Genomic DNA, 142,702 nt, shown 5'->3' with positions numbered 1-142,702 from the left:
AGGTCTTGAGGGAGCAAGACCCCTGCCTCAGCTCCACAGAACTGGACCAGCCACCCCCAAGGGATCTTTCCCACATTCCCCAGGCAGGATGCCTGAAGCAACAAGACCAAGCCCAGGCTGGGATTAAGGCTTTATTATTCGACTTCAAAACCTCCCAAGTCTCACTCCGGTGAGAAATGACATTTTAAAGCCAAAAGTTCTATGACTTTTGGGCTAAAAGTCTTGGGGGCTCATCTGTCCCCTCCAGGAAAGGAGAAAGGCCAGAGTTGACTGGATCGGTCTTTGGAGATGTCAGACCCAAATTCATACACTCTTCCACATGCAAATATTCAAAAGGCCTAAAAACAGAGGCCCGGAAGGATCTGCACAGTCTTCGACTCAGTCAGCACATGGATGTGGTGGGCCTAACCATTTGTGATGGGGGGAGGAGGGGAAGTGATCTAGAGGTAAGAGGGGGAGCTCCTGTGGGTGACATTATGTGAAAGGCAGAGAACATTCTCAAAATGACTACAACACAGACATGCCTACAAGAAAAAAGTTCTAAGACAGAGACAGAGAGAGAGAGAGAGACAGAGACAGAGCAAGAGACAAGAGACAGAGAAAGCAAGAGAGACAGAGAGAGACAGCCAGGGACAGAGAGAGCAAGAGACAAAGAGACAGAGAGAAAGACAGACAGAGCAAGAGACAGAGAAAGCAAGAGAGAAAGACAGAGAAAGAGAGCAAGAGAGGCAGACACGCAGAAAATTGAGTGAGCGGAGGGGCCAAACTCCTCACTGGTGGAAGGACAAAATGAAATGTGCTCTAAGGCCTGGAGACTGACAGGCCCCAGTTCAAGCCTCTTGTTCAGTTCTACATGTTTACCAATATCTGTCAAGGTCAGAACCCAAAGGTGAAAATTCCCCAAAACTGCGCTCCTTGAGCTGGGTGGCACGCAGGTCCAGAGGACGCAGGTAAAACGGAGTTCTTGGCCCTGCTCCTCAGAGATGAGGGTCTCTGGGAGCCTGGAGTAGCACCCCTGTGGTCAAACTGCCACTATTTTGGACAGTGTCTTACAGGAGAGGGCTGCTCTCAGGAAATGGCAGGGATGAAATAAACAGAAGGTTCTGTGGCTATTTTGTACATTAAGCACAAATTCAATTCCAGAGGAAGGAAATTCTATTTAAATAGAGAGCCCTGGGCTAAGCAGCCTTTGACAAGAGCATAACACCCGGGGGGGAGGAGGTAAGAAAGCATTATTGAATTATTTTGTGTCCTGCTAACACAGAAGGTGACTCTGAGTGGGGCAGAACATCCACAGAAGAGAAGCAGGGGTCCTTGGACCTTGGCTGGAGCCCCATTCCTTCATTTTTCAAAGACAGAACCTGAGCCGGAGACAGGACAGTGTCCGCTTTTGCCTCAGTACCCTGATGCCAAGGAGCCAAGCTCTGAGCCTAGAAAATGGGCGGCAGAAGCACCGCCCAGCAGTCCCGGGCTCCTGGTGAGCTCTGCTGCCTCCCCCAAAGACTGCAAGCCAGCCCCGCCTGCCCACCCACCACCCTCACTTGGACCTGGAGAGAATGGAGGAGGCCCCTTCACTAAGTACTGTTGGCCCTGATATCCTATGAGCAAAGTCAGAGAAATGAGGAAGACAGAATTCCTTCTACTATGCTTATGGTCCAGCCCCAGGTTTGGAAAGGAAAAGAGAAACAAGCCTACCATGCTGCCTTCATTGTTGCCCACCATGGTGTTGTAACTGCCCGTCAACCGCCTCAGCTCGGTGACTTCAAAGGTGACATCTAAGCCATTTGGAAGGGCATCATCCCCTACGAGAGAACAAACGGGAGAGTAAAGACCAGAAGGACAACCAAAGGTGACACTTTAGACACACAAAAGCAAAAAGGGGAAGAGAACAAAACAGAGTAAAAGTCCAAAGGGACACACTCGCCTTCCCATGGAGAAAAATGTCTTATTTTCTGAGCCTGCAAACACTGGGCAGCTGAGGGGCAGAGTGGCAGTGCCCCAAGCCTTGAGTCAGGAAGACCCAGGAGAACAAGGTGAGCAAGAAGAGTAAACTAAAAGAGAATAACCTTGTAAGATCCGGCACTATGGCCAACCAAGGAGGCTCCAAGTGCAGAAGGAGGGGCAGTTAGGTGGTGCAGTGGATAGAGCACTGGCTCTGGAGTCAGAAGGACCCGAATTCAAATCTGATCTCAGACACTTAATAATCACCTAGCTGTGTGACCTTGGGCAAGTCACTTAACCCCACTGCTTTCATTAAAAAAAAAAACTAAATGCAGAAGGAGACTGGCCTCTTCCTTTGATTATGTGATTGGTTCCTGGGGGCGAGGGGGGTCAAGACAATGACATTTATAAAAATGAATAAAGGAAAGAGAGTCAATGAAATGCATATGAGAGCAGAAGACAGGACAGAAGGATACCATGGACAGCCTTTCCCTCCACTGTACATATGGGTATTTCAGTCATGGCTCCTTGAGTTTTGTCTATGAACATTCGATACAGCCATAACAAAAAACAGCTCTTACATAAGCATGGAAGAAAATCTAGGAATTGGGGCCCGGGTACAGACCCTTTTTGCTTAGCTGATAGGGTGTCTTGGAGAAGAGGGCTCAGGCTGACTGTGGGAGCCTCCAGAGGGAAGCCCTCCAGGAAGCAGGGCTTATGGGAAGCAGCCTGGGGCTAAGAGGATAAAGAGTCAGAAGCCCCCACACCCCATCGGCCACCTCAGCAAGTGCCCAGGGGACTGGGTCTGGGATGGTCAGGTGGTGGCTCCATCCGTCAGGCAAGGGGGCCATGGAGGGGACCCCTGCATGGAGAGGGAGAGGGGCCCTTGCCTGCAAGACCCATCATCCCAGGCCACTGCCTCACCTGCCCCCCACCCCTCTAACCTGGAAGAGGGAGCTGGGGAAGAGAAGAGCAGGAAAGCCAGGACAGAACGAAGGGGAGACGCCCCTGAGGCAGGCCAGCCAGCACTCAATGTGCAAATTACAGGCACGTGCATACATGTGTGCACGTACATGTAGAATAGAATGACACCTAGGCCTCACAACAACCCTGGGAGACTTGTGCTATTACTATCGCATCTTACAGAGAAAGAAACTGAGGCAGTGTTAAGTAACTAATGCACCAAATTCAGGTATCCTTAGTCCACCAGGGCGCCCACTGTGCTGGACCCCAAAGCTACAGCTGCAGGAGGACTTGGATCCCCCTTTCCCTGTACACAAGTGCACATGACCACACTTCACTCTGATGTCATTCATCCCCACTGGACAGATAAGAGCACAGAAGCCCAGAAGGGTCAAGGACTAGCCCAGGGCTCCCGAGGGATGTCAGAGAGCTAAAGGAGGAGGAGGCTCCTCACACTGGACCCCCAGCCTCAGATGGGTCAAGGTTCCCCTCAAATTTACCAGATCTGGGGCACAGGAGAAGGGGCACTGCTAGGCAATCCACTCCAAGCTCCCCCAATCCCCTAGCGGCTGGAGAGCCTGGCATCTTCTCCTTCACCTGAACAGGTGAGGTGTGTCTGCTGAGACCCAACTGGCTGGAGGGCCCCCGTTGACCATGCCTGAAGCTCGCCCAGGCTCACATACCTTGGCACGTGTCGATCAGAACATCCACCTGCCTAAAGATGCCCAGGCGGAGCAGTTTCTCCCGGGCTTCATGAGCCTTTCTCATCACCTACAAAGGGAGCAAAGGGAATCTTTTCATTTACTGAGGAAGAGACAATGGTGAAAAATGCAAGTGCTAATTAGTTTTAAAAGAAAAAGAGAAAAGACTGAGACCCTACTACACACAAATATTTGTGACACAGGCACAATTTTAATATTTCAAAAGAAATGCCACAGGACACTGTCCCACAGGTAACAGTGTCGCCAACAGCCCCAAGCCTGAGTCTTGCTACTGCCCAACCGACCAGCCAGGACTTTGGCCAACTCCCACAATGCCACATTGACTCTTTTCTCCTCCATGAAACAGAGTAGACTTGCTTGCACCCCTCAAAGGAGGGACACAAGATCTCACTTCCCTAATAAATTTGAAGTATTTTTGCAAACCATAACGTTATTTACAAAAGGATGAGTAAGACAATACTTACATCGATGAGATTTTTAGCCCTGAAGACATCTCCGATCTCATACATGATGATGTCATCTTTGGTCCTACCCAGGCCATCGAAATGGACATGTTGGACCACCACCTAAGCCAAGTGGGAGGTAGGTCTATCAGTCAACAAACATTTAACAAATGCCCCCCCATGCATCAGGCACAAGGGGATCTGGGGCCCAAAGTGCACTTGCTTTTGGATTTCCAGTCCTGGTCTCTAACCTCACATTTGTTCATTTTAATTCTGGCTTCCCACAGCCAAATTTCAGTTGGAGACAATCTTTAAACCGTCAGCCACCCCCCCTCCCCACTCAACACTCTCCAGCACTGTCTGTGAAAACAGTGACTCTAAGGCTGAGTGCCAAAGGCCGCCAGCTTGGCCCCTCTCTATACCCACCCTAGCACCTACCCTCTAAATAGCACTCTCCACCCAAAAACACAAAAGACTCCACCAATCATTCTTTCTCCACAAATAGTTTTGTTTCATTGGAGATTCACTGCGCTTCTCTACAGATCACTTCAGGGTGAGGTTTTGGGTGCTTCCTTGCCCCCTCCTGAGCCTCAGTTTCTTCACCGTACTCACACCCATGCTTACACTTCTAAGGACTGAGGCAAGGAGAACCCTTTGGGATGGGTAGCTAAGCATAAGGGGATCACTCACTCCCAAGCCTAGTCTGTGGGGGGACTTCTGGAGAGGAGACTCCAGGGCAATACTCACATCTTTGTTTTCCAGGACCTCCTGCTTGATTTCGGGTTCAACCTCCACAAATTCGGCTTCATCTCCCAAACCTCCAAAGTCAGGCCCGCTGACAGGGAGAGGCTCCAAACTCTGAAGGGGAAAAACACGGCTAAGATTAAATAGAATCCAAAGTGGCCAACAAGCTCCACCGTCTGATTCCTCTATGGGGTGCCAAGGCTGCAGAGCTGGAGCCAACACCAGCAGTCAAGGTGGTCTGCTACACGAAACGAGCTGGGCTCCAGAAGGTGTGGCAGGGGAAGGATAACAGACCATCCCCCAACCTGAGCTGGCCCCCCAGCCCTGACCCATGGGCATGAGCAAAGAAGAACAAAAGGAGGAGGAAAAGGATAAGAAAAGGAGGATAGGGAGATGCCTGATGGATGGCCTCTGGCCCAGATTGGCTGGTGCTGTCCTGGGACCCTTTCCAGGGTCTCCTCATCCTGAACATCAGGGCCGCTCGGCCCAAGCCAAGCTCTACCCGCTCTAACACAACTGTTTTCTTGTTGCCTTCATGGTCAGGTGGTCAGCAGGCAGGTGCTCGGCTCTGGGGTCACAGAAAGGCCCTGTCCTCTGGGAGCTCAGAGCCCACCCACCGCAGGAGACCCAGGCAACCAGCTCCGACCCACAGAGACCGGGATGAACCGAGGCAGTCTCTGGGAAGTGACTCTCACTGCTCCTGCATAGGGCATATCCACCCCCTTTAATGAAGAGGGAGACCCTCCCAGGAGGCACCGCTTGGCTGCTATGCTACCCCTTGTCCCCCATTAGAAAATAAGCTTTTTCCAAACAAAAGGGTCTTCACTTGACTGGGTTTGGCATGGCCCGGCGTTTCCCATCCTTCAGTGCTCTTTCCCCAGAAGGAACCTTCTGTTATGACAAAGACATAGGGATTAAACAGAACCATCCCCAGTTTGTGCTCATCCATTCCCCCCCCCCCCGGCTTTCTGATGTCTAACTTTCTGGGGGAGTCACTCCCATTCCTGGCAGAACCGTAGGGTCCCCCAACTGCAATAACAGGGAAAATGTTTCCATGACCTCACGGCGACCCTGTACAAATTGGAAAGAGCTAAACAACCCCCAGCTCTCCTTCTGTATTCAGAAGCCCAGAGGCCTCACTGACTTCTCCAAAGTGACCGGGCCTGTTAGCAGCAGGACACAGGATTCAGCGGGCGATCAGCTGAGCCGACAGCCCCATTTTGTTGGCATTTTATTGGCAGCTAAGTGAAGCTCCGAGGTGCCCGGGGGCCCAGGTTCCAATGCTTGGCCCAGTTCACTCACTACTCTGATGGAAGATGGTCCCCACTATACAGATCACCTGCCCAGTCTCAGTTTCCCCACCCAAGGCCCCTTCTAACAGCTGGAGGTGCCCGGGTCTCATTGACCCACCGGGTGACCTTGGAGACATTCCGGCCCCTCTCTGGGACTGGCTTCCTTCTCCATGAGTTGGCACAGTTGGGCAGTGCCCAGAGAAGCCCCGCCAGGGGCTGCCCAACTACCTGAGGAAAGTGTGCCAGGGCCTCCCTGGACCAGGACACAGTCAGCACCAGGGTGGTCACCAGTGACCCACGCTGACCGTCCTTGGCCATCTGGGCCCAAGCAGCCACAGGGGGCTGGGTCGTCCAGGTCTTTCCCAGGCCCCCGGGCCGGGCTGACCCCAACTGCCCTCCTGTGTGGCACTGCCCCTGTGTGGCACTACCCCCTGTGTGGCACTGCCCTCCTATATGGCTGCTGCCCTCCTGTGTGGTGCTGCCCCCTGTGTGGCACTGCCCTCCTATATGGCTGCTGCCCTCCTGTGTGGCACTGCCCTCCTGTGTGGCGCTGCCCCCTGTGTGGCGCTGCCCCCTGTGTGGCACTGCTCTCCTATATGGCTGCTGCCCCCTGTGTGGCACTGCCCTCCTGTGTGGCGCTGCCCCCTGTGTGGCACTGCCCTCCTATATGGCTGCTGCCCTCCTGTGTGGCTGCTACCCTCCTGTGTGGCGCTGCCCCCTGTGTGGCGCTGCCCCCTGTGTGGCACTGCCCTCCTGTGTGGCGCTGCTCCTGTGTGGTACTGCTCTCCTGTGTGGCGCTGCCCCGTGTGCCGCTGCCCCCTGTGTGGCACTGCCCTCCTGTGTGGCGCTGCCCCCTGTGTGGCGCTGCCCCCTGTGTGGCACTGCTCTCCTATATGGCTGCTGCCCCGTGTGGCACTGCCCTCCTCTGTGGGCGCTGCCCTGGGGCAGGGGCTCAGCTGCCTCTCCTGACTGGCGCGGCTGGCACTCACCCGACAAGGTCACGGGGGCGGCGGCGGCGGGGGGCGCCCTGGGCCCGGGGGCTTCTCCCCCGCCCGCCCGGCCGGTCCGGGACCACTTCCCGCCCTCATGCTCCGGGGGCTGCGAAGCCCCCCGTGACGTCACCGCCCCAGGCCCGGCCTTCCGGGTCAGACCCGCCGGAGGAGCCCGGGCGATGCCCCCCCCCCCCGCCCGGGCCCCTCGGGGCCGCTCCCCCTCCCTCACACCCCGGCGGGGCGCTGCCCCCTCCTCCCCGCCCCCCGCGCGGCGGGGGCTCACCCGCGCGTGCACGGTGCCCATGTTGCCCTCCGGAGCACGGGGCGCAGGCGCGGGGGCGGCGGCGGGCTCGGCGGCGGGCTCGGCTCACAGCGGCGCGCGCAGCCCCGGACGCGGCGCGCCGGCGGCGGCCATGACACCCGGCCTCAGCCCGCCCCCGACGCCGGCGCCGCCCTCGCCCATTGGCCCGCGCCGCCGCGCCCCGGAAGTCCTCGCGGAAGGCCGAGCAGGGCGCCTGCGCGAGGCTGCGGAAGCGGAGGCCGGCGCGGGGGCCGACGGGAGGAGGGCGCCTGCGGGCCGAGGGCGAGGTCAAGTCGGGGCGGGGCGAAGCCGGTCCTGAGGGCGGGGCTCCCGCGGGGCGGGGCCTGTCCGGGGGCGGGGCTCCCGTGGGGCGGGGCCGGGGGCGGGGCGGGGCGGGGCGGGGCGGGGCCCGCCAATGCCTCCTTTTACAGAGCGGGAGGCGGAGGCACCGCGCGGCGCGGGCCGGGGCCCCAGTCCTGCCCCCCTTGTTTAAAGAAAGTCGCCACCTTCCCAGCCCCCCGTTTTAAGCCGGAGGGAGGGGGAGGGGAGGCCCCAGAGTGCAGGTCACGTGGGGGAGGGGCTGTGCCCGCCTCAGCCGCGCAGAGCCTAAGGTACAACTTGAACTCGGGCCCTGCCTCTGTGCCAGGCTCCTCTAAGGTGCTGCGCCTCACCAGGGGCAGTGCCAGCCTCACCGGGGTAGTGCCTGCCTCACCGGGCTAGTGCCCGCCTCACCAGGCTAGTGCCCACCTCACCAGGGATAGTGCCAGCCTCACTGGGGTAGTGCCCGCCTCACTAGGGTAGTACCAGCCTCACCGGGGTAGTGCTCACCTCACCAGGGGCAGTGCCCACCTCACTGGGGGTAGCGCCTGCCTCACCAGAGGCAGTGCCCACCTCACCGTCCTTGTGTCTGAAGCTTAAGGCACTTCCATAAAGTGGGCCCACAATGCCAATTTTACATTGAAGTCAGTTCAGATGGAAGCTTTGGTGGAAGAGCTGCAACTTCCAGATTTATCGGAAACTTGGCCTCTTACAATGAGCACCGGCCCTGGAGTCAGGAGGACCTGAGTTCAAATCCAGCCTCAGACACTTCATAATGACCCAGCTGTGTGGCCTTGGGCAAGCCACTTAACCCCATTGCCTTGTTGCAAAAAACATTAAAAAATGACTGATTCTGAGCCAGAACAAAGTCATTCAGGGCTTATAATACAGCAATGGAACTGGAAAGAGGTAGAAAAGATAGTCCAGTAGTAGGAGCCCCTGTTTGTGGGCTGCTGGACCTTAACTTCAGTCTTTTCTCTTGAGGTGACCATGGAGGGACCCCTTAACTTTCCTCTCCCTTGGCTTGAGGAGCCTAGGAAAGAAGGAAGGCTTCTGGATCCCTGAGGACAGCTGACCAGTCATCATGAACAGAGCGCATCACAGCCTTGGGACCCAGGAACCAGGCCAGTGTTCAGCTCTGCTTCTCCCTCTAGGCTGGTGGTCAAATTTCTTTGAGTCATTTATCAAAAGAGTGGGTTAAGAACAATGGTCAAAGGATATGAAAAGGCACTTTTCAGCTGAAGAAATTAAAACTCTATGGTCATATCAGAAAATGCTCCAGATTATTATTAAGAGAAATGCAAATTAAAACAACTCTGAAGTAGCACCTCACACCTATCAGATTGGCTAAAATTACAAAAACAGAAGATGACTAATGTTGGAGAGTATGCAGGAAAATTGGGACACTAATACACCATCAGCCATTCTGGAGAGTAATCTACCTGTGCCCAAAAAGCAGTAAAACTGATGGTACCCTTTGACCCAGAAAAACCACTATTAGGTCTGTATTCCAAAGAGATTATAAAAGAAAGGGAAAAGACCCACATGTACAAAAATGCTTATAGCAACTTTTTTGTGATGGCAAAAAACGGGAAATTGAGACAATGTCCATCCATTGGGGAATAACTGAACAAATTATAGTGTATGAATGTGAGGGAGGATTGTTGTTCTATCAGAAATCATGACTTGGCAGACTTCAGAAAAACCTGGAAAGACTTGCATGAACTGATGGTGAGTGAAGTGAGCAGAAGCAGGAGAACATTGTATACAGTCAGCTGTGATAAACTTAGCTCAAAGACAACTCTAAAACACTCCACATGGAAAATACCATCCACATCCAGAAAAAGAACTGTGAAGTCTGAATGTAGACCAAGCTTACTATTTTCCATTTTTTAAATTTATTTTATGCTTTATGTTTTTCCCCTCTCGTGGCTTTGTTTCCTTTTGTTCTGATTCTTCTTTCACAGTATGATTAATTTTAAAATTTGTTTGATATATATATATATTATATATATATATAATCGATATCATGGCTTGCTTTCAAGAGCTCATAGGAGAGGGAGAAAAATGTAGAACTCAAAATATTACCCAAAAATAACTGTTAAAAACTATCTGGGGGCAACTAGGTGGCACAGTGGATAGAGTACCAGCCCTGGAGTCAGGAGTACCTAAGTTCAAATCCAGCCTCAGACACTTAATAATGACCCAGCTGTGTGGCCTTGGGCAAGCCACTTAACCCCATTGCCTTGTTGCAAAAAACTATCTGCATGTAGTTGGAAAAATAAGCAAATTTTTATTTAGAAAAAGAAAAGAGTGGTCGAACCACACCTTTCATTCTATTTATCTGTTGGATTTAATGGACCCAGTGACAGACATTCTCTTGACCATAGACCAGTCTAGCTGAGATTAGAGAAAACTCTCACCAGAATGGCCAGGGGAAAGTGAATGTTTGGGTCTCAGGCAGGTCATCCATAGGACTTTGGGAGGAGTAGTTAGTTCCCTCCAGGAAATCAGATGTGTGAAATCTATATTATACCTTATCACACTACCAGACTGTAAGGAATAGGATACAAACTCTGTCTCTATCCTCTCAACAGTTTATAGTGATCTACACACAATAAGCACTTAAATGTAAACAATGATTTTAAAATGCCTGGAAGCAAGGGAATCTATGCTCAGTCTGTAAAATACAACATTTAATAAAATCAAATAGGTAGCATTATCCAAGAGAGGTAAGAGTGGCATATGGAGAGGATCTCACAGCAGTGATCTGCGATAGTCCATTGATATATCTGTCAGAGAAACCACCATTTCCAAGAGCAAGGTTCTGGAGGGCAAGACTTAATAGGGAATCTCCCAAAGTTATTTATTTATGAGGAGTACCCCTCATAAATATGGAAAACCAAGAGGAAGGAGTGGCCAAAAGCTCTCAGTAGTTGTAAAAGCTAGTACCTAGACTACCTCCTTTCTTTTTTTTATTAAAGATTTTGAGTTTTACAATTTTCCCCCTAATCTGACTTTCCTCCCCTACCCCCCACAGAAGTCAATTTGCCTTTACATTGTTTCCATGGTATACATTGATCCAAATTGACTGTGATGAGAGAGAAATCATATCCTTAAGGAAGAAACATAAGGTATAAGAGATAGCGAGATCAGACAATAAGATATCAGTTGTTTTTTTTTCTAAATTAAAGGGAATAGTCCTTGGTCTTTGTTCAAACTCCACAATTCTTTCTCTGGATACAGATGGTATTCTCCATCGAAGACAGCCACAAATTGTCCCTGATTGTTGCACTGATGGAATGAGCGAGTCCTTCAAGGTTGAACACCACTCCCATGTTGCTGTTAGGGTGTACAATGTTCTTCTGGTTCTGCTCATCTCACTCAGCATCCGTTCATGCAAATCCCTCCAGGCTTCCCTGACTTCCCATCCCTCCTGATTTCTAATAAAACAATAGTGTTCCATGACATACATGTACCACAGTTTGCCAAGCCATTCCCCAGTTGAAGGACATTTACTTGATTTCCAATTCTTTGCCACCACAAACAGGGCTGCTATGAATATTTTTGCACAAATGATGTTTTTGCCCTTTTTCATCATCTCTTCAGGGTATAGGCCCAGTAGTGATATTGCTGGATCAAAGGGTATGCTCATTTTTGCTGCCCTTTGGGTGTAGTTCCAAATTTCTCTCCAGAAAGGTTGGATAAATTCACAGCTCCACCAACAATGTATTAGTGTCAGAGATTTCCCACAGCCCTTCCAACAATGATCATTATCCTTTCTGGTCATATTGGCCAATCTGAGAGGTGTGAGGTAGTACCTCAGAGAAGCTTTAATTTGCATTTCTCTAATAAGTAATGATTTAGACCAAGTTTTCATATGGCTATGGATTGCTTTGATCTCCTCATCTGTAAATTGCCCATGCATATCCTTTGACCATTTGTCAATTGGGGAATGGCTTTTTTTTAAAAATTTGACTCAGTTCTCTGTATATTTTACCAAATGAGTCCTTTGCTAGACTATCTTCTTAAATAGATCATGTAGCATATGCATATTGAGCATTGCCACAGATGGGTCAGAATCTGGCCCAGAATTTAACAGTCTGATGACTTGAAGCTTCTTGTGAGAAGTTCTGAGAAGAAACAAGGCCATCCACTATCTTGCCAACTAGTATGGAAGAGGTTTGAGGCTGGTGTGAGGCTATGTGGGCTCAATCCCTGGGCATCATCTCCTCTCTCCTGGGAACATAAAAGATTGTTGTTGTAGATGATAATGACTAAAAGTTCAGGCCTAGCTGTGTGACCTTGGTCAAGTCATTTAACCCCATTGCCTTGCCAAAAGAAAAGAAAGTTCAGGAGCCCAGAACTAGTAAACTAAAGAGCTAAAGGAAGTGGGCCTAGCCAAAAGCCTGTATCTCAATGAGACTGGAGAACATTCTCCTGGCTGACCTTCCCTTCAGAAGTAGAGCTAAGGAGAAGCCCACTCTTATCCCCAACACAGTTGTTTGCTTGCAAATAATTTATCCTTCAGTTGCTCATTGTCACTCTGACTTAGAACTCTATTCCCCTTTATATAAACCAAAAAAATCAGAGGACTGCCTAATCTTGCATGAATTATGGCAGTGGAGAGATTTGATAGAGGTTGTTTACTTTGCCTTTTGAGAAACAAAGACATTTTTCTCCCTTTGGATTAGAGAGATTAGAGCATGTGTGAAGTGATAAAAATAGACCTCAGGTAGAAAGTGGCACTTGGCTAGGCTACAAGATATTTGCTAGACTGAAAAGAGGAAAGAGGACATTCAGCCTTGAAGGTCAGCCTGTTGGAAGACCCAGAGATAGGGTCTTAACCCTATTGCCTTAAATTTTAAAAAAAGAATTGTATATGAACTCACTTTAGTGAGGATCTGTGGGGCTTTCTGTGGAATGAAGTGCTGAGTGACTGACCTTGGGACTGCTTTCCTGCTTGGGTTCCAGACAGACCAGGTGTCTGTGATTTTAAAATGCTGTCTTAGAAAAAAAGAACCTTGTTTGAGTTTAATTTGAACAGGTGGGGTCCACCATCAACACTTAACCATGGGCAGGAACTATGCCAAGAGCTAGGGATACAAACAAAGGCCAAAAAACCTGGCCCCTGCCTGACCTCAAGGAGCTGCCCTGTGAATGCTCTCATTTCAGTCTGGTGAAATTAAACTGAAAACTCTAAAGACCTGGTCACCACTTCCAGGCTCAACAGAAAGGAAACTATATCCACATTTTAAGTTCTCCCAATAGAAAAAGAAAAAATCCAATAAGCTTATGATTTGAGCAAATTGAGAAGGGAAGTACTCCAGCGCATTTTGAAATTCATAATTTGTAGATGATCTTCATGGGTGAAGTCCCTGGCCGCCTTCTGGGAAAGAATTGTTGGAGCCTTCACAAATAAGGCATAAAGTCATCAGAAAAAGGGCAACTTGGGGAACTGTGAAAGTGATGTAGGAACAGAACTGGGATCTTTGGAATAGCTGCCCACTAAGGACTACCAGGTGACACCATAATGGATAGAGCCCAGGGCCTGGAGTCAGGAAGACTCAGCTTCCTGAGTTCAAGTTCAACCTCAGACACTCACTGTGTCAACTGTGTGACCCTGGGCAAGTCACTTCAAATTGCCTCAGTTTCCTTCTCTGTAAAGGAAATGGCCAACCATTCCACTGTCTGCCAAGAGAACCTGGTCATTTTGGAGGGACTGTTTCCCTGGCCTGAAACTGACAGCTAGTGGACTCTGCTTTTGTGAATGGGATCGAGTTAAGGGGAGGGGGCAGAAAGCCATCCGAAGGGCAACCTTTTGGTGGCTTTCTTCATCACAACAGTGAACCTCTGCTATCATTTGTCTATTCATAGTATGTGGGGGCTTCTGAATCAGATGACTTGGATCTGAATCCTTGGCCAATATTTTTCCCTTATTTGTGCAAAATGGAAGGATTAGACTGACCTCAAAGGGCCCCTCTAGTTATAAATCTATCATGCTGGGGCATCTAGGTGGTGAAGTGGGTAGAGCACAGGACCTGAGTTCAAATCCAATCTCAGAAACTTACTAGCTATATAACTTTGGGCATATTACTTACCCCAAATTGCCTCCAAAAAATAAAATAAACCTATGACATTATAAATGATTCCATGGAAACAAGTTTTTTTTTCTTTTTTAAAATTAGATAATATTTGACTTGATTTCCAATTTTAAACAACAGTAGTTTCTACCAATCATTTTTTGGTAAGATTTTGAGTTTTACAATTTTTCCCCTTCCCTCTCCCCAGCAGAAGGCAATCTGATAATCTTTACATTGTTGGAAACAAGTTCTACTGAAAAATCATTAAAAATGATCATTATAATACATCCATTTAATCTTATTTTAAAGCAAAGATAGGCCTTACTTGCAATCCTTGTTGAGTCATTTTTTCATTCAAGCCCAATTCTTCATGACCCCAATGAGTTTGGTTTTTTGGGGCAAAGATACTGGAGTGGTTTGCCATCACCTTCTCCAGCTCATTTTACAGATGGGGAAACTGAAATGAACAGAATGAAGTGACTTGGCCAGGGTCACACCACTAATAAGTGTCTAAAGCCACATTTCAACTCAGGTCCTTCTAACTCCAGTCCCAGGATTCTATCTATTGTGCCCTCCAGCCACCCTTCTCTTGCTATGTGAAAACAAAAAAGGAATACTCCCTCTTTTTCAATACCCCTCTAAATTCTCCCAGGCAGTGGAAGTGCAAAATTAGCTTTATTAATTCCTCCTAAAGGGCGTAGCACAGAATATATGGATATTTTCTGCCCTCCAAGAGATATCCATCTTACACATAAACATCATTCATCTATGAGACAGTGAGGTACTGCCTCTTGTGCTTACTGTCTGTAGGAGCTAAGCAGGGCAACCTCGCCATGTCTCTTTTCTCTAAAGGGGAGAAGACAAGCCTGCCAGCTCCATGTCTAGGAGCCTTTGACTTGTCTAGTGATCATTTTCTTCATCTGTAAAATGAAGATAGTGGTCTTTGAAACTCAACAGCCTCTAGAGCATCACTCTGAAATCTTGCGGTGGCATTTATTTCTGAAATGGCCCTTAAAGAGGCACATTCTAATGAAGTGAAGCAGCCAAATTTACAGTATGTCTATTGGTAAACCCTAGTACTCTGGGCAGCACTGGTTTTCCCTTCTTCAGTTTAGTTCCCGCTGTTTGTCTCCTCCCTACTTGCATTTTGACTCCATAGTGCCAAGTCTGTGTCTCCATTGACTCTGGATCTCTGCCCAGCATATACAACAGGGATTATTAGATTATTAGAATGAAATCAAATAAGATATAATGTTGAAATAGGTGCCATGGTAATATATCCAGATGGGCATTTGACCTATAAGAGGCCTGGAAGAGTCTGTGGGCTGACTGAAGCCCAGGGAGCAGAGCTCCCTGAAGCCCAGCTGAGCAGAATTGACTCCAGGTCTGCCATATTAAGAAAGAGGATTGCAAAAGTGTGGGAAGACAACCTCATGCCACCAGGATGATGTGCCTGCTTATTAGAGACTCTGCTTAAACTTACAAACATTGTTGTAAGTAAAACTATTAGATTTTTAAGAAAACATTTTTTTCAAACTTACAGACATTAATGCACACAAATACAGGCCCCATAAACATTAAAGGACTTTCTCTTTTTCTGAATCTCTTTCCTTTTAGCAAACATTTTATTGAAGTGGTCAAAGTTCCTCTAAAAGAGCAGTGAAAACATTCTCGATGCCAAATGATTACTGGGTTAACAACCTCTTCCTTTTGTGAAGCATTATTCCTAACCTGTTTACCTAACCAACTCAAACACCAAGGTACTAATATTTTGTCTCCTTTAAAATTGACTGAAATTTTTAAAATTTATTTTACTCTATTTATAAAAGTAAATTGGAAAATTCCAATACAGGACACACAATTCTGTACAATTACAGCACCAGTTTGTTTTAAGTCCTTAGAAATAATTTTCTAAATTTCTCTTCTGAAGTGACTTAAAAAACACTTTTCTATTGGAAAAGAAGAGATGATATAATCTTCCTCCACCCCAGGCATTTGATCTTATGAGGAAAATGAGGGGTTTGAAGATAGCGTCTCTGATTACTATCTTCAGCTTCCATTGTATATCAAGGTGAAGGACCCTCACTGAGCCCATCTTCCAGAGGTGCAGAAGGGCTGAGAGCTTCTGAACCAAGGCAGCTTGCTCTAGGCTGCTTGAGAAGGTAAACTGTTCTCATCTTCCTAAGGACAGCTTTAGTCCCTGGAAAGCAAAAACAACTCCGGGTCTTCTTAGATTGTACCAGGAAGGAATAGCTGGGGTAAAACATCAATTGAATTTGAGTTCTGCAAGCATGCTTCATTTCCAGACTCCACAATGACTTGAGCAGCCTTGGAAAAGGTTTTCATTTCTTCATCTGTCAAATGAAAAGCTTTCAGTAAATTGGGGAATTTTAACCTTTTGGGGGTCCTAGACCCTTTTTGGCAGTCTGCTGGAGCCTATGAACCCCCTCTCACAATCCTGTTTTTAAGTGCATAAAGCAAAGTAAAATGCAGAGGATTACAAAGGAAACCAATGACACCAAAATAACTATCAAACTCTTTAAAAACAAAATCATAGAGAATCCCTGGACTTGATCTCCAAGGTCCCTTCTCACTCCAAATCTCATATGCCTACTATGTTATCCTGCATATACTGAGCATCCAATACTTAAAGGTTTGTCCCTCATTCTTGAAGAAGACCATGACATCAGAGATCAGGGAACGTGATTCCATGACAAGCACATGAATTGGGTGTGAATGGGGGGGGGCTCTGCTAAGTCCTCAGCCTCACTTTCTCCTCCAGAACTATCTGAGTCCAGTGGCTAGATATGAACCAGTATGACTGGGAGATGTGAGGCAATCAGAGTTAAATGACTGGCCTAAGGTCACACAACTACTAAGTGGCAAGTGTCTGAGGTTCGATTCAGACTCCCATCCTCCTGATTCCAAGGCCACCTAAATGCTGGCTTAAAGAATAAGGGCTTTCTTGTCTTGAGTATGTGCATATGAAACTAAATAATCTACTTACTTGGGATGCTAGGAGATATCCTCCTGTTAGATTGCGGACTTTATAGGTTGCCCTCTGCAACCATTCAAGATCATCAGGCATATCTGGAAAACATCTCCCTAGCCTGAAAAAAGAAAATAAACAACCACACCCCCCCCACACTTCAGTCCAAAGAAAAACACCTCTGGGTATCAGGGCTTGGCCTAGGGAGGGGCACAAGGAAAGCTTTGGAAGATTGGCATCAAAGCTTCCATTTTAGTACTCCAACACTCTGCTCTCATTGGCATGCCAGTACTTGCTTTGTGTTGACTTGGATATATCATCATGAAGACTCTAGGCCTCTGAGGAAGACATCCCACCTGTTACCTCATGGCCCTGAGGTTTAAGAAACCTGAGGAGTGGGGGGAGAATCAGGGAGCATCAGTACCAATGCTCAATTCTATGAGCTTAAGGGCAGGTGTTGGCAAGGAGAGGAGACAGTGAGCAGAGGCCTGCACTACTCTCCCCCTCCAAGTTCAGTGTGTGGGTTTTGTTTTCCTAAGTCAGGGAGGAGGGGAAGGAAGGAGAGGAGTTCCTGCCAGGGTATCAGAGAATGGCAGGAACCCCACATTCTTGGGGGAAGCCAGGGCTCAGTGAGGGTAATATACACTTATGTTTGCAGTAACTCTTTGACTTGGTTTTCTTTTTTGGTCTTTGTATCTCAGTCCCTAAGACCTAGTGGATGCTTAATTAATGTGGATTCGATTGAATTGACTTCAGAGTGCTATCATGACAAAGTCCACTGGATCAGAATCTGGCTTTACCTAGGTTTTGGACAAAACAAGGCCTCACTTTCCCCCTCAGCAAAAAGGAATTGAATTATCTTTTTTCCCTTTTTTAAAAAATTGTATTCCATTAAAATATATTTACAATCTAAAAAACAAAAAACAAACAAAAAAATGGTAGAATTTAGGGTGGCTAGGTGGCATAGTGGATAAAACACCAGCCTTGGCCACTTAACCCCATATGCCTTGCAAAAAACTAAAAAATAAAATAAAATAAAATAAAATATATATATATAAATATATATATATATATATATATATATATATATATATATATATATATATATATTTACCTCTGTTTGACTTCCCACCCACACACCTATTGGAACAAAAGAAAAGAAAAAGAAAACCCAAAACAAATTCTTGTATTGATCAGGGCTAAAAAAGATCTTATTGGGCGGCTAGGTGGTGCAGTGGATAAAGCACGGCCCTGAGGCCGTGCTTGAACTCAGGAGGACCTGAGTTCAAATCCAATCTCAGACACTTAATAATGACCTAGCTGTGTGGCCTTGGGCAAGCCACTTAACCCCGTTTGCCTTGCAAAAAACCTAAAAAAAAAATAAGATCTTATTCTGCTCCTTGAGTCCATCAACTCTGTTGGGGAGAATTTGACTACATTTGAGGTTCCTTGTGACCCTGGAAATGTCTAGGATTATATAAAAGGAGGCAGCATTGCTTAAGATACAGTTGGTAAAAGTGAATTCCATTAAACAACATTTCTGAAGGAATGAAATTACTAAATTGCCTAAGGTAATTTAAGGCATTATTCATTGTGCAGCATTGTGCCTAGGACAGAAAGGCAGCTTTAATGAATGCTACACCTCCAAATAAAAGACTTTGATAGCAAAATAAAGATTCCTTCTCATTTTTAACTCCTGGGAGAAGGCTCACCTCTGCATAACAAAAATCACAGATTCCACAGGCAAAGTACATGGGAGCATCATACAGGACATTATCCGGACAGGTAAGCAATTGAGTATCTTGACCAAGTAGCCACCCTTTTCTTTCATTCCTTTTTGCAGAGCTGAAAAATATAAATATTTACTGTGTAGTCAGATTCCTGCCTGGGACCCTGCCTCATCTTGCTTTATTCTCTTTGCTCTGTGCAAAATTAGGGAAGTTGGACCAGATTTAATGCTTGGGACTGGAGAAGAAACAAAGTTTCTATAAATCTGGGTCCTTCCCTTAAGAATCTAGCAGGGGTGTATGCCACATGCACATGACAACACATGATGGAAGAGACTGGGTACAAAACCCTAGGCTTTGGGGAGATGAAGGCAGGTGGCATGAAGCAAATGGTTCCCAAGTTGCACTTTAAAGGATGCTTAAGTAAAGAGGAGGAGGAGGAGGAGGAGGAGGAGGACATTGTGTGCACCACTGGGAGTGATGGGAATAGAGTAGGTGCTTCCTAAGCACTTGTTCTGAGATAAGGCTGGAACAGGCCTGAATGTCAGACTCTGGAGACCACCAGATCACATGAGTGACAGGAACTGGTGGTCTGACTATGAAGGATCAACATGATCTCTGAAAACAGCTCTGAAATTCCAGTTCTCCAAGAATGTAAAAGCCAGGGTACCTCAGGGTGCCACATTTTCTGTCTTAATATTTATTCATTCCAGGATGAACAAGTTGTGGGACATGAATGTTATAGAATATTATTGCTCTATAAGAGACCATGAATGATTGGACTTTAGAGAAACATAGAAAAAAAATCACAGCATCTGATGCTCAGCAGAAGGAGCAGAACCAAGAGAACATTGTCCTCATCAACAGCAACGTTGTGAGTTGAGCAACCTTGATGGATGCAGCTCCTCTCAGCAGTTCAGTGAGTGAGGACATCCATATTAGACCAGCTATGGACACCACCCTCGTCAACAAAAAACAAACAAACAAAAACCCCACAAAATCTGAATAGATGGGGGGCAGCTAGGTGGTACAGTGGATAGAACACCAGCTCTGGAGTCAGGAGGACCTGAGTTCAAATCCAACCTCAGACACTTCATAATTACCCAGCTGTGTGGCCTTGGGCAAGCCACTTAACCCCATTGTCTTGCAAAAAAAAAAAAAACCCAAACCTCAAAATAAATAAAATCTTCCTTTAAAAATAAATAAATAAATGATTGAGAATGAAATTATTTTCCAGCCCCTACTGCCTTCATATGGCCTGTATATAAGTGGGTACCTAGGAGCCCTTCTGCCACCTGTTCTTATCACCTTCCCAGGAAGCTCCAGATGTCACCAATGCCAATATTTTCAGCCAGACATCTTCATAAGGACTACCTCCTTGGGTAATAATGAGTCCTTGGCTGCCCAGGAGGGACTTGAAAGACATGTATTTTGTCTGTCTTTGTCAGCTCCACCGAGCTTCGGCTTCAGGAATCCAGGATCATTTCCACCTCACAGCGAGGTTCCAAACCTTAAGAAGAACTGATCTTTCTCTAGCACTCTAAGGTTTGCAAAGAGCTTTGAGCATTACATTGGCCCTGTAAGAGCAGTACTATAGGGATGATTGCAATCCCCATTGCAAGGAAATTGGCCTTAAAGATATAAAATCTGAGTTATTTTCATTTGCCTTGATCTGAGGCATAGTCAAAAGAGCTGGCAAGAACTGAAGTTGGAGTCATGAGATCTATATTTGAAATCCAACTGTGTGACTTTCTGCTTTTGTGACCTTAGAAAAGCCCACCGTTTTCTCATCTATACAGTGAGAGGACTGGCCTGGAGAGGGTCCCTTCCAGTTCAAAACCCCCTGAGCCTCTACTGGGAAAAAGAAATGTTTACTGTCCAGAAGACTTATCTAAGCAGACTATCACAACGAAAGGAATGAAGTTCCTTTGGGCACCTTCTCTACTAACATTTCAGTACCTAAGAAAAATTCAGGTGAGATGATTTTCAAAATTTCTTCATCCCATGGAATTATGCTGTGTCGCAGATGGTCGATGAACTCAGTGTCTTCTGATGTGACCTCATTATTACTCTGCCTCTTAAGAAGGGGACACTCATTTTCACAGCACGAAGAACTGATCTCTGGTTCTTCCAAAGGAACATTTAAACAAGGAGGTGATGGGTCACAGATGCCTAGGGTGAGTAAGGGCAAGGGAAAGAAAAGTCACATCTAATTTTGGACACTATCATCAGTCCATAATTGACTCAAGAGAATTACAGTTTGCATACAGTGAATAAGAGAGCCTGAGAGAGCATGGGCATAAACCCAATCCCATTAGATAAAAGGAAAGGCCAATGTTAGTTACCCAAGAGCTGCCTGCCCCAAAGTGGAAAGTCCTCCCCAGCAACCTCTTTTCAGCTGTATTTGGCCTTGAAGAAACCCCTTTCACTACAGAACCCTGGGCTGGGAGTCAGGGTTCCTGCTCCGATACTTCCTAGCCAACCAGACAATTGATTCCTTTAGCTTTTCTGAGGCCTGGTTTCCTCTGAGGATGACAGGGCCAATACTACCTCCCACTTCTCAGGGCTGGGATGAGAAGTACATGGAGTAAGATGCACCAGCACAATATTTGGGGGAGGGGGTTGAAATGATTTGAGTTTAGTCCTATTTTTATCACTAACCACTTTCATTTCCTTAAATAGTTTACTAATTATGTCCTGATCTCTATAGTTCTAATTAAAAATAAAATAATTCTCCTTCTAGCTTTAACTAAGGAAAGAAGGTTCAGAAATGTTTGTCCTGGTCTCCCCACAGGGCCTGTCCTTTTTCAGTACATCAAAGGGAAAAGGTCTTGTCTGTAAGATCTATTCAACTGGGCATCTCAAAGGATAGTTTACATTGTGTATTAGATAAGAGTCATTCTTGAAAGCCAGGAAAACTGCTCTGATTGAATCAATGACAAGCAAATGTATAACCTGATATTCTTTAGGATGGAATTTATATTTCTTTTCCTTTAAGGTTTTCTGCAAGGCAATGGAGTGAAGTGGCCTGCCCAAAGCCACACAGCTAGGTCATTATTAAGGGTCTGAGGCTGGATTTGAACTCAGGTCCTCCTGACTCCAGGGCCGGTGCTCTATCCACTGCACCACCTAGTCACCCCCCCTGGAATTTATATTTCTTAAGCAATCTATTTCTAATCAGAAGTTTGTCTCTTAACTTTTAACTAAGCATTATAAAAATTCTAGTCTGCTATGCAACCTGTCTCCTTTAATGTAGACCTCACCTATCTGGTTATCACAGTGTTAGTATCTTGATCAGCATACTTTAAGATAAGGGACATCCTGGATGAGCAGAGAGAAAATCCTATTGCTGTTTTGCAAACATTTATTCTTCAGCATAAGTGGAATTCTTGTGGATAGGAATATTCAGTAAATATTATACCATTAGAGAGAATTGTATTTGTAAAACCATGTCATCTATGTGAAGTCTCATTGACTGGCTGCCAAAAGTTGTACTGCTTTTGTCTAAATTGTATAAAAATTCCTCAAAATGGTGGGAAGAAGTTGACATTTGGAAAGATGCCCTCCACCCATGGGTTTAGGTAAGTTCCTAAGACTTAAACTTCATTTATAAAACTAACTTTGTTGCTTTGTCTTAGTCAAAGAGAAATTGTGGTTCCCACTGGTCGTATGTGATTTCAAATAAACTCTTTAATGCCTTGAATCAGTTTCCTTATCTGTAAAATAAAATGATTCTCAAGCTTCTTGGTCTCAAGATCCTTTCAAAAAAAGAGGACTTCAAAGATCAATATTTACTACATTAGAAATTAAAAAGTCTTAGTATCATTATGAAACTAGTTTGGGCCTCAAGGTCCCTTTGAAAGGTTCTCAAAGACCCCTAGGGATGCTTGGAGTCCCTGGACTATGATTGGACTAGAGCAATTCTAATTAGTTCTTCCATTCTATGACTCTAGATGAGATCATGAAGGGTCAAGGAGCTAGCTTTTGGAATATACACTAGTGTTACTCTCTTGTATTAGAAGGCAAAAATTAAGCTTGTCTTTTGTCCGGCCTTATGCAAATGTCTTTGTTTCTGCCTTCAAACAAAGTACTTGGCTCTTTCTAGACTACTGCTGAGGATAGACACTGGAGATCTGTGTTATCCAAGTCTGAGTGCAGCCCTAGAGACTTCACCTGGGGTGGTATTCTCAGTTCTAGATATCCCAGTGTGGGAAGGACATTGACAAGCATAACCAGTAGAAGGTCATTAAGATGGTGAGAGGTCTGGAGAACTGTGTCTTCCAAAGATCAACTAAAGGAACTAGGAATGCTTCATCTTGGGAGGAGAAGGTGTGGTGATGTGAGACGGGCGTAGGTAGTAAGTATCTGAAAGGCAGAGAGATAGAAGGGAGGAATTGGCCCAGAGGGTAGAATTCTGAATGACTGAAGTGCAAAAGCTTCTTTACAAACTTCCTTCAAAAGGCTGATAAATGGACTGCCCTGAGGCAGGAAGTTTTCCATCCCCAAAGAATTTCAAACAGTGTCTAGTAAGGTTGCAGTGGAGATTGGTATTGAAGTTAGGCCAGGCAGCCCTGGAGTTTCCTACTATTCTGATTTGGGGATGGTCTTTCACCTCCATCCAAGATGAATTAAGAGCATCAATAATGTCATCAAAACCTGAAAATCCAACTGTGTCTTGGATTTATGTCAACTGTGTCTGAATCCAACTTTACCAACCCAACATGGGACTAACAGAATGTGTCCAACAATCAGGACTACTCTTCAGAGCCAGCAGTCCAAATGATCTTTCCCATAAAAAGACATCCATCACTTAAACCTTCATAATAAATGACACAAGCACTAATAAGTGTTTGAGGACCATGTGTGAGAGCTTATGGTGCTAAAGCTAAAGTCATGTGAAACTATACCTAAAAAACAATCCAGAGTCTGCAATGGAGCTGAAATGACTGTGTGATTACTTCACTTCTTAAATACTAATCAGTGAAGTCACAAAATATCAGATTCTCAGAATCTATTACAATAGTTCTTTACTTCAAGGGTGTCATGATGCTCTTCTCAGAAGAAAGCTTTTTTAAATGTATAACTGAAGGGAATTGTAATTCAGTGAAAACAGAGATGCATTTTTCCCATTCAAGATAAGGATTGGGAATAATCTGTGCATAGATCCTTTTAGGGTGGATAAGTCATTGCATCTAGACCAACCCAAAGCTGAACTGAATGCCCCTCTACAATACATTCAACAAATAACCATCCACCCTAGGGATCTTCTCATGAAAAGGAACCTCTCCAAGGAAATCCACTCCCCAAAAGACAGTCCCGATTATTATCAGATTTGTTTTTCTTATTTCAACCCTAAACCTGCCACTTCTCCCCATTGCATCTATTTCCCATGGGATCACCTCAGAGATATCACCAAAGTGTCAACATACCCTTTTCTTCCAAGAATCTAAGTGCATCCAAATATCCCCGAACACAGATCTCTCCAAGTACCTATAAACAAGCCAGATGAGTAAACCAAGGGAAGGACAATGGTACTAGCAGGGTCAATTAATCTGAGATGAAATGTCTGTTTTAAGGAACCCTGTTCTGAGGAGGCTTTAGGGGGCCTTTGAAGTCCCAGAGCATCATCCCCAAGACACTTTTCAAATACCCTGACTGAGCAGACTCCCCCACATTTCAGTGTCCACTGAAGTGAGATCCCAAGAATCTATTAAAGAACCATGAAATCTGAACAGTCTATAAAGATTTATTTTATAAAGGGGAGGAGACAGTTGACGTTCTATAAATGTCTGAGTTCTTAGCCCCAGAAGTAGACTGTCAATTCCCCTAGGGGATCTTAAGGGTTTACATGATTACTGTCTTCTGTTGAGTGGTTCGTTGGAAGGGGTTTTCTGGGCTGGACTGGATCCAGGATTTCATTGGCATGGAAACTCTCCACGCATACAGATAATAATTGCTTCACCACTTCTAGTCTCCAAGAGCTACCTAGGGTACCTAGAAATTCAGTGACTTCTTTAGGGGTTATGGGCCTGTAAGAGGCAGAACTTGAATCCAGGTCCTTCTGAATCCATTATGCTATGTTATTTCTTGATTATCAGTTGGGCTTTTCAGTTGTATTCAATCCCTCTTGACCCCATTGAAGGTTTTCTTAGGAAAGGGAGGAGAGTAGTTCTCCATTTCCCTCTTCAGCACATTTTATAAGTAAGGAAACTAACACAAACAAGGTGTGACTTGTCCTGGGTCACACAGCTAGGAAGTGTCTGAGGCCAAATTGGAACTCAGTAAGACCTGAGTGAGTTCAGTGGCAAACCATTCCAGGATCTTTACCAAGAAAACTCCAAATGGGATCACAAAGAGTTGGTTACAACTGAAATAACCAAAAAAAACCCCCCAACTTCTGGATTCCTAGCCCAGGGTGTGGTTGCCCCTGATTATCAATTACTGATTCTAATTTTTACAACTGGAACTGGTCTTGACTTTACAATCACATCTGAAACATATCCTTCCTCCTCAACTCCTTTGTAAACATCTCCTTGGGCCATTTAAACAGCAGACTCTAGAACATTTGCACATGTCAACACAACTCTTAAAACAACCTTCTTCATTTTGGGAACAGGTGTCCCTTCATACAAGGACATTCACTTCCTGAACTCCTCATCTGGTCTTCACTTTTTCCTGGATGTGAAGTGATAGCCATTCAAAATGTCAGGAGAAATCAAAGAGGGAAGCAATACATTTGGTTGGGGGATAGGGAATATTTTATGAAGGAGGTCATTGATTTAGAGCTGAAAGGGAATTCAGAGCCCATCCAGTCCTACAGCCTCCTTTTACAGCTGAGGAAACTGAGGCCCTAATGGTCATCCAGCTAACAAACACATGATGTGGGATAAATGAGGGATTTTGCCAGACGGTAATAAGGGGACATCTTTGAGATGTGGAGGACCTTGGATCAGTGTCTGTCTTGATGCTGCTAAATTGAATGGAGCTGTGCTGTTTTACTTTGTTCTAAGGGAGGGTCCTGTGGTGACTGACAGACCTGGGGTGGAGGGGAGGGCCAGGCAGCAGTCACAGCAAGGTGACAGCATCACATACCTTTAGCTCTGGAGGGAAAAGTGCTCTGGTTATGAGGTAAACATTGCCTGAGCAGAGACGGAAGCTGAGGTTGGTGAAGTTCACCTGGAGGAAGTTGGTTGATGTGATTTTGGGGCAGATGTCATGCTCCCCATAGAAAGGAGAAACAGTGATGGTGGTGTTAGCATTGAGGAAAGGCACATTGTTACTGGCTCCTCCATCCATGTATCGCTTTGGAAAGAGAGGGGAAAAAAGAGCAGAATAACAGGCATTTACATAGTTCTTCCAAGTGTGTGTGAAGCACATTCCCCCAGGGTGATCTCCTCTGAAAACATTCCTGCACTGGGACCAACCCCTGGCTTCATGCTCTTGTTATGCCAACAGGCTCCACTGAAGGGGAAGTTAGCCTGATGTTCAATCCAGTCCCAGGGTGGCATCTGAAAGAAACCATTTCTGAGACCAATCAACAGCTAGCTGATTGCATCCTACCCTATCCCTACCCTGGGAAGAAAGACTTTCTATCCTTCACTTGCTTCTCTCTTCATCTTACTGCTATAATTTTCCCAGTGATGTGAGTCATGGACATTGTTACAGCAGCCTTTTTTTTTTTGGTTGCTTTTGCAAGGTTAAGTGACTTTCCCAAAGTCACATGGCTAGGTAATTAAGTGTCTGAAGCCCAAACTCAGGTCTTCTAACCACTGAGCTATCTAGCTGTGCCCCCCTCCCCCATAGCATTCTTGATGATGAGCCCTTACAAATGTCTCCTGCTGGAAGCATCCAGACTCCTGCTGGAAGCATCAGTCAAAGTTTGAGCTTCACAGTGACAGACTCTGGAACCCAGGGTCCCTTTCACTCTCCTAAGAGGCACCTGGAGAGTCAGGAAGGCCCAGCCCTGATCTATATAGACTGAGAGCCTGGGCATGTCCTTTAACTCTCAGGATAGGTGGCCAGGCAGGTATTAACCCACTTTGGTAGAGACATAGCGATTTCCTAACCAGGGCTTTTCTCTACTTCACTGATGAAATCCTAGATCTGTTCCTTGGGAAACAATAAAAGATCATAATCTTTTTCTCAAATTTTGACATAGGTTTCACTTATGGAAATCGGTTCTTCTTCCTTTTTTACCTTTACCTTTTTCCAAATCAGAGTGAACATTTCCTAAGCAAGTTGACTATTATTGTACTTAAATCCTCTTGATTCTGAACTTGTCTCACATCTTCTTCTCTCCCTCATCTCTCTCTCTCTCTCTCTGATTCTTGTCTCTCCTCTGTGGATTTATAAACAATGGGAGGAAACTGAGGTTTGAATATACAGACTAGTTTCAGTAGTCAAGATAGTATGATCTTGAGTCTAAAACCCAAAGGTGTGATTTCTATGAAAATCGTTTGGAAAAAACACGAAGGGAGAGAGAGGAGGTAGGGAAATAGGGAAAGAGAAGGAGGAAGAGAGACAGCAACAGAGAGAGAAAGGAGAGGAGATAGAGAAGAGTGAGGAGATGAGGAGAGAGAGAAAGAGAAAGGAGAGAGAGAGAGAGAGAGAGAGAGAGAGAGACAGAGAGAGAGAGCGATCTTAGAAATCAGAGCTTTCTGCCATCTGGAGATCCAGCAAGAGCTCCATGGAAGCATGAATAACTGCAGGAACTTCCACGATCTGCATGCTAACTGTGAGATTCTACATCAGTCCCATCTGTCCCTCAAAAACTCCTCTCTATTCTCTGAACCAACATGGACATAGATTATGTTCTGCTCATTGTTTCCTATATATTGGTCTGGCAGCTACTTAGTTCACACATGTGCAACTCTTTGTGACCCTACTGGGGTCTCTTGGCCATGACCCTGGAACTATTGGCCATTTCCTTCTCCAGCTTAATCCATCTACTTCTCCTGTCTTCCCTACAAAGCTCAATTAGGGTTGGGTACACAGAAGGTGTTCGGCATAGAAACAAGCCAGATAGTACAGTAGACCTAGGGAAAGTCACCTAGTCTAGCTGGGTCTCAGTTCCTGAGTCTATAAAATGAGGCTAAAATTCTCATCTTCCTCACAAGACTGCTGTCCAAAGTGTTTTGTGAGCACAAAGACATAATATAAATGAATATTACATCCTTGTGGGATACCGGGAATATTAGAAGCTCTGTACCACACCTTTTGTGACACAGAAGTCATTTTTTGACTTTATATCTCAGCTCCTAGCATAGCACTTTTGCATTCATTAAACGTTTAATGATGATGATATTTGGTGCTCCATTCTGGAAGAAGACCATGACAGCAAGGAGGTGATACCATGTGAAGCACATGAATGGGATTTGAGTGAGGGGAGACTGTATGAAGTCACCAGCCTCACTTTCTACTCTGGAGCCACCTGGGTCTAGGGGCCAAGTATGAATCAAGACAACTGGAGATGGTCCTGGATGCAAGTCAGGGGTAAGTGACTTGCCACTTTCTAAATGTCTGGGTTTTATTTCCCTCCTAGACTGAAGTTTCTTGAGGACAGGGGCCCACAGCTTTGTATCTCTCTCAGTATCTTAGACACTTCTCTGTCCAGTGTAGATTTTAAAAGGTATCTCAGGAGCAGTTGGGTGGCACAGTGGATAGAGTCCCAGCCCTGGAGTCAGGAGTACCTGAGTTCAAATCTGGCCTCAGACACTTAAGTAATTACCTAGCTGTGTGACCTCGGGCAAGCAAACCACTTAACCCCATTGCCTTGGGGGAAAAAACCAAACACTTAATAATTATCTAACTGTGTGACCTTGGGCAATCCATTGCCTTACAAAAACAAGTATCTCATATTGCATTATTGGACTGTGAAGGGATGACAGAATGGGAGTAGAGAAGACCTGAGCTCAAATCTACCTTCATAATAATCCAACCCAATACTTAATAATTGAGTGATCATAGGCAAAAAACAAGTTCTATCTGCCTCAACTGCCTTGTCTGAAAAATGGGCATAACAATAGGACTTATCTCCCAGGTAGCTATGAAGATCAAATGAGAAATTTGTAAAACCCTTTGCAAATCTCAAGTCCCTCAACAAATGCTCACCTCAGCAATAATTCTTATTGTATGGGTCATCTTGTTCTTAAAGCTCAATGGTTTAAAGAAGGGCGACTAAGTCAAGTTGGGCTACAGTCACCCAAGGGACACTAAGGTGTGTGTTTGGGGGTGGGGAGGAGAGGCCTATGTCCTGTCAGTGTCCTAGGAACAGTCCAGCATGTCCACTTGTGTCACTTCCCACACCCGAAGGTTGTCAAACAGGTAAGAACTGTTCACTTACTGACCTGCAGGCTCAGCTGTGGCAAGGCTAGGCTTTTGCTCATAGAATACAAGCTACCTGAGCACAAAACCTGTTTTCTCATGTTTCTGAGAGGCATGGCCGAATCCCTACCCTACCAGCTTCACAGGGCTGTTGATGATGAAGCACTTGGCTTATAAGGAGTGTGGATTATTTCCATTTTTCAGCTAAGGAAAAGAGGTTTAGACTTGAAGTGACTTACCCAAGATCACACTAGAAAAATGTATCCTCCAGAGGGAGGGGAAAGGGAGAGAAGGAAGATCCTTCCCTCTCCTGGCCCCCTTTCCTGCCCTTTGGTCAACAAACATTTATTAGGTGCCTATCAGTGCCTCCACTCCTCTCCTGTCCCATCTACACCTTTCTTATAACCAGAAAAGAAAACTGATCAATTCACTCCCACTGAAGTGTGAAGGATTCTCCGTCTTATTCCTGAAGATGATAAAGACCATTAACTAACTCACCTTGATGCTGTTTACAAGAGGAAAAGGCAGCCTTCAAGTGGAAGGCCTAATAACATAGGGACCCATTGGCATAGGACTTTCTCAAGCCCCTGAAGCAGCCCCTTTTCCAGGCCCTGAGGAAAATCATGCTGTGGCCACCCAGCAAGGCCAGAAGTGGACCCCAGACATAGACTCCAAGGCCAGTGTTTGATCTGCCATTCAGGGATGAACTCAAGTGACAGAATTTCAAGAATCAGAGACAGGAAATCAGTGACTCAAAGGTCACAGAAGTAAAGCTTCCTTGGAGACAGGGAGTGACTTATCCAGGATCAACAGGTAGTAAGAAGAGATTCAAAAGCCAGGTCCTCTGCCCCCAAATTCAACCCTCTTCCTACTACATTCCTCTGTCCCCAGAATTTTACTATGGAGGTGGGTATCCATCTACTTTGCCAACACAAGCCTGGCTCTGATGGGGGCCACAAGTTCTCATTTTCCCTTTGAATAAAGCTCTAACTTAGCCTTAGTAAAAGGTAGTGAATCCTAATCTAAAGCTTCTCTATCCAGTCTTATCAGTTCACTCAACACAAACTCATGTATGTTGGTGGCCTGGGAGGAGGGGTAGGGAAGAGGATGCTCAGACTGTTCTCCTTTCTGGGTTGAGAGGCACCTGGACAAAAGAATTACTCAGAGCTGATGAGATTTCTCCATTCTAAGGTTCTGGGTATTCAGCAAAGGACCCCCCCACCCCTGCCCTGTCAGGACTTACCACACCTCGGAATGTTGGGGGAATTAAGCCACAGTAGAGTGGAATGAAACTGGAACAAATCAAGGCCTGTGGACAGCAAAAGACAATCAGATCACATGGATGAGGGGCATTCCTAGGGATGCTGAATCCACACAATCCAGCTTTTCCAAAAAGTCTACTCCAAGGAGTCCAAGGCTTCTCTCACCCTCTTTGCCTACAGTAGGCCTTCAGTAGCAACCTCCTATTGCTAAGTCCATCTTTCTGCATTCACTTTCTTCATTGGCTCATTCTTGGAATCCTACACACCAAGGCCATAGCAGAGCCTTAGAGCCTATCACCTGGATGCAGTCTGATTTGAGGAGATTCTAAAGATAAGGGGAGGGGGACAGACTATTTCTCTCAGAGTCAATTGCTTTAATTGCCAAATGGTGGTCTGAAAATTTCTTCTGGGACATGTTTTATTTTGTTTTGTGCCCTACCAATCAAATTACCAAAACATTTGTTTTATAGAGCTTGGGAAAAATAGTAACAAAGTTCATCTGGAGGAACACAAGGTCAACATGAGACCTAGATGTACCAGATCTAAAACTATATTATATGTTAAATGGAAGAAACTGACAAAAATATTCTTCTCCCTCCTCTCAATGGAGATCTGGGGGACAGACAGCAAGTCCCTAAGTCCACCCAAGACAAGTCTTAGCTGATGTGTTGGGTAGAAAGACCCAGGATGGGTGGCATATGTTATACCTTCAGTGTAAGAGTTAAAGAACCTGTGGGCCAAGGCAGGGGTCTTCCCCAATCATATAATGAGTCCTGGGCGGACTGAACATCAAAATTAATGAAGATAAGCTACCTAATTGCTCATTTCTCTAACTCATCCTCCTCCTTTTCTATTCTTCAGGGGTGACATGAGTCATATTCAAAAGAAGGAACACAAGGAGCCACAGAAGTCCCCATGGTTACAAAAACAATTAAGCATACACACTCATACATACAATGAGACACTCACATCAATAACCTCTTCCTTGGAATCAAAATCCGAGACCAAGACATTTTCCCCATCAGATACTCTGGTGAGGGAGATGATGATTTTGCCGGAAAGCAGCTTGTGAGCATTGGCTGGGAGGATCTTGTTTAGAGAATTACGGATATAACTGGCTATATTAAAAGAAGGATGAAATATGCCAATGTTGCATTTTCTGACACTCCTGGTGAAGTCCATGAGATGTTGAATTCGAAGTTCTGGGAGGTGGAAAGAAATATATATTTTTTTAAATTAGATGATTTGGTTGAAGCTGTCTTATTAGGTAATGAGCTCCCCGTTAATTAGAGTGATTCCAAATGATGGCTTACTGATTCATGGTTAGGGATACTGTAGAGGGTATTTCACTTCAGGTCAGGGTTAGTTTAGGTAACTTCAGCATTCCTTTGGATCCATGAGGTAATAGGATTTGAAGATGAGACCTAGGAGTGATAATGGGATCTATTGCTCATGGCACCATGACCTTGGGCAAACAGCCAAACTTTAGGAGGTCCCTATTATATCTAGGAGGAAATGGAAACTGTGAAAGACAAGGAAAGTCCCACTTGCTATCCAGCCTTCTTACCTATTCATCTCATTCCTAAACTTTTGGGTTCAGTCTTTTCCCCCCAAATGATATTTCTTCTGCCTCTGGGCACTGGCATTTTCACTGGCTATACCTGGTGCTGGGAGGACATCCCTTCTCACTCCTGCCTCAGACTCTCTATGAATCTTCAAGCAATTCCTATCTTGAAGGGTGATTCCCTGTGTGACCCTGGGCAATAAGGGACAAGGTCCTTCCTTGAACTTCAGTTTCCTCATTTGTCTCTGAGGTCCTCTGAAGTCTCCTCCAAATCTCCATTCGTGACGTGAGTACTAGACCTGATCCTGATCTCAGGATCCCCATTTTGTGGCCTAAAAAAGGCCACCTATTTAAAGGGGGGTGGTCTCTAAAGGTGATTTCAACCCCAGAATTCCAAGTTCATCCTAGTGGGAGGCCTGCTATAGAAGGTCTTTTAGAAAGAATTCCCTACTCATCTGAATTAGGAAGAAACCAAGTCTGCTATCTTTCCTCTCATGGAATCTCTCTCTCTCTAAACGAACACAGAAAATGTTGGCAAAGCCCATCCATCAAGCCTGGATTTTCATTAAACATTATTTGAAATCCAGATTAGCCTAAACCCAAAGATGATTTTGCTTTCCTGTAGAGAAGAAAGCCAAATTCCTGAGACTGAATGGGGCCCCCAGACTGTAAAGACAATGGCTTCAATGGAGAAAAACTGGCTGAATAAGTAACTCTGGGGCACTTTGGACAAGTGGGAGCTTTAAAATCAGACCAGACTCTAATGCCCTTTGCTCTTCTTCTGCCACGGGGGAAGGCAGCTGGGCAAACAGCCAGGGCAACCCTATCTGTTTGTCCCCACCTCCTGGTCAGCTCAGGGCTTCTACCCAATTGCAGGCCTGTCAGGAGAGCTGCTCTGCAAGGCCCCCACCACCTCATGCCCTTCTGGAAGTCACCCCTGGAGCAAAGTGTCAATTATATATACAGATAATGAAGCAGAGACTGATAAAAGGACATTATCTAATATGCTAAAGGACCTTTGGGAACCCAAGCTCTACATAGAGGAGAGGAGATTCTCAGACTTCTCCCTTGACCTGCCAGGACCCTCCTTGGGCCTCCCACAATAGTCTGACCCTGAGTAGGCTGCAGAAAAAGGAAGGATGCCTCCAGCATAAGGCAAGGAATCCAGGCCCCCCCCCCCCAGGTCTGGTCCTGTGCTTTGCTCTATGATCTCTTCAGACTCTGAGCACCCTCTGTCTAATGACTCCTCCAAGACATCCACAAGCATGATTAAGTGTCAAAATAATATTCTCAGGTCTGACAATACTCTCCAAAAGCTTCTGTAGCTCCCTCTTGCCTCTAGGAAAAAATGCAGAGTTTTTGGTTTGGCATTCAAAGCCATTTACAATGTGCTCCTATATAGCCATCCAGACATGTGACATTCCTGGCCCTTCATGCACAAATGAACAATGTGCCTCCCAATAGAGAACTAATGAACTCAAGGGTAAATTGAAGCAGAGTTTCCCCCCCTTTTTTTTCCCTGGAACATGCCAATGGAGAAATGTTTCCCATGACTTCATGTACCTATAAATATACACATACATATAAATATTGGATTTCTTGTTTTTTCTAGATCAGTGGGGCAGAGTGGGAAGAAGAGAAGAGAAACTGTTGTGAACTGAAATAAAATAGAATTTTACAAAGCTCAGTTCAAATGCACCTCAAAGGCCCCAAGCCTTTCCAGGTACCAGTCCCCTAAATACCTTCCCTATGCAAGGTGTTCCAAGATTTGGGGCTCACCTTTACCTTTTCTTTATTCATCTGGGTAGAGTGTAAGCTCCTTGAGGGAAGGCAGAGTTGCCCTCTGTCTCCCAGAAGTGCCTTCCACTAAGTAATTATTTAGAACATATGAACTGAGGTGAAAGCTCTTTGTAAATAGCGAGAGAGCTCAGAAATAATTATAGTAATATAATAATAATGACTAGTTCTCAGAAAGAGAGCTATTAATCAAATGAAGTCCCTAACCCAAGTTGATCAGAAACGATGGCCTCCGTCAGCCAAAGCTTCTCCTCTCCTACAGCAGCAGACTCCGAGCCCCAGAATCAACATGCTCTCAGAATGGTCACAGCTGTCAAGACCTCCCAATTTCTGAGTGCTGGGGTGGGGGTGGGGAGTTTTAAGAGTCTGGCTTTTTCGGTGCCATTTACCTCTTCAACCAGCCTCAGCCTCCCTGCCCTTAATTGAATCTCCTTGCCTGGTCTCAGTGTGGGATGGTACCTCCCTTCCTCCAGGCTCCACACCTTCCAGCCTCTAGCTACACTTTACAAATCACCTCCCTTTCAAAAAGCCTGTCAGTACCAGTGTTATCTTCCCATTTTGCAGAAGCAGAATCATCACCAGGTCTGGGCCTGGAACCCTCTTCACAACCTAACAGGCAAAGCTGGACCACCCAGCCTGTGAAGGAAGGGAACCTTCTTTCTCCAAGCTATTGGGAGCTCCCCCATAGTCTCCCATAGAGCCATCCATTTTAGGTCAAATCTTAATTTTCCTCTTGATGACTCCCATCCATGGTTCCAGCCAGTCCCACCAAGCTTAATCCAGTTTCCATATGGGCCCTTTGAAATACCTCAAAGACAGCCAGCATGGCAGCCCCAACCTCCCCTACCCTCAGTCTTCTCTTCCTCAGGGTGAACATCCCTAGACCTTGTAGCTGGTTCTTCCAAGATGGGACTCAGTCATTGCAGGACTTCCTGGCTTATCTCTGCCCTTTTTCACCTGTGTGACCCTTCTTCAGGTATGGTTTGGGACAAAGGTTTGGAAAGTCTGTGCGCTGCCTGGCTGCCCTATCACACTTGAGACTTACAAAGAGTTGTGGTTTATTATACCAAAGATCTTTCTCAGATAAATGCCTATGTTGTCAAATTACTTCACCTTCTACAAGGTGTCTTGCTCAGAAATCATAAGACTTTACACTGCCCTCTAGGAAACCCCACATTGCCCAAAAAGGGCATCGAGGTGGCACGATGGAAAGAATTCTGGGCCCAGAGTCAGGAAGACTCATCTTTCTGAAGTAAAACTGAGCCTCAGACGCTTATTCTGTCACCCTGGGCAAGCCACTCCACTCTGTTTGCCACAGTTTCCTCATCTGTAAAATGAGCAGGAGATGGAAATGGCAAACTGCTTCAGGATCTTTGCCAAGAAAACCCCAAATTGGGGTCATGTGAATTGGACACAACTGAACAACTTTTTCTTGGATTCCCTTTTCTCCATCCAACTGGTTTGAAACTTAGATTTGCCTCCCCTTAAATGTGGAAGGCAAAAATGGTCTCCCAGCCAGAGTTCCGTATCTAAGTCGGATTTCTCCAGTCATCAAGGTTCCCCTCAAAAAAGACCTGGGAGAAAATTGACTGGGCATTAGAACCTGGTGTCCGATCCTTTACATCGAAGATGTGTCCCCCTGGCCACCCTCCCCAAAAGGCTTGCATTTAAGACTGAATCTGAATGAGCATCTCAGCAGGCAAAGAAGGATCCTCAGGCATCCGAGCCTCCCCGGAGCTCCAATTAGAACAGTACCTGTTCCTCCCATCACAGATTCCAGAGCAGGGAGAGGTCATGGAGAAGGTCTGTCTAGTCCTAGCATATTAGTCACTTGGGAGCCGAAGGTAAACAAACTCCAAAAGAAGAGCCTGTCTCTCTCCCGGGTTCTGAGATGAACATTACTTTGCCTACTCTCAGGGGTGCCCTTTGGATGCCAACTCTGCCCGCCTCCTTGCCACAGCTTGCCCGAATGCCCAGGACCTGGGGTCAGTTCTGCCTCGACCCTTGCTGACTGAGGTGACCACGGTCCCCCCCCTCCTGATCCTCTTTGGATAAAAAGGGGTGGGTGAGGGGGAGAGCCAGAGCCAGGGGTGGAGAGGGGAGACAGAAGGGGAAAAGCAAGGGGGAAGAAGGGAGCGAGAAGGGGCTACTGGCCAGCCAGCTGTTCCACAGGTTTGGGGGTGAAGGCTGAGCTCTTGTCCGCTCCTGGCTCCCCCGGTGGGGCGTCCTCAGGCCGGGAAGGCTGTGCCTGCACCCCCCCCCCCCCAGCCCCCGAATGGGGATCGGAGAGGGACCGGGGTCCTCACGCACCCAGAGAGATCCCGCAGAGGAAGGTGGCGCAATGCAACGCCCCGGCCGAGGCGCCCAGCATCATGGGGGCGTCCCGCAGCAGTTGCGGGGCGCGATCGCTGAGGCACTGGGTCACCCCGACGTGGTAAAAGCCCATGAAGCCGCAGCCGGCGAAGGAGAGGCTCCAGGGGGGCCCGGGCTGGGCCATGCCGGCGGGTCTCAGGCTGCGGGGCCGGGCCCAGGCCAGCTCCAAGTGCGGCCCCGGGCGGCGGGGCTGCGGACCAGAGCCGCTCGTGACGTCGGCCCCGCCAGCCGCCAATCGGGGCCCCGGAGCCGACCCAGATGCAAATGAGGCGGAGCGGCCGCCCAATGAGGGGGCTCGGAGCCCCGCCCCTCCGCCGGCCCGGCCCGGGGCATCGCGCCCGGAGGGGCCTTCCCGGGTGGCCGCCGAGACTCGGGCCCCCGGAGGGGCGGGCCGGGGGTCTGCAGACCCCCGCCAGGGAAGCCACCCTCCGCAGCCTCCGACTTTGGCGGAGGACTCTTCGCACCTGCCAAGGCCAGTGGGAGTGGGAGGGAAGCTGGGCACAATCACTGGCTCGTTTCCAGCCCAGGGCAATTCACATGGCCCTTCTCTAGTGGTCCAGAAAAGTAATAGATGGGAACTGGCCAGCACCTTGTTACTGGTGGAGAGGAGACTTGAACTCAGCACCCTGGACGGCCGGGCAGCTTCCCTCCTGTCACTTCCAGTCATTTATCCCGGACTTATTTAAGGTCCCCCACTGTGTTGGTCCTGGCAATGGCCCACCAGTGGTGTTTTCCCGAAAAGACCCCGAGCAGGGGAGCCCAGCAGGAAAGGACAAGGGGATACTTCTAGAAGAGGAGATTTAGGGACTCTGGGAGCTGGAGGCCAGAAGCTCAGATATATGGGAAGAAAACACTCTACCCTAGTGTGAGTGCAAGGGATGTGCAAAAAAGACAAGAAAAGTCGACTGGGGCCAAGTTACAGGTGGATACCAAAGAGAGGGATTGGGGAAGAAGGCGGAGCTCTGGTCTTATTCTGGCTCCCCGGTGGGTGAGGGTGGGGTAGGGTGGCCCTTATGTAACAGGGAGTCCATTGGATCAGAGAGGAGGCAGACCCACCAGGAGGTGATTGCAGTGGAGGAGGGGAAGAGAGCCAGAAGATTGTTGGGACTGAGAAGAAAGAAGGATGGATAAGTCTGAAAGGGGGCAGGTGGGGCAATGACAAGAGTTGGCAACTGAGTGGAGAGGTTAAAAAATCCTGGACCATCCAGGATGATGTGGGGACCATGAGCCCCAGTGCCTAGGACCCGACCTCACTGGAGCTGCAGGGTTGGGAGAAGAAAGGTACAGAATTTCGTTTTGGATGTGTTGAGCTTGAGCATAATGATGATGATAATGATGATGGTAAATGATTGATGATGATGATGATAATGGTGATGGTGATCGAAGATGATTGTTATAAATGGCTCCTGAATACTTTGTCCAGAGGGATTGAAATGGTTTTTTTAATTAAGACATCTTAATCAATGGCACACCTTTCTCAGGGTGGGAGAGGGGAAAGGAATCTAGGAAATGTTAGGTCTTTTATGCACTTTGAAAGGCTTTGTTCCTGCTCCTTCATGCCAATCATTGGCTGGGGTCACAATCTAATTAATACATTGGTCTCCATTATAGTAATGAGCTACTTCCTTGAGCATATGCAAAGGAGAAGGATGCAGACCCCAGGTTAATTTGGAACTAGGTGGGACAGACCTGGCCTAACCTCAGTTTTTGATCAGATTGAGGCTGACTCCTTCCTCTTAACTCAGAATCTGCCCACAGGCAGCAATATAGGCAGACCCCAGTCTGTAATGTAAACTAACATTCTCCCTTCATATTCTCGTGGAACCCAAATACCCCCATATTCCTCACAATGATGATGAAGTTTGTCCTTCCTTCATGGCATCAGGGAGGTGATGCCATGACAAGCAAGTAGTAGGGATGTAACAGTAAGAAGGTGCTGTGCTATGTCACCAGCCTTTCTTTCTCCTCTGGAGGCAAATTGCTGGTCCAATGGCAAAATATGACATCCAATGAGAACCTAGGAAGAAGCCTGGCATTTGCTTTGCATTGGCATCCCAGAACTCTATGACTAGTAGACTGTTTAGAGAAATGGGATTTATTTTTCTTTTAAAATAAATGGAAAGAGCCCAGATTTGAGAGTCAGGGGGAGATTTAAACTCATGCTCTGTTGCTAACTCAAAATGGGACTCTGAGTAAAAATATTGACTTTAAAAATACAAACTAGCATTTCTATAGCATTGTAAGGTTTGCACTTCCTCAATATTATTTCATTTGATCCTCCCAATAATCCTATGGCATTGGGGCTATTGTTATCTTCAATTGACAGTGAGAAAAATGAGACTCAGATCTTTGTCCAAGATTGCACAGCCAGTTGGTCTACCAGCATTCATTCTACTAATAGAATTCTTTTTTTTTAGGTTTTTGTAAGGCAAATGGGGTTAAGTGACTTGCCTAAGGCCACACAGCTAGGTAATTATCAAGTGTCTGATACTGGGTTTGAACCCAGGTACTCCTGACTCCAGGGCAGGTGGTGCTTTATCTACTACCCCACCTAGCCTCCCCTAATAGAATTCTATAAATGACCTCACCTTCTTTGCTCTAGTGTTTTCATGGGTAAAATGGGACAGTAATATTTGCCCACTTCAAGTTGTAAGGATCCTGGATGTTTGGGGGCAGAGAAGAGGAATATAGGCAGACCTGTGATTTAATGTTGCCTTGGCAAATAATGTGAGCTAAATGGAAGTCTCTTATAAGGAATTCCATTATAGGAAGGAAGGGGACACTAATTTATTCATACTTTAAAGGGAACAAGATAGTTTTAGCAGGTAAAAGAGGGCAAGGTAGCCATATCTCATACACACATGTCCTTTATCACTCCCTGGAGTGACCTGAACAAAATTAAAATGCACTTGAGAAATATTTGGCAAAAAAAATACAATAGAATATAGATAATGTTGATATGTGGCTTTCTGAATCAGTTTATGGCCCACAGGGATCCTTATATATGATTTTTGTTGTTGCTGTTCAGCTATGTCTGACTCTTCATGACCCTTTTGGGTATACTGGAGTGATTTTCTATTTCCTTCTACAATTCATTTTACAGATGAGGAACTGAGGCAAGCAGTGTCAACTGGAAAGAGCCAGCCTCCAATCTGTGAATGGCCAGAGTCACATACAGTAGGCAGAGATGGGAGAAGCAGGAATCAAACAGAAGTTTAATTTCAAAGTAAGGAAAATGGTTTGCAAGCAAGAAACACATAATGAAGTTCCATTCCTAGTGGGGGGAACCCACTTTAGTGTGGCCAAATCTCAATAATCATACCATTAGCTGTGTAATGAGTTATAGCTTTGACAGTGAGGGGTACAATGAGACAAGTTTGTCTATTATCTTGACTTTCCCTCTTTTTGGCCAAAGGGAGGAGGTATGAAAACACTCCTAACATTTTGGTCCATTTAGGAGATACAACAACAAGTCCAGATGCCCTAAGAGGCCATTTGGACTAGGAGGAGACCTTAATCAGAGGTGAGTTCCTTTTAGGGGCCTAACAGGGAAGTGTGTTCCAAGTATCATTGTTAACCATTGTTTACTTGCAGAGAATGTAGAGGGAGAAAATCCAATTCACACTTAAATCAGGGTCTTGGTGATTGGGCACATAACAAAAGAGGAGGAAAAAACTCTTGTATTCTGGAATCTTGGGACAGCAGCCTCATCTGGATGCCAGCTACTTCTTGGTCCGGACTATATGAGTTTTGACTCTCTGGAGGTTCTGCTATCCACTCAAGAACAGGGCTTTCTTCAATGACCTAGGAGTCGACAACTATAAATTTCACAACTGTGGGAATAGTCAGAAGGAAGTGGGAGGGACCTTAGAAGACATGGGTTGACAATTGTAAGAAAATGTCTTCTATCAATCTGAATTTCTGGTCAGCATAACATAGATCCTTGTTAAGGATCTCTAAACATCCATGCAGGGTTAGGTTCAAATACAATAAAGTTTTTCTCACAATTTCCATAATCATATAATTACATTAAGTCAGGTACTTCTGAGAAGAGCGATTTACATATCATGAAAGTAATCAAGAAAACACACATAACTAAAATCATGTCTCCTTGTATTCCCTCTGATATTGATCTGAGCTTATATTTTTGTAGATATTCATCCACTTCACTTAGATTATCAAATTTATTGGCATATAGTTGAGCAACATAACTCCAAATTATCACTTTAATTTCCTCCTCATTGGTGGCGAGCTCACCCTTTTCATTTTTTTATACTGATAATGTTGTTTTCTGCTTTCTTTTTTTTAAAATCAGAGTAATTAAAAGCTTATTTTATTATTTTTTGTTTATAAAACTAACTTAGTTTTATTTATTAGTTCAATGGTTTCCTCACTTTCAATTTTATTAATTTCTCCTTTGATTTTCAGAATTTCTAATTTGGTATTTAATTGGGCATTTTTAATTTGTTCTTTTTCTAGCTTTTTTAGTTGTCTTCGCAGTTCATTAATTTCCTCTTTCTCTATTTTATTCATATAAACATTTAGAGATATAAAATTTCTCCTAAAAACCGCCTTGGCTGCATCCCATAAATTTTGGTATGTCTCATTGTTGTTATTTTCTTGGATAAAAATGGTGATAATTCCTTTTTTTTTAAATTTTATTTATTTAAGGCATTGGGGCTAAGTTTGCCCAAGGCCACACAGCTAGGCAATTATTAAGTGTCTGAGGACAGATTTGAACTCAGATACTCCTGAGTGCAGGGCTGGTGCTCTATCCACTGTGCCACCTAGCTGCCCCAATGGTTGATAATTTCTATGATTTATTGTTTGATCCACTCATTCTTTAAAATTAGATTATTTCATTTCCAATTCATTTTTGGTTTGTCTTTCCATGATCCTTTATTACATACAGTTTTTATTGCATCTTGATCTGAAAAGAATCCGTTTCTTATTTCTTTTTTTTAACATGTTCTACTTAACATTAAGACAATTTATTCTTTTTTCTCCCTACAGTACCCATAATATACATTTTCTGAAGGCTTTGGAGGCCATCAATTTCCCAAGCAATGTAACTGAGCAACTGACTTTTTTAGACTAATTGCTTTAAAAAAGCGTGAGTCAAAGGAAAAAATTCAAGCTAAGGAACACTTATATTGAATAGTCTTTACTTTCAAGAGACCGTAAGAGTACTAAATGTAACAAGGTCTTCATAAGCACCTGAGTTCTGTCAGCTGGTTCTCTTCCATCAAGGGTAACTCAAAGGATTCTAAATGGCTCTGTCAGTAACATTATTATACTAAAACTAGGGCTATTTTAAGCATTCCCATTTCTTTGCAATATTTCTCTGATGTTTACAATAATGAAGACCTTAAGAATGTTACTCAGAATACGTATTCAAATACATTTTAATTCCTTTCTTGGACTTTTCTTCATCATTGAAACCATCTAGGAAAACATGTAGCATTCTCCAGGTTACCAACTAAAAGGCACAAAAAAGCTGTACTCAATAAATGAATTAGTATGAAATAAGAAAAAAAAGAATATGAACTCTTTGGATGAGTTTTCAGTCTTTATGAAGCTAGATTCTCTAGACTCCAGAATGATCGAAGTACTCTACTAAATACTATACAGAAATAATTTAAAATCTTTATACAAGAATGTAACTGCAGCATGGATAAAGCTTCACATTCTACAATAGGGCAAATTGAACTGCCAATCCATCTTTCAAATGTGAGCTTATTCCTTTTATCTTGTCCATTTATGCTCTAGTCCTCATGGATTTCTGGATGGCTGTCCCACACAAAAGCCAGCGGGTTTTCCAGGCCTTCTGCCCTGTTGCTCTGGAAGTGGTTCTGGAGGACAGACCTCTTCTCCAGGGTTTCCTTCTCCACTTGGGAGCTGCAGCTGCCACGGCTACCAAGGGCCGCGGCTTCTCTGGCTTTAAACTCTCTGCCTCTGCAGTCGGCGCTGCTCAGTCTCAGCCCGAGCTTCTTCTTTTGCTTGCTTCAGTGTCCGGTTCTTCCGTCTGCGGGCCTCAGACGCCTTCTCGGCGGCGCTCGTCCGCCTGCGGCAGCGGCCGAAGCCCCTGCGACTGGCGGGCCACGGCGATTCCGAGGCGGCTAGGCCCGAAAGGCCCTTCTTCCCGCTCTTCCGCTTCCCGGCGCGTCAGGTGACCGGCCCAGCCGCCTCGGGTCACGTGACGCGCGTCCATTTCTTATGTCTGCCATTCTGCATTTGACTTTTCCCCTCTGTTCTGTTTCTTTTTCCGCAACGTGACTAATGTGGAAATGTTTACGCGATTGTGCACATATAACATATTGGATGGCTTGTTTTGGGGAGGGAAGCTGGAAGGAATTGGAGAAAAGTTTGAAACTCAAAATTGGATTAAAGACCAACGTGGAAAACTATCTGTACACGTATTTGGAAAAAATAAAATACTAATTACTATATATATAGTAATTAGTATTTTATTTATTTATTTATTATTTGTTTATTTATTTATTTATATATACTCCTTTTAGCTGTTCTGATTGAAGTATTTTCCTCACTGTCCTCTTCCATCCCATTAAAAATATACTTCTCAAGAGTCACTTCAATTTATAATCAATACTATACCCTCTTTTTTTTTTTTTTTTAGATTTTTGCAAGGCAAACGGGGTTAAGTGGCTTGCCCAAGGCCACAGGGCTAGGTCATTATTAAGTGTCTGAGCTCGGATTTGAACCCAGGTACTCCTGACTCCAGGGCCCATGCTTTATCCACTGCACCACCTAGCTGCCCCAGTATACCTTCTTTTTAAGTACTCTTTATGAACATACAAACTTCAAGAATTAAAGTATCATGAAAATCAAAATCATTTCATGAACCATTTATACCCTCCTCCTCTAAGTACATTCCCTCTAATAGTAGCTAAAGTATCAAATACAGCAAAATTACTCTCTCCCTATAGTATTACAGCCCTTGTTAACTGAAGTATGAAATAAGGCAAGATCACATCATGATCTATGTCCAACCCTTACAAATACACTCTTTCCTTCTGTCCTTGTAATGCTATGACTATAGCATTAAATCCTGGTAAACTGAAGTATTGGGAACCCTCTCCCCTTCTGTCCCTATAGTAGGGCAATTATAGTACTACAACCCTTGCTAAGTGAAGTGTGGAATAAGGCCAGATCACATCATGATCCATTTATGTCTAGCCCTTCTAAGTCTACTCTCTCCCTCTGTCCCTATTGCACTACAACCCTCATTAATGAAAGAATCTAGGAAAATAAGATCACTTCATGATTTTGTTAGGGGCAGACCCTCTAAGTACTCTCCCTTCCTCTGTCCCATTAGAAATACAATCCTCGTAACCAGCCTAGCTTCATTACTCATTTATGTCCATCCTCTCTAAACACAATCTCTCAAACTATATTCAACCCTTCTTGACTTATGTATTGTCTAAAGGCTCAACGCTTTCATGGTCATCCTATACCCGTATCCCCTCTCTAAGGATGTTTCTTTTAACTATCCTTAGAGAAATACAATTCTCAAGAGTTGCAGATGTTATCCTCCCTTGTCGGGATGTATACAGTTTACATCTCTTGAGTCTTGTATTCAAAGATCAAATTTTCTATTCAGTTCTGCTTTTTGTCAGAAAATTTTGCAAGCCCTCCCTCCATTTCATTGAAAATCAAAATTTTACCTTCACAGACCAGATCAAAGGGAAAATTTGGGACTCAAAAACCCTGAGTATTCATTTCACCAAGAATCCATAACCTGGGATGGGACTGCAGAAGCATCCCTCCTAGAGGTAGAGGTTAAACTACCTCTAGGTGGTTCCCTTAGCTTTGTCCTCCTGTCTTTGATCCCATTGGTACCCCATAATAGGTCTGAAAAGCTAGTGGATTTGGGAGAGCCCCCATCTCCCAGACAATAGGAAGTTACTAAGGTCAGGGTAAGATCAGGGATGGAATTTATAGTCCCATCATTCCTAGCTCAGTACTCTTTTCCACTGCCCCACCAGATAAGGCCTTACTTGGAAGGTTAAGAGATATATTAGGGCTCCCTGTGATGCTTAATAGTTATCTAAGGCCCAACAAAAGGTTCAATCTCCTCACATCTGAAATTGGATTAATAATATTTGCAATATCCAAATATCACTGGAGGAGGGAAGGTTATGTGATTGATTTTTGGAGAAGAAAGTGCTTTAGGGTGGCTATGTGGCACAGTGGATAGAGCATTGGCTCTGGAGTCAGGAAGACCAGAGTTCAAATCCAGCCTCAGACACTTAATAATGACCTAACTGTGTGGCCTTGGGCAAGCCACTTAACCCCATTGCCTTGCAAAAAAAACCTAAAAAAAAAAGAAGAAGAAGAAAGTGCTCTATATATAACTTGAAGAGCTATAGAAATAGAGGTTATTTTGTGGTGATCTTTTTGGGGGGCCAAGGGTTGTTAGACCTTCAAGGAATTTGAATAACCAAATCCCATAGTCTATCCTTTGACTTTCCCTTTGGAGGAATGTCAAGCATCTCATACTCTCATCTGGATCTGAACTGAATGTAGAGTTTGGGGTGGGAGTAAGAGGGAAAGTGTATGAATTTTGGCCTTGACTTACAGTAGACTCAGGTTCTGAAAAATAACTGAGATAGCTGTGATGGCCAGGCACATAGCCTGGGCTAGGGTGCCATTTCCAAGCTCAGTAGTCAGGGTGAGTCAGACCATGTTGAACTGAATTGAAGAAAAGTGAACTCTCATCTGCTGATCCGGAATCCAACATTCTCTCTTTGGGTCTGCAAAGAGTACACATTCCCCTGGAAGGAGGAAGGCAGTTTTAGAAATCTGAAGGAAAGTTGCTAAATGATCTGAGTTCCTAGGCCACTCTCTAAAAAGTAGGAGATAGCTAGGAGACATGAACCTGCCTCATGACTAAGGATGCTAATGCATCTGAACTGAGTGGGATCTCCACCAATCCCCAAGAGAATTTCAATCCCACTCCTTCAAGCTGGTTTTGTGGCAGTAGGGAGCAGCTGAGGTCTTTCCATTGTTGATGTGGGCTGTGCAGGGCAGAAAGGGTAATGAGACCCCCTGAACTATGCAGCCATGAGGATCTGGAGGTGCTGGGTAACCTTCCTGCCCTGGAAGGTTCTCTGTTTCCTCCTGAGTTGTGGATGTCCTTGGGAAAATGTTATCGTATGACCTGCTGGGACACAGAGAACATGGAAATAAGGTTGGTCTATCTCTGGGTTTATGCTTCTCTTTTATCTCTCCTGCTCCAGTTTCCTTATCTATGCAATAGAGATAAGACTATTTGTACTGGCTATTAGACTATTGTGTTGACTTGAAAAACTGCTTTTTGACTCTTCACTACTACTTGGGAAGTCATGTCCTCTCCCCTTGACTCTGCTTTCTCCTCTTTGAAAAGAAGAAGATGTACTAGGTGACTCTAAGACCATGATCTCTGACCCATGAGAGTGTTAACTCTCCAGAGAATAGCATGTTATAAAAATGTGAGGGATTTTTATTAAATAATGAAGCTGCCAAACTATTAGGAAACACCCTGTTTTTCAGAGCTAAGACCCAGCAAGCAGGTGTATCCAGAGCTTGGTTTAACAACAATCCTCTGTACTTACCTTCTGGGTGATCTCACCCTCTGGCAAACTCACATAATTATACTGCTTTGACCAGCATCAGGTGGCCCTGAACTCAGACAAATTCTACTCATGCACCCTGCTATGAATAAAATTGGTCACATTATTGCTAATACCCCTCAAGTATTGAGACCTCCCCACACTGCCTTGGGTTCCCCTACCAGGGGCAGGACCTCAGCACATATGTTTAGATCTTCCTTGTTTGCAAGCTGTTTTCTCTCACTTTGAAATTAAACTTTTGATTCCTGATCTCCTGTCTTGACTCTGGCCACCCACAGGTTAGAGATGATTGAGTCCAACTGACAGAAGCAATGTAGCATAATAAATAGAGAAGCAGCCTTAAAACTCAGAAGACCTGGGGTCAAATACTGCAATCCTAGACAAGTCATGAAGACTACAAATTGCAGAGAAAGTACAGACCTGCATGGGTAGATTTCAACCATAAATCCAATCTCTATCCTCTATTACTAGATAAAACTCAGCTGTGAGACTGTAGCATCACACTGAATTGCCCATCTTTGTATCTCCTCTAATGTTTAGCATGGTATCTTGTTCAGAGTTGGCACCCATAGCATGGTGTCTTGTTCAGAGTTGGCACCCAATACTCATTCAATTTAATGTGGATGCCTTCTGTGAACCTCCTCTGCCAGACAAAGGGAGGTGTGATCCCAATAATCAAGCAGCTGTGATTTAACAGACACCCTGCCCCCACCCATGACCTCCCCTAACCTCAGGAAAAGATCAAGTCCTAAAGGACAGTCTCCTTTGGGTCATTATCTCTCTCTAGACCTTTTCATATCAGTGACTTCTCTGTGCTCTGGTCAGTCCAGATGACCCATAGCTATTTCCTGTTTAGCCTACTTAACTTTGCAAGGTGGTCCCCAGGTCTGGAAGAATCTAATCTGGGTCATGTGCTCATATGCTCATGTTCAATTGGAATTTCCTAATTTCCATTCCAAGTCCAGGACTCCATTTTGTCTTGACCTCAAGAGAGTCTGATAAGGGCTTAGTGTCTGAGCCCTTTGAGGTGTTGGTTGAAATGAATGTCTCTGAGGCAGATTCCTCTGCACTAAGAAGACAATCAGTCATCTTTATCTGACCTACTTCACAAAGCTATGGAGAAGCCAGGAGAAGGAATGGCAAGGCATCTTGGAGAGGCCAGGGCTGATGGTGAATCCAGAGAGAACCTTGAACCCCGGGCTGGGACTGGCAGGATGGATGATGGCAGACTTCCAAGTATGTCAAGTGTTGTCTTGTGCAAGATGCATTGGCCTTGCTCTGTTTGGATCCAGAGACTGGAACCAGGAGGTTGCAGAGAGGCACATGAAAACATTTTTTTCACAATCCTGGAGGTGTCCCAGAGGAGAACAAGCTGCCTTGGGCAGGAACATCATGATTTAAAGTTTGAATGTTTCTGTGGTGGGTGTGGGAAAGATGGAGGTGGTTCTTACCTAGCTACCTAGTTCTTAGCTAGCTAGACTCTGCTCCCCCCCCCAATATCCCTGAGGTTCTGAGATTCTAGAATTCTGACTCAAAAAACTTTTATCAGAATCTCTCCTCTCTCCTTTCCTGGTTTCGTGATCCTGGGCAAGCCACTGCAACTCTCTGAATGCCCGTTTCCTCGGGTGTAAAATGGGGTTATAACACAGCAGGATCATGGTGAGATCGTGATTATTGTGGTAGTAGAGAAATAGATTGTTGTTGCTATTATTATTGAGAAAATGAATGAATAAGTGGTACAAACCGAAAAGTAAGGCAACTCCTGCTTTTTATGGGGAAGACAACCTATAGGGAAAGTTTCAGTTGCAAGTCTGAGGGATGCATGCCTTGGTCCTTCAAATGGCTGGACTTGTCTCATCTTTCATGCCATTTCCACTGATGAAATACTATCCATTTCTGATGCCAAACCACTGGATTGGACTGAGGACTGCTTTTGTCTGGGTCCTCACTCCTTTGGTGTAGCCCCTGCAGGAGCAGGGCTCATCTCCCCAGGATGGGGGTAGAGACCACTGGGCTGAAAGCATGGTTTGTCCCCAGGGTTCTTGAGCTCAGGGTCCTGGGCTGTTCTCATCAGAGTCTGAGGGGAAATGAGGGTCAAGGTAGTAGTGATTGGACCTGTCCAGTACATATTGCTTCCTTTCTTTTCCTGGAGAGCCAGGTCGACTTGCTGCCCCGTGGTTAGCAGCCGATTGGCATGGCTGGCCCCTCCACAGGAGCCTAATCCATAAGATGATTTCCTGTCAATAATGTCAGAACCTGGAATCATCAGAGACATAGGGGTACATTCCAGAGGGTGTCTGGTGTCAGACTTCCAGCTTACCCTCTGCCTTGGCTTTGAGATAAGAACTAGAAGCAGAAAGGGTGATTGGGGTGGAGAGGGTAGCACTGCCATTCTCAGGGCTCCAGTGTCCATTGACTCCCTGTCAATGGTAGTTGGTTAGCAGTTCCATTAAAAAATGGCAAAATAAGAAGTGACTGTCTTTGGGACCAATACACTTGAGACAGCTTGTGAACAGGACTGGAGGGCAGATCCTTGTTGGTTAATTGACTGCCCCATTTTTAAGCCCTTGATTCCTTTTTCCTCTTGGATGGGACCTTGAGGGTAGTGATCAGCTTTCTTGGCTTGACGCTGTCCTTCTATGGTGAGTCAAGGGAACGTGTCCTGGGGACACTTGGGGTGATCCATACATGTGGTATCCCTACCAGGGAAGGCTTTGGCTAGACTCTGCTTTACCCACCCACCACCACCACCCATAGTTCAAAGAGGCAGAGGAAATCCTGGCCCTTTAACCTGAAAGCACAGACTTAGCTCCAGTAAATCTTTCCAATGCCCTTGCCCAATCTGTTGGCATTACAGCCCACTTAGTCTAAGGCAGACTTTCTGTCATTCCCTTTGGGCAGCCCACACATGAGTGGGATGAGTGGGATGAGTGGGATCCCAGAATTCCCAGCCAGCAGGGACTTCAGAGTTAGTATTGCAGAACAATAGTCTCCTTTTGAGCATCCTGACAAGTTGTCATCCATCCTTTGCATGAAGATTTTCAGGAAGGCTTCCCTCATTTGGGCCACCTCCTGCTTCCCCCCAGACAGAGCACGAACTCCTGGTGACTCCCTCCCCACTGTTGCCAGTTCTGCCACTGCCATCCCACTGCCCCTCAGAGTGATGAAGGGTGAGTGGTCAGTGAGAGGCTTGTAATAGGCTGGCTTCCTCAAAATGTGGGATGAATTCACACACAACTCTTTGACCCAGAAGAGTAAGAAAAGAACATCAGTTGTATTTCACAAGTCACTGTAAAAGATTAAGCAATAAAGGAAAGCTTGTCAACTTAAACTTCTTATGGAGGGTTAAGAAAAATGCCCCAGGGAAGAGAAAGCTTCACAGTTATTATAGCAATGGGGCAACTGGGTGGCACAGAGCACTGGTCCTGGAATCAGGAGGACTTGAAGTTAAATTTGACTTCAGACATTTAATAGCTCTGTGACCTTGGGCAAGTCACTGAATCCTGATTGTCTCACATGCAGAGTTTTCTCCAAACCAGATTCCTCTCTGGTCACCGGACTCAGTTGACTCTGGAGAAAGTGAGGCTGGTGACTCAACGGGCTGAAATCCAAACCGCATGCTTGTCATGGATCTTCTTTGAGAATGAAGGACAAACACCAATAGCAGCAACAGCCAAAGGGCAGCATCAGAAGCCCCAAGAGGCAGAGCGAGAGGGGACAGGGGAGGAGCAAGGACAGGGCTTAAAGGGTGGTCAACGTCTGGCACATCTGGTACAAGGCAGCATCCACTGCGCATGCCCTAGGCTTCAAAGAACCAGTCTGGATGATGTCTAGTTGGCTCAGTGGATAGAGGCACCAGCCCTGAAGTCAGCAGAACCTGAGTTCAAATATGACCTCAGACACTTAATAACTACCTAGCTGTGTGGCCTTGGGCAAGCCACTTAACCCCATCTGCCTTGCAAAACATCTAAAAAAAGAACTATAGGGGTACATTCCATGGGGTGTCTCTGATAACTGGGTCTATAGCCTAATCCCCACCAGAGTCACATCCCACAGCAGCCTGGAAACAACAAAGACATAGGGGTACAGACATCCAGCTTGCCCTCCCCCAACCATGCCCTGCTAAATGGGGGTTTGCAAAGCTAATACAGAAGGGAAAATAACAGAAAGAAAAGGATTCTATCATATGTCTGGATTACAATATTTGTTTCTAATACAGAAAGGGAAATGATTACAATATTTTTTGATGGCAGCTCCCAGGTACCCCTGGGTCTACTCTTCTTCAGAATCAGTATATTCAATTCTTTCTGTTTCTCCCATCTTAAACAAGGATCAGTTAGATATGAGGGAAACCAGGCCCATGGTGCTTCATTAAAACCCGAAAGGTAAGGCCATCTAATAAGGAGATTGTCTAAGAGGGGATTGTTGAAAAGGGAACAGTTTCAAGTGATAGATGAGATTGGATGGTCAACGGCAAAGGCCTGAGAAATGAGAGAGAGAGAGAGAGAGAGAGAGAGAGAGAGAGAGAGAGAGAGAGAGAGAGAGAGAGAGAGAGAGGAGTTAGAGAAATCTTGGAATAGCCACTACTTTTCTGAAGTTTGGTTGTGAAAAAGAAGAGAGATGCAGGAAATACCTTGGGGATGTCAACAGATGAAAACAAAATTTAGAAGGGATTGAAGCAGAAGAAATATTAGAGAAAAATGTTATGCCCAATATCATTTCTTTTTATGCTGACCTTGTATATCCCATGTGTCTCTGGTTTTTATCCCATTGTTATCTAGAATAACTCCCATTATTGGACCACCTGGCATTCAAACCCTAAAAGCTATCTTACTAGAAGGGGAGATTGGTGTTCCCATCTGGTATATTTTGTTATTCAGATAAAGATACTTGAAGTATGCCCCCTAAAAGCTAATCAAGCAAAAGGGGGTCCTGAGATATAAATAGCTCAGCTCCTTTCCCCAAACTCATCCTAAAGGTTATCCCATCCAAAAGGGATACTGAGATGTAAACCCGCTGAGATAATAGTAATTACCTCAACTTTTTTCCCAAAACTCTGCCCAAGTATAACCAAAATACCTTTTTTTGACTGGCTTTCCCTAAAAGATCTAGCCCGTATTACCACTTTACTTTAATAGCCACAATAATGTGTTACAAACTTTCATGTCGCTCTAGCTCTGAGGCAAGAGTTTGTGAGGAACCCATTCCTGATTTTTCTGAAGAATTTGGCACTCATTTTCACTTCATCAGGTGAGGGGTGGCCTAGTCCATTCCTGGGCCTTTGATATCCTATTGGCATCTCCTGCCTAGAACAGAGATCAGTAAAGTAATTTGCAAGACTTGAGCCAAGCTCTATCTGGCTTCAAGACCAGATCTCGATGTACTATTACCCTATGTTTTCCCATCACTCAGGGCACATTTGATTCAAAGTATTCTTGCTCTTTTGTTGGGTGTTCAGTTGTTTCAAACTCTTTATGCTCCCATTTGGGGTTTTCTTGGCAATGATACTAGAAGTTTGCCATTTTCTCCTCCAGCTCCTTTTACAGATGAGGAAACTGAGGCAAACAGGGATAAGTGATTTGCTCAGGGTCACACACCTAAGAAATGTCTGAGGCTATATCTGAACTCAGGAAGGCCCATCTTCCTGACTCCAGGCCCAGAACTCTCTCCTTCATGGAGCCACCAAACCTTCCAGACATTCCTTTGCAGCTCAGAAATGAGATTAAAGGAGATTTGCTTCAGGATTCACCTTCATAAAAACTCAGTCTGGGTAGTAGAGCTCCTCTAAACTTTACAAAAATGATTAGGTTACAAAAGCAAAAGGTAAAAGTTGTAGGAAACATTAACTATTTACACTCATTTTAAGGATTCAAAACTTGAACAATGCCCTTATGCACTAGGGGCTTTCATTTTCTATTCTCTAAAAGTGTGAGGTGATTGGGTCTTGAAAGTTTAAGGGGAACCACCCCCCTGAAACTTCCCCATTTCTAAACCCATCAGACTCTACACTATCTTGTAACATTGAATGACCAAAAATTATATTCCACTTGATAGAGCTTCTTCATGTAACAGAATGAAGACCTATGTGTAGAGAATGGTGATTTTGGATTGGTCCAAGGTGGGTAGAATAGACTCTCTAGCCAGACTCCCTAGCCTCTTCTCCCCCCACCCTTTCATTCCTGCAGGGTCACTCTCTGATCTCCTCTGAGGAAGGGGACACCAGACTGTATATCTAATTACTCCCTTCAGTTTCTAGGGGACGTGATCAGGTTCCATCTAACTTCTGATCATTTTGTCACTTTGGGGGTGAGTTATAACCAAGCCTTGACCCTTTTCCACCTGATACTAGATGTACAATGAGCACACAGCAAATAGCAAAAAAATCCACTTATCCAAATCTTAACAAAGAAGTCAGAGAAGGTCTCTAAAGGAGGATATACACCAGGCATTACTGAGAGGAGCTTCTGTCTTTGGTAGTGAGGTAACTGTTCAAACAAGGGAGCAGATCCTCATCTCCCCTAAAGGCAAATTCCTTAAACTTTCTAGTGAAGTAAACTGGGGATAGGGACTTGATGGAACCTCCTGTGACTTCTTTCAAGTTTTCTCATAGTCTGATTCTCCCTTCAGCAACCCATACAGGGTTGACTTCTTCCTTCCTTAATCTTGCAAATGTCCCAACTCCATGTTCCAAGAATGCTGAAATCCTGTCATCTGACCATAATCTATTGCCTTTTCAACTCTCCCTCTGCCATTCCTTAACTTCATCTTATTTTTTTTTCCCACACTCACAGTGACCTCCATTTCCTTGGCCCCTCAGTTCTCTCCCAGGCCATTTGCCCAACTCCTGCCACTCTTTCCTCTTCCCATCTCAACTCCTTGGGGAACTCTTCATCATCTAGGTCTTTTGAGTCCCTAACTCCATTATCCTATCACTGATTATTGCCAGACAAGCCTGAGTCTGGCATCAATGCCACCTTTTGTCATCTTTGAACCTACTGATGACAGAGAAAATATTTTAGGATGTTCTAGTCTAGGGTTCAAAGACTGTCTTTTTTTTAATGTTAATTTTTTCCGATTACATGCAAAGATAGTTTTCATCATTCATCTTTTTGTAAACTATTGAGTTCTACTTTTTCTACCCATCCTCCCTTTCCTCAACATTCCCTTTGACAAGGAATAATCTGATATAGCTGTCCATAGGCAATCATGTTTAACGTATTTCCATATTAGTTGTATTGTGGAAGAAGAATTAGAATTAAAGGAAAAAAACATAAGAAAGAAAAAAATAAAAGAAGTTTTAGCAAGTGAACATAGTATGTTTTGCTCTGCATTCAGACTCCATAATTTTTTTTCCTCTGGTGGTGGATGATGTTTTCCATCACAAGTCTTTTAGGATTATCCTTGATCACTGAACTGCCGAGAGGAGCTGAGTCCATCAGAGTTGGTCATCTCATAATATTGCTGTTAATGTGTACAATGTTCTCCTGGTTCTGGTCACTTCACTTAGCGTCTGTTCTTGCAGATCTTTCCAGGTTTTTCTACAGGCAAGCTGCTCAGGATGTCTTATAGAACAAATGTATTCCATCATATATATACATATATACATATATATATAATATATATATGCCACAGATATATATATATATATATATATATATATATATATATATATATATATATATATATACTACAATTTGTTCAGCCAATCCCCAATTGATGGGTATCCCCTCAACTTCCAGTTTTTCACTACTACAAAAAGAGCTGCTATAAATAATTTTGTACTGTGGATCTTATTCTCTTTTTTATGATCTCTTTGGGATACATTCCTAGTAATGGTGTTGCTGGATCAAAAGGTATGCACAATTTTATCATCCTTTGGATATAGTTCCAAATTGCTCTCCAGAATGGTTGGATCAGTTCACAACTCCACCAATAATGTATTGTAATAATAATGTTTATCCTTCATTTTTGAAAAAGACTGCGACATCAGGGGAGTGATGCCATGACAAGCATGTGAATTGGATTTAAGTGAGGAAGGCGCTGTACTAGGTCACCAGCCTCATTTTTTCCTCCAGAACCATCTGGGTCCAGTGGCCAGATGTGAATCAGGAAAACTGAACCTGGACATCAGAACTAACTGACTTGCCTAAGGTCACACAGTAAGAATCAAGTGTCTGAGGCTGATTCAAACTCTTGTCCTTCTGACTCCAAGACCAGTGCTCTATCCACTGTACCACTTAGCTGCCCCCAGTGTCCCAATGGAAAGATCAACTCTTGATCCAGAAATATTAAGAGACAAAAAGGTTTATTCTGTTAAGGGAACAAAGTAAAGGGATTAAGCAGTAATATAAGTTTAGTGAAGTAATTAGGGAAAGTAAGGTCAGTTGAAGAGTATTGCAGTTGGATTGAATTAGCAGTCAGCAGGGGATAAGGTCAAGGTTTATAGAGGGAGGAGGACAAGAAGCTGTGACAGGGGCAAGGGAGGAGTTAGGTGGTCCTAGGAGGAATTAAGGAATGGGTAACACATAAATCGTGGAGGGGTCAGGTGGTATCCATAAGATAGACAATGGCATGGGGGTTTCAAGTAGTTTTGATGGCCTTGTACAATGGGATGGGAGTAGGGGCATATAGTTCAAAGCCCCCTTAACAACTTTTTAGAGGTTTTTTGTATCCAACCAAGCAAAGTGCCAGGTTCATAGTAGACACAATAAAGATGGTAGCTAGAGACATCATAGAACATAGAGTATTATAGTGGCCTGGAGTCAGGAAGACTAATTTTCTCAAGTTTAAATCCAGCCCCAGACACTTCCTAGCCTGGGTGGTTCTGGGCAAGTTACCTAACTCTGTCTGCCTCAGTTTCCTAATCAATAAAATGAACTAGAAAAGGAAATGGCAAACCCCTCCAGAATCTTACCAAGAAAACCTCAATGGGGTCATGAAGAGTTGGACATGACTAAAATGATAGAACAAAATAGTTTATTCTATGTGTAACTTGATTTGTTTCATTTTGTTTCTCCCATTAGCTTATGTTATAAACATGCCAGCACAGGAAATAGTTGGAGCAGGCCCCAACTCCAAACTTTCCCACTACTACACTGATTTATGGGAAGGAGAAATTGGGTCTAAATAGCAAATGAAAAGAGACAATGCTTACTGGAGTGTGGCAAGAATTAATCCATTTATTAATGGCTCTTGCAAGACACGGTGCCCCTTAGAGAGAGACACCCCAAATCTTCATTACATACAAGATTATATAATAGAAGACCCCTGCTCCTCCCCTCTGAGTCCTTATAGATCCTCATCATGGGGGGGGGGCATTCTTAGGACACACCCTCCCCTCACAAAGCAGGCACACCACCAGTTTGAGCAAGTTCACAACTTTCACCCCACCCTCTTCCCTTCCAAAAAGGTGACTTGAAGTCTGGTACTTCATTTAGCTCACAAATTAGTCACATTCTTTTCTAATCACTTTTTCCTTTGTCTCTCCCTCAGCTTCCTATAGAACAGACTGGCATCTTTTCAGTTTCCACAAAGTTTCCTGGCTTCTGTAATGTATTTTTCTTTTTTATTTTGCAAGGTGGTGGGGTTAAGTGACTTGCCCAAGGCCACACAGCTAGGTAATTATTAAGTATCTGAGGTCATATTTGAACTCAGGTCCTCCTGACTCCAGGGCCAGTGTTCTATCAACTTGGCCACCTAGCTGCCCTTGTATTATTCTTGCAATACCTTTTCTCACCCCTGTAAAAGGAACACAACTTTCTCACAACTTCTAAGCTCCTTGAGGGCAGGAAATGTCTTCTGCCTCTTTTTGCATCCAAGAGCCTCACACATAACAGTTGCTTAGTTGATGATGATGTTTGTCCTTTGTCCTCCAAGAAGACCATGACATCAGGGAGGTTGGTGTTATGACAAGCACATGACTTGGATTGGAGTGAGGGTTGGGGGGGCTATGCTAAGTCACCAGCCTCAACTTCTCCTCCAGAGCCATCTAGGTCCAGTGTCCAGATATGAATCAGGATGACTGGAGATGGCTCTGGATGGGAAGCAATCAGGGTGAAGTGTCTTGCCCAAGGTCACACAGCTAGTGAGTGTCTGAGACCATATTTGAACTCAGGGGCCATGCTTTACCCACTGCACCACCTAGCTGCCCCTGGATGCTTAGATAATATTTATTGAATTGAATAGAAACTTGAAGTTGACTGAACTCTCTCAGAAGGCTTTTACTTGGAGAGTCTCCAAAAGGACTGGCCTTTGGGGAAGTCTTCCAGCCAACTTTGGGACTCTGAGCTCTTTCACCTCCACCTTTATCTGCACAAGTAAGAGAGGAGAGTTCCCTACTTTGGAAAAAGGTTACATGAATATTTTCTTTACCACAGAAACCTGAAAATCGACAAAATAATCAACCAAGCTTAGATTTGTAGTGCTGGCCAATTCCTGAGGCATTGAAAATTTCACAACAGCTCGGAGCTGGCTCTAGCCCATACCCTGACTACCTGTGTTACTTCACCAGCTGGTCTCAGGTATGGGGGCACTGTTGTTTATAATCATTCTCTTTACTCCAATTCTTCCCACCAGAACAGGCAGGACCAACTTGGCTCCCCTCCACCAAGGGACCTGCTTTGTATAGATGACTCTGGCTGTTCCAAAATAGTAAATGCAAATGGTCCCAACCCAGAGAACAAGGTCACGAGTAGGTCTCAAAGTCTATAGTCCCTTATGCCTGTGAGTATCACTCTGCCTATCTCTACACGAAAGAGAATCACTTTTGTACCACCGATTTCAGGGGTCTGCTGTAAGGAAGGGACCTTGTAAACTGTCTCAGAAGTTGAAGGATTTAATGTCATCTACATAGTTGCTAATTAATTCATTGTCATTACTAACCCATGGGGAGAGGGGAGAGAAATGTGACCTAGCAATATCCTTGAATTGTCAACTTCTTTTCTGGCCCCTTGATTTCAGTCATCTGACCCTTAGTGTTAAATTAGTATTAGTTAAAAATACCATTAGTGATTCCATTTTGGCCTTTTTCTACCATTTTGTGAAGTCCTTTCAATTTCTTGTAAGTCACCTGATTTTAGGAAAGTTACAACTCCCCAATTTCTCCAACACACACACCTCCATGTCTTTCAGTTGACTCCACCAATAAGAAACCAATCTGTATATCCTGTTATTTCCATTTTTCACTCTCCCCCCCCCCCACCAAATTGTATCTTACCCAATAGGAACCTGTGATCAAAATCCTTGGCTACCAAGAGCCTTGGCCCCAGTTTGTTTCTGATACCATATGTATTGCTAAAGAAAGCATAGTCTGGATGCAATTTTTTTTGTTGTTGTTTGTTTTTTAGGTTTTTTTTTTTTTGCAAGGCAAATAGGGTTAAGTGGCTTGCCCAAGGCCACACAGCTAGGTCATTATTAAGTGTCTGAGACCGGATTTGAACCCAGGTCCTCCTGACTCCAGGGCTGGAGCTTTATCCACTACCCCACCTTCTGTCACAATATGAAATCAATCAATCCACATTTGTTCAGGGTTTATGTGCTAAGTGCTGCCCTTAGGGACTGGGTCTACTTTTTCCATCTTTTTTTATATCTAAGTCATGTGCTTGGCACTTAGTTAATATGGCAGCTAGGGGCACTGTAACGTGTAGCGCACTGGAGCCAGGAAGATTCATCATTTGAAACCAGTAAGTCCAACTCCTCCTTTTTATAAATACGGACACTAAAGCCTTGACAATGGAAGGGACTTGGTTCCCCTTGGAGTCAATGAAGTAGTCCCAAGAGGAGAATTCAAAAGCCCTTCATGGGTAACACCTCCATTAGCTCTGCCTTGTTTTTCTCAGAGGCACTGACCAGTCATCTATGGAACCTGTGGCAGGCTCTGGGGTAGAACTCAGACCTCCTGACTCCTGGTCCAGAAAAGTAACTGGGGGCCCTTGAACAAGAAAAGTGGCTTTCAGGTAAGGGGGGAAGTAACTTCCAGGCAGTGGTGCTGCTACTTGCGTTTGGTTATCTGTCTGTGACAAATCACAATTGAGACCCAGGAACACAGATGTTCAAAGAAAATAGAGATTTATTAAAAGAAGTTACAACACAAAAGAAAGTGATAGGAAAGTTAAGAGTTTAAAGGAATAGACCAGTGGATTGCTAATTGAACTAGACAGACCAGTGTTCAACAGGAGTCTGGAGAGATCAAGAGAGCAAGAAGTGACTGGGCTGAGAATAGAGAGAGTCTGCTCCATGAGGGGAGACCAGGCCAGGTTTTCATAGTCTTGCCCACTCTCTGGGTACAGAAGGGTCAGGAGACTGTGGTCTCCCCTCATGGAGCTGACTCTCTCCAGTCTCAGTCCAGTCAGTTCTCCTGGCTGGCTCCGTCTGTCTGTCTCTCAAACAAACTTTGTCTGGTCTTTTGTTAATTCTCCTGCCCTCCAACAGCTTACAAGGTATTTGTTGCCTCTCCAGGAGGAGAAAAGGTTTTAATCAGTACACATTGCAGGCTTGTATGATAAATCCTGAGCAGTTTTAAAATTCCAGGGCTGTGTATGAACTCTTCCACCATTCAGGACCTCTCAATCTTAAATTCGCATCAGTGAATTCCCCAGCAACAGAATGAAGGAGAGTTTGGTTGGAAAAGAGGGCAGGTGTCAGCCCCTGGGGGGGGGCCTCCAGAGACAGATTTGGAATCAACTCCATAACTGAGAGTTGGGGACATGCTCAGATACCTTACCACCCTCCTTCCTCATTGTTGTTTGGTTCTTGTCCTTTGCTATCCAAGATCAAAATGGCATCACTATGTTTGTGACAAATGACAGTGTCTCTGACTGGCTGATCAGGCTAAAGGAGCTCAGAATGCTCTACCACAGGTGGAACACAAATAGTCCAAGTGAACACCTGGGGTGGGCATTCTAAACTTACAAATGTCATGTTTCCTTTGAGCTGCTTTAATTCTGCCTTCCTTTTAGAGTGCAGCCCCCCTCATGATGAGGGCACCTCATGCTGGGTGGTCCTGTGCCAGGGTCTCCCTTGCTAGACAATCTAAAAGTATTTCTTTTCTTTCTCTTTCTTTCTTTCTTTCTTTCTTTCTTTCTTTCTTTCTTTCTTTCTTTCTTTCTTTTTTAAGGTTTTTGCAAGGCAAATGGCGTTAAGTGGCTTGTCCAAGGCCACACAGCTAGGTCATTATTAAGTGTCTGTGGTCGGATTTGAATTCAGGTTCTCCTGACTCCAGGGCCAGTGCTCTATCTACTGCGCCACCTAGCGACCCCTAATCTAAAAGTATTTCAATGAGACTTCCAAGGTATCTCGGTGTTGCTTCTTCTGACCCCCTTGTGAGAGCTTGCCCTGTGGGAGTTCTCCATAGAAGAGTCTCTTTGGCAAGTGGACTTGGCAAGCAACATGACCAACCCATTGTTATTTCATTCTCTGTAGTCATGTTGGAATGCAGGACAGTTGAGCTGAGAAAGGCCCTCAGTGTCTGGGGTCTTCTCCTACCAGGTAATCTTCAGAATCTTCCTAAGATAATTTAAATGGAAGTGATTCAGTTTCCTGGCCTGGCCCAGGTAGACTGTCCAAGTTTCACAAGCTTATAGCAACGAGATCAGATCAGCACAATGCCTCTGCAGACCTTCAGTCTGGTAAACAGTCTAATGCCTCTTTTCTTCCACACTTTCTTTCAGAGCCTCCCAAATACTGAGCTAGTTCTGGCAATGCAAAAGTCAACTTCATTGTCAATGTGTACTTCCTTGGAAAGGACACTGCCAAGGGAAGTGAACTTGTCTACAGCACTCAATTTACTGTGGTCATTTACTGAAATCAGTGGTTCCACATATGGATGATGTAGTGCCCGCTGATGGAACCCCTGGGTTTTCTTGGTGTTCATTGTTAGACCAAAAGGAGCACAAGCAGCAGAGAATGGATCCACACTTTGTTGCATCTCAGCTTCAGAGGCTGCTTTGAGGCATCTGCAAACAGAAGATCGGGCACCAACCCTCCCTCCACTTTGGTCTTGGCTTGTAGCCTTTTCAAGTTGAAGCATTGGTCATCGGTGCTGTAGCTGACCTTGAAGTCATGTTCATCCTCAATGAAAACACCATGCTCAAAAGCAAACACACAACCTTGTTTTACTGCACTCATACTTTCCCCCCCATTGTAAGGTGAGGATGATCACTGCCTTGGACTGTTGGGACCTCTACAAAGATAACATGTTTCACAAATGGTGATGAGTAATCTGGGGAAGGAGTTATCATTCCTTTGGTCACATGGCTAATGAGGAGCCCAGCTGTCTAGAGATATTTGTACATCATCCTGTTTGTTTCCTCCCACAGTGTTGGAATCTCTTCAGCTCACTTACCTGAAGTAAATAGAAGAATGGAAATCTGGCTTGGGTCTCTAGGTGGTGCAGTGGATAGAGCACAGGTCTTGGAGTCAGGAGAACCTGAGTCTGAATCGAGCCTCAGACACCTGACTCTTACTAGTTGTGTGTGACCTTGGACAAGTCACTTCACCCAAATTGCCTCCCAGGAAGGACCATCTCTAGTCATCCTGATTCCTATCTGGCCACTGAACCCAGATGGATCTAGAGGAGAAAGTAAGGCTGGTGACTTGACATGGCACCCCCCCCACTCCCCAAATCTAATCCTGTGCATGTAAATGCATCAGCCCCCTGGTGTCAAGGTCTTCTTTGAGAACAAGGGTCAAATATCATGGTCAAGTCTGGCTTGTAAGCCTGGTTGGTTTCCTGAGGGTAGGAGGGATAGGAGGGTAGGAGGGGTAGGAGTGAGATTAAGTGACTTGCCCAAGGTCACACAGCTAGGTAATTGTTAAGTGTCTGAGGTCAAATTTGAACTCAGGTCTTCCTGACTCCAGGGCTGGTACTCTATCCACTGCACCACCTAGCTGCCCCTGTCCTTCATTTTTTAAAATTTAAATTTATTTATTTAGAATTTTATAATTTTTCCCCTAATCTGGCGTCCCCCCTCCCCCTACAGAAGGCAGTCTGGTAGTCTTTACCTTGTTTCCCTGGTATACATTGATCTAAGTTGACTGTGATCAGAGAGAAATCATATCCTTAAGGGAATAAAAAGTATAAGAGCTAGCTAAATTACATAACAAGATAAGTTTATTTTTTATTAATTAAAGGTAAAAGTCTTTTGGTCTTTGTTCAAACTCCACAATTCATTCTCTATTACAGATACCCCAGAATCGTTCCCAATTGTTACACTGATGGAATGAGCAAGTCCATCAAGGCTGATCATCACCCCCAAGTTGCTGTTAGGGTATACAATGTTCTTCTGGTTCTGCTCATCTCACTCAGCATCAGTTCATGCAAATCCCTCCAGGCTTCCCTGAATTCCCATCCCTCCTGGTTTCTAATAGAACAATAGTGTTCCATGACATATGTATACCACAATTTGTCAGCCATTCCCCAATTGATGGCCTGTCCATTTTTTTGGTTTGTTTTGCAAGGGGTTAAGTGACTTGCCCAAGGTCACACAACTGGGCAATTATTAAGGGTCTGTGGCTGGATTTGAACTCAGGTACTCCTGACTTCAGGGCCAGTGCTCTATCTACTGCACCACCTAGTCACCCCGTCCTTCATCGTTGAAGAAGACCACGACATCAGGGAGGTGATGCCATGACATGTACATGAATTAGACTGGAGTGAGGGGGAGCTGTGCTAAGTCACCAGCCTCACTTTCTCCTCCAGAGCCCTCTGGGTCTAGTGACTCGATACAGATCAGGATGACTGGAGATGACCCTGGATAGGAGGCAGTCCGGGTGAAGTGACTTGCCCAAGGTCACACAGCTAGTAACAGTTAAACATCTGAGACTGGATTTGAACTCCTGTCTCCCTGACTCCAGGGACAGTGCTCCATCCACTGTGCCATCCAGCGACCTTTCCTTTGATACCTCCCCCAGCACTGGATGGCTGATCTCTCTGGCGGGGGGTGGCTTCAGTCATCCCACACAGCTCTTAGCTGCACTTTGAGAGCAAGGTTGACCTTTGCTTTCTGGGTCCTCCTACAGCCCTAGACTCCCAGCTAAGACAATAATCCCAATCTTAAATGCCCACAAACACTCCCACACTTCACTCTATCTGGTAACCAGACTCCAGCCTCTTCTTCAAAAGTCTGGAGTCAAGTAGGCCTCAACTTCCTGTACCTTTCCTCCTCTTTCCATGGTAAAAATGATTTATTTTTCCTCTAGGGAAAGGACATGGGCATGGGCATGGGCTCCCTCTCTTCTGGAGCAAATTCATAGAGGGACTGGGTGAGTGGCAGATGCCTGGTGGAAAAGTGAACAGTGCTAAGTAGGCAGTTTATAATTATTCTGTTATTTGGTTTTCCCAACAGCTCTGGCAGGGATAGAGATGCTGCTACCCTTCCCATTTGCAGTTAGGGAAACCGAGAAAGAGCAAGGTGAAATGATTTGTCCAGATTCCCACAACTAGGAAGTATCTGCAGCTGAATTTGAACTCTGATCTCCCTGCCTCCAGGAGGCTTGTGGCCATGGGAAGCCACAAGGACCCAGAGTTGGGTTTGTGGTCCTGTGACCGGTGCACCTTGGGGTCTCAGATCACAGGGGCTGGCAGGCCAGGTTCTCATTGACCTCTCACTTGGGATTTAGCTTGGATTTTGGGTAGAGAGCCTGCTGCCCATTGTGATGCGGGGAAATGATATAGAGAATTGTGAATTAGCAGAAACAAAAATCTTTCAAATGTGTGGAGGTCCCTGCTCTTGAGATTCTGCCTCCCTTGGATGCTGTTGTTTATATCTCGTCCTGCATTTCCATTTCCATTTTGACCCTGTTAATCTTGGTCTAAACTCTGTTGGCAGGAAATGATGTGTTAAAAGTGAACATCAAGTACCTTGAGACAGGAAGGACCAGCACATAGATTGTCATTGGAGGTTACCTGTTACCTGCTTGGCTGTTCACTCTGTCTCTCTCTCTCTGTCTCTCTGTCCCCCCCCCCCCCATCCCTTCCTATGTGTTGTAACTTTTTTTTTTAGGATTTTGCAAGGAAAATGGGGTTAAGTGGCTTGCCCAAGGCCACACAGCTAGGTAATTATTGTCTGAGCTTAGATTTGAACCCAGGTCCTCCTGACTCCAGGGCCGGTGCTCTATCCACTGCGCCACCTAGCCGCCCATGTTGTAACTTCTTTTAATAAATTTTTGTTTTATTTCCACCCTTGCTTTCCCAAGTCTGAATAATGATTCCTCAGAGGGTCAAACTCAAGTAGCCAGTGGCTGCATTCTCTGTCTCTCTGCCTCTCTCTCTGTCTCTCTGCCTCTCTGTCTTTCTCTCTCTCTCTCTCTCTCTCTCTCTTGCTCTCTCTCTCTCTGTCTCGCCACTTTTCAGCTGAGCCTACCAGTTCAATCAGTAATCCACATGGTCTTCTCTTTAAACTCTTCTTAACTTGCCTCTCACTTTCTTTTGTATTGACACTTCTTTAATACATCTTTCTTTTCTTTCCACACCTGCATTCCTGGGTCTGAATCGTGATTCTTCACGGACAGTAGCAAACTTAATCTAGCGGCTACAATAGTGCTTTCTCCGCTGGGTCAGGATCAAGTGTTGGAGATCCAGACCTATCCAGGGAGGGTCCTCCCAGTCCATCCACCCGAGGAAGTGGAGGAAGTTGTCTCCCTCAGGGGTCCAAGCTATAAGAGGGGGCAGTGGCAGCAGAACTAGCTGCAGGGGAGAAAGGCCTGGGAGCTTGGCCCCAACTCTGCAGATTAAATTGCCCTCTTTTTGTAGCTGTACCATCTCCCCTTCTTCGATCTCAGAGTTCAGAGGTGGGGACGCTAGAGGGAAGGAGTCCCCAGCAAGAACCATCTGCAGATACAGCTTGCCCTCCCTCTTGAAGCCTCTGCCGCAGCCCCCACCACGAAGGCCTGTGGAGTAGACCTGAGGTTGGGAGCCAGACCTGAGGAGGGAGGCTCTGGTCCAAGGGTGTCTCTCCCCACTGGGGAAATCCTGGCTCAGAATGTTACTGATTTGAATTCCTGCCAGAATCTTAGAGATTCAACTGATAGTGTGGAGAGCCTTCCTCCCCTTCCTTCTCTTCCTCTTCCTCAGGGGATGTCATATCAGGAGAAGCTAGGGTTGGAACCTGTGAGCTCAAAAGGAGTCATCTTTCCGCTCAGGTGCAGGCAGTGGGAAATAGGTCCCATCTGTAGGGTGAAAGGGGTCATAGAAAATAAGATGAGGAAGGTAGGATCCTAAGAGGCCCCCATCACAATCCAATATGAAATATTCTGGCTTTTAAAACCCTCCCTAATATGATTTCTTCCTACCTTTCCGGGCTTCTTACCCTCTACTCCCCTCCATGTACTCTGCAGTCCCTTGACACAGGCCTCTGGGTAATTTCTCTCAAGAGACACTACAACTCCCAACTCCATATATTTCCCCTCCTGGTGTCCCACAGCCGGAATACTCCTCCTCATCTCGGCTTCCTGGCAACGCTAGCTTCTTTCAAGGCCCACTTAAAGCATCACCTTCTTCCAGCTGTTAAAAAATGAATTGAGTAATTAAATATCCAGGTGCTAGGTTGAGTCTTAGGCTCTTCCAATGAAGAAATTCTGCCCAGAGGATGTTGAAGCCTTAAGTAATCAAGTGACTAAAAAAGAATGGGTGGAATGATAGAAGGAATCCTTTCATTCTTGACCCATGACTCAGAAAGGGAAAGGTTAGGGTGCCAGAGGGACCCTGTGAGACAATACAGCATAGGATTAAAGAGCAGGGGCGGCTAGGCCTTGGAGTCAGTAGTACCTGGGTTCAAATCCGGTCTCAGACACTTAATAATCACCTAGCTGTGTGTCCTTGGGCAAGCCACTTAACCCCATCTGCCTTGCAAAAACCTAAAAAAAAAAACCCAAGGAAAAAAAAGGATTAAAGAGCAGTGGGCTTGGAGGCTGAGGAGGTTTGACCTTGATTTGCTGTGAGACCATCAGCAAGTGACTTTACTTCCTGAAGACTCAGTTTCTCTCTCTCTCTCTCTCTCTGTCTCTGTCTTTCTTTCTCTCTCTGTCTCTGTCATTCTGTCTCTCCTTCCTTTTCTAAACCTCTCTCTCTGTTTCTCTATATACACTATATATTTTCTGTTTATTTGTATTATATATATGCATATATATCAAGTGGGCTGAGTATCATTAATTCCATTTTAAAGATGTATAACTAAGTTGTATAACATATACTTGGCTTCCCCTTGGAATATAAATTCTTTGAGAATAGAGATTGCTTTATTCTTTTACATGAATTCTCAGGACTTCCACTCATGGCTCAAGAACAACATCCTGGTCCCAGAGGGTCCGGCATCTGGCCTTACACACAGAGCTGCTGCTCATGACGGCTCAGATAGGACATTGACCCTCACAGTTCAAGTCCAAGGTTCTAAAGAAACACTTCCATGATCAGGTTCTAAATCAATCCTCATATTCTCCAGACAACAGAGAATGGAGGACTTTCCTAAGATTGGGAGGAGTAGAACCCCCTGGGGCCTGCTCAGAGTCTCCTTCCCTATTCTGTCTGCTACTGGTATTGTCCGCGCTGCTTTTCCTGAGACTAGGGAGGATAAGCTTTACATCTCCATAGTCTGAAATCAGTTCCAAAAAGCGGTCATTTATCCACTTCTGGCGTGAGAGCATTAATAGAATATTAATCATCAAAAAGTAATAAGGACATTTCCCATGACCATTTCTAGGGAAACCCATCAGAAAAAGAGAAAAATGAAGTAGGAGCCAGGGTTGGGAACTAGAAGGGTAGGTTGCAACCTGGAGCCTTAGAGAGCTGCTTAGAGCATGGAGCAGTGGTCAGTGATCAGTGGACTAGCCCAGGATCATGCAGCCAAGTGCTATCAGGAGACTTATTATCTCAGATCTTGGTTCTAAGGTCAGCGACCTCACCAGTGAAAACCCTCGCACCAGATTCTGTGGTGGCGCATTACAAATGGCAACTCCTTGGATGGTAGTAAGCAACTGAACCAGGTGTTATCCTCCACTCTCCTGATTCTAGTGCAATCGATGCTGGAAGGAACCTTAGAAATCACTTTACCTTTTGTGTGTGTATGTGTGAGACAGGGACCTTTGAGGCAGGAAGTCTGGATGAAGCCAGAATAAGGGTTTTTAAAGCATGAAATTAAGTCCATGGATAATGAAGGAAAATAACTATATTGAAAAAGTATCATTAAAATGTCAAAACAAATTCATGAACCTCCTGAAATCTCTCCACGAACTTGGATGTTAGCTTGTAAATACTTAGTCCAGAGTGATAAAAATGGTTTTTATGAATATATATTAATAAATATATATTAATAAAAGGACCACTTCTCTGAATCATGGCAAGGCTGGGTCTTATTTACAATTTGAAAGGCTTGTTCCTCCTCCTCTTTCCTGTCAGTCATTGGCCAGGGTCACCATCTAATTGATACATACGTTTCTATATGATTTCTCTCCCCCCCCACCCCTGCTCATTATACTAATGAGCACAGGGGAGGGAACAGTAACCTCCTTGAGTAGGCCCAAAGGAGGACATAGACCCTAGTGGGGTGGGCAGACCTGACCGAATCCCAGGTTTTGATGAGGTTGAGGCTAAATCTTTTGTCTTACACTCACATACTGCTCATAGGCACCAATACAGGCAGACCCCAGCCTTTGTAAAGTAAACTAACAATCTCCAATCACATTCTTAAGGAAACCAATCCCCACCCCCATATTCCTCATAATTCTCCCATTTTCTTTTGTAAATAAGAATTGGGTTGCACACCTCATTAGTGATTCCTTTCTTAAATCCCAGTCCTTGCTATTGATATGACTGACTTTTTCTATCAAGATTTTTCCTTTCTCATTATCAGAGACATGGGCCCACTCTATTTTCCAAGTTGGAATGGGAGCACATGCCAACTTTTTGATGTCCCTGCTTATTTCTTTTACTACTTGCCTATTGTCATATATCTTTAGATAGCAACTTGAGAGGTTCAATTTGCCATACACGCTTCCTTCTCCAATCAACAGATAGTCTAACATGGATCTTGTCTCTCTTGTTTGCATGGCTTAGTCAGTCAACAGGTTCAAGGTTCTAGCTGTCTAACTGGTAATTCCACTACAGCTTGGAATCCAATCAGGGTATAAATTGGGGTTCCATAGCCCTAACTCCTAACCTGTGCCCAGGTAGTAGGTCCTTCAGTCTGGCTAACAACTCCCTAATCAACTCTTGGACAGATGGGTATATGCAGTGGTAATCACAATTTTCTTTACCTTAATGCAAACATGACAAGGGTACCATCATTACATCCCACATGAGTCTCAGTTCATCTATCTCTGTAAGCTGCACAATCCTGAGTATGTGTACCCTGCTTCTGGACACAAGTCCACTGCCTGTCCAGGCTGGTATAAACAATAGTCACCCTTAACCAAGTCAAATGTCACTGGTATTCTCTCTTCTGGACCAACATCGTGGACCCTGTGCCATGGTGCACCTCTGACTGGGAACTGAGAATCTAGGGAGACTGGCACCCAAGGCCAGTTCTCAAACTGTTGTGGATCACCAGAAGTCCAGTAGTTAGACACATCAAGAGACTGAGCAATGATTTCTGTCAGCTGGATTCTCCTCCCACCTTTACTAATACCCCATTCACTAAGTCAGAGATTAGATTCTCTCCCTTGATAGGAAATATAGATTCCTGTCGGCTATTACCATGCCACTCAACAACCGACCTCCTTTTCTATTAATGGAGTACATCTTTACCTCACCTCTCCTTCTCCTTTCTATTAAAACCTTTATCCCTTGGTTGATACATTATCTAATAGGGGAGGGGCATAAGTAGGGGTGTCACACTTATGGAATAAAGGGGGAGTTATAGGTATCAAAAGGGGCAGATCCCCTGACTATACAATATATACATAGGCGAGAGATTGAGGAGATGATTTGGTCCAGCATCATTCCCTCTCTCAATTCTTCTCCCCTGGAGATATCTGATGTCCTTGTGCATGTTCTGAGTCTGTTTCAAAAGATCCTCTTCAGCTCAGGTGACTTGTTGAGATCTTCTCTTCTAGTAAAGGAACTTCTCAACATAACACTGTACTCAAACCAAAACACATGTTTTTATCACAAGACAATAAAATTCTGGAACTTACTACAGCTTACATTTTGCCTTACTCACTGCCATGGTGATATACAAACTTCAGTTTAACACAATAAACTTCCATAATTGTTTCACTACAAGAGTGAACTCACTGAAAAATGAAAATTAATTTAATCTTGTAACTTATACATCTGACAATCATCTTAGTCTGAAGAATACCCAGCAAGTGACATACAGATAAAAACAGTCTTAACCTTTTGCTCTCATTATAATAATGACTCAAACATCCTTAGCCAAAATGAATTTTTTGTTTTTTTTCTTCCCAAAATATTCCCAAATATTCCCCAGGTTTTCTTTTTCCTGATGTACTTAGCTGTTTCACATTCTTTTCCTTAAATTAGACCTTGAAATTGTAATTATATAGGATTATATCTTTATATCCTAAAAAATTCCCATTCTTCTTACCTAAATATCCTCTGTAACATAAAAATTAAGGTATCTTATCCTTATCTAAGCAAACAGCTGACAGCAGGTGCCAGAGCTACACACCTAATCTATCTGGCTATTAAATCCAATTAATCTAAAACTTTTTTATCTGCTTTGTTCAAAGTAACTCACTATAAAGATCCAGGACTTCAAAAGAGAATTCCTTTATAGACATAATTTTTGAATGTCAGTATCCAGGCAGAGGTCATGTGGGTAGTCAAATGTCTTAAATCAGCTTTAACCTACATGGTGAGACATTGGGGAATCAAGTCAGAAAGGGTCTAACCTCAGGTCACAGTGAAAAGTCACCCCTTCAACAGCTCATCCTGTCATTTGAAGGCTTTAGAGTCTATTGACCTTCCTGGCTCCACTGACCTACCAGCAATTCCTTTTGCTGACCAATCCTGGTATCAGACATGAAGAGAAAATCAATAAAAGGTCCTATGATCTAAAATAGTAATTTACCTAATTAGAACTTCAAGTGAGTCCAGTTCACTAAATTCCAACTCTAGTCTGAATGGGGTCCCAATTAACGAATCCCCAACTCAAAACTCTGCATGTCCTTCCTGTGACCTTGCTCAAACCAGGAATTATAACTATGACTGGCCCTACATACCTCATCTCCTACCTCTTGCTCAAGGCCTCTGATCTCCAGACCCATATGCCTTTGTTTGAAATCATATCTGTTCTATCCTTATATAAAGGTAACATGTCAGATGCCTCTTAGCTAAGGATCCCTCTTTCTAGCCTGTTGTATTTTGCAATAATAGACACCTCCTTTGGCCAAGAGATTTTTTCTATCATCTCTCAAATTCTCATATAACAATTAGCTAAAGATTGACATGGAAAAATCTCAAATCTTTCTTGTTTTTATCTTTCTCATATTACATGGGTACTTTTACTTTAAACAACCACAGCTTTGGGATTTATAACCACAATAATCCCAATATGTATAATTGGAAATTTTCTATACATTAGACCTGTTTAACTACTAGCCATGCTTAACATACAATTCATTACTTTCAGAATTCTTTCAAACCATTAGAACAAGATGACTTTAAACTTTAAATATGTGTTATTAATTCCAATGTAATAAAACATCAGAAAGAATACCACATGGCTTACTAGATTTTACAAAACACTCTTTTCCCTATTTCATTATACCTGAACCCACAAATCTACAAAACGATCAATACATAGTTTAAAATTGTCAGGGCTCCCAGAAGGGTCATAATTTTTGATATGTTCCTTATTTCCCCTTCAAGTCAGAAGGGGAAGTGTTAATTCCAGGTTTTAACATTATAGCAGGGACCCAAATAATGGTAAGTACAGTCTCTCTGTAACTACAAAAGTATATCACAGAACTGATAAACACAGATTACTCAGCAATAATTTCCCTTACTGGGGGGGGCACCCAATTGTTGTTTGACCAGTTATCCTTCAGAGCCCCCCCCCCCACATCAGCAGTCTGCAGGTACCAAGAGGGAAGAAGTCCACAATCTTGACTTCTTTAAAATTAAACACACAATTATTAACTTACATTCAACATAAGATTCTTATGCTAACATTGTATTCCCTTAGAACAAATTCAGTCTCATACATATGATGCATTTAAAATCCCAATGTAATTCTTATTTATGCCATGGTTAATCTGATGGCAAAGGGACTAAATCATTAGATGAAACATCAGTTCATTCAGTTTGCTATCAACGATATAATTTCAAATTCCCCAAATTTTAGTCTGAGAAAAGCTTTAGATTACCTTGTACAGAGAATCCAGACATTATAACAAATCACTCAGATTTTCTAACTCCATCTAAGATAATATAATTATTAGCACTATATAGGCTTACCATTAAAACAAATTAGAGAATTTTAATGAGCTCACTATATAAATGCCCTTTACAAAACTTTTTCCTCTCCTGTGTTTTCTTTTTCGCAAAAGAAATCAGCAAATATACCTGATAACATAATTATATGTATTTTTCTTCTTAGTAACACATATAGATTCCAAAATTTGCTTCACATTCAATAAATCTCACTTGCTACAGAACTTCCAAATACCTTGAACTCAAAAGTGTTTTGGTAAAGCTCATCCGAGTATCAAGAGTTATTCGACCTGTTTTCTTATGGCATTAGAAATAAACCCACATTTCCACTTTAACTTACATAGGCATACTCTAGATAACATTAGTTTAACATTCTAGGTTTAATTACTCCCATTCTGAGCAAAGATTTTGTCAGAATTTAACAACACAAATGCCCCTATAAATCCCTCAGGCTGATCCCACAAGATCCAGTTCAGAAATGGGTTAATTTAAAAATGGAGTGAAGGTGAGGAGTACAGAACTTTAGGCCACATGGTCAGAGCAAAGGGATTCATTAAACATAATTACCTTTCAAAAAAAAAGTATCTCCTTGGCCTCTAGTCCAGTCATGGTTTTCTTTGATTATGAAGGTCAACAATCAATCATTCAATCCAGGGCCCTCCCAATGATGAACTGTCCTTCATGACCGTTTGACTTCCTTTTATTCATTGATGTGCTTTCTGTCCTCCACACTTGAGTCCTGTTGGATTACTTCACTCTATCAACTATGGTCCATTTCCAGCCTACACTTATCTAATCTCAGATCTCGTTGAGCATAGGCATCATGCAATCCAGTTTCAGGCCAGGAAAAGGTAGGTGGCATGGGGTAACAAGAGGGACTGGATTTACTAGATGCTACCCTGGGCAAGTTACTCCTAATCTGTGCCTCAGCTTCCCCATCTGCAAAATGAGAGTAAAATCCTTTCTCAACTTCATGAGATGATGGTACAGCAAATTCGTAAATTGATTAATAAATCAATCAAGTAAACATCTTCCGGGTGTTGGCTGCCATGAAGAGCTAGTGACAAACCAAGCTGAGTTTAAAGGAGATTAAACATAAAGGACAAACTAGATGCTTTTGTTTAAATCAAAAGAAAACTCTATGAGATCATAAGCCACAGAGAGGCTGCTGATTAACAATGTCAAAGAGAGTTTTCTCACTGGGCACTGACATTACAGGGAGAGTTAAAAAAAATGTTGAGAGTTTTACACAAATAAAATCAATGGAGAGATTATACAATGGGAAAATATTTGCACCGAACAGCATCAATACAAGGCCTCCCTCAGAACTAAGCAAAATAGCAAGGAGAAAAATAATGAACACTACAATCATGTCTGTTCGCGTCTTGGGCAGCATTCTACCCCAGTAGTCCCTTTCCTTCTGGCAGGGAAGAGGAAAGGAGATGTGTTTTATTAAATGTTCTCTGGGACCTCTAGTGGTTTTGCAGTTACTCAGAGTTCAGCTCTTTCTTGGTCAGAAGTTCTTAACTAGAATCTGTGCACTTGTTTCTGAAAAAAAAATCTTCATAATTGTTCTTCAATATATTGTAATTGGTTTCCCTTCCCTTCCCTTTCCCCCTTTTATTTCCTTTCTTTTTCCTCCTTGTCCCTTTATTTTTAAAATGTTTTTATTTGATTTCTTCATTGATATTGTTATGTTATTGTGATATGGGTTATTATTCTGGTCATTTTGCTCTGGATCAGTTCACAAGTCTTCCCATATTTCTTTGAATTCCTTATTTTGTAATTTCTTACTATTCAATATTCCATTTCATTTGTATGATGGAACGAAAGGAAGGGCTATTCATTTCTCTCTTTGTATTCTCAGCACCTTGCCCAACACCTGCCACTGAATAGTGCTAAATTAATCTTTTAGTTTAGTTTAGTTTTTTCTTTATGTTTTTTGCAAGGCAATGGGGTTAAATGGCTTGCCCAAGGCCACACAGCTAGGGAATTATTAAGTGTCTGAGGTTGGATTTGAACTCAGGTCCTCCTGACTCCAGGGCCGGGGCTCTATCCACACGCCACCTAGCCGCTCCTAAATAAATCTTAATTGACTTTCTTTTCCAGCCATTTTACAACTGATTTCTTACTTTGTGCTTCCACAAGACTACTTTAATGATTATGTTGGTATAGACCGACTCTTTCTTCCTGTCTTTGACTTCCTATGGCATCTTACTGGATTCAAGGCATGGGATCACGGAAACGAGGCAGGGTAGGGTGGGGGTATTTTCTCAACTGATCCAAATGAGTCTTTGGAAGGACTTGGGGTCAAATTCCACCTCTGACACCCACCGGCTGAGTGAACATGGGCAAGTTACTTGATTTCTCTATGCCTCAGTTTCCCTTTCTGACAAATCAGAATAATAATACTTATTGTACTTGTCTTTTTGTAAGAAGTTGGTCAGGCTTTGCAAATCTATAAAGTGCTATCAAAATATCAAAACTTTCTAGTTTCCTTTGCTATATGGAGATACTAACATAGAGAGGGACTGTGGTAGAGCATGAAATTTATGTCAGAACTTCTGCTCCTACAACCGGGGTATTGTCCACTCTAGCACTATGACCATAGTTATTACCTGGTAAATAAAAGAGATGGACAAGATCAACAATCTCATCCCTCATGTACTTAGCGATCTAGAATATAGGTGCCCGAGACGAGCAGAGGAATAATGTTGTCTGGAAAACATTTCTAAACCAAAGTTTGGATAACAATGTTAAGTGATTTAATAGTAAAAAGAATGGAGATGATGAGTAATGGGTCTACTCATCCCTGACCCATAGCTCAGGAAGGATAGGGTTGGAAGACACTCCAGAGATCAGGGTCTCAGAAACCTATTTCTCTCAAGAATTCAGATTTGCAGGGAGGTTCCATTTAGTTGGTATAGAGTAAATGCTCAATCATTGTTTATTGACTAGACATCTGGGATCCTTTCTATTCAGCTCTGGGATCTTATGATCACAGAGTCTTCCTTACAGAGCTATGAGATTCAGATGAGATGATGTATGTGAGCAATGAAAGGTTTAAAACCATAGAAACATTTACTTTTATGATGGCGAGATGAAATAAGAGCCCAGTTCTAGTGTTGGGTGGACTTTCAGAAGTCATCTCTTCAGCCTCCACATTTTTATAGCTTAGGAAACTAAGGTAGAGGAAGCTAAAATTATTTGCCCAAGTTCACAAGTAGATGGCAAAACTGTAGAAAAGGAACCCATGTTCAATGACTTCAATTCCAGTATTCTTTTGAGTGTAGGATGTAAATAGATACTCCATATTTGCTTCTTTTTATACACTGAGTAGCTATCTACTTCCTTCTTTCAAGGAGAATCCAGATATGAGCACCTAATCTCTAGGTGTTGTTTCTAGGGTATTGAGATTGGGAATTAAGAAACCAGGGTGAAATAGAGGGAGTTTAGCCCACTCCTTAGATATCAGGTTCTCCTAGCTCTGAATGGGATCTGGATCAAAGAAGGAAATGGGCATAGTGCACAGCCCCCAGGCACATCAGAGGATGCCAATGTTAGGTAATACCAATGGCAATGAGGAAATCCTGGAACTGTAGTTTGAGTATTGAAAAAGACTTTCCAAAATGTCTATTATGTTCCCAGGTGATGCAAGGGGAGGAAAGTGAGGTTGAGGGATGCTCCATGATATCCTTAAGGTATTACAGAGATAGAGATGGGGGGGTCTTCCCATTCAGGGCTCTTTCCTCTACCCCACCCGGGTTTTCCCAGGGCTGCTCAATATTCTGAAACAATAACTGTTCCTATTTGTGGTTTACAAAGTACTCTTCCATACAGTGTCTGATTTGGTTCTCACCACCGCCCTGTGGGGTGTTGTTACTATTACTCCCATTCTACAGATGAAGAACTTGAGTCTCAAAGAAGTTAAGCCACTTGCCCATTGTCACAGATGCCAGGTCACCAGAAAGATTTAAATGAACTACTCTGGGCCCTCAAGGAGTTTACATTCACCTAGAGGGAAACAAGATGGCTGGATGATACAATTCCAATTTAAGATGTAATACGGTAAAAATGCAGTGTTAACGGGTAGGAGTCCGGACCAGGGGCTTGGATCCCAGCTCTGTTACTAACTGACTTCTATGATCTTGGCGACCTTCGCTCCCTCTAGGCCTTAGTTTTCTTTTCCACAAAACGAAGGGGCTGGCTAGACGATCTACAGCTGACTACCAGTTCCAAGACCTTAAGTATCTATGGGTCTGTCTCTTGTTTTCCTTCCTACTGATTTGCCCCTCTTGTCTCTTTCTCAGTCAGCACTTAGAACACAGTTGGGATGTAATGAATGTTTGTTGATTGACTCTGTTGCTTAGGAGCCTCCAAATCACTCATGATGTTATGTGGAAACTAAGGCAGGGATTGGGACAAGGACTTTGTCTCTCTGTGACTCCTAATGGAAAGACAGTTGCTCTCTCTCCTAGCTGGTCTGTTTGGTATTGCTTAAGTGGATGCAGTTTTATTGGTGGGTTCTTTAAATGACTCAGAATTTGTCTTATAAAACTATAACATGAGGCTGATTTTACTTTGCTCTTAATAATGGGACCTATTTTATTTTCAACTGCAGTGCCTTCTCCAAGATGTCACATGAGAGGTTCAGCCTCACTTTGCTCTGCAGTTGGTGATTCATCCTAATGACTTGTTGGGCATTTAGAATCCTTAATAATCTAGTTGTGACAAAGGGTAGCTAGGAAACATCTTCAATATTTCCAATATTCCACTTACCTTATGGTTCTGATTCCCACCAGAGCCCCAGCCCCTCTTTGATTTAGAAAATAGAGCATAGGCTTCTAGACTTTGATCAGAAAGGCCAGCTAGCCTTACTCCATCACTTTACAGATGTGGAAACTGAGGTCCAGGGAAGTTAATTGGATTTCCTAAGGTCACAAGGCAAGATATGTAAAACAAAGGTAGGATTTGAACTTGGAACCTGAGACTCCAATGTCAGCCTTCTCTCCATTGTAAGTGGTACTTAAAGTTAGTGAGTTGTTTCAGTAGGTGATCTGCTTGGTCAGCAGTCTTCTGGGGATGAGCTTCCCTGAGTTTGTTTGCAGAACATGGGGAGACAAGGTCTGAATTTGAAGACAGAGGACCTGGATTCAAATCTCATTTTGTTACTTATTATCAATTTGGCTTTAGGAAAATAATTTCACTTATCTGTGCCTTAGTCTGTGCATCTGTAAAATCCAGAGACTGAACTGTCCCCTGATAAACATTGATTAAACATCTACCTTACTCGAGATCCTGCCGAGTTCCCCAGGGGAGCCTCCAGCTTGCAAATAGCTACTTCCAACAGCAGATGTACAAGCTAAGATGGAGACCTCAGAGGGGAAGTCCTAAGACCAAGGAGTCATGAACAAGCCTTCTTGTAGGGAGTGGGACTTTGGCTAAGACTTGAAGGAAGCCAGGGAAGTTTCGAGGAGAGAGGGAGCTCCCACGTGGGGGCAGCTGGGGGAAATAACAGCAGTAGGGAGATGAACAGTTTTATTGGAGGAAGAGCAGGGAGGCAGGTGTCATTGGGTCACCCAGTACCCAGATGGAGGGGAATAAAATGGAGAAAATTGGAAAAGTGGTGGGGGTCAGGTATGAGGGGCTGAGAGGGTCAGAAGGCCCTAGGGAGTCATTGGAGATGGTCTGACCTGAATTCATTAGGAAGGTCAATTTAGTGGAGGGTGACTCCTAGAGTAGGAGCAATATGTCCAAAAGAAACCCAGAATCTAGTCTCCTCTTCAAGGGTCCTTATACGAATCTTATCCTTCATTCTCTGAGGCTCATCTGTAAAAACAAGGGGAAGCCCGTTTCATGTATGGATTTTGAGGTATCGGTAAAATGCTTTGTAAAGTTCCATTTACCATATCAATGCCCATTTGGAGCATTCAGTTCACTCCTCTCTCTGGGACTCAGTTTCCTCTTCTGTAAAATGGGAGACCAAAATGATTTTTTAAGGTCTCTTTTTGCTCTCTAGTCTCTGAAAGCCTCTGTGGCTCAGATCGGGGAGCCATGGTCTTGCCTCTCATCCTTGACCTCCCTCAGTCACTATTCAGCTGACCCCAGCATGAGTTGTCTTGAGCAGGTGCTAGATTTTGCTCTACCAGCTTTCTTCCACCAGGGAATGGCTGAAATCCACACTGAATTGAGTTGAACCTCCTCCAGCCCTCCCATTTCCCCCTTTCTAGGAGGTACAGTTATTTCTTCTTGTTTGCTTGTTTATTTGGGGTTGTTTTTTGGCAAGGCAATAGGGTTAAGTGACTAGTCCAAAGACACACAGCTAGGTAATCCAGTCTGAGGCTGGATTTGAACTCAAGTCCTCCTGACTTGCAGGGCTGGTGCTCTATCCACTGCACCACTTAAAGTAAGCATGTGTATTGTCACAGAATGTTAGTGTGGACACTGAGAAAGGAAATGACTGATCTCAGGTCTCACAGCAGACCAGGGACAGAGCCAGGCAAAGTTCTTCTAACATGCCTGGGGACCTCTTGGTACAAAAGGAAGGGACTGGTGCCTCAATGTTTACGAGTAGTAAATTCATACCCTTGAGAAACAAGAGCCTGGACTTTGAGGAGAGGGTGACTTCTGGAGAGCAGAATCAGGAGCAATGAGTAGACATTGGAAAGGAGCCAACCGTGACTCCTTATGAGAGCTGCCCACATGAGCAATGGGCTGCAGGGGGAAGCTGTGAGGTCCCCATAGCTGCAGATGTCCAACTGGATCCTAGAGGACCATTTGTCAAGGAGGTTGTGGAGAGGATTCCTGGGCAAAGTATCCTGATCTTCCCTATAGAGTTTAAGCTCCTTGAGGGAAGGAATTGTTCTTTTTTGTTTTTGTTTTTGTATTCCCAGTACCAGGACAGACTGGACACACAGGTTGTTTGATTATATTATGTATTACAATCATTGCTTGTTGATAAAGGTTGCTCAGGACACACCTACATATTCCTATCCCTTCAAAGAGATGATAGAGAATGGGTTTAGATCTAAGGCTTAGAGGATTACAAAAGGCCTTGCAAAATATCTCAGGTAGTTGGGACAGTGGAAAGAGGAGCAGGATTAGGAGTCAGAGGACCTGGGTTCAAATCAATGGCTATTTCTGTGATCTCAAGCAAGTCTGTTTATTTGTTTAAACTTTGCTTTGCTTTTCAGTAAATTATGTGTCTGAACCAACTCTAGGGGCTTCTCCAGCTTGCAGTCTATGATCCAATTCTAGGGAACTGGATGAAACTATTATGGTGAAACCAATATGGTATTGTCCCCATTTTACAGATGAACAAATTGAGATGAAAAGAATGCAGATATGGGGAATTGAGTCAAATTTATAAGAATACAAGCCATTGTCCAATTGACAAATGGTCAAAGGTTATGAACAGGCAGTTTACAGGTGAAGAAATTAAAACTATCTCTGATCATCTGAAAAAAGTGCTCTAACTCATTATTGATTAGTGAAATGCAAATTAAAACAACTCCAAGATATCATCTCATACCTGTCAGATTGGCTAATATGAGAATAAAGGCAAATGATGAATGTTGGAGGAGATATGAGGAAACTGGCTCGCTGGTGGAGTCATAAATCGATCCAACCATTCTGGAGAGCAATTTGGAACTATACTCAAAGGGCTACAAAACTGTGCATACCCTTCGACCTGACATTGTACTAGGTCCATATCTCAAAGAGATCATAAGAAAGCAAAAGCACCCACATGTACCAAACTATTTATAGAAATTCTTTCTGTGATGGCAAAGAATTGGAAACTGAAGGGATGTCCATCAATGGGGAATGGCTGAACAAAATGTGATATATGAATATGATGGAATATTATTGTTCTATAAAAAATGACGAGTGGGTGGATTTCAGGAAAACCTGGAAAGACTTTCATGAACTGATGGTGAGTGAAGTGAGCAGAACCAGGAGGACATTGCATGCATTAATAACAACACTGTGTGATGATCAATCCAAAACAATTCTAAAAGACTTGTGATGGAAAATGCAACAGAGAGAGAGAGAGAGAGAGAGAGAGAGAGAGAGAGAGAGAGAGACAGAGACAGAGACAGAGACAGAGACAGAGAGAGAGAGAGACAGAGAGAGAATTGTGGAGTCTGAATGCAAATCAAAGCATACAATTTTTACTTTTTAAAGTTTATTTTATGTTTTTTTCTTCTCATAATTTTCCCCCTTTCTTCTGATTCTTCTTGCACAACATGACTAATACAGAAATATGTTTAACATAGTGTATATGATAATTACTGTATAACTACAGATTACTTGCTATCAAGAAGAAAAGGGGGAGGGGCTTTGGGCAGGTCACTTAACCCCATTACCTTGCAAAAACCTAAAAAAACAAATGAAAGCTGAAAGCTATCTGCATAAAATTGGGGGAAAAGTGGGGGGGAAGAACCCAGGGTTCTTGACCCCTAATCATTGCTCCATTTGCCACAAGTCAGGGAGACCATCATCAGAACTGTTTAATAGGAAAACTTGTCAGACAGCATGTGCAGAGTAGAATTAAGTGGGAGAAATTAGAGCCAGGGACAGACATTAGGAGGCTGCTTCAGTCCCTGAGGCTACATTAGATGATGAGGGCCTGGATAAAGGTACTGAGAGTGCAGTCATGACCCAATACCAGAACTGGAAGGTGGCAATTCTGCATCAGAATCCTTTATACCCTCTACTCTTCCAATGGTCACCCATTCCTTACTTGAAGACACTAAGGTGACTCCGATACTCCTAAGAATCAGAGTTGCATTAAGGGTAAAGGGTTGTCTTGAGATGTTTCCCTTCCTTGGCAGATAGTTTACATCCCAAGGAGATTTGTATGTGGGACCAGTACAGTTGAGATTGGACCACAGAGAGCTTTGAATGCCAGGCTCAACTGCCATAGGTTATGTTTTTGCATTTTTTTGGTAGCTTCTGCAGCCCCTGGCTGCCTATACATTCCAGGGGAATTGTAATCCATTTCTTTGTTGTATTTATTTTATATAATCTATCTTTGTTCATGTTTGTTGGTACTTTAGTTCACAAATAAGTAAAGAAAATTTAAACAAATGTGTGAGTGATTGATTTAAACCCTATTACCAAATAGGCCAATCCTTGATCAATTGTTTGCCCTGTGTTGCTGATGACTGCCTCCCGGGCACAGGTGTGGGGTGGAAGAGATAGATGACTCTTTGGGAGAAGAGGTCATGCCAGATGTACCAAAACCACAGGAGAATGACTTGGTAAGGATTCAGGAAGCAGAGGCCCATTCCCTGGAAGGACCTGCTCAGTGAATGAAAGGGTTATGTTAAAGTCAAAGGACAGGCTGGTTTAGGGAGGGATGAGCTCTGGTCGCTTTGGGTCTGAGTTCTGGCTTGATCACTGTCTTCCTGTGTGACATTGGGTAAATCACTTCTTTTCTCAGCTTCTCAGTTTTCTCCTCTGTAAAATGAGGCTGACACGCTCTATCTAACTTTGGAGAGTGCTGATGAGGATGGAGTGCTTTTTTTTTGGAAGCAGAGACTCAGAATCCAGAATCAAGAGGTGCTGTTTGCTGAGATGCTCAAAATCCACTTCTCCCTGACATGTCATTATCGTCATTCTCTTGTGAGGTAGCCCACTGCACAGTCATTGCTCACCTGGGGCTATTCCTATTTCTCTCATTGTTGCCCTCTCATCTCCAACTTTAGCCCTTCTTAGCCCTTTTTTCCTTTTGTTCCCCATGTTGTAAAGAGAGGGGGGTGAAAGCTGGTCTAGTGTGGTGACTGTAGCAAGTTCCTTCCCCTCCCTAGGCTTATTTTCCTCATCTGTGAAAGGGGAATAAAAACACTTATTCTCTGTCTTGGGATCAATGGCAGAAAAGTGACCTGTAAACCATGCGGAGCTATAAAATGAAAGTCCTGCTATTCCTATTCTCTGTGGTCAAAAAAGGCTCCTGGTTGAGAGAGTGTGGACGATACATGACTTCAAAGTTGGAAGTGACCTTTATTCGCCCAGTGGAAGCCACTGGGATGTCTCTTTCTACTTTCCTAATGGTTCAGGTGGCCCTTTGACTGTTTTCTAGTCATTTCTCCTCAGGTCAGCACCTCCTTCCTTTTATTTATCTATTTATTTGTTCATTTCTTTCTTTCTTTCTTTCTTTCTTTCTTTCTTTCTTTCTTTCTTTCTTTCTTTCTTTCTTTCTTCCATTTTTTTGGTTTTTGCAAGGCAGCAGGGTTAATTGACTTGCCCAAGTTCACACAGCTCGGTAATCATGAAGTGTCTGAGGTTGGATTTGAACTCAGGGCCTCCTGAGAGTACCTGGCTGGTACTCTCTCCACTGCACCCCCTAGGCTGCCCCCCACACCTTCCTTTTAGATGGAAGCTCCTTGAGAGGGAAATCCAATACTTTTCACCTTAGCAGGTCGCAGAGCTCACCAAATTGCTCCTTGGCAAATATTTGTTAAGTGAATCCCTGCATTGGTGAATGAATGCATGAATAAATGAGCTAGGGAATGAATGAAGGAACGCTCACGTGAGCTAACGAATAAGGAAACAAGTGAATGAGAGAACGGAGAAGACAAGTGAGCAGGAAAGAGAATGAATGCCTGTAGGAAGGAATGGGGGCACGCACCTGCCCTCTCTGGGTCCCCTCACGTGTAAGATAAGGAGCTGAAGGGGCAGCCAGGCGGTGCAGTGCATAGAGCAGGAGGACTTGAGTTCCAGTCCAGCTCAGACACTTCATAATGACCTAGCTGGGTGGCCTTGGACAAGTCACTTAACCCCATGGCTTTGCAAACAACCAGAACGAGGGATCTGAGCTGCAGGGCTGTCAGGTCCATGGCCCTCGCGCCCCGCACCTCCTACGGGGGCTCCGGGAGGTCGGGGCTCTTTGACCTGGAAAGGCCGGGCAGGGGCCAGCCCCGGGCCAGGCTGCCGCAGGTGGCCGGCGGGGCGGGGCAGGGCGGCGGCCCGGGGTTGGCCGGCCGCGGGTGACGTCACGGGATGCTCTTCAGCCTCCCGGGGCCCGGCGCGGCCGCTCCGGGCCAGCTTGGGAGGAGGTGGAGGCCGGCCTGCGGAGGAGCCATGTTCCGGCAGGAGGGCACCTGGGACATGTCCTTCGCCGGCTCGGGCTACATGGGGCTCTACCACGTGGGGGTGATCACCTGCCTGAGGGAGCGAGCCCCCTTCATCCTGCGGGGGACCCGCCGCTTCTACGGCTCCTCCTGCGGGGTGCTCTGCTGCCTCGCCGTCCTCGACAACAGATCGGCGGGTGCGTGGCTCCCGGAGGTCCCCGGACCTGCTCTGCTCCCGGGGGCCGCTCCCCGACCCGCTCGGGGGCCCAAGCGCCGCCCTTCTTCGGGGGAGGCAGCTGTCCAGGGTCCTGCCAGGTTTGCGGCTCGGGAGGCAGCAGCCCTGGCCTTGGTTCCGTGGGGCCCGTGGGGCCCACCCTGACCCGGCCTGGGCATCTGAAGAGGGTTCAGCATCCGCTTAAACCTTCAAAGTCGCCGGAAAATGGGGGGCGGTGGGAAGGGGAAGGGGTAGGAGGGCAACTACCCCCAAGTCAGAGATGGCAGGCACTGGAGAGGGCATCTGAGAGCTTCCCTGCCTCCTTCCCCTGGGCCAAGGATAAACTGAAGCCCAGAGAGAAGACAAGGCACTCCCCAGGGGCAGGTGGTGGAGAGTTCGGGCGGGGACCTGGCTTCTGGGACTCCCTCCTGGCTCTGACCTTTTGTGAGTTCCTGGAGGCAGCGAAGGATCTTTCTGTGATCTGGAGAGCAGTTCCAAACACGGGGGGAAAAGCCACTGAAAGACCAGCCTTGTCTGTGTTCATCTCCTGGCTCAGAGCTTTGGCTAGGGAGGCAAGCTAGGGGATGGAGGGAGGAGGGAGGGAGACTGTGCCATAAGAAGGGAAGGTTTCCCTTGTAAAGAGAAGATTAGGATGGGGTCAAAGGAGCTGCAGCAGACTTCCTCACAACCATGGAGTAGTCTGACTTGGAAGGTAGTAAGCTCCCTGTCATGGGAGATCTGCAGTCAGAGGCAGTGCCCACTTGTTGGAGGTATTGTGTGAGGATTCCTGGTCATCAGGGTGACCTCTGGGATCCCTCCAACTCCAAGAATCTGTGAGATCATGAAGAAGAGAGTTTGGGACAAAAACAGAAACTCGCTGACTCAGATAGCCATGATGCTTTGCAGTTGGCAAAGTGTCGCCTCCATATCAGGCCTGCTGGACAGGTAATACATAGATTATTGCGCCCATTTTGAAACCGAGACCCACTAAGTGGAACCAAGTTTTCTCCAGTGACACTGTCAGTAAGTGCCAGAGTCAGGACTCAAATATAGGTTTCTTGGTTCAATAAAAGGTGCCCAACCCCCTCCACCATGCGGACTTTCAGTACCATAGGAAATGCAGAGGGGGAATATGCTGCTTAACAGCCTCTATGCTCCCCCCCCATTTTCCCATATGAGATTCACCAGTTTAGGAGTTCTCAGAGAGAGAACTTCCTTTACTGTCACAGAGAGGCATTTCATCTGTAACTCAGAGACTTAAAGAATTAAGGGACTCCTCCAGGTTCACACAGTTAGTATGAGTTACAGGAGAAAGTTGAACCCAGGTCTTTCTTCTGACACCAGACTTTCCATTAGGTCATACTATCACTCTTCTCTGCTTTTCAGCTTTATTTCTTTTAGTTGAATAGTTTAGTTAAATTCTTGCTCTAATGGAAGGTCGTGTCTCAGAGGGCCTGCTATTCTTTTCTAGACTTCTGCTGTTCCAACCTAATGGACCTAGTCAAGGATGTCCAAAAGAAAAGTATTGGCATCTTCCACCCTTCCACTGACTGCCTGGGCTTTGTGAAGCAACGGCTTCAGAAGAACCTTCCCCAAGATATCCACAAGGTGGCCTCCCAGAGGATGGGCATCTCCCTCACTCGGCTGCCAGATATGAAGAATGTGATTATCACCCACTTTGCCACTAGAGATGAACTCATCCAGGTGGGTCTTTGTGGCTGAGTCCGGTTTGAGCCTCTAATGAGAGAGTGGCAGATTGGGCAGCCTCAGAGTGCTGCCAGTCATCCCTGGCTTTGGTCAGGAGATCTGACTTTGATCCTAAACTGTTACTGACCAGAGCTGTGGGACTTTGAGCAAGCCCCTGCAGGCTTGAGCATCCTTCTTTGAAGGAGTCAGGCTAGGTAACCTGGCTCTACATCCTTTGATTTCCCAGTGGCCTCAGGAGTGGGTGTAGAAGGTGACAAGATACTTTTCAGGTTGGGGTGAACATTACTGGAATATCTGCCCTCCCTGGGAGGATAGTTCTGGCTTACTTTGGGGAAAATGGCTGCTCTGGCCAGGAGGCAACTGCCTGGAAGCACATGTTTATCTTAGACCAGGGTGTCAGGCTTAAACAGAATTGAGGGCCACAGACCCATCCAAGAGGATACCTCTGGGAAAACAGTGACTTATCCAAACCACGGATTAACATTCCTTATGGTATCGAAGCACACTTGGGAATGTGATGGTTGTAGGGTGTCCCAAATCAGGTTGGTCCTTTTGCCCTAGAGCCCTTCCTGCCATGGGTTGAGAGATCAGACAGAAGGGCCTCCAAGGCCTGTCACTTCTGTTAAATTCATTTTGTGACCACTGTTTGTAAAGTTCCAAGAAGGCACCAGGAGGAACAAGACAACTAAGGTAAAGACCCTCCCGACAAGCAACATCTAAAAAATGATGTGAGCTAAGCTTGCAAGTAACTGATATGAGAGAAAGGGAGCCAGAGGGGTCTTCTTAGGAGAAACTCAAGGAGGGAGCTGCCACTCTCACGGGGGCAGTGGAGTATTTGGAAAGGTGTCCTGAGGACATAACGGGAAGATGAGAGTTCAGAAGCAAAAAACTGGGACATCATGAGCAAAGATGGGCCAACAGCAATGGAGGGGTTGGTTTTGACTGGTCCAAACATGGCATGAAAGTAGGAAGGCTGAACTGGCAGACTTAGGTTTTCTTATTTTCTTCTAGAAACTATGGGGAACCATTTTTGGGCTGGGAAAGATGTGGTCAGACCAATGCTTTAGGAAGATGATTTTGGCAACCATGTGGGAGAGGGAGACCTGAGGCAGGGAGAACAGGTAGGAGGGTGTTGTGATAATGCAGGAGGGAGGTGATGGAGACTGGCTAGGATGGCATTTGTTTGAATGGGAAGGAGGGACAGATATAAATATTGAAGGGGGGCTGGCAATGGGATGGAGAAGGTGAAAAGGGAAGAATAAAAATTGATTTTGAGTTTGGGTGCCTGAATAACTGTGAGGATAGTGGAGCCACCAAGGCAGAGAAGAGAGGGGAAGGACCATACTTTAAGGAGAGCCATTCTAGTTAGGATGTTGAAATTGAGGAGCAAATGAGGACAAACAAGATGTGGTCAGACATGTGGGATTAGAACTGAGGAGGGACTAGAAATGAATTGAAATCATCGGTATTGAGTTTGTTGCACCCTTGAGGATGGATAAGACAGTATATAAAGCAAGGAACAACCAAAAAACCAGAGAGAAAGAGAGAGAGAGAGAGAGACAGACAGAGACAGAGAGACAGAGAGAGAGACAGAGAGACAGAGAGACAGAGAGAGACAGAGAGACAGAGAGAGAGAGCATGGTAGGAGAAAAGTCAGAAGAGATCAGTGTCTCCAAAAACAAGAGGGCAAAGCATGTGGTGGATGTGCCCTACTGTGTGGAATAGGTCATGAAGTAGCAGTAGGGTCAAGAAGACCAAAGACAGAGAAAAGGTCACTGAACTGAGCACCTAGGAAGTTCTGAGTGAGTGGGCAGAGCCATTTGGCTGAGATGGGCACCTCAGGAACCAACTGATAGTACTCTGAAGTGGGAGGCTACCAATGGGGACCCCTTTTTCATCTAGTACTGAAGGGTAGGAAGAATAGAGGATGATAGCTTAAAGAGGTGAGACTCCAGGGAACATCGTTGGAGTCTGGGGGGGATCAGACTCAATTTTGTTGGTAGAGGGAAAGGAGATAGATGGAGGACTGATTTCTCTAGCAGGCAGAGAAGCTGATTTTTTTTAGCTGGTAGGAATGGCTTCATAAAAGTTGAGAAAAGACTGGTCCTCCTGATTCCAGCCAGAGCTCTATCCACTGTACCACCTATCTGTACTCCTTTGTCTCTGATAATAATCAATCTGGCCACCAATCAATCCATCCACCAATCACCAAGCTTTTATTCAATGCTAATTATGGCAAGCAAGACCTTTGGCACTGGAGATGCACCAGAGACACAAAAGTCAAACCAACCCCTGCCCTACAGGACCCTACATCCTTAATTTGGAAATCTGTTTTAGGGCAGCTAGGCGGTGCAGTGGATAAAGCATTGGCCCCGGAGTCAGGAGGACCTGAGTTCAAATCTGTCCTCAGACACTTAATAATTGTCTAGCTGTGTGGGCTTGGACAAGCCAGTTAACCCCACTGAATTGCAAAAACATTAAACAAAACCTGTTTTGTTTTCATTTCATGGAATGATCAAGCATTTCCCATAACATAGAATAATAAAAAGATGTCTACAGATCTTCCATGAGCAAATAACTATTTCTTCCAAATACACAGCAAAGTTAACATGCAAAAGAGCCCCCAAGGAAATCATGAGGCTCGTGCAGCTTCTCCTTGAAGGTGTGTGTGCAATGGAACCTTTCTTTCCCTTCTTCTCCTTCCCAGGCAGTCATCTGCAGCATTTTCTTCCCCTTCTACTGTGGTGTCATGCCTCCCAAGTTTCGGGGAGAGGTAAGTGGGTGGGTGCTTTTCTAGGTCCTTGAGAAGCTCTGGGAAGAGATGGGAAGGACCAAGCACTAACTACATTGGGTGTGGCTCCTCATTGGGTGACTGGGGGTAAACAGAGGGGGTCCTGAGTGAGTGAGGTCCCATCCAGCTCTATGTCTATAGACTAAAGTCTATGACTTTAGGTAATCACAAGTCGCATTGTGAGAGCCTGTTAAAGACTGCAAAGCATTTCATATATCTGAACTCGCTTGGTCTTCACAACAACCCTGGAGGGCAGGAGCTATGATTCTCCTCATTTTACAGAGGAGAAAAGTGAGGCACAAGAAAAGAGAAGTGATTGAGGCTGGAGTTGAACTCTGAGTCTCCTAGTCTCCAACTTCTATTCTTTTTCTCCTCTGGTCTCAGTTTCCCCCTCTGTAAAATGGGGCTGGACACTAATTCATCTCTAAGATGGTCTCCATTCTGTTAGTTATGACTATATAATTAGCAAAGGGCAGAAAGGTGAAAGAATTGGGGATGGAAAGTACTCTATCTTGATTTATCCATCTGAATGCCTGATATCCTGGGGGCGCCTTTGGGCACAAAGGACTCCTCTTCCCTGGTTCAAATCCAGCCCCAGACCCTGACTAGCTGTGTGACCCTGGGCAACTCACCTAACTCTGCTTGCTTCAGTTTCTTCCTCTGGAAAATGAGCTGGGGAAGGAAATGGCCAGCCCCTCTAGGATCCTTGCCAAGAAAACCCCACACAGAGCCATGGAGAGTCAGACACAACAAATGGGATTTCCTTCCATAGAACAGAAAGACGTGATTGCTTCCATGTTGTCCCTTCAGCCACAGTACTGAGCACAGAGTGGGGCTGAATACGTAATGAAAGCATTAATAAAATGGATGAATGAATCAATGGAAATGGAAAGGGCCAGCTGCCTCTTCGAGTCTCTTGGCAATGATCCTGGCCAAGATGCTCTCCTCTCCTGAGCCTCAGTTTGCTCACCTGTCCACTGGGGCTAATGAGGCTTGCACCCCTCTCTCCTGGAGCTGGGCAATCTAGAATCCCTGCAGAATTGTGGCTGTGGGTCTCATTATCACAATAAGCAGAGGGCAGAAGGGGGTCGGGTGGGATTGTGTCTAGGCATCCACCCTTCAAGCTGACCTCTCTCTTGTTTCACTCAGCGCTATATGGATGGAGCTCTGAGTAACAACGTACCCTTCCCTGACTCGAAGGAGACCATCACCATCTCTCCTTTCTACGGGACTGTGGACATCAGCCCGGAGAGCGATTCTGCCAGTATCCATGAGCTCAACCTCTGCAATGGCAGCTTCCAGCTGTGCATCAAAAACTTCCACGCTGGGATATTGAGTCTCTTCCCTCCAGAGCCCAAGGTACAGCCCTGTTCTCCTCTGGCCCACCCTTAGGCTGTTTTCAGGGTCTGGGGGGCACCTAGAGTTGAAGAGCTCTATCTGGGGCTGCCAAAAATCCTGGAACTGAGCGACTCTATAGCCTTGTGGCAAAACCCATTACATACGGTCACCACTCATTTAATCCCTACAATAATCCTATGAAGTAGATGCTCTTCTTCTACCCATTTTTCAGACAGGCAAACAGAGCACATAAGTCTTGCTTATATTCACACAACAAGTAAGGAGGATGTGAACTCCGGGCTTTCGCATTCTACCTTCAAGTTTCAAGATGCCTTCATGCGATTGATCTGGCTTCTCTTACATTCAGTTCTGCCTCTGAATCTATGGTCTTGGGACCTCTCTGGGCCTCAGTTTCTTCATCCATAAGATGAGAGGGTATAGTCAATGGTCTGGAGGCACCACTTTGACCATCAGAATGGGTGAGGAAAAGCTTAGATTGAGTTGCTGCACTCAGCCCAGATGGACTGGGCTGCTCCAGAAGGTAGTGAGCTCCCCATTGCTGCAGGTCTTCCAGGCAAGCCTGAATGATCACTTTTCAGAAATGTAGGAAGTCTTGTAGAGGAGTAGGTTGGACCAGATCCCTCTGAGGCTCTGAGCATGGGAGAATCTCACTGAGGCCAGCTGAATGCTGTTGAATTATCGGAATATATTAAAATTCTGCCCATTTCCATCAGTTTGGAGCTTTAAAATTTACAAAATGCTTCTTCCCCCATCAAAGGCATCAAATAGATAGCACAGGTATTAATATTATTGGCACAGGGCTTAGTGCCTGGCAATCAGTTAATAAATGGGTTTTCATTCATTCGCCCCAGCTTAACACATGAGGAAGATGAGGCTAAGAGGGGAATGAATGGTAGGCACCTGAATGGACCTCCAGGCTTTTTTTCCCCTGTGCCAGGTGGTCTCTGCTAGTCTGCTGGCTATCACCTTGGCAAGAGAAGCAAAATTCACTTTTGCATCATGTCAGAAAAATGAGTGTGCTGTATGTATTTGTGTGTGTGAATGTAACGTGAGTGTTTGTGTGTGTGTGTGTGTGTGTGTGTGTGTGTGTGTGTGTGTGTAAGACTACTTTTGCATACCCAGGAGACTTGGATGGAGCTCAGAAGTTCAACTCAGGCCAGTAGCTGCTCACAACTCACTACCCCCCCCCCACTGGGTTCAAGCTCTGGGCATGGTCTCAGGCTGGTATGATCAGGGCAGGCTGCTTCCATTAGGATGGAATCCTAAAGCCAGGCTCACCTCTTCTCTTACATTTCCCACAGCGTGCTCCTAGGTCTGGAAAAATGCCCAGCTGTGATTCCTTGGGCTGGTGCCATCACACTCAGGAAAGGCCCTGAGCTGGGTGGGGAATGGCAGTGGGAAGGGGCATGGGCCCTTGAAAGTACTTTCTCTTGCCTCCAACATGGCTTCTGGCTGTCTTGTGTTTGCAGGTCCTGGCGAATGTTTGCAGACAAGGCTATTTAGATACTTTGAGGTTCCTGGAAAGACGAGGTATGTCTTGGTTGCTGTGGAGCTCAGTGACAGGTTTATTTACAAGCAAACATGGACTGGGGAGATGTTTTCAGGGTGGCATGGAAAATATGCTACAAAAGAAAGCAATTGGCTCTGGAGGCAGATGATTGGGCTCAAATCCCTCCCTGATGCCTCCTCTCTGAGTGGTCTTGTATGAATCACCCCCAAACCTCAGTTTTCTTACCTGTAAAATTGTGGGGTCAGAGTAAAGGGCCTCTGGGGGCTCAATTTGTACAGCTTGGCTCTTTGACTTATGACTTCACCTCTAATCCTGGGTTTTCCTCTAAAAGGGGATGATGGGGGCGGCTAGGTGGCACAGTGGATAAAGCACCGGCCTTGTAGTCAGGAGTACCTGGGTTCAAATCCAGTCTCAGACACTTAATAATTACCTAGCTGTGTGGCCTTGGGAAAGCCACTTAACCCCATTTGCCTTGCCAAAAACCTAAAAAAAAGGGGGGGATGATGATACAACTACTGATCTCACAGCAAAGTCCAATATGAATTGGAACTATTTTTAAATTATTATTTCCTCACTAATATCCTCTTCAATGCCTTCCCCACTGAGGCCCAAACTCTGACCAGTCCTGGATTCATGTTTCTGTTCTCCTAAATCTAGTCTGGCCAAGTGTGATGTGGTCACAAGGCACTTCATTTTTCCAGCCACAGTAGTTCATGGAAGAAAATGTGTTAAAGTGGGAGGAGGGACTGGGGTGTTGCAATCTGTGTTAATGAAGGGAGACCGGACTCAGGGATACCATCATGCTTAGTAACCAGAAGTACGAAGACTGAAGGATGTCTGATGCCAAGTCCATTGCTACTTTTATATCCCTACAGTCCAGACACCATTCAGATACAGACAACAGGAGATGGGAGTGGTATCGTTGACCTTAAATCTGTCCCTTGCCCTCTCTATAACTCCAATTGATCCTCTATAAAATGAAGAGTTTGGATTAGGCTTCCTTTCTGCTTGAAATCCATGATCCCAAGTCACAGCCTCTCACCAGTGTCTTCATTTATAAAACAAGGGAAGCAATTATTTTTTTTAAGGGTAGCAATTCTTGAACTGCCTGATTCATAGAGGTGTTGTGAAGTGATTTATGAATCTTAAAATGCAAAAGAGAGAACAGTTTTGTCTTGACACTCTGTTGTGCATTCATATCTTCATGCATATATGGGTATCCACATGCATGATGCCATGTTCAGGATGGGAAATTGGTCTGGTTTATGGTATTTTTCCTTTGTGATAGCTGGCATATCATTCTTCATCTTTTCTCCTTCCTCAGGTCTTACAAAGGAGGGGGTCATGGCAGACTTGTCCAATGGGGTGACTCCAACACCTACCTCCTTAATTTGGCCAACCAGCAGTAATGAGGGAAGAACTTCCTGCAATGAGGAAGAGAGAAAGTCAGGGGAGCCACAGATCAACTGGTCCGTGCCCAATGTACTCATCAAAGACATAGCAAAATTTGAGCTCTTGTCTCCAGATCTTGAAGCAGGTAAGACTAATTCAGCCAGCCAGACAACCAACCAGCAGGAATGCATCAATCAGTCAATTAGTAAGCCATTTTAGGGGGCAGTTTAGTGGCACAGTGGATGGAATGCCAGCCTCAAAGTCAGGAAAACTCATCTATCTCAGTTCACATCTGATTTCCAACACTTAACTGGTTGGGTGTTTCTGGGCAAGTCATATAATCTGATTTGCCTCAGTTCCTCATATACATAGTAAGCTACAGAATGAAATGGCCAGCCACTCCAGCAGCTCTGCCAAGAAATCTCAAATGGAGCCAGGAAGTGTTGGACCTCAATGAACATCAGTGAACATATAGGTTGTACCAGGAATTGAGATGGGTTCTAGGGCTCGAAGTACAAAGAATTAAATAAGCTGGACTTGGAGGAGTTGCAGGGCTTCTTCTGGATTCAAGACTTGAGTTCTCTGGGCAAGGTACCATGGGGCCATAGATGTAGACAAGAGCTTCTTTCTCCTCCAGAAGTTTTCCTTCTACCTCTATACTCTTCTCTCCTAGCTTTTCCCCTACCTTTCTAACTACTCAGTCTCCCTGTCTCCTCTCCTTCCTAAATGGGAATTTTGTCTTTGAGTATTGTCTTTGACCCATGAGAGATCCTGGCATCACCCTGAATATCTGAAGGTTTGGTTCAATTTGATCCAAGTTTCCTTGGATCCTGCCCATGTTCCTTCTTCTCTTACTATCAGAATCTTCCTTACTACCTTCCTTCCTTGCTATTGATTCTACTTTTGAAATTTCTCTCACATTCGTTCCCTCTACCGCTCTCTTATTTACAGGACCTTTGATCTGGCCTCATCATTTCTTCTCAGAATTATTACATTAGCCTATTAATTTATCTTCATTTCTGTCATCTCTCTGCTCTCCAAGCTATTCAATGTATGGTGCCCAAGGAATTATCCAAATACACAGGCTTGATCATATTACTCCCCAGCTCAAAAATTGTTAATGGACCCTTGTGGCTGGAGGATAAAGCTGAAATCCTTGGCCTACCAAAGAGGATTTCCATAATTAGGTGTCTATGATAATCCAGCATCCCTTTCTCTTCCATGCTTTGTGTAATTTTTGTTTCAGTCAAACTGATTATTCACTTCTCTTGGAGTATTTTTCCTACCACCTTATTTTTTGGGGGGGGAGGGTATAGACCTGACTTCAAAGGCAAAGAATGGGGAAAAATTCCCCTATTACTGCCTCTTGTTTTGCATTGTATTGTCTTAAGAGAGTTAACTAGAAGCAGCTAGGTGGCATAGTGGATAAAGCACCAGCCTTGGAGTCAGGAGTACCTGGGTTCCAATCCGGCCAAAGACATGTAATAATGACCTAGCTGTGTGGCCTTCGGCAAGCCACTTAACCCCATTGCCTTGAAAAATCAAAAATAAATAAATAAACAAACAAACAAACAAATAAATAAATACCTAGCTGTGTGGCCTTGGGCAAGCCACTTAACCCCGTTTGCTTTGCGAAAACCTTAAAAAAAGAGAGAGATTTAGCTAGGTCACCACTAGTAGAGGTCACACAAACTTTGGTGTCAGAGATGAGTCTTTAACTCAGATCTCTGTCCCCTCTTTGAATTCTACTTCAGATAACTTACTGTCTGATCATCACTTGACCTTTCTGGGCTTACTTTCCTCATTTATAAAAAGAGGGGGTTTAGATTCCAGGTCCTTTCTAGCTCTGTGACTTGGCTCCTGTGATCACTCCGTCCTTTTGCCTGTTGCTGAACAGGCATATCTGTCTTTTGAATTCCAGTTCAGATGCCATCCCTTTGATAAAGCTGACCTCCACCTATCCCCACAAGGGATGCCCACAACACTTGCCTTGCCTCTCTCCAATGGGCCTTATCTCATACTTCTTGCTATGATTATACTAATTCATAATATTCCTCCTGATAACATCTGGTGGTAGAGGGGGCCTTAAGGTTTATTGCCACCTGTAGCTCTTCCCTCCCAAGCAAGGGACATTTCCAGAACCAGCTCAATGTGGGCCAGCTGTCTGAGGACCCAGACTGGCTGAGTGTGGCTGTCATGGGTGGCTGGGTGCAGGGAGATCCATTTTTAAGCAAAGAAACTCTTGAAGACCATGGAAAATATCAGAAAGTGCTCAGTGAGGAGAGGACTCTCATGAGATAGGTGAAGTAACTCCTTATGGCTCCAAAGCTGAAATTCCAGAGTAAAGTAATAATGGTGGTTATTATTGGAGTCTCCCTTTCCATGATAATCCCAACTGATGCTTGTGCTTATTATGGAAGTCCCCTGGTCAGAGGAAGAATCAGAGTCCTGATCTGGAAGCTCAGATCTCCCCCTTGCTACCTTTGCGTCACTTTGAAGAAGTGACTTCTGTGTCCCAGACCTCTGAAGAATGAACGGCTTGGATGGAATGGCACCTTAAGGTTTCTGTAACCTTGAAATCTGGGATACTGGGTCCAGACAAGTACCACAAGTATGATTATTATTGCTTTACAGGAAAAACAACAGGGGCACCGAGGTGGCACAGTGGACTTAGCACTGGCCCTGGTGTCAGGAGGACCTGAGTTCAAATCTGGCCTCAGACACTTAATAATGACCTAGCTGTGTGACCCTGGGCAAGTCACTTAACCCCATTGCCATGCACAAACCAAAAAATAGAAAAGACAACAGAGAAAAGTTAACTGACTGGTTCATCAAGACTGCCTAGTCAAGTCTTGGGATCCAAAGTTCTCAGTTTGAATTGATTCTGAAATTGAGCTACCAGAGTGACCTTGAACCAATCATTTACCTCTCTGGGTCTCAGTTTCCTTATGTGTAATATATAAATGTCTCATTCTCTTCTCCCAGGGTATTTTTGAGTAAAGCACTTTGTTAATCTTTAACTGCAAGAGATATAGGTGAGCTTCTTTATTCAAAACTGGGGTTCAGCGAGCAGGCAAAACAGGGCCCCTCAGTCACTGGGCAATCTAACTAGGTTTGGGCTTCTCCGGCAGCAATTAGACAGTGACTAAGGCATTGAGAGACACTTGGAAGAGAAGATCCAAGCTCTGTGGAGCCCTGAGGAATTGTCTGTTAGGTGACAGGGAGCCCGAATCCCTGGCTTGTTTTGTTAGGCTCCATTAGGAAATGTGGAGAGAATGGGCAAGAACCCAGTTTGTGGATGTCTGAAAATGACCACTAGTGAGTGGAATATTTTGTTTTGAAAACACTCAGAGGGATTAGAATGACTGTGTGTGCTAATCCCAGGTCTGCTGACTGATGTTTTAGCAAGTTTAGGGAATGTCCTAAGGAAACTCCTCTCTGAGTCACAGGAAAATGAGGGGATTAGACCAGATCAAGTCCAGGCCCTCTTCCAGGTCTGACCATTCCTATTTCAGTGTTCCTCCTAGTCATGGCCTTCCTTGTTTGATAGACTTGGCCCAGGCTTGAGGTTCTGGGGTTTTCAATCGAATGTCACCACATGTTGTTGTAGCCTTGCAGAGATCATGTGAAAAGCCCAATGGATTCTTTGCCCGATTTTCCCGCTCAGTTCCAGGCCAAATACTGACCTACACATTCTTGCCCTGCACGCTGCCCTTGGCGTATGTATACTTTAAGTCTAAGAGGTAAGTGAGATCTTGTCATGGGGTGAGAGACCCTGTGAGGAGGGGGTCAGACGCCACTTTGACAAAGAATGAATGTAAACTTTAGGGCCATGGGTAATAATCACAATTTTGATCCCATATGAAGGTTTGTAATAAGAAAAGGATGGAATCCTTATTGAGGCGCAGGGAGAGCCCAACAGTGCTTGAAGTCATATAGATTGGCAGTAGGGAAAGGCAGCTTGGTTTTGGTGACTTTCTCCAAGAAGTCTCTACAGTGAAGTAGTGGAAGTAGAAAATGGAGGCTGAAGAGCCAGGGCGGAGGGTCAGCAGGCTGGGGAGGTAAAATTGTCTGGAAAATCTAGATGTTGCAGCCAGAAAGGGACATTAGGAAACAGACCCTTGCACCGGCAGCCAGGGACTTTAGAACATAGAATGTTCAGGTGTAGGACAGCAGGTGTAGGACAGAGACAGCACCGGAAGGGATCTTAGAGCTGAGAGGGACCTGAGAACAGGGGAGGTCAGGGTTGGGAGGGACCTGAGAACAGGGAGGTCAGAGCTGAGAGAGACCTGAGAACTGGGGAGGTCAGAGCTGAGAGAGACCTGAGAACAGGGGAGGTCAGGGTTGGGAGGGACCTGAGAACAGGGAGGGCTCTTTGAATTCTTGTCCAAGTATCTCCTTTTACAAATGCCAGAACCGAGGGCAGAGAAGGGAGCTGGCTTTGTTTGCTCATGGTCTCCCTTAGGCTCTCAGGCCCTGGAAGCCCTGGAGAGGTGGCTGTAGTCTTTCCAGAGCTCTCGACACCTCGGTGTCATTCCAAGTCTTCTCCAGAGACTGATTCTTCTTTCTCTTCTTCAAGAAGTCCTTCTCCACCTAGCGAACTGTCTTCCAAATCTCCCCACCATGCTTGGGAGCTCCTCTCTCCCCACCCTGGGCTCAGATCTAGGAATATCCCCCTTTTTATGTGGCCCAAATAAGATTTTCTCTGTTAATTCCTAACAACTTAAATTTAAAGCTGGAAGGGGCCTTATGCGGTGTTCTATTCTAAGCACCCTAGGGCAGTCAGGTGGCCCAGTGACTAGAGCACTGCCCTTGGGCTCAGGAGGATGGGAGTTTGAATTCAGCCTCAGCCTTGAATCCAGATGCTTGACACTGACTTAGCTGTGCAACCTTGGCCAAGTCACTTCACCCTGACTGTCTCGCATCCAGGGCCATCTCTAATCATCCTGTTCCATACCTGGCCACTGGACCCAGGTGGCTTCAAATGAGTAACTGAGGCTGCTGACTTAGCCCCCTCACTCAAATCCAAGTCATGTGCTTGTCCTGGCATCACCTCCCTGATGTCCCTGTCTTCTTCTATAGTGGAAGACAAACATCATCATCATCTAAGCACCCTAATTTTATATATGAGTAAACTGAGGCTGAGAGGGTTTAAATGACTTGCCCAAGGCCACTAAGCTTGTAAGCAAGATTTCTGATTCCAGGGAGGGTATATTATTATCCCCTGCTGCCCCTCTTTGCTGCTGACTCCCAGTCCCTTCTTCCCCATCTGTTGCAGGATAATCAGCTGGATTCCAGAGGCCCCAGAAGATATCCTGTGGATGCATAATGAATTCAAGAAATTTGGCAATTTTGTCTTCTCCGAAGTGAAAGACAGACTTCTGGGGTCAGACAGGCAAGCAGGAGTGGGAGGTGGACCACCAGACCAAGGCATGATGGAACCAGGCCCTGAGTCATCTCTAGGGTTTCCTTCCTGTCCTTCTCTATGCTCAAGCTACCCCAGTGAATAACAAAGCAACACTCCATTTTTCCTTGGTCCCTGCAATCTTTCTACCTTCGGTTTTATTTCTCCCATCTCTTTGGGCATCTAGACCTAATGTCTCATCATACCCTGGACATTTACAAAGGAGTAAACTGAGGCCCTCAGTGGGGAAGTGACCTGCTAATGCTCATACAAAAAGTCAGTAGCAGTATCTCTTACACAAAATCCATTGTTCTTTCTTCCTTAATAAACCACAACATTTTTCTCTGAAGGGAGACTTTCCCATGGGGAACGGACATGCTTTCAAGTGTCCTTCCTTCCTCTTCCTTGCTGATATTTGCCCAACACTACTGTTGAGTGAGGGAAACTTAATCATTAGGATACTGACTGAGTTTGATATTGATGCCACCCCCCCTGGATGCCCAGGGTCCCCCAAACACCTCCACAAACTGTCTTCCTCCCTGCCAGGAGACCAAGAGGGGGTTTCCCTTCAAGTCAGTGGGGACTTGAAACACAGGTTCATTCATCCAGAGTTGGAAGAGACCCCAGAGATTAAGGTATCAAACCCTGAACTTGAACAAGAATCACGTCTACATTAGCATATGGCCTGGAAAATAGCAGGTGTTTAATAAATGTTTATTGATTGACTGATAGATCACAGTGAAAGAAAGAGCTGGGCCATTCAGTGGTTATAGTCATGACTGTGGAGTCAGGAAAACCTGAGTTCCAATTCTGCCTTAAACAATTATTATCTGTGTAACTGTGGCCAAGATACTTAACATCTCTGTGCCTCCATTTGCCCATCTGCAAAGTGGAGACAATGAGCACCTACCTCATAAAGGTGTTGTGAGAAAGAATGGAGATAGCTTTTGCCAACTTAAAAGTATTGTATCAGTGCTAGCAAGAATTACAAGTGGCCAGATCCAGGATACCCACCCAGCTTATCTGATGTACTCAGAGCTCCCTTCCAGCTTCTGTCAGCTCCTCCAAGGATAACCCTTCAGATAATGGAAGATGGCAAAGATGCCTACAATTAGCCCAAGGAGACAAGTATTGGGAGGATCACTCTCTGGGTCTTCTGGCATCTGAAGGGCATTCCTGTGGGAGGTTTGATTTATTTCCTCAAGGCCAAATTGGAAACAGTGATGGGAGAGGAAGTCACTGAGAAGCAGGAATCGGCTCCATATAAAGACAAGCTTCCAACCAATCAGAACTGTCCAAACTTTGAATGGAATGCCTTGGGAGCTGATGAACTCCTCCTCCCTGGAAGGCTTCAAATGAGGAATACTTCAAGGTGATTTCTGCTCAGTACTGGGTTGAATTGCAGGCAGATTTGGGCAATTATTGGTGAAGATACTCAATGGCTGCAAATCTCTGATTTCATTTAAACCAGAGTTCTGATAGGTGAAACTGATGAGCTGATAGCCCTTCTTTTTCCCCAGGTGGCAGAATTTTTCTTCTTCTGCTCCTTCTAGTGCAAAGCACCCTCATCTTCCCCAGCCTGCCTTGTGGAGCTCTGATGGCTACAAAATGCACATATCCTTGGAAGAGATTATCCTGCCACCCCAACCCCTCAGGGCATAAAATAACTGACAAAATGGGAAATGGTAGCACAGTCCTTGGAAGCATTGCCCTTCCTTCCTCATCAGTTCCGCCAGTCTTGACCAGAAGACAAGAGTAGGAAGTGCCCATCAGCCAGCCCTGGCTCCTGGGGGTGCTGTCTGGTTGGGCATCTCTGGTCAGGAGATGCCCTGGAGTTGGGGCTAAAATGGTCTTGATTTAATGCATGGGGCATCAGAAATGGTAATAAACCCATGGTTGAGTAATCGATCTCATTTAGACCCCCTATCTTCCTTGTTCATGTCACCCCTCTGTTCACATTTTCAAATAGTCTTGCCCTACCTGCTAAATTTCTGCCCCCTTTGCCTGGTAGTCAGGGCCCTTTATGATCTTATTTTACCTGATCTTTCCAGTCTTTCCATATGTTATGCCCAACCAGACCCTACACAGATGAAACATAATGGAGCATTTCAATCTTCCAGATACATCCTGCTTCCTATGCTTGGTGTGCCAGATCCTATCTTCTATGCTTCAAAATCCAATCCAGATGTTATTTCCTTCATGAAACCTTCCATATTTCCTCCTAGTTTGGGAAATTTTTCCTCTCAGTATTCATGGAACCCTTTTTTTGTATTTCTTCCATGAGTATCCAAGATGCCACTGGACTTGGACTCTCAGTTATGACCACAGATCAACTCTCAACAAGGCAGACCCTGAGCATATGCCCAAAAGGCAAGATGAACTGAATAAACTAACAACAGAGATGACACTGTTTGGACCCCAGAGGGGTAATATGAAGTGCAACATAAAACTTTGCTATATAGGCTCACTAAAGGTCATTGGTGCCATCAAGGAGAAGGTCTAGCACCTTCTAAGTTGAAAAGGGATCAGGTTTCTTAGATGTTGTGGTTCATAGTTAAGAACAATAGCCACAAATAGCAGCAACAATAATCAATAACAGTAAATCACACCTAAGACTACACTGCTAAAAGACACAAAATGAGATCTATAAACACTCAAAAGAATTTAGAATGGTGCTCACTTTGGAAGCATATATACTGAAATTGGAATGACACAGAGCAGATTAGCATGGCCCCTGTGCAAGGATGACACGCAAATTCGTGAAGTGTTCCATATTTTTGAAGGAAACCAAATTGCTAGTATCATAAATGAAAAAGGTGAACTCACCACCAATGAAGAGGAAATTAGAGTAATAATTGGGAATTATTTTGCCTACCTGTATGCCAATAAATTTGATACTCTAAGTAAAATGGATGAATATTTACAAAAATATAAGTTGCCCAGGTTAAATGAAGAGGAGATTAAATACCTAAACTACCCTATCTCCAAAAAAGAAACTCAACAAGCCATCATTAAACTCCCTAAGAAGAAATCTCCAGGATCTGATAGATTCACAAGTGAATTCTACCAAACATTCAAGGGACCATTGGTTCCAATTCTAGGTAAACTCTTTGGAAAAACAGGGAAAGATGGAACTCTGCCTAACTCTTTCTATGAATCCAATAAGATGCTGATACCTAAAACAAGAAGAATTAAACAGAGAAAGAAAACTATAGACCTATCTCCCTGATGAATATAGATGCAAAAATCTTAAGTAAAACCTTAGCAAAACGATTACAAATAGTTATCACTAGGACAATACATTTTGACCAAATAGGATTTATCCCAGGAATTCAGGGTTGGTTCAATATTAGGAAAACTGTTAGTATAATTAATTATATCAATAACATACCTATCAGAAATCATATGATCATATCAATCGATGCTGAAAACCTTTTGACAAAATCCAACACACATTTCTGCCAAAAAGACTAGAGAGTGGAGGAATACCTCGATTGTTCCTTAGAATAATAAGCAGTATCTATCTGAAACCATCAGCAAGCATTATATGCAATGGGGAGAGGCTAGAGGCATTCCCAATAAGATCAGGGGTGAAACAAGGGTGCCCATTATCACCACTACTATTCAATATCATATTCAAAATGTTAGCTTTAGCAATTAGAGAAGAAAAAGAAATGGAAGGAATTACAATTGGGAAGGAAGAGACAAAACTCTCACTCTTTGCAGATGACATGATTGTCTACATAGAGCATCCTAAGAAATCATCCAAAAAACTACTGGAAACAATGACCATTTTAAACAAAGTTGCAGGATATAAAATAAACCCTCATAAATCCTCAACTTTCATATATATATATATATATATATATATATATATATATATATATATATATATGTCTTGTATGATAGAGCAGGAAGAGCTACAAAGAGAAATCCTATTCAAAGTAACCTCAGATGATATAAAATATCTGGGAGTCTATTTGCCAAGGCAGACTCAGAAACTTTTTGAAAACTGTTATAAAACACTTCTCACACAAATGAAATGAGATTTAAATAACTGGGCAGATATCAACTGCTCATGCCTAGGTAGAGCTAATATAATAAAAATGACATTTCTACCAAAACTAAACTACCTCTTTAGTGCCCTCCCAATCAAAATTCCAAAAAAATTACTTTAATGAGTTAGAAAAAGTTGCAAGTAAATTCATATGGAGAAATAAAAAGTCAAGAATTTCCAGGGATTTAATGAAAAAAGTGGAAAAGAATGGGGCTTAGTCCTACCTGATCTAAAATTATGTTATAAAGCATCAGTCATCAAAACTGTTTGGCATTGGCTAAGAAATAGAGTGGTGGACCAGTGGAATAGACTAGGTGCAATAGCAGGAAGTGATTATAGTAATCTGCTGTTTGATAAACCCAAAGAGTCCTCTCTCTTCGATAAAAACTGCTGGGAAAATTGGAAGTTAGTATGGAAGAAACGTAGATTAGACCAACACCTCATACCCTTTACCAAGATAAGATCCAAATGATTACAGGATTTAGACATAAAAAACAATACTATAAGCAAATGAGAAGATCAAAGACTAGTTTACCTTTCAGATCTATAGAGAGGGACGAAGTTTATTACAAAGGAAGAGATGGAGAACATCACTAAAAACAAACTAGGTGATTTCGATTACATTAAATTAAAAAGCTTTTGCACAGACAAAACCACTGTAACCAAGATCAAAAGAAATGTACTAAATTGGGAAACAATCTTTACAACTAATGTTTTTGACAAAGGATTCATTTCTAAAACATACAGAGAACTGAGTCAATTTTTTTTTAAAAAAACCATTCTCCAATTGACAAATGGTCAAAGCATATGCAAAGGCAATTTACAGATGAAGAAATCAAAGCAATCCATAGCCATATGAAAAATTGCACTAAATCATTACTTATTAGAGAATTGCAAATTAAAGCTTCTCTGAGGCACAACCTCACACTTCTCAGATTGGCCAATATGACCAGAAAGGACAATGATCATTGTTAGAAGAGTTTGGGAAACCTGGGACACCATTACACTGTTAGAGCTGTGAACTCATCCAACCTTTCTGGAGAGAAATTTGGAACTACGCCCAAAGGGCAAGAAAAAATGAGCATACCCTTTGATCCAGCAATACCACTACTGGGTCTATACCCTTAAGAGAAGATGAAAAAGGGTAAACACATCACTTGTATAAAAATATTCATAGCAGCCCTGTTTGTTGTGGCAAAGAACTGGAAATTAAGTAAATGTCCTTCAATTGGGGAATGGCTTAGCAAACTGTGGTATATGTATGTCTTGGAACACTATTGTTCTATTAGAAACCAGGAGGGACAGGAATTCAGGGAAGCCTGGAGGGATTTGCATGAACTGATGCTCAGTGAGATGAGCAGAACCAGAAAAACATTGTCCACCCTAACAGTAACATGGGGCTGATGATCCACCTTGTTGGACTTGCTCATTCCATCAGTGCAACAATCTGGGACAATTTGGGGCTGTCTGCAATGGAGAATATCATCTGTGTACAAATAAAGAACTGTGGAGTTTGAACAAATTATACCCTTTAATTTAGGTTTTGGGGTTTTTTTGCAAGGCCAATGGGGTTAGGTGGCTTGCCCAAGGCCACACAGCTAGGTAATTATCAAGTGTCAGACCAGATTTGAACCCAGGCACTCCTGACTCCAGGGCCGGTGCTCTATCCACTGCACCACCTAGCCACCCCTATACCCTTTAATTTAGGGGAAAAAACCTGGTATCTTATTGTCTGATCTTGTTAATTCTTATACTTTTTGTTTCTTCCTTGAGGATGTGATTTCTCTCTCATCCCACTCAATTTGGATCAATGTATACCACAGAAACAGTGTAAAGACAATTTACCTTCTGTGTGCAGTGGGGGAAGGGAGGTAAGATTAGGGGGGAAAATTGTAAAACTCAAATAAAATCTATAATAAAAAAAAGAATTTAGAATGACCATCCACACTGAAAAAAACAAGTGGATGAAAGATTTGTTCAGACTGTCTTATGTAGTTGGAAGTTCAGCCTATAGAGTTGGCTCATGAGTACATATACCTTGGAGAGACACTATAGATGGAGTGGGTCTCCTAGATTTCAACTAGAGAAGAGGAGAAAAGGCTGGATTGCCTTTAGGAGATCTTTTTGTTCTTTTAATAATTCCAAACCTCTTCATGAAACAAAATTGGGATTAGGGGATAAATTTAGATACCATCAAAAGAGGAGATGTCATTTAGTGAAGATGATTGAGGGAGGGAAGCAATGGGGGAAAGGAATATTCTGATTAGGGAATCAGTGGTGGTATGAGATAAAGTGTAGCTAAGTAGAAGACTACAGGAGTAAGAGAGAGAAAATAGGGCAGCTAGGTGGAGCAGTGGAAAGAGCACCTGCCCTGGAGTCAGGAAGACCTGGGTTCAAATCTGAACTCATACAGTTGCTACTGACTAGGTGTGTGACCTTGGGCAAATCACTTAATCTGCCATTGCCCAACAAAAAAACAGAGAAAGAGAGGGAGAGAGACAGAGAGAGAGAGAGACAGAGAGAGAGACAGAGAGAGAGACAGAGAGACAAAGAGACAGAGAGACAGACAGACAGAGAGAGAGAGATATACACACACACACACACACAGAGAGAGAGAGAGAGAGAGAGAGAGAGAGAGAGAGAGAGAGAGAGAGAGAGAGAAAGTTTGTTAATTAAATAATAGGCATTCCAAAGCAGACAGTGAAATAGTGAATATTTCTAGAGAGGGAAGCCAGGAAGCCAGGAGACAATAGGGTTGTAGTAGATAAAGCCGAAGCAACATTAAGTCTTGGATATTAGTTTCCAGGGATTCAGGGTCACTGTGATGAGAAAGAGTGTGGGTCTCTTGAGATTCAATCTGAAAAGGGACCATTCAAAAGTGGGATAGGTTCCCTTGGGAAATAATAGATGTCTCCAAACTAGAGATCTTTGTTTAAAATAAATTTCTAAAAGATAAATACAATTAAAATAAATTTCTTACGTTATTATTGTCCTGAAGTGGGCAGACACCAGCAACAAGCTTGAAGAATTACATATGCAACAAAGAACAGAAAACGACCCAGCATGAAGCCATGATTTTCCTTTATATACCATTTGTTGTGGCATTGCTGTTGGTCAATTGATTCGGATGTGTCCAAACCCTCATGACCCCATTTGGAGTCTTCTTGCCAAAGATACTAGAATATTTGCCACTTCCTTCTCCAGCTCATTTTTATAGGTGAGGAAACTAAGGCGAATAGGGTGAAGGGACTTGCCCAGGGTCATATAGCTATCAAGTGTCTGAGTCTGGATTGGAACTCACAAAAATAAGACTTTCTTCCTGCCTTCAGACTTGCCATTGCATTCACTTTGCCAGTAGCCTGCTCTTTTTTGGCACTAGGGGCTTCAAAGTAGCCAATGAAGGGTCACTGGACACAGAAGTTATAGAGAGGTCAACTTTTTACAAGTTGGACCTAGTGGGCTCCAAAACCTCTTCTGGCTCTGAGCTTCTAATTCTATGAATTGGTCCAGCCTGTAGTGTAAACACATTACTCACATTTCTGGTGAATAAGATGTTAGTTTACAATACACATGATGTGAAGCAGCTTGGAATCATTCAAAGCAAAATCTCCCAGTTCAAAACAGTCTAGTCTCTTCTTCTCATTTGATTCTGAGTCCTTTCAAAATATATTTACTGATGGACCAGTCTGTGGTCTAGCTGGGTCTCCAGTTGCACTGTATTATCTAAACCACTTGGATTTTATATGTCGTTTATTGCACTGAATTCTTTGAGCGGTCATAGATTTCCTTTAGGAGGTTCCAAAGCATTCTGAGTCTCAATAAAATCCATTCTATGTTACCTGCAAAAAAGGACCCTGCAGTCTTAAGGGACTCCCTCTTCTATTTGGACTTGGAATAGAACATCACATCAGACAGGAACATTTTTAGAGAGCTTATGTCTTCAGACTCGATGTTTTATTTAACCCTTCCCACTACTTACAGTCTCTTTTCTAGGAAACATCTCAGCACTGACATTCTATGTTCTAAGATCCCTCTTGGCTCTCATTCCCAGATCTAAGTTTCTTTTTCACATCATTCATTTTCCATTTTAAAGCCCATCCAGCTCTGACATTTCTGTTTCAAGGTTCATCTCAAATCTTAATACCCATTGGGATTCTCTCCCAATTACGATATGTCACAGTATAAGGTTCATCTCATCTGTGACATTTCTTGTTCTAAGTGCCTTCTTAATTAAAAACAAAATATTTTCTGCTTTTTTAAGATACTTCCCAGCCCTGACATCCTATATCTGACTATTACTGTTGCTGTTTTTTATCATAAGGTGCTGCCTGAAATTAGGGAAAATCTCCCTTGATAGACTGTAAGCTCCAGGAGGGTGCAACCATGTCTTTTATGTGAAGTAATTTCACAGCACAGAGCTCTGACCATAACAAGAACATTCTCAGTTTTTATCGAATGGAATGCACTTGACCTTTGGTCCAGATCCAGGAGAGAAAGAGAAGGCTGATGGGAATGTTTGGGTCACCTGTGGCAGCTAAGAGCATCTCCAGTTCCTGTGTGACTTTGGGTCAGTTACTTTCCATTCTCTGGGTCTCGGATTCCTTATGTGATATCTATGGCTTCATCCAGATCAAATTCCTGCAATCTGGGATCCAGAATAGGGTGGCAGGTTCAGGGTTAAGGGAAGGCAGGGCTTGGGGCTAGGGGGGTTCAGAGGGCTGGGGCAGAGGAGGGGAAGGGGAGGAGCCATGGGTACATTACATCATGGGGCTCCTCTCTGGGGACTCTCTGGCAGCTATTCTTTTTTGTTTGTGTTTTTTTTTTGGCAAGACAATTGGGTTAAGTGACTAGTCCAAGGTCACACAGCTAGGTAATTCAGTCTGAGGCTGGATTTGAACTCAAGTCCTCCTGACTGCAGGGCTGGTGCTCTTTCCACAGCACCACTTACAGTAAGCATGTGTATTGTCACAGAATGTTAGAGTGGACACTGAGAAAGGAAATGACATCTCAAGTCTCACAGCAGGTCAGGGACAGAGCCAGGCAAAGTTCTTCTAACATGCCTGGGGACCTCTTGGTACAAAAGGAAGGGACTGGTGCCTCAATGTTTAAGAGTAGCAAATTCATACCCTTGAGAAACAAGAGCCTGGACTTTGAGGAGAGGGTGACTTCTGGAGAGCAGAATCAGGAGCAATGAGTAGACATTGGAAAGGAGCCAACCGTGACTCCTTATGAGAGCTGCCCACATGAGCAATGGGCTGCAGGGGGAAGCTGTGAGGTCCCCATAGCTGCAGATGTCCAACTGGATCCTAGAGGACCATTTGTCAAGGAGGTTGTGGAGAGGATTCCTGGGCAAAGTATCCTGATCTTCCCTATAGAGTTTAAGCTCCTTGAGGGGAGGAATTGTTCTTTTTTTTTTTTTTTTGTATTCCCAGTACCAGGACAGACTGGACACACAGGTTGTTTGATTATATTATGTATTACAATCATTGCTTGTTGATAAAGGTTGCTCAGGACACACCTACATATTCCTATCCCTTCAAAGAGATGATAGAGAATGGGCTTAGATCTAAGGCTTAGAGGATTACAAAAGGCCTTGCAAAATATCTCAGGTACTCAGATTGGCCAGTATGACCAGGAAGGATAATGATCATTGTTGGAAGGGATGTGGGAAATCTGGGACACTATTACACTGTTGGTGGAGCTGTGAACTCACCCAACCCTTCTGGAGAGCTATTTGGAACTATGCCCAAAGGGCAACAAAAATGTGCATCCCCTTTGACCCAGCAATACCACTACTGGGTCTATACCCTGAAGAGATGATGAAAAAGGGTAAAAACATTACTTGGTCAAAAATATTTACAGCAGCCCTGTTTGTGGTGGCAAAGAATTGGAAATCCAGTAAATGTCCTTCAATTGGGGAATGGCTTAGCAAACTGTGGTATGTGTACATCATGGAACACTATTGTTATATTAGAAACCAGGAGGGATGGGATTTCATGGAAACCTGGAGGGATCTGCATGAATTGATGCTGAGTGAGATGAGCAGAACCATAAAAACACTGTACACCCTAACAGCAACATGGGAGTGATGTTCAACCTTGAAGGACTCGCTCATTCCATCAGTGCAGCAATCGGGAACAATTTTGGGCTGTCTGCAAAGGAGAGTGTCATCTGTATCCAGATAAGGAGCTGTGGAGTTTGAACAAAGTGCAAGGACTATTCCCTTTAATTTAGAAAAAAAAACAGATATCTTATTGTCTGATCTTGTTACCTCTTAGACTTCTCTTCTCTTTAAGGATATGATTTCTCTCTCATCACACCCCATTTGGATCAAGGTACAACATGGAAACAAAATAAAAACTGACAGAGTGCTATCTGTGGGGAGGGGGAGAGAAGCAAGATTGGGGGAAAATTGTAAAACTCAAATAATATCTTTTTTTTTTGATAAGAAACCAATTTTTATTTTCCATCCGCATTTTTCCAACACTATTAGAGCATCTGGGTAAAATTTAGGACCACTTTGTGGTGGTTCCTACCCATTCAGTGGCCTGAGCAGTAGGAGCTGCAGACCAGTGCTCAGTAGCTGGCTGAGCACTCCAATCTTCAGTAGGGAACTGCTGAATGGGCACAGATGGCACCTGGACGCCCTCAGACCAATCAGCCTCCTCTGGCTGAGCAGCAGTGAATTCTGGGGCAGGTACAGTCCATTCACCCTGAAATTCCTCCTTTGTCACTGCCTTCTCAGCTGCGGCCTGCTCTTCCTTTTCAATCTCCTCTGGATCTCTGTAGAAGTAAAGATCAGGCATGACCTCCCATGGGTGCTCACGGGAGATTGTACCATGCATCCTCAGGACTTCTTGGGCCAGCATCCACCACATCAGACCCACTGAGTGAGCTCCCTTGTTGTTACATGGAATGGCAATGTCCACATAGAGAAGTGGGGAGTCTGTGTTGCACAGTGCAATGGTTGGAAGGTTAACATTTGATGCTTCAGTCAAAGGCTGATGATCTGCACGAGGATCAGTGACCACCAAGAGTCGAGGTTCCCTGAAATCTGCCTGGATCTTGTTAGTGAAGGTGCCTGGGGTGAAGCGTCCAGCAATAGGTGTGGCACCAGTGGCAGCAGCAAATTTCAGAACAGCTCTCTGGCCAGTGTTCCTGGATGAGATAACACTAACATCAGCTGGATTTTCAATGGCAACAATGGCACAAGCTGCCAGCAGAAGCTTTTCCCAAGTTCTCTTCAAATTAATGATATACATGCCGTCACTCTACCTTTTATAGATATACTGTTCCATCTGAAAGTCCAAATTGGTGCCACCTAAATGGGTGCCCACAGTGAGGAATTTGAGGACATCCTCCTCCTTCATCTGCAAGACATCCAGGGCTCTGGACATTGTGAAAGTTTCCCTCGAAAGTTACGATGGAAACCGTGAACAACGCCGTATGGACCCCTCTTCTGGGCAGCGCGGAAAGGGTCAAATAATATCTTTAATAACAATAAATTAAAAAAATAACTCATGTAGTTGGGACAGTGGAAAGAGGAGCAGGATTAGGAGTCAGAGGACCTGGGTTCAAATCAATGGCTATTTCTGTGATCTCAGGCAAGTCTGTTTATTTGTTTAAACTTTGCTTTGCTTTTCAGTAAATTATGTGTCTGGACCAACTCCAAGGGCTTCTCCAGCTTGCAGTCTATGATCCAATTCTAGGGAACTGGATGAAACTATTATGGTGAAACCAATATGGTATTGTCCCCATTTTACAGATGAACAAATTGAGATGAAAAGAATGCAGATATGGGGAACTGAGTCAAATTTATAAGAATACAAGCCATTGTCCAATTGACAAATGATCAAAGGATATGAACAGGCAGTTTACAGGTGAAGAAATTAAAACTATCTCTGATCATCTGAAAAAAGTGCTCTAACTCATTATTGATTAGTGAAATGCAAATTCAAACAACTCTGAGATATCATCTTATGCCTATCAGATTGGCTAATATGAGAATAAAGGAAAATGATAAATGTTGGAGGAGATGAGGAAACTGGCTCGCTGGTGGAGTCATAAATCGATCCAACTATTCTGTAGAGCAATTTGGAACTATACTCAAAGGACTATAAAATTGTGCATACCCTTCAACCTGACATTGTACTAGGTCTATATCTCAAAGACATCATATGAAAGCAAAAGCACCCACATGTACCAAACTATTTATAGAAATTCTTTCTGTGATGGCAAAGAATTGGAAACTGAAGGGATGTCCATCAATGGGGAATGGCTGAACAAAATGTGGTATAGGAATATGATGGAATATTATTGTTCTATAAAAAATGACGAGTGGGTGGATTTCAGGAAAACCTGGAAAGACTTTCATGAACTGATGGTGAGTGAAGTGAGCAGAACCAGGAGGACAATGCAAGCATTAATAACAACACTGTGTGATGATCAACTATGACACACTTAGCTTTTCTCAGAAATGCAGTGATCCAAGACAATTCTAAAAGACTTGTGATGGAAAATTCCAGAGAGAGAGAGAGAGAGAGAGAGAGAGAGAGAATGAACTATGGAGTCTGAATGCAAATAAACCATAAAATTTTTACTTTTAAAAGTTTATTTTATTTTTTTCCTTCTCGTAATTTTCCCCCTTTCTTCTGATTCTTCTTGCACAACATGACTAATAAAGAAATATATATAACATAGTTGTATATGATAATTACCGTATAACTACAGATAATTTGCTATCAAGAAGAAGGGGGGGAGGGAAAAGAAGGAAGGAGAAAAGTATTGAACTCAAAATCAAGTCAGGAGGACCTGAGTTCAAATCCCACCTCAAACACTTAATTACCTAGCCATATGGCTTTGGGAAGGTCATTTAACCCCATTACCTTGCAAAAACCTAAAAAAAGAAATGAAACCTGAAAGCTATCTGCATAAAATTGGGGGAAAAGTGGGGGGGAAGAACCCAGGGTTCTTGACCCCTAATCATTGCTCCATTGCCACAAGTCAGGGAGACCATCATCAGAACTGTTTAATAGGAAAACTTGTCAGACAGCATGTGCAGAGAAGTAAGTGGGAGAAATTAGAGGCAGGGACACACATTAGGAGGCTGCTTCAGTCCCTGAGGCTACATTAGATGATGAGGGCCTGGATAAAGGTACTGAGAGTGCAGTCATGACCCAATACCAGAACTGGAAGGTGGCAATTCTGCATCAGAATCCTTTATACCCTCTACTCTTCCAATGGTCACCCATTCCTTACTTGAAGACACTAAGGTGACTCCGATACTCCTAAGAATCAGAGTTGCATTAAGGGTAAAGGGTTGTCTTGAGATGTTTCCCTTCCTTGGCAGATAGTTTACATCCCAAGGAGATTTGTATGTGGGACCAGTACAGTTGAGATTGGACCACAGAGAGCTTTGAATGCCAGGCTCAACTGCCATAGGTTATGTTTTTGCATTTTTTTGGTAGCTTCTGCAGCCCCTGGCTGCCTATACATTCCAGGGGAATTGTAATCCATTTCTTTGTTGTATTTATTTTATATAATCTATCTTTGTTCATGTTTGTTGGTACTTTAGTTCACAAATAAGTAAAGAAAATTTAAACAAATGTGTGAGTGATTGATTTAAACCCTATTACCAAATAGGCCAATCCTTGATCAATTGTTTGCCCTGTGTTGCTGATGACTGCCTCCCGGGCACAGGTGTGGGGTGGAAGAGATAGATGACTCTTTGGGAGAAGAGGTCATGCCAGATGTACCAAAACCACAGGAGAATGACTTGGTAAGGATTCAGGAAGCAGAGGCCCATTCCCTGGAAGGACCTGCTCAGTGAATGAAAGGGTTATGTTAAAGTCAAAGGACAGGCTGGCTTAGGGAGGGATGAGCTCTGGTCGCTTTGGGTCTGAGTTCTGGCTTGATCACTGACTTCCTGTGTGACATTGGGTAAATCACTTCTTTTCTCAGCTTCTCAGTTTTCTCCTCTGTAAAATGAGGCTGACACGCTCTATCTAACTTTGGAGAGTGCTGATGAGGATGGAGTGCTGTTCTTTGGAAGCAGAGACTCAGAATCCAGAATCAAGAGGTGCTGTTTGCTGAGATGCTCAAAATCCACTTCTCCCTGACATGTCATTATCGTCATTCTCTTGTGAGGTAGCCCACTGCACAGTCATTGCTCACCTGGGGCTATTCCTATTTCTCTCATTGTTGCCCTCTCATCTCCAACTTTAGCCCTTCTTAGCCCTTTTTTCCTTTTGTTCCCCATGTTGTAAAGAGAGGGGGGTGAAAGCTGGTCTAGTGTGGTGACTGTAGCAAGTTCCTTCCCCTCCCTAGGCTTATTTTCCTCATCTGTGAAAGGGGAATAAAAACACTTATTCTCTGTCTTGGGATCAATGGCAGAAAAGTGACCTGTAAACCATGCGGAGCTATAAAATGAAAGTCCTGCTATTCCTATTCTCTGTGGTCAAAAAAGGCTCCTGGTTGAGAGAGTGTGGACGATACATGACTTCAAAGTTGGAAGTGACCTTTATTTGCCCAGTGGAAGCCACTGGGATGTCTCTTTCTACTTTCCTAATGGTTCAGGTGGCCCTTTCACTGTTTTCTAGTCATTTCTCCTCAGGTCAGCACCTCCTTCCTTTTATTTATCTATTTATTTGTTCATTTCTTTCTTTCTTTCTTTCTTTCTTTCTTTCTTTCTTTCTTTCTTTCTTTCTTTCTTTCTTTCTTTCTTTCTTCCATTTTTTTGGTTTTTGCAAGGCAGCAGGGTTAATTGACTTGCCCAAGTTCACACAGCTAGGTCATCATGAAGTGTCTGAGGTTGGATTTGAACTCAGGGCCTCCTGAGAGTACCTGGCTGGTACTCTCTCCACTGCACCCCCTAGGCTGCCCCCCACACTTTCCTTTTAGATGGAAGCTCCTTGAGAGGGAAATCCAATACTTTTCACCTTAGCAGGTCGCAGAGCTCACCAAATTGCTCCTTGGCAAATATTTGTTAAGTGAATCCCTGCATTGGTGAATGAATGCATGAATAAATGAGCTAGGGAATGAATGAAGGAACGCTCACGTGAGCTAACGAATAAGGAAACAAGTGAATGAGAGAACGGAGAAGACAAGTGAGCAGGAAAGAGAATGAATGCCTGTAGGAAGGAATGGGGGCACGCACCTGCCCTCTCTGGGTCCCCTCACGTGTAAGATAAGGAGCTGAAGGGGCAGCCAGGCGGTGCAGTGCATAGAGCAGGAGGACTTGAGTTCCAGTCCAGCTCAGACACTTCATAATGACCTAGCTGGGTGGCCTTGGACAAGTCACTTAACCCCATGGCTTTGCAAACAACCAGAACGAGGGATCTGAGCTGCAGGGCTGTCAGGTCCATGGCCCTCGCGCCCCGCACCTCCTACGGGGGCTCGGGGAGGTCGGGGCTCTTTGACCTGGAAAGGCCGGGCAGGGGCCAGCCCCGGGCCAGGCTGCCGCAGGTGGCCGGCGGGGCGGGGCAGGGCGGCGGCCCGGGGTTGGCCGGCCGCGGGTGACGTCACGGGATGCTCTTCAGCCTCCCGGGGCCCGGCGCGGCCGCTCCGGGCCAGCTTGGGAGGAGGTGGAGGCCGGCCTGCGGAGGAGCCATGTTCCGGCAGGAGGGCACCTGGGACATGTCCTTCGCCGGCTCGGGCTACATGGGGCTCTACCACGTGGGGGTGATCACCTGCCTGAGGGAGCGAGCCCCCTTCATCCTGCGGGGGACCCGCCGCTTCTACGGCTCCTCCTGCGGGGTGCTCTGCTGCCTCGCCGTCCTCGACAACAGATCGGCGGGTGCGTGGCTCCCGGAGGTCCCCGGACCTGCTCTGCTCCCGGGGGCCGCTCCCCGACCCGCTCGGGGGCCCAAGCGCCGCCCTTCTTCGGGGGAGGCAGCTGTCCAGGGTCCTGCCAGGTTTGCGGCTCGGGAGGCAGCAGCCCTGGCCTTGGTTCCGTGGGGCCCGTGGGGCCCACCCTGACCCGGCCTGGGCATCTGAAGAGGGTTCAGCATCCGCTTAAACCTTCAAAGTCGCCGGAAAATGGGGGGCGGTGGGAAGGGGAAGGGGTAGGAGGGCAACTACCCCCAAGTCAGAGATGGCAGGCACTGGAGAGGGCATCTGAGAGCTTCCCTGCCTCCTTCCCCTGGGCCAAGGATAAACTGAAGCCCAGAGAGAAGACAAGGCACTCCCCAGGGGCAGGTGGTGGAGAGTTCGGGCGGGGACCTGGCTTCTGGGACTCCCTCCTGGCTCTGACCTTTTGTGAGTTCCTGGAGGCAGCGAAGGATCTTTCTGTGATCTGGAGAGCAGTTCCAAACACGGGGGGAAAAGCCACTGAAAGACCAGCCTTGTCTGTGTTCATCTCCTGGCTCAGAGCTTTGGCTAGGGAGGCAAGCTAGGGGATGGAGGGAGGAGGGAGGGAGACTGTGCCATAAGAAGGGAAGGTTTCCCTTGTAAAGAGAAGATTAGGATGGGGTCAAAGGAGCTGCAGCAGACTTCCTCACAACCATGGAGTAGTCTGACTTGGAAGGTAGTAAGCTCCCTGTCGTGGGAGATCTGCAGTCAGAGGCAGTGCCCACTTGTTGGAGGTATTGTGTGAGGATTCCTGGTCATCAGGGTGACCTCTGGGATCCCTCCAACTCCAAGAATCTGTGAGATCATGAAGAAGAGAGCTTGGGACAAAAACAGAAACTCACTGACTCAGATAGCCATAATGCTTTGCAGTTGGCAAAGTGTCGCCTCCATATCAGGCCTGCTGGACAGGTAATACATAGATTATTGAGCCCATTTTGAAACCGAGACCCACTAAGTGGAACCAAGTTTTCTCCAGTGACACTGTCAGTAAGTGCCAGAGTCAGGACTCAAATATAGGTTTCTTGGTTCAATAAAAGGTGCCCAACCCCCTCCACCATGCGGACTTTCAGTACCATAGGAAATGCAGAGGGGGAATATGCTGCTTAACAGCCTCTATGCTCCCTCCCCCCCCCCCATTTTCCCATATGAGATTCACCAGTTTAGGAGTTCTCAGAGAGAGAACTTCCTTTACTGTCACAGAGAGGCATTTCATCTGTAACTCAGAGACTTAAAGAATTAAGGGACTCCTCCAGGTTCACACAGTTAGTATGAGTTACAGGAGAAAGTTGAACCCAGGTCTTTCTTCTGACACCAGACTTTCCATTAGGTCATACTATCACTCTTCTCTGCTTTTCAGCTTTATTTCTTTTAGTTGAATAGTTTAGTTAAATTCTTGCTCTAATGGAAGGTCGTGTCTCAGAGGGCCTGCTATTCTTTTCTAGACTTCTGCTGTTCCAACCTAATGGACCTAGTCAAGGATGTCCAAAAGAAAAGTATTGGCATCTTCCACCCTTCCACTGACTGCCTGGGCTTTGTGAAGCAACGGCTTCAGAAGAACCTTCCCCAAGATATCCACAAGGTGGCCTCCCAGAGGATGGGCATCTCCCTCACTCGGCTGCCAGATATGAAGAATGTGATTATCACCCACTTTGCCACTAGAGATGAACTCATCCAGGTGGGTCTTTGTGGCTGAGTCCGGTTTGAGCCTCTAATGAGAGAGTGGCAGATTGGGCAGCCTCAGAGTGCTGCCAGTCATCCCTGGCTTTGGTCAGGAGATCTGACTTTGATCCTAAACTGTTACTGACCAGAGCTGTGGGACTTTGAGCAAGCCCCTGCAGGCTTGAGCATCCTTCTTTGAAGGAGTCAGGCTAGGTAACCTGGCTCTACATCCTTTGATTTCCCAGTGGCCTCAGGAGTGGGTGTAGAAGGTGACAAGATACTTTTCAGGTTGGGGTGAACATTACTGGAATATCTGCCCTCCCTGGGAGGATAGTTCTGGCTTACTTTGGGGAAAATGGCTGCTCTGGCCAGGAGGCAACTGCCTGGAAGCACATGTTTATCTTACACCAGGGTGTCAGGCTTAAACAGAATCGAGGGCCACAGACCCATCCAAGAGGATACCTCTGGGAAAACAGTGACTTATCCAAACCACGGATTAACATTCCTTATGGTATCGAAGCACACTTGGGAATGTGATGGTTGTAGGGTGTCCCAAATCAGGTTGGTCCTTTTGCCCTAGAGCCCTTCCTGCCTTGGGTTGAGAGATCAGACAGAAGGGCCTCCAAGGCCTGTCACTTCTGTTAAATTCATTTTGTGACCACTGTTTGTAAAGTTCCAAGAAGGCACCAGGAGGAACAAGACAACTAAGGTAAAGACCCTCCCGACAAGCAACATCTAAAAAATGATGTGAGCTAAGCTCGCAAGTAACTGATATGAGAGAAAGGGAGCCAGAGGGGTCTTCTTAGGAGAAACTCAAGGAGGGAGCTGCCACTCTCACGGAGGCAGTGGAGTATTTGGAAAGGTGTCCTGAGGACATAACGGGAAGATGAGAGTTCAGAAGCAAAAAACTGGGACATCATGAGCAAAGATGGGCCAACAGCAATGGAGGGGTTGGTTTTGACTGGTCCAAACATGGCATGAAAGTAGGAAGGCTGAACTGGCAGACTTAGGTTTTCTTATTTTCTTCTAGAAACTATGGGGAACCATTTTTGGGCTGGGAAAGATGTGGTCAGACCAATGCTTTAGGAAGATGATTTTGGCAACCATGTGGGAGAGGGAGACCTGAGGCAGGGAGAACAGGTAGGAGGGTGTTGTGATAATGCAGGAGGGAGGTGATGGAGACTGGCTAGGATGGCATTTGTTTGAATGGGAAGGAGGGACAGATACAAATATTGAAGGGGGGCTGGCAATGGGATGGAGAAGGTGAAAAGGGAAGAATAAAAATTGATTTTGAGTTTGGGTGCCTGAATAACTGTGAGGATAGTGGAGCCACCAAGGCAGAGAAGAGAGGGGAAGGACCATACTTTAAGGAGAGCCATTCTAGTTAGGATGTTGAAATTGAGGAGCAAGTGAGGACAAACAAGATGTGGTCAGACATGTGGGATTAGAACTGAGGAGGGACTAGAAATGAATTGAAATCATCGGTATTGAGTTTGTTGCACCCTTGAGGATGGATAAGACAGTATATAAAGCAAGGAACAACCAAAAAACCAGAGAGAAAGAGAGAGAGAGAGAGAGACAGACAGAGACAGAGAGAGAGACAGAGAGACAGAGAGAGACAGAGAGACAGAGAGAGAGAGCATGGTAGGAGAAAAGTCAGAAGAGATCAGTGTCTCCAAAAACAAGGGGGCAAAGCATGTGGTGGATGTGCCCTACTGTGTGGAATAGGTCATGAAGTAGCAGTAGGGTCAAGAAGACCAAAGACAGAGAAAAGGTCACTGAACTGAGCACCTAGGAAGTTCTGAGTGAGTGGGCAGAGCCATTTGGCTGAGATGGGCACCTCAGGAACCAACTGATAGTACTCTGAAGTGGGAGGCTACCAATGGGGACCCCTTTTTCATCTAGTACTGAAGGGTAGGAAGAATAGAGGATGATAGCTTAAAGAGGTGAGACTCCAGGGAACATCGTTGGAGTCTGGGGGGGATCAGACTCAATTTTGTTGGTAGAGGGAAAGGAGATAGATGGAGGACAGATTTCTCTAGCAGGCAGAGAAGCTGATTTTTTTTAGCTGGTAGGAATGGCTTCATAAAAGTTGAGAAAAGACTGGTCCTCCTGATTCCAGCCAGAGCTCTATCCACTGTACCACCTATCTGTACTCCTTTGTCTCTGATAATAATCAATCTGGCCACCAATCAATCCATCCACCAATCACCAAGCATTTATTCAATGCTGATTATGGCAAGCAAGACCTTTGGCACTGGAGATGCACCAGAGACACAAAAGTCAAACCAACCCCTGCCCTACAGGACCCTACATCCTTAATTTGGAAATCTGTTTTAGGGCAGCTAGGCGGTGCAGTGGATAAAGCATTGGCCCTGGAGTCAGGAGGACCTGAGTTCAAATCTGTCCTCAGACACTTAATAATTGTCTAGCTGTGTGGGCTTGGACAAGCCAGTTAACCCCACTGAACTGCAAAAACATTAAACAAAACCTGTTTTGTTTTCATTTCATGGAATGATCAAGCATTTCCCATAACATAGAATAATAAAAAGATGTCTACAGATCTTCCATGAGCAAATAACTATTTCTTCCAAATACACAGCAAAGTTAACATGCAAAAGAGCCCCCAAGGAAATCATGAGGCTCGTGCAGCTTCTCCTTGAAGGTGTGTGTGCAATGGAACCTTTCTTTCCCTTCTTCTCCTTCCCAGGCAGTCATCTGCAGCATTTTCTTCCCCTTCTACTGTGGTGTCATGCCTCCCAAGTTTCGGGGAGAGGTAAGTGGGTGGGTGCTTTTCTAGGTCCTTGAGAAGCTCTGGGAAGAGATGGGAAGGACCAAGCACTAACTACATTGGGTGTGGCTCCTCATTGGGTGACTGGGGGTAAACAGAGGTGGTCCTGAGTGAGTGAGATCCCATCCAGCTCTATGTCTATAGACTAAAGTCTATGACTTTAGGTAATCACAAGTCGCATTGTGAGAGCCTGTTAAAGACTGCAAAGCATTTCATATATCTGAACTCGCTTGGTCTTCACAACAACCCTGGAGGGCAGGAGCTATGATTCTCCTCATTTTACAGAGGAGAAAAGTGAGGCACAAGAAAAGAGAAGTGATTGAGGCTGGAGTTGAACTCTGAGTCTCCTAGTCTCCAACTTCTATTCTTTTTCTCCTCTGGTCTCAGTTTCCCCCTCTGTAAAATGGGGCTGGACACTAATTCATCTCTAAGATGGTCTCCATTCTGTTAGTTATGACTATATAATTAGCAAAGGGCAGAAAGGTGAAAGAATTGGGGATGGAAAGTACTCTATCTTGATTTATCCATCTCAATGCCTGATATCCTGGGGGCGCCTTGGGCACAGAGGACTCCTCTTCCCTGGTTCAAATCCAGCCCCAGACCCTGACTAGCTGTGTGACCCTGGGCAACTCACCTAACTCTGCTTGCTTCAGTTTCTTCCTCTGGAAAATGAGCTGGGGAAGGAAATGGCCAGCCCCTCTAGAATCCTTGCCAAGAAAACCCCACACAGAGCCATGGAGAGTCAGACACAACAAATGGGATTTCCTTCCATAGAACAGAAAGACGTGATTGCTTCCATGTTGTCCCTTCAGCCACAGTACTGAGCACAGAGTGGGGCTGAATACGTAATGAAAGCATTAATAAAATGGATGAATGAATCAATGGAAATGGAAAGGGCCAGCTGCTTCTTCGAGTCTCTTGGCAATGATCCTGGCCAAGATGCTCTCCTCTCCTGAGCCTCAGTTTGCTCACCTGTCCACTGGGGCTAATGAGGCTTGCACCCCTCTCTCCTGGAGCTGGGCAATCTAGAATCCCTGCAGAATGGTGGCTGTGGGTCTCATTATCACAATAAGCAGAGGGCAGAAGGGGGTCGGGTGGGATTGTGTCTAGGCATCCACCCTTCAAGCTGACCTCTCTCTTGTTTCACTCAGCGCTATATGGATGGAGCTCTGAGTAACAACGTACCCTTCCCTGACTCGAAGGAGACCATCACCATCTCTCCTTTCTACGGGACTGTGGACATCAGCCCGGAGAGCGATTCTGCCAGTATCCATGAGCTCAACCTCTGCAATGGCAGCTTCCAGCTGTGCATCAAAAACTTCCACGCTGGGATATTGAGTCTCTTCCCTCCAGAGCCCAAGGTACAGCCCTGTTCTCCTCTGGCCCACCCTTAGGCTGTTTTCAGGGTCTGGGGGGCACCTAGAGTTGAAGAGCTCTATCTGGGGCTGCCAAAAATCCTGGAACTGAACGACTCTATAGCCTTGTGGCAAAACCCATTACATACGGTCACCACTCATTTAATCCCTACAATAATCCTATGAAGTAGGTGCTCTTCTTCTACCCATTTTTCAGACAGGCAAACAGAGCACATAAGTCTTGCTTATATTCACACAACAAGTAAGGAGGATGTGAACTCCGGGCTTTCGCATTCAACCTTCAAGTTTCAAGATGCCTTCATGCGATTGATCTGGCTTCTCTTACATTCAGTTCTGCCTCTGAATCTATGGTCTTGGGACCTCTCTGGGCCTCAGTTTCTTCATCCATAAGATGAGAGGGTATAGTCAATGGTCTGGAGGCACCACTTTGACCATCAGAATGGGTGAGGAAAAGCTTAGATTGAGTTGCTGCACTCAGCCCAGATGGACTGGGCTGCTCCAGAAGGTAGTGAGCTCCCCATTGCTGCAGGTCTTCCAGGCAAGCCTGAATGATCACTTTTCAGAAATGTAGGAAGTCTTGTAGAGGAGTAGGTTGGACCAGATCCCTCTGAGGCTCTGAGCATGGGAGAATCTCACTGAGGCCAGCTGAATGCTGTTGAATTATCGGAATATATTAAAATTCTGCCCATTTCCATCAGTTTGGAGCTTTAAAATTTACAAAATGCTTCTTCCCCCATCAAAGGCATCAAATAGATAGCACAGGTATTAATATTATTGGCACAGGGCTTAGTGCCTGGCAATCAGTTAATAAATGGGTTTTCATTCATTCGCCCCAGCTTAACACATGAGGAAGATGAGGCTAAGAGGGGAATGAATGGTAGGCACCTGAATGGACCTCCAGGCTTTTTTTCCCCTGTGCCAGGTGGTCTCTGCTAGTCTGCTGGCTATCACCTTGGCAAGAGAAGCAAAATTCACTTTTGCATCATGTCAGAAAAATGAGTGTGTTGTATGTATTTGTGTGTGTGAATGTAACGTGAGTGTTTGTGTATGTGTGTCTGTGTGTGTGTGTGTGTGTGTGTGTGTGTGTGTGTGTGTGTGTAAGACTACTTTTGCATACCCAGGAGACTTGGATGGAGCTCAGAAGTTCAGCTCAAGCTGGCAGCTGCTCACAACTCACTACCTCCCCCCCCCCCCCACTGGGTTCAAGCTCTGGGCATGGTCTCAGGCGGGTATGATCAGGGCAGGCTGCTTCCATTAGGATGGAATCCTAAAGCCAGGCTCACCTCTTCTCTTACATTTCCCACAGCGTGCTCCTAGGTCTGGAAAAATGCCCAGCTGTGATTCCTTGGGCTGGTGCCATCACACTCAGGAAAGGCCCTGAGCTGGGTGGGGAATGGCAGTGGGAAGGGGCATGGGCCCTTGAAAGTACTTTCTCTTGCCTCCAACATGGCTTCTGGCTGTCTTGTGTTTGCAGGTCCTGGCGAATGTTTGCAGACAAGGCTATTTAGATACTTTGAGGTTCCTGGAAAGACGAGGTATGTCTTGGTTGCTGTGGAGCTCAGTGACAGGTTTATTTACAAGCAAACATGGACTGGGGAGATGTTTTCAGGGTGGCATGGAAAATATGCTACAAAAGAAAGCAATTGGCTCTGGAGGCAGATGATTGGGCTCAAATCCCTCCCTGATGCCTCCTCTCTGAGTGGTCTTGTATGAATCACCCCCAAACCTCAGTTTTCTTACCTGTAAAATTGTGGGGTCAGAGTAAAGGGCCTCTGGGGGCTCAATTTGTACAGCTTGGCTCTTCGACTTATGACTTCACCTCTAATCCTGGGTTTTCCTCTAAAAGGGGATGATGGGGGCGGCTAGGTGGCACAGTGGATAAAGCACCGGCCTTGTAGTCAGGAGTACCTGGGTTCAAATCCAGTCTCAGACACTTAATAATTACCTAGCTGTGTGGCCTTGGGAAAGCCACTTAACCCCATTTGCCTTGCCAAAAACCTAAAAAAAAGGGGGGGATGATGATACAACTACTGATCTCACAGCAAAGTCCAATATGAATTGGAACTATTTTTAAATTATTATTTCCTCACTAATATCCTCTTCAATGCCTTCCCCACTGAGGCCCAAACTCTGACCAGTCCTGGATTCATGTTTCTGTTCTCCTAAATCTAGTCTGGCCAAGTGTGATGTGGTCACAAGGCACTTCATTTTTCCAGCCACAGTAGTTCATGGAAGAAAATGTGTTAAAGTGGGAGGAGGGACTGGGGTGTTGCAATCTGTGTTAATGAAGGGAGACCGGACTCAGGGATACCATCATGCTTAGGAACCAGAAGTACCAAGACTTAAGGATGTCTGATGCCAAGTCCATTGCTACTTTTATATCCCTACAGTCCAGACACCATTCAGATACAGACAACAGGAGATGGGAGTGGTATCGGTGACCTTAAATCTGTCCCTTGCCCTCTCTATAACTCCAATTGATCCTCTATAAAATGAAGAGTTTGGATTAGGCTTCCTTTCTGCTTGAAATCCATGATCCCAAGTCACAGCCTCTCACCAGTGTCTTCATTTATAAAACAAGGGAAGCAATTATTTTTTTTAAGGGTAGCAATTCTTGAACTGCCTGATTCATAGAGGTGTTGTGAAGTGATTTATGAATCTTAAAATGCAAAAGAGAGAACAGTTTTGTCTTGACACTCTGTTGTGCACTCACATCTTCATGCATATATGGGTATCCACATGCATGATGCCATGTTCAGGATGGGAAATTGGTCTGGTTTATGGTATTTTTCCTTTGTGATAGCTGGCATATCATTCTTCATCTTTTCTCCTTCCTCAGGTCTTACAAAGGAGGGGGTCATGGCAGACTTGTCCAATGGGGTGACTCCAACACCTACCTCCTTAATTTGGCCAACCAGCAGTAATGAGGGAAGAACTACCTGCAATGAGGAAGAGAGAAAGTCAGGGGAGCCACAGATCAACTGGTCCGTGCCCAATGTACTCATCAAAGACATAGCAAAATTTGAGCTCTTGTCTCCAGATCTTGAAGCAGGTAAGACTAATTCAGCCAGCCAGACAACCAACCAGCAGGAATGCATCAATCAGTCAATTAGTAAGCCATTTTAGGGGGCAGTTTAGTGGCACAGTGGATGGAATGCCAGCCTCAAAGTCAGGAAAACTCATCTATCTCAGTTCACATCTGATTTCCAACACTTAACTGGTTGGGTGTTTCTGGGCAAGTCATATAATCTGATTTGCCTCAGTTCCTCATATACATAGTGAGCTACAGAATGAAATGGCCAGCCACTCCAGCAGCTCTGCCAAGAAATCTCAAATGGAGCCAGGAAGTGTTGGACCTCAATGAACATCAGTGAACATATAGGTTGTACCAGGAATTGAGATGGGTTCTAGGGCTCGAAGTACAAAGAATTAAATAAGCTGGACTTGGACGAGTTGCAGGGCTTCTTCTGGATTCAAGACTTGAGTTCTCTGGGCAAGGTACCATGGGGCCATAGATGTAGACAAGAGCTTCTTTCTCCTCCAGAAGTTTTCCTTCTACCTCTATACTCTTCTCTCCTAGCTTTTCCCCTACCTTTCTAACTACTCAGTCTCCCTGTCTCCTCTCCTTCCTAAATGGGAATTTTGTCTTTGAGTATTGTCTTTGACCCATGAGAGATCCTGGCATCACCCTGAATATCTGAAGGTTTGGTTCAATTTGATCCAAGTTTCCTTGGATCCTGCCCATGTTCCTTCTTCTCTTACTATCAGAATCTTCCTTACTACCTTCCTTCCTTGCTATTGATTCTACTTTTGAAATTTCTCTCACATTCGTTCCCTCTTCCGCTCTCTTATTTACAGGACCTTTGATCTGGCCTCATCATTTCTTCTCAGAATTATTACATTAGCCTATTAATTTATCTTCATTTCCGTCATCTCTCTGCTCTCCGAGCTATTCAATGTATGGTGCCCAAGGAATTATCCAAATACACAGGCTTGATCATATTACTCCCCAGCTCAAAAATTGTTAATGGACCCTTGTGGCTGGAGGATAAAGCTGAAATCCTTGGCCTACCAAAGAGGATTTCCATAATTAGGCGTCTATGATAATCCAGCATCCCTTTCTCTTCCCTGCTTTGTGTAATTTTTGTTTCAGTCAAACTGATTATTCACTTCTCTTGGAGTATTTTTCCTACCACCTTATTTTTTGGGGGGGGAGGGTATAGACCTGACTTCAAAGGCAAAGAATGGGGAAAAATTCCCCTATTACTGCCTCTTGTTTTGCATTGTATTGTCTTAAGAGAGTTAACTAGAAGCAGCTAGGTGGCATAGTGGATAAAGCACCAGCCTTGGAGTCAGGAGTACCTGGATTCCAATCCGGCCACAGACATGTAATAATGACCTAGCTGTGTGGCCTTCGGCAAGCCACTTAACCCCATTGCCTTGAAAAATCAAAAATAAATAAATAAACAAACAAACAAACAAACAAATAAATAAATACCTAGCTGTGTGGCCTTGGGCAAGCCACTTAACCCTGTTTGCTTTGCGAAAACCTTAAAAAAAGAGAGAGATTTAGCTAGGTCACCACTAGTAGAGGTCACACAAACTTTGGTGTCAGAGATGAGTCTTTAACTCAGATCTCTGTCCCCTCTTTGAATTCTACTTCAGATAACTTACTGTCTGATCATCACTTGACCTTTCTGGGCTTACTTTCCTCATTTATAAAAAGAGGGGGTTTAGATTCCAGGTCCTTTCTAGCTCTGTGACTTGGCTCCTGTGATCACTCCGTCCTTTTGCCTGTTGCTGAACAGGCATATCTGTCTTTTGAATTCCAGTTCAGATGCCATCCCTTTGATAAAGCTGACCTCCACCTATCCCCACAAGGGATGCCCACAACACTTGCCTTGCCTCTCTCCAATGGGCCTTATCTCATACTTCTTGCTATGATTATACTAATTCATAATATTCCTCCTGATAACATCTGGTGGTAGAGGGGGCCTTAAGGTTTATTGCCACCTGTAGCTCTTCCCTCCCAAGCAAGGGACATTTCCAGAACCAGCTCAATGTGGGCCAGCTGTCTGAGGACCCAGACTGGCTGAGTGTGGCTGTCATGGGTGGCTGGGTGCAGGGAGATCCATTTTTAAGCAAAGAAACTCTTGAAGACCATGGAAAATATCAGAAAGTGCTCAGTGAGGAGAGGACTCTCATGAGATAGGTGAAGTAACTCCTTATGGCTCCAAAGCTGAAATTCCAGAGTAAAGTAAGAATGGTGGTTATTATTGGAGTCTCCCTTTCCATGATAATCCCAACTGATGCTTGTGCTTATTATGGAAGTCCCCTGGTCAGAGGAAGAATCAGAGTCCTGATCTGGAAGCTCAGATCTCCCCCTTGCTACCTTTGCGTCACTTTGAAGAAGTGACTTCTGTGTCCCAGACCTCTGAAGAATGAACGGCTTGGATGGAATGGCACCTTAAGGTTTCTGTAACCTTGAAATCTGGGATACTGGGTCCAGACAAGTACCACAAGTATGATTATTATTGCTTTACAGGAAAAACAACAGGGGCACCGAGGTGGCACAGTGGACTTAGCACTGGCCCTGGTGTCAGGAGGACCTGAGTTCAAATCCGGCCTCAGACACTTAATAATGACCTAGCTGTGTGACCCTGGGCAAGTCACTTAACCCTATTTCCATGCACAAACCAAAAAATAAAAAAGACAACAGAGAAAAGTTAACTGGCCGGTTCATCAAGACTGCCTAGTCAAGTCTTGGGATCCAAAGTTCTCAGTTTGAATTGATTCTGAAATTGAGCTACCAGAGTGACCTTGAACCAATCATTTACCTCTCTGGGTCTCAGTTTCCTTATGTGTAATATATAAATGTCTCAGTATTTTCTTCTCCCAGGGTATTTTTGAGTAAAGCACTTTGTTAATCTTTAACTGCAAGAGAAATAGGTGAGCTTCTTTATTCAAAACTGGGGTTCAGCGAGCAGGCAAAACAGGGCCCCTCAGTCACTGGGCAATCTAACTAGGTTTGGGCTTCTCTGGCAGCAATTAGACAGTGACTAAGGCATTGAGAGACACTTGGAAGAGAAGATCCAAGCTCTGTGGAGCCCTGAGGAATTGTCTGTTAGGTGACAGGGAGCCTGAATCCCTGGCTTGTTTTGTTAGGCTCCATTAGGAAATGTGGAGAGAATGGGCAATAACCCAGTTTGTGGATGTCTGAAAATGACCACTAGTGAGTGGAATATTTTGTTTTGAAAACACTCGGAGGGATTAGAATGACTGTGTGTGCTAATCCCAGGTCTGCTGACTGATGTTTTAGCAAGTTTAGGGAATGTCCTAAGGAAACTCCTCTCTGAGTCACAGGAAAATGAGGGGATTAGACCAGATCAAGTCCAGGCCCTCTTCCAGGTCTGACCATTCCTATTTCAGTGTTCCTCCTAGTCATGGCCTTCCTTGTTTGATAGACTTGGCCCAGGCTTGAGGTTCTGGGGTTTTCAATCGAATGTCACCACATGTTGTTGTAGCCTTGCAGAGATCATGTGAAAAGCCCAATGGATTCTTTGCCCGATTTTCCCGCTCAGTTCCAGGCCAAATACTGACCTACACATTCTTGCCCTGCACGCTGCCCTTGGCGTATGTATACTTTAAGTCTAAGAGGTAAGTGAGATCTTGTCATGGGGTGAGAGACCCTGTGAGGAGGGGGTCAGACACCACTTTGACAAAGAATGAATGTAAACTTTAGGGCCATGGGTAATAATCACAATTTTGATCCCATATGAAGGTTTGTAATAAGAAAAGGATGGAATCCTTATTGAGGCGCAGGGAGAGCCCAACAGTGCTTGAAGTCATATAGATTGGCAGAAGGGAAAGGCAGCTTGGTTTTGGTGACTTTCTCCAAGAAGTCTCTACAGTGAAGTAGTGGAAGTAGAAAATGGAGGCTGAAGAGCCAGGGCGGAGGGTCAGCAGGCTGGGGAGGTAAAATTGTCTGGAAAATCTAGATGTTGCAGCCAGAAAGGGACATTAGGAAACAGACCCTTGCACCGGCAGCCAGGGACTTTAGAACATAGAATGTTCAGGTGTAGGACAGAGACAGCACCGGAAGGGATCTTAGAGCTGAGAGGGACCTGAGAACAGGGGAGGTCAGGGTTGGGAGGGACCTGAGAACAGGGAGGTCAGAACAGGGAGGGACCTGAGAACAGGGAGGTCAGAGCTGAGAGAGACCTGAGAACTGGGGAGGTCAGAGCTGAGAGAGACCTGAGAACAGGGAGGTCAGAGCTGAGAGAGACCTGAGAACAGGGAGGTCAGAGCTGAGAGAGACCTGAGAACTGGGGAGGTCAGAGCTGAGAGAGACCTGAGAACTGGGGAGGTCAGAGCTGAGAGAGACCTGAGAACAGGGAGGTCAGAGCTGAGAGAGACCTGAGAACTGGGGAGGTCAGAGCTGAGAGAGACCTGAGAACTGGGGAGGTCAGAGCTGAGAGAGACCTGAGAACTGGGGAGGTCAGAGCTGAGAGAGACCTGAGAACTGGGGAGGTCAGAGCTGAGAGAGACCTGAGAACAGGGAGGTCAGAGCTGAGAGAGACCTGAGAACAGGGGAGGTCAGGGTTGGGAGGGACCTGAGAACAGGGAGGGCTCTTTGAATTCTTGTCCAAGTATCTCCTTTTACAAATGCCAGAACCGAGGGCAGAGAAGGGAGCTGGCTTTGTTTGCTCATGGTCTCCCTTAGGCTCTCAGGCCCTGGAAGCCCTGGAGAGGTGGCTGTCGTCTTCCCAGAGCTCTCGACACCTCGGTGTCATTCCAAGTCTTCTCCAGAGACTGATTCTTCTTTCTCTTCTTCAAGAAGTCCTTCTCCACGTAGCGAACTGTCTTCCAAATCTCCCCACCATGCTTGGGAGCTCCTCTCTCCCCACCCTGGGCTCAGATCTAGGAATATCCCCCTTTTTATGTGGCCCAAATAAGATTTTCTCTGTTAATTCCTAACAACTTAAATTTAAAGCTGGAAGGGGCCTTATGCGGTGTTCTATTCTAAGCACCCTAGGGCAGTCAGGTGGCCCAGTGACTAGAGCACTGGCCTTGGGCTCAGGAGGATGGGAGTTTGAATTCAGCCTCAGCCTTGAATCCAGATGCTTGACACTGACTTAGCTGTGCAACCTTGGCCAAGTCACTTCACCCTGACTGTCTCGCATCCAGGGCCATCTCCAATCATCCTGTTCCATACCTGGCCACTGGACCCAGGTGGCTTCAAATGAGTAACTGAGGCTGCTGACTTAGCCCCCTCACTCAAATCCAAGTCATGTGCTTGTCCTGGCATCACCTCCCTGATGTCCCTGTCTTCTTCTATAGTGGAAGACAAACATCATCATCATCTAAGCACCCTCATTTTATATATGAGTAAACTGAGGCTGAGAGGGTTTAAATGACTTGCCCAAGGCCACTAAGCTTGTAAGCAAGATTTCTGATTCCAGGGAGGGTATATTATTATCCCCTGCTGCCCCTCTTTGCTGCTGACTCCCAGTCCCTTCTTCCCCATCTGTTGCAGGATAATCAGCTGGATTCCAGAGGCCCCAGAAGATATCCTGTGGATGCATAATGAATTCAAGAAATTTGGCAATTTTGTCTTCTCCGAAGTGAAAGACAGACTTCTGGGGTCAGACGGGCAAGCAGGAGTGGGAGGTGGACCACCAGACCAAGGCATGATGGAACCAGGCCCTGAGTCATCTCTAGGGTTTCCTTCCTGTCCTTCTCTATGCTCAAGCTACCCCAGTGAATAACAAAGCAACACTCCATTTTTCCTTGGTCCCTGCAATCTTTCTACCTTCGGTTTTATTTCTCCCATCTCTTTGGGCATCTAGACCTAATGTCTCATCATACCCTGGCCATTTACAAAGGAGTAAACTGAGGCCCTCAGTGGGGAAGTGACCTGCTAATGCTCATACAAAAAGTCAGTAGCAGTATCTCTTACACAAAATCCATTGTTCTTTCTTCCTTAATAAACCACAACATTTTTCTCTGAAGGGAGACTTTCCCATGGGGGACGGATATGCTTTCAAGTGTCCTTCCTTCCTCTTCCTTGCTGATATTTGCCCAACACTACTGTTGAGTGAGGGAAACTTAATCATTAGGATACTGACTGAGTTTGATATTGATGCCACCCCCCCTGGATGCCCAGGGTCCCCCAAACACCTCCACAAACTGTCTTCCTCCCTGCCAGGAGACCAAGAGGGGGTTTCCCTTCAAGTCAAGTGGGGACTTGAAACACAGGTTCATTCATCCAGAGTTGGAAGAGACCCCAGAGATTAAGGTATCATACCCTGAACTTGAACAAGAATCACGTCTACATTAGCATATGGCCTGGAAAATAGCAGGTGTTTAATAAATGTTTATTGATTGACTGATAGATCACAGTGAAAGAAAGAGCTGGGCCATTCAGTGGTTATAGTCATGACTGTGGAGTCAGGAAAACCTGAGTTCCAATTCTGCCTTAAACAATTATTATCTGTGTAACTGTGGACAAGATACTTTACATCTCTGTGCCTCCATTTGCCCATCTGCAAAGTGGAGACAATGAGCACCTACCTCATAAAGGTGTTGTGAGAAAGAATGGAGATAGCTTTTGCCAACTTAAAAGTATTGTATCAGTGCTAGCAAGAATTACAAGTGGCCAGATCCAGGATACCCACCCAGCTTATCTGATGTACTCAGAGCTCCCTTCCAGCTTCTGTCAGCTCCTCCAGGATAACCCTTCAGATAATGGAAGATGGCAAAAATGCCTACAATTAGCCCAAGGAGACAAGTATTGGGAGGATCACTCTCTGGGTCTTCTGGCATCTGAAGGGCATTCCTGTGGGAGGTTTGATTTATTTCCTCAAGGCCAAATTGGAAACAGTGATGGGAGAGGAAGTCACTGAGAAGCAGGAATTGGCTCCATATAAAGACAAGCTTCCAACCAATCAGAACTGTCCAAACTTTGAATGGAATGCCTTGGGAGCTGATGAACTCCTCCTCCCTGGAAGGCTTCAAATGAGGAATACTTCAAGGTGATTTCTGCTCAGTACTGGGTTGAATTGCAGGCAGATTTGGGCAATTATTGGTGAAGATACTCAATGGCTGCAAATCTCTGATTTCATTTAAACCAGAGTTCTGATAGGCTGAAACTGATGAGCTGATAGCCCTTCTTTTTCCCCAGGTGGCAGAATTTTTCTTCTTCTGCTCCTTCTAGTGCAAAGCACCCTCATCTTCCCCAGCCTGCCTTGTGGAGCTCTGATGGCTACAAAAGGCACATATCCTTGGAAGAGATTATCCTGCCACCCCAACCCCTCAGGGCATAAAATAACTGACAAAATGGGAAATGGTAGCACGGTCCTTGGAAGCATTGCCCTTCCTTCCTCATCAGTTCTGCCAGTCTTGACCAGAAGACAAGAGTAGGAAGTGCCCATCAGCCAGCCCTGGCTCCTGGGAGTGCTGTCTGGTTGGGCATCTCTGGTCAGGAGATGCCCTGGAGTTGGGGCTAAAATGGTCTTGATTTAATGCATGGGGCATCAGAAATGGTAATAAACCCATGGTTGAGTAATCGATCTCATTTAGACCCCCTATCTTCCTTGTTCATGTCACCCCTCTGTTCACATTTTCAAATAGTCTTGCCCTACCTGCTAAATTTCTGCCCCCTTTGCCTGGTAGTCAGGGCCCTTTATGATCTTATTTTACCTGATCTTTCCAGTCTTTCCATATGTTATGCCCAACCAGACCCTACACAGATGAAACATAATGGAGCATTTCAATCTTCCAGATACATCCTGCTTCCTATGCTTGGTGTGCCAGATCCTATCTTCTATGCTTCAAAATCCAATCCAGATGTTATTTCCTTCATGAAACCTTCCATATTTCCTCCTAGTTTGGGAAATTTTTCCTCTCAGTATTCATGGAACCCTTTTTTTGTATTTCTTCCATGAGTATCCAAGATGCCACTGGACTTGGACTCTCAGTTATGACCACAGATCAACTCTCAACAAGGCAGACCCTGAGCATATGCCCAAAAGGCAAGATGAACTGAATAAACTAACAACAGAGATGACACTGTTTGGACCCCAGAGGGGTAATATGAAGTGCAACATAAAACTTTGCTATATAGGCTCACTAAAGGTCATTGGTGCCATCAAGGAGAAGGTCTAGCACCTTCCAAGTTGAAAAGGGATCAAGTTTCTTAGATGTTGTGGTTCATAGTTAAGAACAATAGCCACAAATAGCAGCAACAATAATCAATAACAGTAAATCACACCTAAGACTACACTGCTAAAAGACACAAAATGAGATCTATAAACACTCAAAAGAATTTAGAATGGTGCTCACTTTGGAAGCATATATACTGAAATTGGAATGACACAGAGCAGATTAGCATGGCCCCTGTGCAAGGATGACACGCAAATTCGTGAAGTGTTCCATATTTTTGAAGGAAACCAAATTGCTAGTATCATAAATGAAAAAGGTGAACTCACCACCAATGAAGAGGAAATTAGAGTAATAATTGGGAATTATTTTGCCTACCTGTATGCCAATAAATTTGATACTCTAAGTAAAATGGATGAATATTTACAAAAATATAAGTTGCCCAGGTTAAATGAAGAGGAGATTAAATACCTAAACTACCCTATCTCCAAAAAAGAAACTCAACAAGCCATCATTAAACTCCCTAAGAAAAAATCTCCAGGATCTGATAGATTCACAAGTGAATTCTACCAAACATTCAAGGGACCACTGGTTCCAATTCTAGGAAAAACAGGGAAAGATGGAACTCTGCCTAACTCTTTCTATGAATCCAATAAGATGCTGATACCTAAAACAAGAAGAATTAAACAGAGAAAGAAAACTATAGACCTATCTCCCTGATGAATATAGATGCAAAAATCTTAAGTAAAATCTTAGCAAAACAATTACAAGTAGTTATCACTAGGACAATACATTTTGACCAAATAGGATTTATCCCAGGAATTCAGGGTTGGTTCAATATTAGGAAAACTGTTAGTATAATTAATTATATCAATAACATACCTATCAGAAATCATATGATCATATCATTCGATGCTGAAAACCTTTTGACAAAATCCAACACACATTTCTGCCAAAAAGACTAGAGAGTGGAGGAATACCTCGATTGTTCCGTATAATAATTATCAGTATCTATCTGAAACCATCAACACGCAGTATAATAAATGTGGAGAGGCTCGAGGCATTTCCAATAATATTAGGGGTAAAACAAGGGTGCCCATTCTCACCACTACTGTTCAATATCATATTTAAAATGTTAGCTTTCGCAATTAGAGAAGAAAAAGAAATGGAAGGAATTACAATTGGGAAGGAAGAGACAAAACTCTCACTCTTTGCAGATGACATGATTGTCTACATAGAGCATCCTAAGAAATCATCCAAAAAACTACTGGAAACAATGACCATTTTAAACAAAGTTGCAGGATATAAAATAAACCCTCATAAATCCTCAACTTTCATATATATATATATATATATATATATATATATATATATATATATATATATGTCTTGTATGATAGAGCAGGAAGAGCTACAAAGAGAAATCCCATTCAAAGTAACCTCAGATGATATAAAATATCTGGGAGTCTATTTGCCAAGGCAGACTCAGAAACTTTTTGAAAACTGTTATAAAACACTTCTCACACAAATGAAATCAGATTTAAATAACTGGGCAGATATCAACTGCTCATGCCTAGGTAGAGCTAATATAATAAAAATGACATTTCTACCAAAACTAAACTACCTCTTTAGTGCCCTCCCAATCAAAATTCCAAAAAAATTACTTTAATGAGTTAGAAAAAGTTGCAAGTAAATTCATATGGAGAAATAAAAAGTCAAGAATTTCCAGGGATTTAATGAAAAAAGTGGAAAAGAATGGGGCTTAGTCCTACCTGATCTAAAATTATGTTATAAAGCATCAGTCATCAAAACTGTTTGGCATTGGCTAAGAAATAGAGTGGTGGACCAGTGGAATAGACTAGGTGCAATAGCAGGAAGTGATTATAGTAATCTGCTGTTTGATAAACCCAAAGAGTCCTCTCTCTTCGATAAAAACTGCTGGGAAAATTGGAAGTTAGTATGGAAGAGACGTAGATTAGACCAACACCTCACACCCTATACCAAGATAAGATCCAAATGGTTACAGGATTTAGACATAAAAAACAATACTATAAGCAAATGAGAAGATCAAAGACTAGTTTACCTTTCAGATCTATAGAGAGGGACGAAGTTTATTACAAAGGAAGAGATGGAGAACATCACTAAAAACAAACTAGGTGATTTCGATTACATTAAATTAAAAAGCTTTTGCACAGACAAAACCACTGTAACCAAGATCAAAAGAAATGTACTAAATTGGGAAACAATCTTTACAACTAATGTTTTTGACAAAGGATTCATTTCTAAAACATACAGAGAACTGAGTCAATTTTTTTTTAAAAAAGCCATTCTCCAATTGACAAATGGTCAAAGCATATGCAAAGGCAATTTACAGATGAAGAAATCAAAGCAATCCATAGCCATATGAAAAATTGCACTAAATCATTACTTATTAGAGAATTGCAAATTAAAGCTTCTCTGAGGCACAACCTCACACTTCTCAGATTGGCCAATATGACCAGAAAGGACAATGATCATTGTTAGAAGAGTTTGGGAAACCTGGGACACCATTACACTGTTAGAGCTGTGAACTCATCCAACCTTTCTGGAGAGAAATTTGGAACTACGCCCAAAGGGCAAGAAAAAATGAGCATACCCTTTGATCCAGCAATACCACTACTGGGTCTATACCCTTAAGAGAAGATGAAAAAGGGTAAACACATCACTTGTATAAAAATATTCATAGCAGCCCTGTTTGTGGTGGCAAAGAACTGGAAATTAAGTAAATGTCCTTCAATTGGGGAATGGCTTAGCAAACTGTGGTATATGTATGTCTTGGAACACTATTGTTCTATTAGAAACCAGGAGGGACAGGAATTCAGGGAAGCCTGGAGGGATTTGCATGAACTGATGCTCAGTGAGATGAGCAGAACCAGAAAAACATTGTCCACCCTAACAGTAACATGGGGCTGATGATCCACCTTGTTGGACTTGCTCATTCCATCAGTGCAACAATCTGGGACAATTTGGAGCTGTCTGCAATGGAGAATATCATCTGTGTACAAATAAAGAACTGTGGAGTTTGAACAAATTATACCCTTTAATTTAGGTTTTGGGGTTTTTTTTTGCAAGGCCAATGGGGTTAAGTGGCTTGCCCAAGGCCACACAGCTAGTTAATTATCAAGTGTCAGACCAGATTTGAACCCAGGCACTCCTGACTCCAGGGCCAGTGCTCTATCCACTGCACCACCTAGCCACCCCTATACCCTTTAGTTTAGGGGAAAAAACCTGGTATCTTATTGTCTGATCTTGTTAATTCTTATACTTTTTGTTTCTTCCTTGAGGATGTGATTTCTCTCTCATCCCACTCAATTTGGATCAATGTATACCACAGAAACAGTGTAAAGACAATTTACCTTCTGTGTGCAGTGGGGGAAGGGAGGTAAGATTAGGGGGAAAAATTGTTAAACTCAAATAAAATCTATAATAAAAAAAAGAATTTAGAATGACCATCCACACTGAAAAAAACAAGTGGATGAAAGATTTGTTCAGACTGTCTTATGTAGTTGGAAGTTCAGCCTATAGAGTTGGCTCATGAGTACATATACCTTGGAGAGACACTATAGATGGAGTGGGTCTCCTAGATTTCAACTAGAGAAGAGGAGAAAAGGCTGGATTGCCTTTAGGAGATCTCTTTGTTCTTTTAATAATTCCAAACCTCTTCATGAAACAAAATTGGGATTAGGGGATAAATTTAGATACCATCAAAAGAGGAGATGTCATTTAGTGAAGATGATTGAGGGAGGGAAGCAATGGGGGAAAGGAATATTCTGATTAGGGAATCAGTGGTGGTATGAGATAAAGTGTAGCTAAGTAGAAGACTACAGGAGTAAGAGAGAGAAAATAGGGCAGCTAGGTGGAGCAGTGGAAAGAGCACCTGCCCTGGAGTCAGGAAGACCTGGGTTCAAATCTGTACTCATACAGTTGCTACTGACTAGGTGTGTGACCTTGGGCAAATCACTTAATCTGCCATTGCCCAACAAAAAAACAGAGAAAGAGAGGGAGAGAGACAGAGAGAGAGAGAGACAGAGAGAGAGACAGAGAGACAAAGAGACAGAGAGACAGACACACAGAGAAAAAAGACAGAGAGAGAGAGATATACACACACACACACACAGAGAGAGAGAGAGAGAGAGAGAGAGAGAGAGAGAGAGAGAGAGAGAGAGAGAGAGAAAGTTTGTTAATTAAATAATAGGCATTCCAAAGCAGACAGTGAAATAGTGAATATTTCTAGAGGGGGAAGCCAGGAAGCCAGGAGACAATAGGGTTATAGTAGATAAAGCCGAAGCAACATTAAGTCTTGGATATTAGTTTCCAGGGATTCAGGGTCACTGTGATGAGAAAGAGTGTGGGTCTCTTGAGATTCAATCTGAAAAGGGACCATTCAAAAGTGGGATAGGTTCCCTTGGGAAATAATAGATGTCTCCAAACTAGAGATCTTTGTTTAAAATAAATTTCTAAAAGATAAATACAATTAAAATAAATTTCTTACGTTATTATTGTCCTGAAGTGGGCAGACACCAGCAACAAGCTTGAAGAATTACATATGCAACAAAGAACAGAAAACGACCCAGCATGAAGCCATGATTTTCCTTTATATACCATTTGTTGTGGCATTGCTGTTGGTCAATTGATTCGGATGTGTCCAAACCCTCATGACCCCATTTGGAGTCTTCTTGCCAAAGATACTAGAATATTTGCCACTTCCTTCTCCAGCTCATTTTTATAGGTGAGGAAACTAAGGCGAATAGGGTGAAGGGACTTGCCCAGGGTCATATAGCTATCAAGTGTCTGAGTCTGGATTGGAACTCACAAAAATAAGACTTTCTTCCTGCCTTCAGACTTGCCATTGCATTCACTTTGCCAGTAGCCTGCTCTTTTTTGGCACTAGGGGCTTCAAAGTAGCCAATGAAGGGTCACTGGACACAGAAGTTATAGAGAGGTCAACTTTTTACAAGTTGGACCTAGTGGGCTCCAAAACCTCTTCTGGCTCTGAGCTTCTAATTCTATGAATTGGTCCAGCCTGTAGTGTAAACACATTACTCACATTTCTGGTGAATAAGATGTTAGTTTACAATACACATGATGTGAAGCAGCTTGGAATCATTCAAAGCAAAATCTCCCAGTTCAAAACAGTCTAGTCTCTTCTTCTCATTTGATTCTGAGTCCTTTCAAAATATATTTACTGATGGACCAGTCTGTGGTCTAGCTGGGTCTCCAGTTGCACTGTATTATCTAAACCACTTGGATTTTATATGTCGTTTATTGCACTGAATTCTTTGAGCGGTCATAGATTTCCTTTAGGAGGTTCCAAAGCATTCTGAGTCTCAATAAAATCCATTCTATGTTACCTGCAAAAAAGGACCCTGCAGTCTTAAGGGACTCCCTCTTCTATTTGGACTTGGAATAGAACATCACATCAGACAGGAACATTTTTAGAGAGCTTATGTCTTCAGACTCGATGTTTTATTTAACCCTTCCCACTACTTACAGTCTCTTTTCTAGGAAACATCTCAGCACTGACATTCTATGTTCTAAGATCCCTCTTGGCTCTCATTCCCAGATCTAAGTTTCTTTTTCACATCATTCATTTTCCATTTTAAAGCCCATCCAGCTCTGACATTTCTGTTTCAAGGTTCATCTCAAATCTTAATACCCATTGGGATTCTCTCCCAATTACGATATGTCACAGTATAAGGTTCATCTCATCTGTGACATTTCTTGTTCTAAGTGCCTTCTTAATTAAAAACAAAATATTTTCTGCTTTTTTAAGATACTTCCCAGCCCTGACATCCTATATCTGACTATTACTGTTGCTGTTTTTTATCATAAGGTGCTGCCTGAAATTAGGGAAAATCTCCCTTGATAGACTGTAAGCTCCAGGAGGGTGCAACCATGTCTTTTATGTGAAGTAATTTCACAGCACAGAGCTCTGACCATAACAAGAACATTCTCAGTTTTTATCGAATGGAATGCACTTGACCTTTGGTCCAGATCCAGGAGAGAAAGAGAAGGCTGATGGGAATGTTTGGGTCACCTGTGGCAGCTAAGAGCATCTCCAGTTCCTGTGTGACTTTGGGTCAGTTACTTTCCATTCTCTGGGTCTCGGATTCCTTATGTGATATCTATGGCTTCATCCAGATCAAATTCCTGCAATCTGGGATCCAGAATAGGGTGGCAGGTTCAGGGTTAAGGGAAGGCAGGGCTTGGGGCTAGGGGGGTTCAGAGGGCTGGGGCAGAGGAGGGGAAGGGGAGGAGCCATGGGTACATTACATCATGGGGCTCCTCTCTGGGGACTCTCTGGCAGCTATTCTTTTTTGTTTGTGTTTTTTTTTTGGCAAGACAATTGGGTTAAGTGACTAGTCCAAGGTCACACAGCTAGGTAATTCAGTCTGAGGCTGGATTTGAACTCAAGTCCTCCTGACTGCAGGGCTGGTGCTCTTTCCACAGCACCACTTACAGTAAGCATGTGTATTGTCACAGAATGTTAGAGTGGACACTGAGAAAGGAAATGACTGATCTCAGGTCTCACAGCAGACCAGGGACAGAGCCAGGCAAAGTTCTTCTAACATGCCTGGGGACCTCTTGGTACAAAAGGAAGGGACTGGTGCCTCAATGTTTAAGAGTAGCAAATTCATACCCTTGAGAAACAAGAGCCTGGACTTTGAGGAGAGGGTGACTTCTGGAGAGCAGAATCAGGAGCAATGAGTAGACATTGGAAAGGAGCCAACCGTGACTCCTTATGAGAGCTGCCCACATGAGCAATGGGCTGCAGGGGGAAGCTGTGAGGTCCCCATAGCTGCAGATGTCCAACTGGATCCTAGAGGACCATTTGTCAAGGAGGTTGTGGAGAGGATTCCTGGGCAAAGTATCCTGATCTTCCCTATAGAGTTTAAGCTCCTTGAGGGGAGGAATTGTTCTTTTTTGTTTTTGTTTTTGTATTCCCAGTACCAGGACAGACTGGACACACAGGTTGTTTGATTATATTATGTATTACAATCATTGCTTGTTGATAAAGGTTGCTCAGGACACACCTACATATTCCTATCCCTTCAAAGAGATGATAGAGAATGGGTTTAGATCTAAGGCTTAGAGGATTACAAAAGGCCTTGCAAAATATCTCAGGTACTCAGATTGGCCAGTATGACCAGGAAGGATAATGATCATTGTTGGAAGGGATGTGGGAAATCTGGGACACTATTACACTGTTGGTGGAGCTGTGAACTCATCCAACCCTTCTGGAGAGCTATTTGGAACTATGCCCAAAGGGCAACAAAAATGTGCATACCTTTTGACCCAGCAATACCACTACTGGGTCTATACCCTGAAGAGATGAGGAAAAAGGGTAAAAACATTACTTGGTCAAAAATATTTACAGCAGCCCTGTTTGTGGTGGCAAAGAATTGGAAATCCAGTAAATGTCCTTCAATTGGGGAATGGCTTAGCAAACTGTGGTATGTGTACATCATGGAACACTATTGTTATATTAGAAACCAGGAGGGATGGGATTTCATGGAAACCTGGAGGGATCTGCATGAATTGATGCTGAGTGAGATGAGCAGAACCATAAAAACACTGTACACCCTAACAGCAACATGGGAGTGATGTTCAACCTTGAAGGACTCGCTCATTCCATCAGTGCAGCAATCGGGAACAATTTTGGGCTGTCTGCAAAGGAGAGTGTCATCTGTATCCAGATAAGGAGCTGTGGAGTTTGAACAAAGTGCAAGGACTATTCCCTTTAATTTAGAAAAAAAAACAGATATCTTATTGTCTGATCTTGTTACCTCTTAGACTTCTCTTCTCTTTAAGGTTATGATTTCTCTCTCATCACACCCCATTTGGATCAAGGTACAACATGGAAACAAAATAAAAACTGACAGAGTGCTATCTGTGGGGGGGGGGGGAGAGAAGCAAGATTGGGGGAAAATTGTAAAACTCAAATAATATCTTTTTTTTTTGATAAGAAACCAATGTTTATTTTCCATCCGCATTTTTCCAACACTATTAGAGCATCTGGGTAAAATTTAGGACCACTTTGTGGTGGTTCCTACCCATTCAGTGGCCTGAGCAGTAGGAGCTGCAGACCAGTGCTCAGTAGCTGGCTGAGCACTCCAATCTTCAGTAGGGAACTGCTGAATGGGCACAGATGGCACCTGGACGCCCTCAGACCAATCAGCCTCCTCTGGCTGAGCAGCAGTGAATTCTGGGGCAGGTACAGTCCATTCACCCTGAAATTCCTCCTTTGTCACTGCCTTCTCAGCTGCGGCCTGCTCTTCCTTTTCAATCTCCTCTGGATCTCTGTAGAAGTAAAGATCAGGCATGACCTCCCATGGGTGCTCACGGGAGATTGTACCATGCATCCTCAGGACTTCTTGGGCCAGCATCCACCACATCAGACCCACTGAGTGAGCTCCCTTGTTGTTACATGGAATGGCAATGTCCACATAGAGAAGTGGGGAGTCTGTGTTGCACAGTGCAATGGTTGGAAGGTTAACATTTGATGCTTCAGTCAAAGGCTGATGATCTGCACGAGGATCAGTGACCACCAAGAGTCGAGGTTCCCTGAAATCTGCCTGGATCTTGTTAGTGAAGGTGCCTGGGGTGAAGCGTCCAGCAATAGGTGTGGCACCAGTGGCAGCAGCAAATTTCAGAACAGCTCTCTGGCCAGTGTTCCTGGATGAGATAACACTAACATCAGCTGGATTTTCAATGGCAACAATGGCACAAGCTGCCAGCAGAAGCTTTTCCCAAGTTCTCTTCAAATTAATGATATACATGCCGTCACTCTACCTTTTATAGATATACTGTTCCATCTGAAAGTCCAAATTGGTGCCACCTAAATGGGTGCCCACAGTGAGGAATTTGAGGACATCCTCCTCCTTCATCTGCAAGACATCCAGGGCTCTGGACATTGTGAAAGTTTCCCTCGAAAGTTACGATGGAAACCGTGAACAACGCCGTATGGACCCCTCTTCTGGGCAGCGCGGAAAGGGTCAAATAATATCTTTAATAACAATAAATTAAAAAAATAACTCATGTAGTTGGGACAGTGGAAAGAGGAGCAGGATTAGGAGTCAGAGGACCTGGGTTCAAATCAATGGCTATTTCTGTGATCTCAGGCAAGTCTGTTTATTTGTTTAAACTTTGCTTTGCTTTTCAGTAAATTATGTGTCTGGACCAACTCCAAGGGCTTCTCCAGCTTGCAGTCTATGATCCAATTCTAGGGAACTGGATGAAACTATTATGGTGAAACCAATATGGTATTGTCCCCATTTTACAGATGAACAAATTGAGCTGAAAAGAATGCAGATATGGGGAACTGAGTCAAATTTATAAGAATACAAGCCATTGTCCAATTGACAAATGGTCAAAGGATATGAACAGGCAGTTTACAGATGAAGAAATTAAAACTATCTCTGATCATCTGAAAAAAGTGCTCTAACTCATTATTGATTAGTGAAATGCAAATTCAAACAACTCTGAGATATCATCTTATGCCTATCAGATTGGCTAATATGAGAATAAAGGAAAATGATAAATGTTGGAGGAGATGAGGAAACTGGCTCGCTGGTGGAGTCATAAATCGATCCAACTATTCTGTAGAGCAATTTGGAACTATACTCAAAGGACTATAAAATTGTGCATACCCTTCAACCTGACATTGTACTAGGTCTATATCTCAAAGACATCATATGAAAGCAAAAGCACCCACATGTACCAAACTATTTATAGAAATTCTTTCTGTGATGGCAAAGAATTGGAAACTGAAGGGATGTCCATCAATGGGGAATGGCTGAACAAAATGTGGTATAGGAATATGATGGAATATTATTGTTCTATAAAAAATGACGAGTGGGTGGATTTCAGGAAAACCTGGAAAGACTTTCATGAACTGATGGTGAGTGAAGTGAGCAGAACCAGGAGGACATTGCATGCATTAATAACAACACTGTGTGATGATCAACTATGACACACTTAGCTTTTCTCAGAAATGCAGTGATCCAAGACAATTCTAAAAGACTTGTGATGGAAAATTCCAGAGAGAGAGAGAGAGAGAGAGAGAGAGAGAGAGATGAACTATGGAGTCTGAATGCAAATCAAACCATAAAATTTTTACTTTTAAAAGTTTATTTTATTTTTTTCCTTCTCGTAATTTTCCCCCTTTCTTCTGATTCTTCTTGCACAACATGACTAATAAAGAAATATATATAACATAGTTGTATATGATAATTACCATATAACTACAGATAATTTGCTATCAAGAAGAAGGGGGGGAGGGAAAAGAAGGAAGGAGAAAAGTATTGAACTCAAAATCAAGTCAGGAGGACCTGAGTTCAAATCCCACCTCAAACACTTAATTACTTAGCCATATGGCTTTGGGAAGGTCATTTAACCCCATTACCTTGCAAAAACCTAAAAAAAGAAATGAAACCTGAAAGCTATCTGCATAAAATTGGGGGAAAAGTGGGGGGGAAGAACCCAGGGTTCTTGACCCCTAATCATTGCTCCATTTGCCACAAGTCAGGGAGACCATCATCAGAACTGTTTAATAGGAAAACTTGTCAGACAGCATGTGCAGAGTAGAAGTAAGTGGGAGAAATTAGAGGCAGGGACACACATTAGGAGGCTGCTTCAGTCCCTGAGGCTACATTAGATGATGAGGGCCTGGATAAAGGTACTGAGAGTGCAGTCATGACCCAATACCAGAACTGGAAGGTGGCAATTCTGCATCAGAATCCTTTATACCCTCTACTCTTCAAATGGTCACCCATTCCTTACTTGAAGACACTAAGGTGACTCCGATACTCCTAAGAATCAGAGTTGCATTAAGGGTAAAGGGTTGTCTTGAGAGGTTTCCCTTCCTTGGCAGATAGTTTACATCCCAAGGAGATTTGTATGTGGGACCAGTACAGTTGAGATTGGACCACAGAGAGCTTTGAATGCCAGGCTCAACTGCCATAGGTTATGTTTTTGCATTTTTTTGGTAGTTTCTGCAGCCCCTGGCTGCCTATACATTCCAGGGGAATTGTAATCCATTTCTTTGTTGTATTTATTTTATATAATCTATCTTTGTTCATGTTTGTTGGTACTTTAGTTCACAAATAAGTAAAGAAAATTTAAACAAATGTGTGAGTGATTGATTTAAACCCTATTACCAAATAGGCCAATCCTTGATCAATTGTTTGCCCTGTGTTGCTGATGACTGCCTCCCGGGCACAGGTGTGGGGTGGAAGAGATAGATGACTCTTTGGGAGAAGAGGTCATGCCAGATGTACCAAAACCACAGGAGAATGACTTGGTAAGGATTCAGGAAGCAGAGGCCCATTCCCTGGAAGGACCTGCTCAGTGAATGAAAGGGTTATGTTAAAGTCAAAGGACAGGCTGGTTTAGGGAGGGATGAGCTCTGGTCGCTTTGGGTCTGAGTTCTGGCTTGATCACTGACTTCCTGTGTGACATTGGGTAAATCACTTCTTTTCTCAGCTTCTCAGTTTTCTGCTCTGTAAAATGAGGCTGACACGCTCTATCTAACTTTGGAGAGTGCTGATGAGGATGGAGTGCTGTTCTTTGGAAGCAGAGACTCAGAATCCAGAATCAAGAGGTGCTGTTTGCTGAGATGCTCAAAATCCACTTCTCCCTGACATGTCATTATCGTCATTCTCTTGTGAGGTAGCCCACTGCACAGTCATTGCTCACCTGGGGCTATTCCTATTTCTCTCATTGTTGCCCTCTCATCTCCAACTTTAGCCCTTCTTAGCCCTTTTTTCCTTTTGTTCCCCATGTTGTAAAGAGAGGGGGGTGAAAGCTGGTCTAGTGTGGTGACTGTAGCAAGTTCCTTCCCCTCCCTAGGCTTATTTTCCTCATCTGTGAAAGGGGAATAAAAACACTTATTCTCTGTCTTGGGATCAATGGCAGAAAAGTGACCTGTAAACCATGCGGAGCTATAAAATGAAAGTCCTGCTATTCCTATTCTCTGTGGTCAAAAAAGGCTCCTGGTTGAGAGAGTGTGGAGGATACATGACTTCAAAGTTGGAAGTGACCTTTATTCGCCCAGTGGAAGCCACTGGGATGTCTCTTTCTACTTTCCTAATGGTTCAGGTGGCCCTTTGACTGTTTTCTAGTCATTTCTCCTCATGTCAGCACCTCCTTCCTTTTATTTATCTATTTATTTGTTCATTTCTTTCTTTCTTTCTTTCTTTCTTTCTTTCTTTCTTTCTTTCTTTCTTTCTTTCTTTCTTTCTTTCTTCCATTTTTTTGGTTTTTGCAAGGCAGCAGGGTTAATTGACTTGCCCAAGTTCACACAGCTAGGTCATCATGAAGTGTCTGAGGTTGGATTTGAGCTCAGGTCCTCCTGAGAGTACCTGGCTGGTACTCTCTCCACTGCACCCCCTAGGCTGCCCCCCACACCTTCCTTTTAGATGGAAGCTCCTTGAGAGGGAAATCCAATACTTTTCACCTTAGCAGGTCGCAGAGCTCACCAAATTGCTCCTTGGCAAATATTTGTTAAGTGAATCCCTGCATTGGTGAATGAATGCATGAATAAATGAGCTAGGGAATGAATGAAGGAACGCTCACGTGAGCTAACGAATAAGGAAACAAGTGAATGAGAGAACGGAGAAGACAAGTGAGCAGGAAAGAGAATGAATGCCTGTAGGAAGGAATGGGGGCACGCACCTGCCCTCTCTGGGTCCCCTCACGTGTAAGATAAGGAGCTGAAGGGGCAGCCAGGCGGTGCAGTGCATAGAGCAGGAGGACTTGAGTTCCAGTCCAGCTCAGACACTTCGTAATGACCTAGCTGGGTGGCCTTGGACAAGTCACTTAACCCCATGGCTTTGCAAACAACCAGAACGAGGGATCTGAGCTGCAGGGCTGTCAGGTCCATGGCCCTCGCGCCCCGCACCTCCTACGGGGGCTCCGGGAGGTCGGGGCTCTTTGACCTGGAAAGGCCGGGCAGGGGCCAGCCCCGGGCCAGGCTGCCGCAGGTGGCCGGCGGGGCGGGGCAGGGCGGCGGCCCGGGGTTGGCCGGCCGCGGGTGACGTCACGGGATGCTCTTCAGCCTCCCGGGGCCCGGCGCGGCCGCTCCGGGCCAGCTTGGGAGGAGGTGGAGGCCGGCCTGCGGAGGAGCCATGTTCCGGCAGGAGGGCACCTGGGACATGTCCTTCGCCGGCTCGGGCTACATGGGGCTCTACCACGTGGGGGTGATCACCTGCCTGAGGGAGCGAGCCCCCTTCATCCTGCGGGGGACCCGCCGCTTCTACGGCTCCTCCTGCGGGGTGCTCTGCTGCCTCGCCGTCCTCGACAACAGATCGGCGGGTGCGTGGCTCCCGGAGGTCCCCGGACCTGCTCTGCTCCCGGGGGCCGCTCCCCGACCCGCTCGGGGGCCCAAGCGCCGCCCTTCTTTGGGGGAGGCAGCTGTCCAGGGTCCTGCCAGGTTTGCGGCTCGGGAGGCAGCAGCCCTGGCCTTGGTTCCGTGGGGCCCGTGGGGCCCACCCTGACCCGGCCTGGGCATCTGAAGAGGGTTCAGCATCCGCTTAAACCTTCAAAGTCGCAGGAAAATGGGGGGCGGTGGGAAGGGAAGGGGTAGGAGGGCAACTACCCCCAAGTCAGAGATGGCAGGCACTGGAGAGGGCATCTGAGAGCTTCCCTGCCTCCTTCCCCTGGGCCAAGGATAAACTGAAGCCCAGAGAGAAGACAAGGCACTCCCCAGGGGCAGGTGGTGGAGAGTTCGGGCGGGGACCTGGCTTCTGGGACTCCCTCCTGGCTCTGACCTTTTGTGAGTTCCTGGAGGCAGCGAAGGATCTTTCTGTGATCTGGAGAGCAGTTCCAAACACGGGGGGGAAAGCCACTGAAAGAGCAGCCTTGTCTGTGTTCATCTCCTGGCTCAGAGCTTTGGCTAGGGAGGCAAGCTAGGGGATGGAGGGAGGAGGGAGGGAGACTGTGCCATAAGAAGGGAAGGTTTCCCTTGTAAAGAGAAGATTAGGGTGGGGTCAAAGGAGCTGCAGCAGACTTCCTCACAACCATGGAGTAGTCTGACTTGGAAGGTAGTAAGCTCCCTGTCGTGGGAGATCTGCAGTCAGAGGCAGTGCCCACTTGTTGGAGGTATTGTGTGAGGATTCCTGGTCATCAGGGTGACCTCTGGGATCCCTCCAACTCCAAGAATCTGTGAGATCATGAAGAAGAGAGCTTGGGACAAAAACAGAAACTCACTGACTCAGATAGCCATGATGCTTTGCAGTTGGCAAAGTGTCGCCTCCATATCAGGCCTGCTGGACAGGTAATACATAGATTATTGAGCCCATTTTGAAACCGAGACCCACTAAGTGGAACCAAGGTTTCTCCAGTGACACTGTCTAAGTGCCAGAGTCAGGACTCAAATACAGGTTTCTTGGTTCAATAAAAGGTGCCCAACCCCCTCCACCATGTGGACTTTCAGTACCATAGGAAATGGAGAGGGGGAATATGCTGC

General features: G+C 44.6%; 4 protein-coding genes, 2 non-coding genes and 3 pseudogenes across 7 annotated transcripts in view; 4 read left to right on the top strand and 5 right to left on the bottom strand.

Moving 5' to 3' along the window:
• SAMM50 (SAMM50 sorting and assembly machinery component) overlaps window positions 1–7,480 on the bottom strand; it is a 21,067-nt gene extending 13,587 nt beyond the window's left edge. The window contains exons 1-5 of the mRNA XM_074227136.1: window positions 7,381–7,480; window positions 4,817–4,927; window positions 4,091–4,192; window positions 3,588–3,675; window positions 1,696–1,802 (exon numbers count right to left, since the gene is read on the bottom strand). Of these exons, the coding sequence (XP_074083237.1) occupies window positions 1,696–1,802; window positions 3,588–3,675; window positions 4,091–4,192; window positions 4,817–4,927; window positions 7,381–7,401 (429 nt within the window). The 5' untranslated portion in view covers window positions 7,402–7,480. The remainder of the gene's footprint in view (window positions 1–1,695; window positions 1,803–3,587; window positions 3,676–4,090; window positions 4,193–4,816; window positions 4,928–7,380) is intronic.
• A 2,480-nt stretch (window positions 7,481–9,960) lies between these two features.
• On the bottom strand, window positions 9,961–35,969 carry PNPLA3 (patatin like domain 3, 1-acylglycerol-3-phosphate O-acyltransferase). Of its 2 annotated transcripts, none has more exons than XM_074227134.1 (9): window positions 35,772–35,969; window positions 31,070–31,302; window positions 30,082–30,147; window positions 25,608–25,817; window positions 23,945–24,005; window positions 20,475–20,687; window positions 18,501–18,633; window positions 16,807–16,909; window positions 9,961–16,153 (listed from the first exon to the last, which is right to left on the bottom strand). In XM_074227134.1, the coding sequence occupies exons 1-9, from the start codon at window positions 35,956–35,958 to the stop codon at window positions 16,142–16,144; spliced, it is 1,218 nt and encodes a 405-aa protein (XP_074083235.1). In that variant the 5' UTR covers window positions 35,959–35,969; the 3' UTR covers window positions 9,961–16,141. The 2 variants fall into 2 exon arrangements, with proteins under 2 accessions (XP_074083235.1, XP_074083236.1); XM_074227135.1 differs by lacking the exon at window positions 35,772–35,969 and adding an exon at window positions 31,414–32,662.
• A 5,435-nt stretch (window positions 35,970–41,404) lies between these two features.
• Window positions 41,405–44,621, bottom strand: LOC141512279 (V-type proton ATPase subunit G 1 pseudogene; annotated as a pseudogene).
• Window positions 44,622–80,858: 36,237 nt separating this feature from the next.
• On the top strand, window positions 80,859–96,904 carry LOC141512278 (patatin-like phospholipase domain-containing protein 5). Its single transcript, XM_074221086.1, has 9 exons — window positions 80,859–81,126; window positions 82,615–82,847; window positions 85,558–85,623; window positions 86,791–87,000; window positions 88,470–88,530; window positions 89,835–90,047; window positions 93,513–93,645; window positions 95,181–95,268; window positions 96,860–96,904. The coding sequence occupies exons 1-9, from the start codon at window positions 80,859–80,861 to the stop codon at window positions 96,902–96,904; spliced, it is 1,317 nt and encodes a 438-aa protein (XP_074077187.1).
• Window positions 96,905–97,978: 1,074 nt separating this feature from the next.
• On the top strand, window positions 97,979–98,085 carry LOC141515647 (U6 spliceosomal RNA). The gene has a single exon (XR_012476409.1). It is a non-coding gene; the product is annotated as a U6 spliceosomal RNA (small nuclear RNA).
• A 7,787-nt stretch (window positions 98,086–105,872) lies between these two features.
• Window positions 105,873–106,760, bottom strand: LOC141511812 (small ribosomal subunit protein uS2 pseudogene; annotated as a pseudogene).
• A 4,161-nt stretch (window positions 106,761–110,921) lies between these two features.
• Window positions 110,922–127,252, top strand: LOC141512277 (patatin-like phospholipase domain-containing protein 5). Its single transcript, XM_074221085.1, has 10 exons — window positions 110,922–111,157; window positions 112,653–112,885; window positions 115,580–115,645; window positions 116,812–117,021; window positions 118,511–118,571; window positions 119,876–120,088; window positions 123,561–123,693; window positions 125,573–125,699; window positions 126,245–126,334; window positions 127,220–127,252. The coding sequence occupies exons 1-10, from the start codon at window positions 110,971–110,973 to the stop codon at window positions 127,250–127,252; spliced, it is 1,353 nt and encodes a 450-aa protein (XP_074077186.1). The 5' UTR covers window positions 110,922–110,970.
• Window positions 127,253–128,371: 1,119 nt separating this feature from the next.
• LOC141515646 (U6 spliceosomal RNA) lies at window positions 128,372–128,478 on the top strand. Its single transcript, XR_012476408.1, has one exon. It is a non-coding gene; the product is annotated as a U6 spliceosomal RNA (small nuclear RNA).
• A 7,784-nt stretch (window positions 128,479–136,262) lies between these two features.
• On the bottom strand, window positions 136,263–137,150 carry LOC141511811 (small ribosomal subunit protein uS2 pseudogene; annotated as a pseudogene).
• Window positions 137,151–142,702: the final 5,552 nt, after the last annotated feature.

Source organism: Macrotis lagotis, chromosome 2 (genome assembly GCF_037893015.1).
Source record: "Macrotis lagotis isolate mMagLag1 chromosome 2, bilby.v1.9.chrom.fasta, whole genome shotgun sequence".
In the NCBI taxonomy this organism is placed as follows: Eukaryota; Metazoa; Chordata; class Mammalia; order Peramelemorphia; family Peramelidae; genus Macrotis; species Macrotis lagotis.
The sequence above is the reverse complement of the archived record's forward strand: the minus strand, read 5'-3'. Positions and strand labels throughout refer to the sequence as shown.

Bases quoted from the DNA above. Each gene is read 5' to 3' on its own strand.
- PNPLA3 (XM_074227134.1), bottom strand. From the start codon at position 35,958: ATGGCCCAGCCCGGGCCCCCCTGGAGCCTCTCCTTCGCCGGCTGCGGC. The intron at 20,688-23,944 runs GTATGTTGACAC...TACTCACCCTAG, and splicing joins TAGATTCTTGGAAGAAAAGG to GCATCTGTGACCCATCACCT. The intron at 18,634-20,474 runs GTACTGAAATGT...TATATTTTTCAG, and splicing joins CTCACCTGAATTTTTCTTAG to CTCTGCAAAAAGGAATGAAA.
- LOC141512278 (XM_074221086.1), top strand. From the start codon at position 80,859: ATGCTCTTCAGCCTCCCGGGGCCCGGCGCGGCCGCTCCGGGCCAGCTT. The intron at 88,531-89,834 runs GTATGTCTTGGT...CTCCTTCCTCAG, and splicing joins GAGGTTCCTGGAAAGACGAG to GTCTTACAAAGGAGGGGGTC. The intron at 90,048-93,512 runs GTAAGACTAATT...ATGTTGTTGTAG, and splicing joins GTCTCCAGATCTTGAAGCAG to CCTTGCAGAGATCATGTGAA.
- LOC141512277 (XM_074221085.1), top strand. From the start codon at position 110,971: ATGTTCCGGCAGGAGGGCACCTGGGACATGTCCTTCGCCGGCTCGGGC. The intron at 111,158-112,652 runs GTGCGTGGCTCC...ATTCTTTTCTAG, and splicing joins CCTCGACAACAGATCGGCGG to ACTTCTGCTGTTCCAACCTA. The intron at 118,572-119,875 runs GTATGTCTTGGT...CTCCTTCCTCAG, and splicing joins GAGGTTCCTGGAAAGACGAG to GTCTTACAAAGGAGGGGGTC.